The 144179-nt window shown below is 40.1% G+C and overlaps 2 protein-coding genes across 5 annotated transcripts; both read left to right on the top strand.

Annotated features, from left to right (window-relative positions):
- Positions 1 to 37902: 37902 nt before the first annotated feature.
- On the top strand, positions 37903 to 119002 carry PLCB4 (phospholipase C beta 4; the record flags this gene model as incomplete). Of its 4 annotated transcripts, XM_080342931.1 has the most annotated exons (37): positions 37903 to 37986; positions 41693 to 41773; positions 42075 to 42134; positions 43469 to 43612; positions 52834 to 52913; positions 53467 to 53520; positions 58012 to 58093; positions 59206 to 59306; positions 59923 to 59980; positions 64801 to 64909; positions 66544 to 66754; positions 67388 to 67481; positions 68126 to 68205; positions 68677 to 68761; positions 71301 to 71391; positions 72312 to 72407; positions 73925 to 74025; positions 75719 to 75754; positions 78280 to 78421; positions 79057 to 79141; positions 79348 to 79472; positions 81328 to 81379; positions 83630 to 83732; positions 85492 to 85656; positions 88469 to 88673; positions 91757 to 91845; positions 92276 to 92420; positions 94982 to 95031; positions 95148 to 95213; positions 98897 to 99012; positions 103428 to 103503; positions 106924 to 107099; positions 111407 to 111508; positions 113208 to 113265; positions 113691 to 113777; positions 115847 to 115883; positions 118681 to 119002. In XM_080342931.1, the coding sequence occupies 37 exons, from the start codon at positions 37903 to 37905 to the stop codon at positions 118767 to 118769; spliced, it is 3615 nt and encodes a 1204-aa protein (XP_080199057.1). In that variant the 3' UTR covers positions 118770 to 119002. The 4 variants fall into 4 exon arrangements, with proteins under 4 accessions (XP_080199057.1, XP_080199058.1, XP_080199059.1 ...); XM_080342932.1 differs by lacking the exon at positions 75719 to 75754; XM_080342933.1 differs by lacking the exon at positions 115847 to 115883.
- A 5558-nt stretch (positions 119003 to 124560) lies between these two features.
- On the top strand, positions 124561 to 133371 carry LAMP5 (lysosomal associated membrane protein family member 5; the record flags this gene model as incomplete). The annotated part of the gene is made up of 6 exons (XM_080342145.1): positions 124561 to 124813; positions 125085 to 125257; positions 125531 to 125662; positions 125746 to 125851; positions 127384 to 127572; positions 133193 to 133371. The coding sequence occupies exons 1-6, from the start codon at positions 124774 to 124776 to the stop codon at positions 133369 to 133371; spliced, it is 819 nt and encodes a 272-aa protein (XP_080198271.1). The 5' UTR covers positions 124561 to 124773.
- Between the last annotated feature and the right edge of the window lie 10808 nt (positions 133372 to 144179).

The raw sequence follows: 144179 nt of genomic DNA, 5'->3' as shown, positions 1-144179 counted from the left end.
CCCTCAACTGTGCTCCTGTATCTATTTGTCAATAAAATCCTTAACCCTCATCAGTGAACTGAGAATAGAACATAAGAAAAAAGAAAGAAGGAAAGACGTAGGGTATGTTGTTTTGTTGTTGTTGGGTTTTTTTTTTTTGTTTGTTCATTTGTTTTCCCTCCTAAAATAATTTTAGACTCTCACAGCTGCATAGACGCAGCCATGTGAGTAGGATAGCAGCAAACTGCCAGTTTACTTATTTATGCACAAAAGGTGGTGGGAACCTGGTAAAATGTCTTTGCTACTGCGAAATCGGAGTGGTCATCTTAGATTACACCTGGTGAAGCAGTCTCCCTAAAATAAGTACCAGTGTTCCTTGTGTAATTCCCGTGTTCCTTGTATATGTGTTGGAAGGCTGTTGGAGGAAGCTCACATCTGCCTAATGCAGGTGTTTGAACTTGGATGGACAAACCCCCCCACTTTCCCTATTTGCTTGCTACAGAGTTTTTAGGAATTTTTTCGAAGAACGTGGCTTCTACTAGGTGCCAAAATTAGGCAGATTTGATCAGCTTGATCTGGCCAGAAGTACTTTGCTGTCATAAAAACTATCAAGACCACTTTTCTTCAAGAAAAGAGAAGAGCGCTGCTGGTCCCCTCTCCCTCCTTCCTGTGTCACCATCCAGCAGTGTTATTGTCAATTCTGTCTGTTTTATTAATCATCCAAATGGTGTAGCAGTCCTTGTATTATGGCAGAAATTACCGCTCTGCCTGGAATTCTACGGCCGTGCTTCCAGTCAAAAATTTTTTTGCTTCAGCAACAGTAAAATATTTAAACTTCTAGCATACTGTACAGCAGACTAGCTACACTGGGGACCAGGAAGATTTGGTATTGTTGGCTTTGGCAATTGTTAGATTTAAATATTGCTCCATTATTTTTTATTGTGTTATAGCAATTGAATGTTAGAGTTTTTAGAAACAACAAGAAAATGTTTGCTGTTCCCTCCTTTTTGGGTTACTTTTCCTGCTCGTATACTAGCAGTGCCATTCACGTTTGAGTAAGTTGGTAGCTGTGTGTCTAATCCCTTAACTGTTGTCTCTTTATTGATCAAGTTTTTAGGAGCGAGGTTCACTGAGGACAGAGAGAGATGCAGAAGCTCTGCAGTGGGATGCAGGACGTGTCAGCAGCCACCTGTGCATTCACTCATCATGGATGTTTTTTGTGGCTTCAGCTTTAGGTTAGATGTGAACAAGTGAAGCAAGGGTCTATGTGTATCTGTTGTATTTGTTGTAGCAATGGTTAAAAGCGATTTATTTACTGCCTGCCAGTGCGGTCGGTAGCTGGGGCAGCAATTTGTGCTCAGATTGAAGTGAGGATGGATTCTCTCCTGTCTGATTCCCTCTGTCATTCAACCTCTATGCTGGTAGCGGTGAGGAACAGTGTCTGGCAGTGGCAGTTTTCTGTTGTGTGTTGAATTAGGTAGTGCCTTTTGTGCCTTTGCTATGATGCTGATTTGAAATATGATAACATGTATAAGTGTTTTAAATAACAAAGGGCTTAACCAACCCTAACATGTTGTAATTTACATCTAGCTATATATTACTATGAAGTAGCAAATAATTAGCATGCATATCAGTAATCTGAAGGGCTTGCAAAGAGTTCTGTGGTTTCCACTGGGTCTGGAAATTACTTAGTTGGGTACTGGCATGCATAATATAATCAACAGGTTTCAGTTTGATGATTTACAAATTACACAACATGATTTAAAGCTCAGCTTTAAGAGAAATAGATTGCTTGATGTACAACAGGCCAGCTGTGTGATTGTGGACCCATTTATGTAATTATTAATACAAACTGAAACTTAGTCTCTACTTCATGTCAGTTATTGTTGACAAAATTAGTCATATACTTTTGTTATCATTTAGCTATGTGTATAGTTCCCATTTGACAGTCTGTTTGATAGCTTAAGTAGGCCTCAGACTGCAGTTAGCACCATGCAATCTAGTTAGGCCTCCGTGGCACCTCTTGTGAATTGTTAGTAACTATTGAAATCAGGTGCTTTATATATAAAATATTTGTTTCTTTTTCACCTTGACAGAATCAAGATTTGTAGGAGCAGATAGTCTTTTATCAGGCTAACTGATGAGACCAGCAAACAAGCTTTTGAACGTGGGCTCTTTTCCAGGTCTCCAAAAAATAGCTTGGGTAATCCTGATTTGTCATTTGTGTGTTCTGTCCTCCAAAAAGATTTGTGGCAATGCTGGTTGCAGTTTTTCTTTCCTTGACAAAGGCTGATTGGAGATAATTTGTAAAGTTGGGGGAGGGATGGGATTTCCTCCTGGAAATAAAGATAAAAGATTATATAGAATTTCCCTCATTTTACTTCTTCCCACAGGGCCATTACTGGGATCTTTCTTTCAGTGAACAAGGCTAGAAGCAATTCCATTTTTATGCCTTATTTTCATATAAGTGTGAAGTTGCTTCTTTTGGAGAATGTTCACAGAAGAATCAGGTGTCAAAATCAGTCCTAGGAACTGTTGTTACATCCCTGATGAATCTGGTCTTACCCTTGACAGGCTCACTGTTTGTTGTCTAATACAGGAATCTATTGTATGCAGGACCAGGAGGATATTTTTTTTTCCTGTTTACACAAGAGGTTCAAGTAAAATTCATAGTTCCACCTGGAGTTAGCAGAGTTGTCCAGCTTTGTTTTGACTCTGAATATGAAGTAGAGCCTGTGTTGAAGTCCATTTATAAACTTCCTTATGGTGATGGTGATACCAGTTACCTCTGCAGATCTTTTCTTTTTATGTATCATTTTTGTTCATTAGCACTTACCTCAAAGTATTACTTATTCCTTTCCAGATATCAACAGACTTCTTCATGAATAGTTGTTTTATTTTAAAGAGAACTCGGAAAGCAAGACAAAATTCTTATTTTTGCTTCTATCAAAAATTTCAAATGGTCTCAGCATATAGTGCAGATGTCAGAGCATGAAGAATGTGAAAGATCCCTCAATATGGTTGTTAAATCAGGTCGAGTTTGTGTTTGCCTGGTGCTTGGCTGATCCTGGCACTTGTTTGGCAGGAAGCTAGCTGGGATTAACCTGCATTAGGCACGGGCAATGTTTGCTGATCTAAGGGCAGGAGAAAGAAGTGACAGGTCATTTCAGCTCCTTCTGTTAACACGATGTGGCTGTCATACTCGTATCAAACTCAGCTTTCTTTGGATTGTTTCATGATTTAACTTGAAGGCAGGCTTTTATGCTTTCATTTTCAGAATTGCTATTTTAACCGGTCCCCTTAAAATGTATATTTTTGTTTTATCTCACAGCTCCATCTACTGTTGGCGCATTTGGTTATAGTCAGTCTCCCTCTCCATCTTCAGTTTTCTCTTAAACTCATACATGGATCTAAAAGCTGTTTTTACCTTTCATGCATTCATGTTTGGTATCTGCTTTGTCCTCATTGGTCTCCTCTAAATTCCTCTGCTATTTCTCTCTTTCCCCTGATGTATTTTAAGTGTTGTGAGCACCACCATGACACTTCTCTGACTGACAATTTTAGGTATTATTCACATCTCTTTGGGTCACAGATTGAAGGCTGTTGCTTGGAGGGGATTGTGGGTCAGATGCTGTAACATCTGTTGGAAAAAGCTTCCTATCTGTAAAAGCATACATTTTTATTATGTCACATTCCTGTTAACAAACTTGCTTTGATAAATGTAGTCTTACTTCATTCATACTAATTTGAAATGATTCCAAAATTTTTAGCCTACTCCTTCAATGATGTCATTGCCCTTTTTGCTTCTTGCTTTCCTGGCTTCTTACACATCTGACATAAACTGCTCTTCTGTACTTTCAGGGCTCTTCACCATGATTCACACTGACTGTCACTTCTGCCCTGTTTCTCTCAGTAGTAAGAAACGTTCTCTCACCCTTGATCCATCCAGGACCCAAGCCTTGGTTGTTCATTTTTTCCATTCTGAACTCAAGACCTTTATACTCTGATTTTTACTGCATCTTGCAGCAAAAGATGCCACCATAGCATCTGAAAAAACTGCCTTGTTATCCTTCTCCAGTTCTTCCTATAAAGTCTCTTTTCTATAAACAACCCACTGTTTGGAGACACTTGTGTGGAAAATATTATCTCGTTATTTCCAATACCCCTCGTACCACTCCACTTCAGCTATGAGTGTCTCTGGCAACTTTTCCCATGAGCTGTTTGGGAGACAGAATAACTTTGGTTCTATTTTGGTACAATGCCAGACAAAATAGCGTGTGGCCTATGGCTGCCACTCTGAGGTGGTAGAAATACAGATCATACTAACATGTTCTTGCTAAATGTTTTAGTTGCAATAACTTGTGGGTGAAACATGGCCATGTTGCAGAGGATGCTTAGAAACCTTAGGAATGTATGTGCAGGAGAGTCATTGTCCTCATATTTTGTACTGCTCATGCTCTACTCAAGTCTTGCGTTACTGAAGCTTGTCTGTTTCTCATTCTGAAGTGAAATCTTCTCAACTTTGTTGCTCATCTAAGGAAGACACGAAATACAATTAAAATCAGCTAGCATTTATTCTGGGAAGATATAAATGTGGCAACACTGTTCAGCTGCTCCTTTGTGATGATTATTAATCATTCAGGATGCTTTATGAATGTTCAAAACTGTCCTGGCATGGTGCTGTGGGGAATGGCATGTTTCATCCAGAGCTTCCAATGCTACCAGCCATGGCTGATCTTCTTCTATGCAAGGATATATAGCAAAACAGTTTCCCATGAAAAATTTAACAGTAATATAGCCAAATCCAATTCTGAAGTGTTTCTTTTGATACTCTCCTTTGGTGGACTGTGGGAGGGGTGTTTTTGCTGATAGTGAAATCTAGCAAATAACACCACCAGCTTTTATACTGATCATCTTTTTGTTTTATTGCTTCACAGAAGGAAGAGTTTCCCAGCACATCAGTCTAATTAGACCACTGTTCATTCATCCAGTCCAGAACTGCTTTGTAAGTTGCTTTCTTGTAAACCAGAAATTACAGTTGAGTAGAAATTGCAAATGTGGTGCTAATGGATTATCTCTCAATATATCAGTTTAAACTGGAGTGGAGTATTGTATCCATGTATATGGATAAATGACTTGGCTTCACATATATTATCATGTAATTCGTAAAATGAAAACGATTAAGAGTATCAGAACAAAGAGGCTGTTACCTTGGCAGGTAATTTCTTGGTCTTTTGTGTTTCACAGCAGTATTGGCTTAAAATATTTTAAAATCTCAGACTGCTACCATCTTTCTCTGGTTTCTGTGGAGATGCCAAACTGTGACAGTTTTGTCCTTAAACAACAAAGGAGAACACACACACACACACACACTTTTTTGTATTGTGATGTCATCACTGTTAGAGTAGAATGTGTGTCATGGAGACGCGAATAACTCCTTGATGTTGGAAGGAAGGTCAGGGAGCTGGTACTGTCACTGTAAGTTTTTGTAACCTGATCCAATAGCTTAAGGTAGCCAAGACCCAAAAGTAACATCTTTATTAATTGAGGCAGCAGCTTGGGGAACAGTGGGGAGCGACTGTAGCATGTGGGGTGTGAGTTGCTGGAAAACTGGTGGCTGGTAAACTCTGAGATACCTGTTAGATAGCTCTCCACGACAAGAGCCTGCCCAGTTTGTGACAGCATAGGGGTCATGACCATGTAGATGACCAGCTTGTGAGGAAGAACTTGATGAAGCAGTGAGTAAAAATGCACTTCTGTACAGCAGGGCTGCCTAGGCGGTTGTTGGAATTCCAGAAGCACTCCCAAATTGCAGCTTAATGAAACTGTAACATTGCTTTTGCACTTGCCTCTCTCTTGTTTGATTCATACTAACCTCAGTAATTGTCATGACAAAACCAAGCCAACAAAAATTCAGTCAGATGTTCCATCTAGTTCTTGCTCGTGCTAAATGGGAGATATCTTCATGATTGAATTTAGAACTCTGTTGCTGTAGATGATTGTCATGCAACAGTGGCAACAGATGAAACTGCTGAGGTGCAAAGCCTGCAGACTAATAAGAAATATTGGATCAGTGGCCTATGTCTGGAAGTACTTTTTTTTTCGTGCAGAAAATCCAAGATTTCAAGCCCAAGGGAAAGTAACTATTCCTGAAGACACTTCTTTCTGGTGGACCTGAATGTCTTGCTTCTTAATGCATATCTGTGTGTTATGGAAGCACATTTCTGTGGTCTCTGAGTAATAAATTTCCTGGCGAAACTGGGTTGAGGTTCAGTGATAAACTGCACAACAATCACTGTAGAGTGGCCATTCTGCTTAAATGCCCTCATGCTTGACCAGTGTCATCAGGGTCTCTGGATCACTTAAGTGAATCTCATAGTGGGCACTGGACAAAGTTTCAGTCTTTTTCTCTGCAATCAGTACTGTGCTGGAAAGTCTATGTATGCCCAGAGGCAAGGGAAAAGGGAGTACTGCCTGGTACAGGCATTTCATGGAATTGCCTTTTTCACCCATAAAATAGGTTCAGCTCCAGGCCAAACAACTCAGCATTATCATCCCATATTCCCAGCTCCATATTCTCCATAGAGATACCAGAGTGTTGCTCTGTTTTGGTTTTCCCTTTTACTATTGTGCATGATTCGAGTGTCACTGGTAGCGCCTAAACTGAATCTGTTTGTTACTATTAAAGCTTAAAACAGTTATTAGAACAGTTGAAAATTGTTACTGTTTTCCTGGAAATACAGCTAATGCTAGGCAGAATTTACTAATACAAACTTGAGAAATTGTGGGTGGATGTTGTATTCCCGAAGGCTGAAATAGTTGACAGTAGCATGACGGCTGACTAACAGCAACAGAAGTCTTTATTTGGCATTCATATGGGGCCAAAGAGAATCCATGCTGTTCAGAAATTGAGTGGATAATGAGGTATTTGGCTATGGTAGGACTCAATATCCAGGCTGTCCCAGAATTCAGAAAGGATCTGTATTGTTACTGAGCTGCAGTGGTTGTTTGGTGCATATGGATGCATATGTGTGTGTATCCTCAATGAAAAGTTGTCTCTTAATTATTTAAAATTAAAATACCCAAAATGACTAGGTTACATTTGGACTTTTAACTTCAAGTGCTCTTGAAGAAGTATAAATAAGTCTTCACTTAGAACTAAAACTTTAGCATCAGAGTCCAGTGCTAAACCTGTAATGAGATTCTGTGACTTATGAAGGCTCTTAATCAACTGCATTTGCATTCTGTAATTAAGCCTTATGATCACCTTGCTGGCTTTCAGTATTTTATGTGTAGCTTGGAAGCCTGTTTAAACATTTATTGGAGTCAAATAGGTTTCTCACAACAGTTCAGGAGATAGAAACCTGCACATGAAGTCCTTGAAAGGACAGATGTTGGAGAACTTTTTAAATTTTAGTTAAGTACACAAGATTGCACAGTGGGGGAGATCAGTTTAGCACAGCAGCTTGATGGAAATACGGGGAGTGAGAGCTCATATTCAATAAGCAATTTTTAAAAAATACGAAGTTTGTTTAAAAAAAATTGAGTTTTCCCTGGTGCTTCTTTTCTAAGAAAATGGTGCAGTGACTCTACAGCAATTAATAAACTCCTCGTTTTGATACACCCTTGGTGCTTCAGGGTGAGTTGCCTGACAATGTCAGGCTCCTGTACAGCCAGAGCTTTTGCCTCACAAGGACACGTATGTCACCCTTCTGTCGGAGGTTACCTGTCTTGGTCCTCAATCTCTTCCATAAATGCTTGGAAGTTCTGTCGTCTTTTATGTTTGTTTGTTTATTCCTGTTTCTTTTGTTTGTTGCAGTTAATTGTTATAAGATCAGAATGAGACATTTTACTGTGGTGAGGATGAGTAACAAAAGCAACCAGGACATGTTGTTTGTTACGTAAAATTCAGTACCCCCTTTGTGAAATTTAACATCAGTTGCTGCAAAAAAATTTACTTGGCCTTTCTTTCTGTTTTTCAAGTATATCATAACTTGATGTTCTCTGCTACAGGCAGTGTTTTGTATTCTGTTTGCTGAGCTGGTGAAGTCTAAATGTTTCATAAAAGCCTCTTTGGGAGAAGGAATCTAGCAATTTCTCCTTCATACTAGCAGCAGAGTTATTAAGGCTTCATAACTTCATACTCTCAAAGGTAGGAGCTGAGCCAGAGAAAAGGAAGGTGGGCCAGACTTGCACAATTAGGGGAAAAACCACAACCAGCAATTTATTACTCTAGTTCTAATCTAATTCACTGAGTCATTCTTCTGGTTGAAAGGTTTTGTATTCTCAAGTTGCACTGTGGTTCCGTAGCTTTGAGGCCATCATAAAAATGAAGGGAGGCCTGGAGGAAAAGATGCAGAGCTGGGTGGAGGCAGCAATCGCACTGCTGTCCTTCCTTGAATGTCTGTGCCTGGGTTCCAAGGGTGGAATTTTAGTCACAGTTAGCAGATTAGATTATGTATCTGTTCTCTTGATTTACTGTTATTTAGAGCTTGTTCTTATGAATTTAATAAGTCGATTTTACAAACTCATGAAAGGAAAACCCATCAAGAAAGCTGTTTAGCACAAAAATACTGCTTATGGCTCAAAGTTCCCAAGCACCGAACTGCAGGAGACTATAGTTACAATCTTGGTCTGATCAAGTATGCTCCCCTAGGTTTCACCTCATGGCCACTTTTGATAGTAGAATCTTTGATCACATCTCATGCGATCATCATGTTATTGGATGGATACTTCTTTAAGAGTTAATATCCAGTGTTTTGTTGTTTCTCTTCTAGCCAAAAATCCAAACCATATAGGTGACATTATATTGTTAGCAAGTGTAAGGCATAGCGTATACCAAACTACAGGGAGCTCCCAGGGGAAGCAAAAGCCTAACATTCGGTTTTCTCTCTTCTCATGTTAGACAAGCTCTTTTTGTGCCATCCTGTTGACTGTGCTTATAATCAGTAGCGAGCACAAAGCTGGGAGAGTATTTGGTCCTCCACAGTGAGAAAAAGGTGAGAGCCTGCTGCACCCCTAAAAGTGGACACTTGTAAAACTGGCATCATTCAGCCTTTAGGTTTTGATGAGTTCACTCCTCTTTTCCCAGCACTTCAGTAATAAGGATGCCACCATGCAGCTGCCTTCTCATATCTACTTGTTAGTTGGAGAAGGGACAAAATTAGAGCGTGTGTGGCTTTGAACACCTCAGTTAGTGGCTGAAGGTCCCAGTCCAGCATCTTACTTGTCAGATGTATACTTCCCATCCTCTTTTTCTCTTTCCTCATAAAAGAGTAGATATGCAGAGGGCCTGGCACTTATGAAGCATGCAGAGGGCTTGTTGATCGATTAACTGAAGCTTGCCTGGAGGCCAGTGCTAGCAAAGACTAAATCCTGCCATTCAAAGACATAGAGGCAAGGCCTGCGATCTCTCAGTTTGGTTTCCCGTAAAATACAGCAAAGCTCCCCTTCAGGAGCATGTTTGTATCCCCTTATGAATTGATGCAGACTTCTCTACAGACATTGTTGGGTATCTAAGGTCTTGTGTAGCAGCTTACTCACTGAAAAATGAACGCATAAAGTTAACGTAGATGTTAAAGGTAAGTCATCTACCAAGCTCAGCCAGTTCTGTGTAGTGTGCATCTACATGCTGCTGAGATAAAATAAGCAATCAAACAAAAACCTCCAGACTTGACAGTGTACCTTTGCCGTTATTAGCAATCAGCGGTATTACTCAAGTCAGTGAGTCTGCTAATAACCTGGTCTTAAGGTATTTCTGCTTTATTATATTACCACAGTATCTACAAAAACCAGCCATACAGAGACCCCCAGGACTTGGTTGGATTTGAAAGTGGACAGATACACTACAAAAAAGTTTTCTGCCCTGAAGAGAAAGAAACTGTGATAAGGGAATGCCTTGTAAGAGTTTACGTTGGGTAGCTCAGACCCAAGCAAGTATGATAGGGGTTTTTTCTGGAAATGTCTTAGTACTCGCAGATGTAACTAGAGGTAATTCTTCTTAGGATTGCGTCCTGTAATCCTTTCTGCATGCCTGTTTAGACTGCTGAAAATGAATGAAACAAGTACAAATCCTCATGTACTATTTTAAATTCTTTTCCCTTGTTTTCTTTTGCCTATTCTCTGCTTTTCCTTGCATGCATCTCAAAAATTTACATGGCAATTTATGTTAATTATTCCTGGAAATTCATAACAATGATTGAATTACGTTCAAGAAAGCAGATTTTAGTGTGACGTGACACTTGCAACTAAGAAAGTCTCAAATCCCCTTTTTGCACTTTACTTTCTCTATTTTGGTCTATAATAAGTCTATTTTTATATATATGTATCACATATTATGCATTTGTATACACCCAGGCAGTATATTTTCCTTGTAGAACCAATTTGTGTCTATGGCTTCTTGCCAAGAAAACAGCTTTCCTGACATTTAGTATATCTGTCTCAGTCAGTTTAAGTTGGCACAGAACTCCTTCGTGGAGAACCTCTTTGCAAGGGAAAACATCTCTGAGTGACTGCTTTAACCCGGTGCTGGGAATATTAGTCATGGCGAGTGGCTGCGTTGATATGGAGAAGGAGAAAGAAAATCCCAACACAACCCATCTGTTTTCACTCCACTTTTCACTCCACTGTTTTCACTCCACTCGAAATGAATCCCTAATCACCCTCAAAAGTAAATTTTAATAAATACCTTTAGGAAGGTCTCTTTGCTCTGTTCTGCTCCCTTCTTGTAAGGGGATAATGCTGTGCAGATATATAGCAGATTTTTAGCAGCCTGGTCTCCTAGCATTAATAATTTTCGAATTTTTTTCTTTTCCTTCAAGTCTACATCTTATTCTAGAAGTAGGTAATCTTTGAATCTCTGGATCTTAGCCTCAACTGGAAAAATAGTTCACTTTATGTGTATTCTGATTGTTCGTAATGAAAGTTCTCTTTCATAGCAGCCACAGGAATTGAAGCTCTTCAGCTGTGCTCACTGGTAAAATCATACAGCAAAAAATATGAGATATAAGATCTTTTGCTGGACTACTTTTGAGTTGATCTGGGATGACAGAACCTATTTCAGGCCAACAGTCATTCTGAGGTTTCCATGGAGATTAATGATGTCAGAGGAGCAACATCTGAGTGCAGTTTGCTAGAAAACAAGGCTATAATGTGATAGTGGAGAGGTGAAGTCTTTGCATTTTTGTAAACTCATAGAATAGTGAAGCACATTTTCTCAGTGGACTGCAATTTGGTTTCGATTTGTGCTGAACGTGAGCTGAAGTAATGCTTCTGCAGTGTGGTGGTTTTCCTGCAGTTTCCCTCAGTGCTGTAAGTGATTATTTCAGTACCATCTCTATACTATCTATTTTAGCTTTGATTGCTGTTCTCTTTACTTGAGTATTTTGTTTATTCTCATATTGCCCTATTAAACTCTCTGGCATTTTCTATCTGCACTGAATTGCTTTGACTTAAGGGTGATGCCTAGGTTTGCCTGTGAGTGTATTTTGTAATACATGAGCATCAAAATTAGAGTAGGTTACAGCTCCGCTGAGTTTTCTGAAACTTAGGAGCTGCCACAAGGGGTAGTAGGTGTAGGAGAGGGGACAAGTGGCAAAGTGAGGAAAGTATACAAGTTTACCGGAGCACAATTTAAAGCTAACATTTGACCCTTAAGAATCTGAAAACTGTTACCATTGCTTGTAGTGTTATAAAGATTAAAATGCCGCTCCACTGCGGAGAGATTACTGACCAAAGGACTAAATGTGTTAGTATTGGCAGTGAAGGCATAGATAGCACTTTTGCATGGGGTTTTTGCAAAGGGAGGGATTAGGAGATGTGAAAGTGCCTCCATTCCACTGACATTTTGTAGCTTTTTAGCAATTCCTGAATGGGAACCAGGCCCTACAAGCAGTGCTCGTTCCCCATTATTACCTAAGGCGTTGTTTGTGTGTTTGATTTTTGTTCTTCCTCAGTTCCACACCTGTGGTTTTGCTGTGCATTATTTAGCGGATTCTTGTAAAGTTCAGGTTATCAAAAACCTAAGTCAACAGCTGTACTTAAAATCGGCCATTTTTTCAGGTTCCAGCAGAAAATGGGAGAAAAAGACTTGTTCAAAATAACAAAAATAGAGAAGAAAGTCTTAAGATTTTATGCTTAAGTTGAATTCAGTTTTATGACTAAGTCACTTGTTGCTTCTATAGCACTGCCTATAGAAAAACGCTCATGCACACATACTGAAAAACAATCAGAAGAACAGTAATGATGGTAAACTATGTCAAGTCTCTGCTTTGCCTGTTTTTCTCAGAAGAGTATTGAACAGCAAACAGTCTTTTCTGAAGCATCTATTATGCTCCAATGACCATACTTGGCTCTTGTTCCTTGACTGTAGTTGTAAGAGGAACATCTTTTGTGTAGAGTGAAGCACAGGACTATGTAAACTTGCTTTTCTGACTTGCACAGACTATCAAAGTATACTCATGTTTTAGAGAATTTATTTTTTAGATAAAAAAAGTGGGAAAGCATCTCTGAACTCAGATCCTTTAATGTCTGAGTTCAGCAGAAAAGGAATTATTTTCCCCCACAGGCCAGTTTCTAAATTCCTGAAATGCAAAACTTACACAGGGAGAGAATGGCCTACTCTTGTACAGACCAGCTGACAGCTCCTCCTGAAAATCAGGACAAGTTAATACATTCCACATGTTCTCTGCCCCAGTTTTCCAAATTGATTATTTTGAAAAGCAAAGCAAGATTATCTTTATTTTGCAGGAAGTGTTTGGTGCCATTAGACAGCAATGCTGTTGAAAAGAACAAAGCTGGAGCAGCTTTTGATTATACCCTCAGAGAAATGGCCAATTGCTCTACAAGTGATCCGAACAGGACTGTTTGTTCTCTCTGGGTGCTGAACACTTGAAAATTTACGCGCTTCGCTCATGAGCCTAAAAAGGAGTCAAATTCTTTTGAAGCCTTAAATATTGAGCCGTTTTCAAAATCTGTCCCTGTATGTGTAGTATGAACACATGCTGTATGACAGTAATGCAGCTATAAGTGTCTGACCATTACTTGGAGGGCTGGAGCTTTTGTGCATTACCTGACTTTAACAAAAAGGGGGAAATCTGTTAGGAGATGATGTTCTATGAAGGAATACAGCCTTTTTTGGAGGGCTAGGTTTAGCAGGTTACTGAGTTTCATACTTGGCTAGCAGGAGTTATCTCAGTGTGGGAAGTGAAGCCGGGGTGAAACAGCCACAGTCTTGGTCTTGTTATTTCCTGCAAGAGATGAAGGTTTAATGAAATGTTCTGTAATCCATAACAGTGTTGAAGCTCCTTTGTGTTTGCTAGATTGACAGGGAAGTGCTGAAGAGGGGAAAGTTATGGAGAAAGAATATAGTTCTGTATGTTTTTAAACACATTCCTTCAGGACAATAATTTTTCACATCTACTGAGTCATGCAGATGATTGCATAATTGATTGACATTTTATATGCAAGTATCCTGCCCTCCATCTGAATTCCTCCCTTCAAACAATGTCTTTTGACTCAATTCTGTTACTAGCATACCATGTTTGGCAATGTTTTGGTATGCTGAGTTTACTTAACCAAATACAAAGTTTACTTAACCAAATATAAAGCAATGGCCTGACAAATACAGAGATAGGAATCACTAAGCTTGCAGCAGAGCACAGCGTCTTTTTAAATATTGCTGGGGTTTTTTATATTTTGCTGTAAAAATAAAAAGAAGCAGATGTTTGTTTCCACCTCCTCCACCTTTTCTCTTCTCTTTGGCCATCGTGCCACTGGCTTTGGCAATGACAAAGCCTTTTGTAGGTACTGACCCCCACACCTTTACTGGTGGACTGTTCACTCGTAGGAGGCACCACATCTGTTGGGAACAGTGGGTCTTGAACAGAGAAGGGAAAGGAGGGGAACCCTCTGTCAAGGCCACGTTTAGCAATTCCTTTGCTGCTTCTTGTTGTTTTTAAAAACTATTTTCCCTTTTCCTGAGAAGCAAGAGGGAGTTAATTTTGGTTGGTACCCTCACAAAACTGGTACTGGAAAGGCAGATGCATAAAACACAAACTAAAAATAAAGTCAGAGCATCTGCATTAAACTGTAACCACATCAAACCTAGGTTGGCAGGTTGGATGTCTCACAGATGTCTCTGTGGACAGCCTGCAGTATATAGCTCGTAATTTAACTTTTGCACTTTAGAGGCATGAATGTTGTATTCAATTTCAGCATTTATACATGAAGTGGACATTTGTAAGAGCACACTCTGCAAATAACTGCCTGGCTGACTGCTTGTTTACCCTCAGCATGAATGTCTGCATGCAGAGTGTTGCAGGTGCAGCCAACACGCAGACATTTTTCCCACGCTCTTCAGCCATCTCATCCTTTTGGGAAGAGGCCTGTAAATTGACATCTGATACTCTTGAGGGGTTTTTTTTAATCAGCAAGTAGAAGAGTGAGAAGTTTTGGGGGATGTGTGGAAGGTGCAGGGATTTATACATACAGAGCTTGGGAGTAGGAGAGAAGGGCTGCCTTACCTAGTGATGTTTGATATTAATGAGTGCAAATTAGTTTCTGTGATTGTGATTTATCATAGAAGAATCCCAGCAGTTAAGCCAGCACATTCTTCTGTGCCTCTGTTATTGTTGCTCTACAGAATTGCCGCCTTTATCCTAAGGGACCATGAGGTGTGGCTGCCCTCTCAGGAATATCAGTAGAAGTTCAAAGACAAAACCAAAGCTCAAATATCACCTCCATTTAGCTTCAATTTTGCTCTTTCTGTTTGTCCTAAAAATATGGCTTCTGTGTCCAAAGCGTGTCTGTTTTCAGCTGTTCTCAGTTAAAGTTACTGGCTAATACCCGTAAACTTCATCTCACCTAAATCACTGTACTAGCTTTATCAGTATACCTCATGCAGATCATTTGAAACCTTAGAAAGTGGTAGAAATAGCACTTTTTTTCCTTCTGCAATGTTTTTTATTTCTTTAAAATCCAAGTGTGGACTTCCCTTTTAAAGTCTATGGGAAAACAGTGAAGAAAACAGCAGGGCCACATGAGGGAATTCCATATTTATTTTTGGCACTTAATTTCCATGAAAAGGAGGATCCTGTTGACGCAGAACACTTTTTTTTCCCTTAACTTGCAAATGTTATGGAAGCATAAAAAGTTAGTTCCTTGTTGTCAAGATTCCAAAATAGATATTTGCGTAGTAGATTAGATGTTGTATTTGTGTAACTTTGAAAACAGCTTTCAGGCTGGTGTTTCCTAAGCAGGATATGAAGCTGTATCATCAGGAGTAGTATTACTTCTCAAATGCATGTTGCATGTACAGAATTGATCAGTTTATAGACAGTATACTGTTCTTCAGTGATTGAAGAACCACGTGCAGATCATTAGTAGTATAAAACCAGAAGTATGTGTAGTTACAACTGTCTCACTCTCTATGTAAACCACAGTTTGTTGTAGCTAAGGTCTCATGTTTGACTTACCATGATTTTACCATTGCAAACCTTAGAAGGAGATGGCCTAAAACTGGCTTTGGAAGATAAAACATAATTTCAAATAAAAGCCTTACCTACATTATCTGTAGAGATATTATTTACCACCTGTAGGAAATGACTTCAAAATACTCATTCTCAAAGAAAATTGACTGAAAAAATGCTTTGTCTTTAACTTCTAATAATTTCTTTTAGAAGAAAATATCAAAGCAACGAATAAACTGTAAGAGGTCCTTTGGATTGCAGGGTCACTTTCTTCTTTTCCAGTTGGTGGTTAAGTTAGCAAAGTCGAGTAAAGTGATGGTAATGATGAGAGGGGAGGAGGGCTGTTAAAATGTGCTGTCTTTTTGAACGCAAAGCTGGGCCCAAGCCCAAGCCCAAGCCTGCACACACACCGGTGATCACCTTCTGCCAGCTGTGCCTGCAGGAGGTGCTGTTTGCTGTTGGAATGTAAATCGTCCCTGAAAATGAGATTGTCATGAACAAGCAGTACTCGGTACATGGTAATTCTGAAATATTGCACTAGGGGTTAGTGGTCCTTAAAGACAGAGAAGCCTGTGGTATTCCCAGGGGCTGTCACAGCATCCATAGAGCCTGTGTGCTGCACCATAGCACCTGAAGTAGTTCTCCTGAGATCAGCCTTGACTGCCCTGGTACTTTTCTTGGTTACAATCACAAAAATAGTTGGATAAACCCAAGAACAATGCCGGCTGTCCAATAGGGAAAATTGGAATGAGAGTTGGATTCATTGCTTCTCTGGATCGAGCTTTTGTAATCTGCTTAAATAGGAGACTGATTAGACTCTTTGTGAGGAAATTACATATTTAACTGTAAAACTGCAGATGTAGCTATTTTCAGAAATCTACCCGCCCATCCTTGTACAGCTAAAAATGGCTCGTCGTGCCTCAGACAGAGGGATGATAAGATATGCAAGCTAGCTAGCCAGTCAGGCCAAGCTGTCTTCTTACCCCTTAAACATTATACTGGAACTCTGCACAGAGTCCATGCAAATTAGCTAATTACCAGCCTCTGCTCAGGCTTCCATGATTGCTGAGTAGTGGAACAGAACGATTTAATTTCTCTAACATACTCTCTTGCTGCTTTTGCATGCAGAATATGTTGCTCTAAAGTATCCCTTGGTGCTGGATCCTTGGCAGTATTCCAAAAGGAGTTCAAGTTAAAAACCACTCAGTGTAATTCAAGGATTGGTAAATCTACATTTGTCACCTTCCCTGCATCATATAATTTTACTGTCTGTAATGCGGGCTTTCCTCTTCTCTCGCAGAAGAGATGATCTTAGATAAATGTTTAAAATGTGAATCAGGGAGTATAGCTGGCACTGGCTGTGTATGTGTTATTCTCTTGAGAGAGTAATTAAACTGAGGTGAAGTGATCATATGATTTTTATTTTTGTTTTCCAAATTAATTATGCTTTAAAAAATGACTATATAGAGTTCTTGGTTACATTAATAACTGAGTGTGCTTGTCTTCCATTGTGATTTTCAGCATTGCATTGTGCTTACTCTGAAATGCATGCTGCTCTGAGAGACAGTAGTAGTGGACTTTAATTTCCCATTGAAATTCTTGCAAGAGAGTTTGTATGTAGGGTACAGGAACATTTTGACTGCTGAGTGTATGTTATTTAAATCACAGAAAGTTTTGGGATGTGGCCAGATTGAAGCTAACAGGAAAAGGAATTTGGTCAAGAGCTTCTGTTTCTCCTCAGTAGTTGGGTCTGAATCCTAGAAACACTCGCAAAGTGTGTTAACTCATTAATTTTACTGCAGCTATCAAATAAATGTAAATACAGGCATAAACACTAGCGAGTATTAGCCAGCTAGTTCTATTAACTGAAGCATGCTGATGTCATTGAAGATTCCTTTAACAGTAGCTGCGTTCTTTAGCTGTCTAGATGCCATTAAAAAAACCCTGTGCTTTAAGCCTCAGGCAGGAAGGAGAAGTGTCTACATGTTCATCATAATAAGCCTTGGCAATCAAGAGGAAGTTGTAGATCAACTAATTATATGTTACTGGTTGCCTATCTGTCATCTTATTACAGTGTTTCAATGATCAGAGATATCACGATTTCAAATTGAGAAAATTTCATTTTCATTATGTTTACTAGTTAAAAAAGGTAAATGTAGAACAAAAGTATGTATTGGAAGGTCAGTGTATCGTATGTGTTTCTTTGCTTAGTAGAGGTTCCCTTTGTTGTGTGTCTTTAAAAAATCATGGATTAAGGACCCATTTCAATTTATTTCAACAGCATCACTCTCGTAAGCATAAGCAGAATATCCCATGCCAAAACACAGAGTAGTTGCTAAGTGAAACTAGCTGTAATACATGTAGTTAACCCTTTGTAAGTATTTGTAGATCATGGTATTGACGTCATAGTTGGACTTTGCTAATCACTTCTTGGCTTAGATGGAACTACATGTAGATCTGTCTCGAAAAGCTCATGTGTTCTCATTCTTCCTTAATTCCTTGCATCTTTTTAATCCAGGCTAAAGCTGGATTGAAAAATTTTAGGTAGTAAATCAAGTACTGTAATTTATTTCAGTGACCTAAACATGATAATAAGGATTGTATGGAAAAGTGCTTTGATGCCTACTTTGTTTTCTGTTTTAAGCAGCTAAAAAAAGCAGTCTGGCACTAAGCTAAAATTAAGTGTATTTTGCAGACCTTTAAGAATTGTGTTCCTATTTTTTGAGCATCCTTATTTTTATAGTAGTTAATTTCAAATCAGACGACATTTAAAAAGGAAAAGTATATCAAGATTGTGTAAACTGGAAACTATGTAGCAAAAAAACATTTACCAGTTTTCTTTCAAACTTGTAGTGGCTTATTCTTGAAGCAAAATATTCCCAGCTAAGTTGCATAAACTGGGATGCTGGCCTTTCAAGATCGCTTCTGTCCACTGGCCCAGCGTGTGCCGGTATCTTACCTCTCACAGCATATGTGTTTTGTTGTTTCTGAAAGAACCTGCACATCTGAATTCCTGATTATAGGTCATACTGGAAATCAGTGGTTTTAATTACCGCTTGTATTTCCAGGAAAAAGAATCATTTAAAGTACTGTAAACTTGCCAGAATTCTTAAATTAATATCTACTGATTGATTTTCAAAGAGCCTGAAGGGAACGTAGCTTCTCTAGGTGTCTTCAAGAAATTGAATGAGGGCTTGATGCAAATGCAGTACTAAAGCTGACAATCATGCCAGTTATGTTTTCTTGGTTTTCTTTTGGATTTTTTTTAAATTATGCTCCTCTCCATGACTTCTGAACCCTTTAGAAACAAATTTTGCACAGAACTTCAATATGGTTAACTATCATAACAGTGAGGTATCACAAAGCAGCCTCTGTTCATTAAATAACGCAGGTTTGATGTATGTTTTTTTTAATCCTTATATATAAACCTATGTGTGCATATACATAAAATCTTAAAACCTGCTGTGAAGACACAGGCCATTTTGAACATGGTTGACAGCGTATCAGAAGATAAATCTTCCTGCTTATTTTGTACCTTTTGGTAACTAACTGTCCCATTTAGAAAAGCTTACTCATTTTACAGAGAGAAATGCTACCCCAAAGCCAAGATCTTATCTAGTAGCAGAAGCTGTACTTGTTAAGTTTTCCAAGCATGTAGAGGGCAGCAAGAGTTTGTGCTGAACAAAAAATCAGATTGACATGAAGCTAGTGGTTATTCTTCATAATTGTAGTTCACCGCTAGTCACATCTTTTGCAGCTGGTACTCACTTTGATACTGCGCTATATACTTGATGACATCTTCATATTGATTTTAATCTATCATTTTAAGACTGCCCAATCTAACTTTATTGTTCTCTATGTGTTAAGGGATCGCTGCAAATAGGAGAAGACTGGCTAGATTTAGTATGACTGAAGCCATATTTTGATGCAATGATCATTCTGGTAAAGCGCAGTAAGACTGTCTAATAAAGGTGATTTAATATAGAGGAAATTACAAAGCTAAGCAAAAGTTTAAGTCTTACTATAAATTACAGGTTCCTTTGTGGCATTTAGCTTGTGAATATTTGGAATGTATCACAGTAACATGGTTTTGGATCCAATCATATTGAAAGCATGGAATGAAAACGGATGAGAAACCTGCAAATTAGCGTGGAAATATTGCAGATCCAACATGACAGCACTATGAATTTTCCTTTGGCGCAACTATTAGAAATGACAATTTTACTAGCTAAGATTGAAGAGAACCAAAATGAAGTCAAAACTGGGTCCTTATTTCATCTTTAACTTTTATGATAATGGAAATCTGTTAGATATTTCTGTGAGAATAATTCTTAAAATAGACTGGGACAATTCCTGCTCTGACAGGAACCAAAAATGAGTACTTTCTACTTGGAAAGAGCTTCCAGACTGTTCCAGAAGAATTTGGTAGGTACTATGGCAGTGTGTGACATTCAGAGAGTTGACCTTATGAACAAGTCAAAAATCATAGGAAAATGACTAGCAAGCATTTGTGATGTTCAGAGGATGGACGGGGGGATCCAGGTAACATTCTGACCCCAGGAAGTAAATGGCAATATCGTTAGTACTTTCGAGGGAACCATTCACACATTATTTGGACCAGATTTGCAAGCACATTTAAACATGTAGCGTGAGTAACGATTCACGGGACTTTATAGAAGGCTGTGAGTTTGCAGAGTCTCAGCCGTGATTCTGGCCAGTTCACTAAACTTCTTTTTCTATTGTTATTATATCCCTGTGCCTCTGTGGAAATGTAGTCCATGGCCTTCAAACCTGGAGATCAAGTAGCTGTACACCTATAAATGAGCAAACTTCTCCCAGCAGACTATTTGTGGTGTTTGTAGCTGCTTAAATGAAAGCACAAATGCAGTAGTTGTGCAATGTCGGATTAGGTATTCTGGTGAAAATAGAGCCTCTGATATATAAAATTAATACCATTACACATCTGGTGGATGATAAATAAAATTATTCTCTTATATCATCTCTGGTTTCTGCCATTCGTGCCTTTTTCTCGTTTGCGAGAGAGGTCTGGTTTTCTGGGGAGCTTTCTGCCCATCTGATGAACATTGCTCTATATAGTCAAGCTTATTACTGTCCTCGAATTTGATTTTTAAATCCTAAAGAGATTTAAAGAGGAATTTTTCCCTCTATCTCTTCATCTTCTTTTATTTTTTTAAAGGAAGAGTTGAATGTATATACAATGTGCTGAAAAATACAGTACAAGTATCAAATGGTGCTTTTTTAATTTTAGCTTTAATTTTTCTCCCTTGTGAGAGGTGGTATTAAATATGACACTATACATATGAAGAGTACACGTCAGATATATGCAACAAGGATTTATCACTGGGAAGAAAAAACAAGGTGAAATGAAGATGTTACATAGGCTAACCTTGCTAAATTTTTAAAAAGTGTTATTTCTCAGTGCCTGTCAACTAAACTACATCCTCTAATCCTGAAACGTTTTTCTTTAGTAAAACACAAAATTCTGTGATGTCAAAATGGGGTGAATGTGTAATGTATCCAAGACCGTAGTCATGCTATTAATTATCTTTAATCAAGTTTGTCCATATTACACTGATGTTGTCCATATTGCACAGAAACCTTCTATAAGTTCTTTCAGTTCATTCCACCAATATTCCTCTCTGTTCTTCTGTTTTTCTGCCTATTATTTCTGATTAATATTGATATTAACAATATCTGTTCCTGTTGTTTATTCTTTATTATTGGTTATGTACAAGACAATAGTTCCCATTATTGGATTTAGCAGAAACGGCATCTCTAGATTCTGTGCATTTTGAGGAAACATTCTATTGTATTCATCCTACACAAAACAGGCAATGCGATTTAGTGAGACTTGCTAGTAAGGCATACATTTCATTTCATTAAGCAGGTGGGACTGCCCTGGGAGGAAAATCAAGTTAGACCAGATCATCTGATTCTTCATCAAGATGTCTGTCCACCGGGTTTTCAGTCTCTGTGCCTTTTGCAACTATGTTTTCTTGTCCTACTTTGGTTCAGCGTCAGAACACTATTTAAAAAAATACTTATTGACTGTATTTACTTTGAAACTGTGCAAACACCTTTATAAATGGTATATAATTCAGAGCAAAGCAAAATTTTCACAGGCAAACAAAATGATATTGGCTAATCTTTACTGGGGAATTTCAAGATGTTTCAAGATGTTACTGGGGAATTTCAAGTTGTTGATTCTGGATCCAGCATCCCTCTCTCCTTCGAATTAGGTCTATATTCTTTTTTTAACCTATAAGCTGTCGGCTGTGAGAACCTTTTTACACCCATCTCAAATGTTTGGCAAGCGACTTTTTTCCCTTCCTTCTCCGTCAAAAGATGAAAAAAATAGAATTCTCCTGATGCTTCAGATGGCTTGTCTCACTGGAGACATGTCAGGTGCCTCAGAGTAAATTATACTGATGAGAAACGTCTGTTACTGCCAGAGCTTCAAACTCCTCCTGCAGCCAGTGCTGTGTGAAACCATGCAAACTGCCTGCTCAAGAAGCAGCTAAAAGGAATAACTAAAATTAGTGTGTGTGCATTTGCATTCATTTATTTGTCTCTAATCTTACTGATATTTCGCGACAATCAAGTTGTATTTCCAAGTTTTATGTGTAATAATGTGGAAGATGGATGCAGAGATTCTTGGGTTTTCATGTGCTGTCAAGTCCTTTGGGAGAAGCAAAAAACATGAAAATTGGGATGAAAGCGAGCATCTCACATGGGGTGGTGGTGGCTGATCCTCTGCCAGCAGAATGATCAGGACTTGGACCTTACAGGTGTCCCACCATCCCACTTCTCTCACATTGTTTATAACAGAGGCACTGGCCCATTCCTTGAGTTGACTGAGCAGTCTTATTTCATCTCTGACTGTTACCTTTTGTAATTATTTGCTTATGTTTTTTACAAAATAAGAAAAAAATAGTTTTGACATGTCATTCAAGACAGGTCACTTGAATCTAGCAAGCGGGTTGCTTCCATTGAAATATTACTTGCAAATGCCTTATGGGGTTCTCTTGGGTCCTTCTAAGACGTATGTAAGCTGAACACAGGTCAGACTCAGTGGGGAAAAATGCTCACTTTTTCACAGTTGAATTTGCTTCAGTGTCCTGAGTTTTGGTTTCAACTTAATCCTTAAAAAATTGTTTTATTGAAGTACATTTTCAATTTTAAAGTACAAACCTGGAGTTTGGATTTCACCCATGCTTTGCTGAAGTAATCTTATCTTGTAGTGTAACTGCCTGGAGAGGCTCATAGTTAGGAGACAGTAATCTATTATGGACACCTGCATTTTCACCTTCTTGATATGTTGCATAGGAGCAGGTACTGTTTATGTGTTGTGAAAATGAGCGTTACAGCAATACTGCTGGTACAGAGTAATTTATGGAGGATTCAGTAACTGCAGGCTGTTATTCTGAACAAAGACAAGTGTTACTGAAGAGTTTTTGAGAGTATTACTGCAGTCTAAAATAATCTCTGATTGCTTTGAAGATTGCTTTGTGATATTTTAAGGCTTTCAGCCAGACTCTTTAGAGAAACTGTAAATGTACCGCGAAACAGCATTCTCACTAGAGTGTATCAGCAGAAGGTATGTTTGCCCTACATACCATAATGGGTAGAAATCCCCAAAATCCCTGGACAAGCACTAAAAGAGCTGGAAGCAGCCTGGCTGTAGTAGCGCGGAGCTGTGCATGCCTGGGAAGCAGATGAAGTTAAACTGCACAGTGAGGTTGCTTCTAGCACCACAGAAAGCATGGCAAAGCAGTGCCAGCTCAGAGCTGACTCGCACATCTCTGTGGTACGCTGCACAAGCATAAATTTATGTGCCCACGGAAGACCCACATTCATGTGATATTGTAGCCTGAGCTGCTTTTGCTCTGTTACCAGCTGGTGTATCAGATATACTTGATCTTTGACCAGCGTTACCATTGAGGGACCACCTAGTTGTGTTTGGAAACATCACTTAATTAATGCCAGAAGATTTTTGTGTAAGAACAAAATGGTGGATTGAGGCATCACTTTCTTCAAGAGCCCTCTGTACTCTTGATGCAGGACAAAAGCAGATGTCTCTTAATACCCACATGAAAAAAAAACAAAACAAAACAAACTGTGTATTTTTTTTCTGTTTGCTTGTTTAACATAGACTGAAATTCTAAAGATGTAGTTCAGATTTTTCGTGTTTTTCATACTTCTGCTCCAAAACAAAACTACACCTTCTAAGAAAGGCACGTTGGTATAGACATGATATTACCTTGTACCTATCAGGACTGAGTCTGAAAGCAAGAGGAAGTGTGATTACTTTAATTGTACAGAGCACTGTCCATTAGAGAAGCTTGAAAAGAGCAGCCTTTGTTTCCTAGATCTGATAGTTCTTCCACAGTGATGGGTTTGCCTGAGTGACTTATTCCTTCTTATCTTGTGTGTGAATTTGAATTTCCGACAGAAAGTGCAGTTTCTTTGCCTATCACATCCAGCAGCCACATGATTCAACCTGATTTTCAAATACTGACATCTTGAACTCTAAAATTTGACTCTTCTTTAACTATAGCTTCAAAACTAAACTAAGAATAAAGTTTTGTCGTTCTGCTTAATAGTTCTACTACCTGTTTATGTACACATAGGATTATTTAAAAAAATAAAGTAGCTCTTGAAAGTGTTTCAGCTTCCCAGGTATGATAACTGTAGCTGTGGGTTTGCTTTTTTACATTACAGCAGGCAAGTACTTAAACCCCTTTGTAGACAGGTAAATTTCTACTTAAAGCAGAGTTTGCAGTATTGTTGTAAAAGTTACAGAAATAGCAAACTTGTTGATCAGACCAGCGGCCCTGACAAAGCGGACTGCAGAGGATCGGTGCTGTAAGAAAGAGTCAGCCAGTTTTGAAAATCACAGCCATCTTTCCCAATAGTGTGTGTGACCCCAGCTTGGCTGGCTTAGTATTGCAGTTTGCTGCCACCCAAAGAGTTGGTGCTCTCGCTTCTCTCAGCCGCACACTCCCAGTCTTTCCTTTATGCTGGTTCTGGTCATGACTTGACTCCTGTGTAACTGGGATACAGTGCATAAAGCGTGCAGAAAATAACAAATGAATAGCTTTTCACCACCCTACAGAGATGAATGGGCTAAGCTGGGATCGCTCATGCTAGCAGGAATGTGATCATCCAAAAAGAAGCAGAAGCGAGGGATAGGACACTCTTTTCAGTGGGAGTTGGATTGGCTGCTTTTATCATCTGTGATGACTCCAAAAGAGCTTGTGTTTTGCTGGCGCTCTGAACAAGCGGCTGTGTGTTGTGTTTTCCTGGTTTCTCTGCAGTTAGGTTACTCTGGTTACCTCTGATAAGGGGTTGTCTCCAGCACACACTTATAACCATTCACTTGGGCACAGTGGTGTCCACTGCACTGACTGTTTATAAAGCGAATAGCTATTATATCTGTGCCCTCAGTGTGGTAAATCAAGGATACTCTGAGGTGGACACAGTTCATATTCTCTTAAACACAAATCTTTATGCATGTTATTTTGCGTACTGCAGTGAACAATATTATTGATTAACCCTTAACTAGCCCATGCTATCAAGATCTTGGAGGAAACAGTAGAAGCGCAACTTTGGAAGGGAAAGCTATAACTGCAAAATCTGTTCTTTCTGCTTCTCTGCCAGCCACTTCTGTTTCAGGAGAAGCAGTAGCCTCTCTATTCCCCATGCTGCTTTTGTCTCCTATCCAAAAAAACCCTTGCCAGCAACCTGGTATCTCAGTAAGTGCAGCCTGGGTACCTGCCTTCAGGAGGCTTCTGCCAGCTGTTCAGCATAAAGCCCTTGCAGACCACTCTTGGTGTTACTTGGGGTGGCATTGGGCTTTCCAGAGAAGTACCGACTGGGCCTATGTCCTTTTTCCTATGTGTGCCATTTCCCTCAAATGCCCAAAGGAACTGTGCATATATGGAGCAGAGAAGTGTCATCATTATGCAAAGCACCCTCTGACATGGGTGGGAATTGTAGAGAAACTAAGATTGCAGGAGAGTGCGCTGACAAAAGGAAAGATTTCTTCTTCTAAAACCTATATTAATATTTATTTTAAGAAAAAAGGCAAACAAAAACCCCTCAATGTGCAGCCTTCCTGATCCAGGCTTTCAGCTTGTGTGCATTGTTATTTCACAAGAAGACTCCTTTTAAACATTGGCACCTTGTTTGGCCTGTTCTCCGTTGTGTGGTATCCAAGTGCTTCAGAAACAATAAAATCACCTTCCCTGGTGATGCTGAAAAACCCCATTCTTGCTTTTCACAGCAGGGAACATTATGACTTGTTCAGGAAAAATAGTATCTTAAGGAGGATGGAAACCAAAAATGCTCAGTGATGGGCCAGTAACTTTACTGTACAGATTTTTCTGCCTGGTTTCTTCCCTTGGAACAACCTTTCCCTAGATATTCCCAAGCCCTTAGTTGCTTTCCTGTGTATCGGTCAGTTGTTTCTTCTTCAGCTCCTCTGACTGGCAGTGCACCTTATGATCCAGTCACAGAGAACAAGAGTTACTTAGGGACTTGGATGAGGCTGAAGAGCATTTTAAACAAAAAATTATCCTCAGGATGTTAAGATTCCTCTGGGAATAAATGGGGTACAGGAAGATGGAAAGTGGAACTTAGATCCATGATTTGACAGTCCAGTTGTGACTGTGCCAAAGTGATGTTTCTGTCACATCATATTGTCCATTAATTCTTTTGGCAAGTTGTATTTCCTACTGGAGTCAGCTACAATGGGTGGTGTCCAGGGATAGTGTTTCTTCTCAAGCTTTTTCCATGGTATGCAGCTTAGTTTCCAACACACGAGTTGCACATGCTGACAAGTATCAGATGCACCTGTTCCTTGACCATAACCCACTCCACAGATGCAGATTTATAGAGCCTAAAAAGAGCGAGCTGAAAGGTGTGTACCAGTTGAGCTGGGTAATCTCCCTGCCAGAGATACTTTTAGTATAAATTGTGTACTTGCATCTAAGTTTAGAGTGATTATAATTAAATCAGATGTTTTGTTATACAAAAATAAGCAGCTGCTAAAGACTGAGGGCAACTAGAGACCACAAAGCATTGAATGCACCAATTCACATCTGGTGACACTTTTTCTGATGTGCCCATTGGGATTTCTCACCCAAACTCTACCTTTATTGCCTGCTTCAGCAAAGAATCTTGGTCTTTATCAATCCTAACAGAGCTTCTTCAGTTATTATTCTGTTTGTTCACTGGACTGTGAGAAGTGCTTTTTATTATTTTCTTCAAGAACATTTACACTTTCATAGTAAGCTCCAGCTTTTTCCTTGCGAAGTAACACTATGTCGTTTTGTATGTATATACTGTGTGCATATTCTTCACGTTTCCCTGGGCTTATCTCTAAAATCTCAGATGTATAAAATACGAGAAATACATGTATTGTATGTGTGCAGATGTACAGCATGCACATTATTGTGCTTACTAAGAAAGGAGCAAAAGGGTTTGCTAGCCAAGGGCAAAGAACTCTATTTAAGCTTTCAGTCAAAAAACAGTCTAGACATTTTTATCACATTAAACAGTCTGGAGCATTTAATAGGTATGTGACAAGAAGAAAAACAGTCTGTACTAGCTGACCAGTTTTCTTATGGGAAAGGGCTGCTGGACCCAAATTTTCATTCTTTGCAATGATGATTATTATGCTGGAAATGCTTAATGGTGGTATATGAAGCAAAGCTGGGTTTAGACATGTAGAAATGTTACCCTCACTTTCTATGGTGTCTGCTGTGCTTTGCATGTAACACTGCTCTTGATTTTGATGGACACTATATTCAGTGAGTGCATGTGCCACTTGTTACTACGTTTTAGGGGGCCAGAGTGTATAGTGTCAGTGTTAGTCAAGCATCACAGAGCACTTAAGCACCTGCAGCCAGTGCAAATGGCTCTGCTAGGGTCCCTTTATCAATGCCTTAGAATGTAACAAGTTGCATCTGTTGATTTCTCTTGCATCTGATATCTTCCAAACAGATGACTCTGACCTCCACCGTCTCAACGCGAATCAGTTCTTTCACCTTCCCAGGCATTTCACCCTTGGTTTGTCTGCAGCGCAAGGAAATGCTGAACTCCTCATCTCTGGGAGCCCTGCCATCCCCACTCCCGAGCTGTCACAATAATTCACCCCACTGTGCTATTGCCTGGAATGTTGACACTGTTCTTGCCACTTCTTTCTTCTTTGCCGCATACACATAGACAGCAGCATTTTCTTTTGTTGGTCTTCCGTAGTGTATTCCACCCTGTTCCTTCCTTTCTAGCCTTATTGCAGAAACCTAGCTTCATACTTGGAATAAGCTCTAAAAATAGCCTTGCTTGTGCTACCCCAAACCATTTCTATTTCAGTTATTCCAAACTATCCACTGTTCTTTTCCAACGCTGTGAAAAAGCTGCCACCTTCCCTTTTCATCTCGGTTGTATTGGCCTACTTGGGAAGTTTATCATTCAGCCAATGCTCACATCAATGTCAGACATCCCATCCTTTCTTTCTGCATTTTTTCTGTTGTTAATTCCCCCCTCCTCTTTCTAATTCTTGTGCTCTTCCCCACACATCTGCTTTGTTTCTTTCTTCCCTAATAGTTGTCCGGAACCAAGAATGTTTTCATAGTCCAGCATGATGTGCATACTCTCACCTTTCCATGGAGAGAAGGGAAAACACTGCTTTTCTTCTTGCCTGCCAGAGCATGTTCTGTAGTATACCTGTCTTGCCATGAAAGCAAAGGTATCCTCATAATACGTGTCCCTTTCCACCTCAGTACAAGTGGAGGTCCCAGCTGGAGGTGACAATAAAGAACAGTGATGAGGAGGCTTGAAGAGGTAACAGCTCCCTCCTTTTGTTTCCTACTATTCAACACTGAATTGCATCTTAATGTTAGGAATTTATAGAAAGGAAGTCCCCTGAATCTGTCTCCAGTTGGTCCAGAAAAATCTGAATAAATTGAAGCTCTCAGCATGCTGTAAAGCCTGCTGGTCATTATGAGATGTCAAATAAGTGTTCAAAATGGGCTGTGCATGCCAGCATGCCATACCAGCACTCTTGACTGGCAGACTGGCTCTCTTTTTAGTCTCCATACTGGACAAAGAGGTTACATACCAACACTTTTATTTTAGTCTGGTTTAGAGTACTGTGTTGAATCATCCATTTGGAGCAGTACAAAAACTGAAATTCCTTTTGTCCAGCAAATTTCATATATATTGTGAATAGTTGAACAAGCCAAAATTTGGAGAGGCTACTGGCTTGGAACACTTTCCCATTCTTCTCTTTAATAGTTGACATGCCTGGTTTTGGCCCATTTTTTTTAAACAAGCAATATATTATTATTCAGACATTTTAGGGATATTATTCTCAAGCAGTGTAAACAACTGAATACCTCAGTAATGAGTGTATTAGCACTCTGAACTGTTTTATCAGATAAACTCATCTCTCAGATGTCTCACACAGTCTCATTTTACCCTGAAAAGACAACTGTCAATTCGATCATGACTGATGTGACAGGAAATAGCACAATGTCAGGAGAGTGGTTTCAATATTTGATTAGCAGAAACACATATGCAGATTGCCCTGTTACTCTGAGTCAAGGATTAGCAAAAGACACAGATGTCATGTTTTGTGCATCCCTTTCTTCCATTTATAGTTAACTATGAACTTAGCAGCTGAAGAAATAATGACATTTATTTTTTATCCTTGGTCCCATTACCTGCGCAATCTTTGTTATTCTGTCTCCATTACCTTTAGAGCTTCTGGGCAGTGTCACAACAGCCATTTAAAAAGAAATCTGACTGAAACAACTTTACAAGAAATGCTTACTCTGCCACCTACCTACAATAATGAAGTAACAGTAATAATTTAAAGTTCGGAACCAGTTGCTTTTCCTCTTGAATCTCTAAGAAATCAAAGCTATGAAGAGTTGATAACCCACTCTATCTCAGGCATGGTTGTCCATATTTGGACAACTGTCCTGCTGGAAAGAGGGCTTCTGGATTTCCAAATTACAGGCAGCATTTTATTTTTAGCCCTGCCTAGTTGTGATACGTTGTATTTAGAACTGTGGCAATATCATCTTCAGAAAAATGACCAGGCATTTATGAATGAGTTAATACTGGATGTTATTGGTGATTAAAGGCATATAACATTTATAACTTTTAGCTCTGGGACACCTTTTTGTCAGTGCTTCCAAGCTCTTTAGATGGATAAATGATCGCATCATGAAGTGATGAATCAGAAGTCTTGCCAGCCTCATTTTTAGAGGGGGGGAAGGAAAATGGGAAATGGCCTGATGACCTTCCAAGGACTGCAGAGCAGTCTGGCCAGAGAAAGAGCTTTTATTAAAGACAGTATGTTCTGTTTCTTTCTGGTTTGGTGGTGGTGGTTTTGGGTTGTTGGTGGGTTATTTTTCGTTGACACAAAAATAAAATGAAACCAACTAAGCATTAACACTAAAGCTCTGGGGGAGCTGCATTGTGCTCCAGCCAGGCATTAGGTAGAGCAGCATAATGGGAAGTAAAGGGTGAGGAAAATTAGAAAAAAGGGTATCAAGAGCAAGGAAGGAAGGAGCGTACTGATGAAATGCAGATACTAGGTCTACATTTCTGGCTTTTCATTCCATTTTATCTTCTCTTGTTTAAAGAAGGTGATGCAAAACCTGCTATCTGTAAGGTGCAAGGTAGGTGCTTACATGAAATCTGAGCTGCAGTAATGGTTCGTAAGATGCAAACATTTTCTGACCAGTGCCATGGGTTAAATTGCACAATGACAATCATACCTAAAAAGTATAAAAAACTGTTTATCCTCATGGTCACTGTAGTTTGTATGCTTTATCCAGGCTACCAAGAAATTCGTAGGTAATTTAAACTTTCAACAAATATCTACTTTTAACACACTGCCAACTGTCAAATAATAAATGCACTTTTCTGATATGAATGCATTTTAGACCACTGGAACGATTGTCAAAGATCATGACCTTTGCTTTGTCAGAAGTTTTAAGCCAGCAATGTGACTCACTCCTGTATTCTCAGAAATCACCTAGAAAACTGGTCAGAATTGAACCCTGCAAATTAAGTCACTTGCTTAATTTTAGGTTTTAAAATAATATGTATGTTCCTCACAGTTTATTATTTTTAAAAATATCTGTATATTTTGAGCAAACTTGTATTAAGGCATGTAAAAACTTTAATAAAATTTGATTTGAACTAAAGCACCAGACCATAGAAGGGATTATTTCAAACACACAGAGATTTAGAAGTTATTACAAAAATGTGAACTTGACCTTTCATTACATTTTATTAACACAAGGTCCGAGTCAGTGTCATTGTTTGGAAAAGACAACTGTGTCCTCAGGACGTGGTCATGGAGCAGCTGATATTTGTAGCTTGTTCTGTTTTTCTTTGAGGTACTAGCTTGTCTTATTTCCTAAACTTTTCCTTGCACTTTGAAAGACTGTTGATACGAATCCGATTTGAAAGTTTGTGTTGCCTTTTGTATTTGTAGTTAATAATTTGGTCTTGAAGTTTTGCAGGGGTTTTATATCCTTGGATCCCCAAACTCTTGCATTCATAAGAGGAATGATGCTCACTTGAGGTTATTTGGGTGTTTATCTCCTACCTGAATTCTTCTTAGGATTTTGATTTCAAACATTTATTTACATCTTCCTATCACTTTCAAGTACAGGAATCACTTCAGCTTGAGATCTTTTAGAGCAGTAAGCCCCAGAATGAGGCTAAAAAGAAGAAACTGAAGTTCTAAATGTCAAAATCACTCATTATTTTAATTAAAATAATTGACACAAGTGCATCATACAGGTGTACCTAAAAGGGAGAAACACTACTCACTGACTTAAAAGATCTGTTATCTGTCAGCTACAGATTAAACAACAGTAGAAATGAAGTAGGATATTAATTGCCCGAAGAGCATATTGACAACTCTGTTTTTTTCTTTAGTAAATCTGAGAAGTCCCTTTCCTTTAGGGCTCATTACTGTAATTAATACAAGGTGTCAGACGTCACAAGACTGAAGAGAGAATTTGGGCTTAAGAAGTCATTTGCAAGCACTACATATTTGTGACATTTTAATTATTCCATGAAGTAGCCTTTAACACTGTCTTCAATGGAAAGCCACAGAGTGAAGTAGTTAAACTTGGTGAAAGTCACTGCTGGTTAAATCAAGATAGTTTGTATACGTACATCACATGCTGTAACCATTTTAAAAGACCTTGGCAACTATTACACAAACCATTGTTTTCATTGAAGTCCGATATGTTCTCTCTTACCACATGGGGAGGAGATGGCTTCCAGGAGATGGGATGCTTGACATTATGCTAAAAATAAATCTTGAACACCTCTAATACTTCTACATGACTGAAGATAAAACTGTAGCATCTTCCGCATTCTTAGACAACTTAATTTTACTGATGGTTAGTGTTTGTGATTGGAATGTGACAAAACAGGGAGAGTTCCAGGGAGCTCATGTTATGGAATGAAGATTGCTCAGGTGATGACACTTTAGCAGGTGGGTTGGACTAGATGATCTCCAGAGGTCCCTCCGACCCCAACCATTCTGTGATTCTGTGATCACTCATTTCTTAGCCTGAAGCAGAGCAGAGCTCTGCTCACTGAACCTGTGTGAAATGCTGAAGAAGAGCTTAGTTAAGAAGGGGCCACTTGTAGTTTTGGGCTGACCTCTTAGCGGTCCTTGCGTGCCAATGCATTCCAGCAATTAATAAGAAATGGAAAATGAGACAAAATGGAAAATGAGACCATTACTGGACAAGACATGTTCAAGTGCCTGAACTCTGTTATATGTCTTTTGTTGCTTCTGGGCCTTGTTTTTGGGAGAACTGTTTGAAGTTTCTTGTATTAGTGTGGGAATAATGTGTTTAAAAATAACCTGCTTAAAAAGCACTCTTTTTAAAAAATTAACAACAAAAATGTTTGACTGTAGAAGAGCTTGGAGAGCTGTGAAATCTTGGAATTGCTTTACAGTATAGTGGGAGTAGCACAGAAATTAAGAAGTGTGGCTCTTGCCATTACTTTTTACATGGGATTCACACTGTAGTGGCTTTTATTTTCTAAATTTTCTTAAAATTTACCTTTTAAGCTTTCTAGTGTAGAAACTAAATTTTTCTGTTTTGTATATGGTGATGTTTGTACATTTAGGACCAAAGAAATTTTCTGAGGACTAAATGCATGAATATCTGAGTTCTCTTCCTGTAAATCTCTATAATTATTGTAGTATTTGCATATGAAAGTGCTTCAGAGGCTTGTCAAAAAACGAAGAAGGCATTTTTATAAGGATTTTAGTGTTGTAGTGCCTGTTTAGCCTTGGACAGCTGGTTTCTCACATCCACAACACTGCAGGTAGACTTTCTGGACTAGGATGAATTCCATAATAAAACCTAAAAGTTACAGACATCTACTGATGTAGATCTGATTGTCTTTGTTATGAACAATCTCCTTTACCAAAGGGGAGTAGTGGTGAAGGATAGATGTACTTGAAGGGCGGAAAGTGGGAAATATATTAGTTTTATTATTTTTTAAATTGTTTCCTTGCACCTATAAGAAAAATATATATGCCTAGGTGAGATTGGTAAACTCAGCATAGTGTTCTGTGAGTGCTTATACTTTGCCCTTGAACCCACGCAGACAGTCACTGGTGCAGGTTTAGGTGGTGTGATTTGAAGAGGTAAGTGGCGAAATGTCAAACACAGAGCGTGGAGCCTCCTCACTTTTCACTGAGCAAATAGTGATTCATTCCAGAAGCAAAAATAATAATTACTAAAAAAAATATAATAAAAAAAAATTACAAGTATTGTTTAAATATTTGGGGCTAAGCAAACTGCGGAAATTGTGAGTGACTGTGTTTTAGACTGGGGGGGCTCAGCTCTGAGGAATGCTGCTGTCCTTTCCAACAGTGTCTCAACATTGACAGGATGTTTATGGGATCCGGGGAGTATCCTATCCATCATGCTAGCCAGCCCTCTGGGTTAGTTTAGAATATCACCTCTTTCCCCAAACATTTGTCTGCTTTGTATTAACAGAATCCTTTCCTCCTCCTGTTCAGCCACACCTTGTCCTTCTTTCAGTCAAGGAATGAAAAAAAACAGGATTTATAGTCCCCCACCTCCCACGCCCCAGGTTTAGCTTAGTACAGCCAAGCTTACGAAAGAGGAAGACTTCTGTGTTAAATAATACTATTCTGGATATGGTTAATTTTGTGTTCTCACTCTTTGCGTACTCCAGGTGAATCAAAAGGTGCTTCTTATTTCATGTGATCTAGATCATGTCTTATAATGCAGTGTTGAAAGAAAGGGAGATAGTTCAAGAGGCATTTAACTACTGCACTAGGCTTCACCTACTTCTCCTTTGTGGTCAGTGATTTAAGTCCTGAGGTGTATTTAGGAGTGTTCTTTCTGCTTTTGCAAATGGTATGTATTCAGAGGCATTTTTATACTTTAAGAGCCATATATCAGTGAGAATATTTTTATTTTTAAAAGCTACTTAAAAGTTTTAAAATTAAAATTTTACTGTCTTTAAATTTAGTTTCTAGATCTTCTCTCTCCCAGCTGAATCTACACACATTTCTTTGTTATTAAATTTCTTTAAAGCAAGTAATTCTTGATTCTCATCATCGTGAGACCATATGAATGTTGGAATGTCATGTTTGTTTGGGTTTGGTGGGTGGGGTTGGTTTGGGTTTTCACTGTCTTTGAACTGCTTAAACATTTCTGAAGACTAACAGAGCTCCAGAGAGTGACAGGGGAATATCTTTTATTTTGGTGATCTTAAAAGCTAACAGGGTTACAGAAGAATGAATTTTTGAGAGGAGTGTAAGGGATGTGAGAGACCGAAAAGAGCTTTTCTAAAGGCAGAGAGAATTTTCTTCACCTTCTGCACAGCTGCCAAAGCATATGGCTTAAAAATCTTGTTTGTTACAATTCATCTGACTCCTTGCTATGTGTGCTCAAGCCATCTTTCCCTCACACTTCATTTGTCTCAGTTCATCTGTAAACTGTATTGACCTGTGAGAGAGCAGAGCCGGAGAAGAGATTGGTAAGATGGTAAATAGCAATGAGCTTGAGTCCCTGAGACAGAACTTGATTGCCTGATAAATTATGAGCAATCAAGTGTGTTTTCTTGCCGTTAAATGCAAGGTTATGCAAATGAGGAGGAAGACTGTAATTCTGGTGTGTGTGGCAGAGCTCTGTGCTGGGCTACTGTGTCCTGGCCCAGACCCCTGACTTCAGAAAGGCAGCTGGCAAAGTGGGGAGGGCTCAGACTGACTGCAAGGCTTTGAAAAATGTGCATTGGACCAGAAACTGAAGATCTAAATCTCTTTAATTTATCAGCGATGAAGTAATGAGACAACTTCACTGTACTATGTGAGTACCCAGACAAGGAGGAGATCTGTAAAGGAGGGATTTTTACAGAGCTATCTTGCTGTGACTGGATGATGAACTCAGCAAAGGTCAAATTGGTAATAAAGTGCATGCTTGTAGTGCTAAGGTAATTAGTCTTTTGAAAGATAAGTGTCTGTTCAAGCGCTCTTTACATCCAGGATTCGGAATGTCAGATACTGGACGAAATGTTGTGACATGTCTTATACAGTAGCTCAGAGCAGCTGCAGAGCTTCTAGCTTTTAAAATCTGTGTCTGTGTTGGGTTCAATGTCAGTAAAAAAAGGGTAAAGGCCACATGTATAGGCTGGGGACTGTGGAAGAGTACTCTTCACAGTCTTAAAAGCGTCATCACATTTCTTATGATTTAGCACACAATGCATCTGCTTTTCCCAGAAGGACTTGACATGCTGGCAGCATATATTGCTGCAAGAACTACCTGTCGTATTAGGAGTAACTTTTCTTCTTGGGAACATTCTGATAGTAAAAGTCATTTAAGCAGATAAGGGAATGATCAGTATGCCATAAAAATGGAGTGTTTATCACTTCAGGTGTGTAGGTTTAAAGTGTCCTGTAAATCTAAGGGCTATTTTTCCAAGACCTTTGAGGATTTGTTGTGTAGTATGTGATGTTGTTGGTTCTGGTTTCAGCTTTGTGGTTAACTAAGCCTGTGAAGTCAAAAACCAGCTTTCTGAAACAGCTTTTCTCCAAATGTAGCTTTGCTATAAGAACAAGCACTAAGTTTTCAAGGTGATGTGATTATACTGAGCTACTGTGTGAAGTCCGTGAGCTGTACAGAACAAGACACCATCATGCTATTGCAATGCACTGGCTGTCCTATTTTGCACCGTCTTCCACCGAATGAGCAAAAAGCAGCTCTATGGCGATCGAAACTGGAAGAGACTCTAAATTATAAGTGTATTTTTAAAAAAATAATACAAATTTGATAATTTGGCACTTTCTCTGGAAGGATCTCAAAACATCTCATGGTCGTCATGAGGAAGATATTATTACTCTTTTACAGAGTGGTAAGAGCCAAATTCACAGGGCTGGCAAAAAGGGAGCTTTTAATAAGATACTAAATGTAACTGGTCCCTTCTTAGCCCTAGTTTCTTGTCTTCTACTTTGTTCAAAACATGTCTTCATCAGGGAAAAAAAAAGTACAGGTGAGTAGTCTTAACTATTGTTTAGCCTCTTTTTTAATTGGAGAGTATAGATATATTATTTTGAGTTTTCATCCTGTTTGCAACAAAAGTGAACAATTAGTGGTGATATATATAACTGTCACATCGTATTTTTGATAGTTATGGAGAATTAATTCATTTATCTTATTCCTAAGGCTTTGGAAATCTGATTTGTATTTTTAATATTCCTGTATCAATGACAAAAAAGCACATGAGATCAAGAGATAGAGGCAGTATTGAAATGTGGGCTTTGTTTTGTTTTGTTTTAATAGTAGTAAGGATTTATATTTTTTTTGGTAGAAAACTGTCAAAAATAACCGTTCTTAAAGCTGGTGTTGAACAGAGTCTTGTTCCTGTTCTTTTCCTTGTTAGGACATTTTTTATACTAATGAAAACAAGACAGAGAAGGAGGATACTACAATTTATTTATTTATTTTTTAAAAACCACTTGGATCTATTGTGGGTTTAAAGTTCAGTCAAAGTAGACATTTGTGTCTAAGAACATTGTGGAAGCATTGTTATTTAATTCATCATATTTTAGTCAGAGTTTTGGCATACACAAACACTACCAAAATGGTTTGCATAGCATAGATTACACAGACTGTCATGCTCCCTCCCTTGACTTTTATATATGCTTTTTATTTTTCTCCCTTAGGCGAGCTTTGCTTGGGCTGGGTGCCTGAACTGTAACGGAGCAGGAACTGTTCAGGTTACGTTTAGCCCTGTGTCGTGCTGCTAGGGATGGTCAATAGGAGCTGAAGGTTGGCAATTGTCGCAGCGGGGCCCGGACAGGCAATGAGAGCAGGGTCAGGACAGGCAATGAGAGCAGGGTCAGGACAGGCAATGAGAGCCGGGTCAGGCTGTGTTTGCCTGCGGTCACATAATTGTGACCATGTGCTGTGTTCATCCCAAATATACCGTTTCACAGGATGATTTGCTGACATCTGTGAGTCAGTCTTATCTCACTGCTGCCGAGTGTGTTCCCTCTCATGCAAGACTTTCTGCTCCAGTGTCTAAAGGAATAACCAAGATACTGTGTGTCCTAGATGGCATTAGTAAGCAGGAACAATGCAGATGCGCTTTACTTCAGATTAAATTAACTTCAGTATTTCAGAGTATGTAGGTGCGACCTTTTCTGGTGTAAAGCAGCATAACCAGGAAGACACCAAGGTTTTGGAAAGGATACTGAGTGATTTGTTAGTCTTTATTCTAATATCTGTATGTTACGACTTTTGTATTGTACTCTCCTCAGTTTTGTTCACATCCTTAAACTTACAGAGATGCACAATACTACTGGGTACTTTTATTTAACGCCTTATGTTCCTAAACAGGTTTTTACCTTACGAATTTTGACCTAGATATTATCTATAATTTGAGTTATGCATAAAATACCACTGAAAATGTTAAGGACTTTATTTAATATAAATGGATTTTGCCATATAAAACACAAAGGAAAAATGTGGCTTGCTCATGTAGTATGCAATTTAGAATGTTAAAAAATAATCTGTCCGTGCTGGATCTGATGTTTTCCTGTGTTACTCCCAGCCTCATTTTACTGTAGAAGTGATGTAGCAGATATTGAAGCTAAAGCAATAGTGCAAGTGTTTTTTCAAATCATTAAGTTCCGACATGTATTTTAAAGTTATGAAACAAAAATACTCATTCAAGGAAAATTCTCCGTTTAGAAATGCACTATGACTTTTTAATAGTTCTGTGTGAAAGAAAAAGCTGAAAGTCAGTTTTCTATCCCTGCTTAGGCTTTGAAATACTCCTTGTAAAAGACAGTAATTGAACTCTGGTTTTTCATTCCATTTCAGGTTTTTCTTCTATAATCATGGCAAAACCTTATGAATTTAACTGGCAGAAGCCAGTTCCCTCTTTTATGCAAGACGGAGCTGTGTTTGATAGATATGAAGAGGTAAGAGGCCAGTTGCGTTTCATTTGCTAATCTCATCTAAATATGTAGATGTTACAGAATGTTTCATGTTTTGTTTTAATTGCACACAAATAAGCTTTCAGATAACTCCAGAAATGTGTGTGGGGAGGGAATACCAACACACTTTATTGCTACACAGATTTTTGCTTTTAAAAGGAATAATATTAACATATATTTAATCCCTCTGATTTGAAATAAGCCTCGAAGAAGAGTAAGGGATCAAAATATATGTAATGTGCATAAAGCTCTCATCTTTGCAGATTCGTAAAGCACATTACTGAACAGAGTGAATCCTTCAATTTTTTGTACATCTATCAAATTGAGGTCGGGGGAAATATGTTTGGGTTTGGGTTTTTTAATATATAAACTGAGGACCTGCATCTCACAAGGAGAAGTAAGAGAACACAAAACATTTATATTCTGATTCAAATGCGTCATTTGAGATGTGGAGTGGTTTTATCTGCTTTAGAAAATCAACCTGTACTCCGTCTGAAATATGATTACTATGATCCTGCTTTCAGCTGTGCTTTAATCCAAATCTATTAAAGGAATGCAAAACCGGACATTTTATACAGACAGCTGAAAATAAAGTGCTGAAACATGTACCTTATATTCAGCATTGATATGCCTGTGAGAACAATTTTATCAGGGTCTATTATTAATCTTGTTTGGACAGGAAATCTCTAAAAGTTTAAGGTAGCTCAGTAAATGCCTTCAGGGGTATTAGTATTTTCCTCTTATCTTCTGAAATGTAAGTAAAAGATATTTTTTATCATGAGGCCTGCCAAGATAGGGATAGTTGTTTGCCCTGTATTCTCAGTTTTGGGGACAGATAAATTACGAAGATACTAGTGGACAGTGAACTTCTTGTAAAGGAAGTTCGTAAAGTTTTATTTTTCTTCAGGAAATATTGCTCCAGAAACTCAGCCTGTGAGGATCCCAGTGAGGGAATACAGCCCGTGGTTGTTCTCTTGCACCTTAGATGAGAAGTGCTCAAATTCTGGTGTGAGATCAGGAATGCTCAGTGAGGCATCTGGGTCCTTGATGTAGTGATAGGGAGAATGAGACATCTCAGAAAAATAACACTTCTGGCATGGTGTACTCAGCAGGTAATGCTGGGCAGACGTGTGGTGAGATGTCGCACCAGAAGTGTCTCTCCTTGCAGCTGAATTTACAGCCTTACAAATCCCTGTAGAAAGGAGGTCCTACTTGCCACCCGTGGAGCAAAATGTTGTTCGTTCATCCATGTGCTATTCTGCAGCTGCATTGCTTGCTGCAGTTTTCACTACAGTTTGCTCCAGGTCTGCTGTGGTACAGGTGGAAGCCTGGTTTGTTTTCTCAAAGGGGACTCTTCTGGACACATTAAAATGGCTTTTACTTAGGTAACTAACTGTATATTTTATCTGCAATTTTACAGGAATTATTGAGGGTTGTAAAAAGAACACTGACTCAGAAGTTAAGATCTGTAGCCTGTAAACAGTGAGCACTTGATGGTGTGGCTGTTTGATCTTATGAGGTTTATGATATACGAAGACTATTATTTAATTGTGTTGTAGTAGTAACAAGAGACAGACCATTGTTTTAGAAATGCTATGCAAACATAGCAAGATCCAATCCCTCTACTTGCAATTTTCAAGAAAAATGTTTCAGATCTAGGCTTCTAGTTTTCATAGAAGTTCTGTGTTTAATTCCCCACCTTAACAAAATACTTACATTGGGGAAATATATGGAAATATACTTTGATCCAAGCCTTTTCATGTTTGATAAAAGGTCTGAGTCTAGAACAGAGTTATCTCAGCAGAATATGGGAAATCAAAATCAGATATGATTAGGGGTCTTACTGGTGGTGGTGCACGCACAGTCGGATGGCAGGTGCCTTTTTCTTACTGTACAAGAAGACAAACTGCAGAAAAGGTTATTTGGTTACTAAAGTCAAGGCTGGAGTGAACATCAACATGAGTGCAGTTTACATAGGCACCTTGGTATAAACAACATTTTTGGTATATCCGAGGCTTTTCGATAGATGGGGACACAATAAATGATAAAAAATTGCCTGCCTTTTATTATGAGTGATCTTTCTGGGAAATGTAAGACACACTCATTTGGATTTGTAGCTAGCTACATTTCTATTGAAACAGGGCTCCAAGGGCTGTAAAACTAGTAAATCTTAGGTCTTGGGCAACAAGTAGGTTTCATGAGGAACTAGTGCTATGGTGAAGGCAGGAAAATAAATGTTAAGGTGAAGAATGATGGGCAGAGCAGTTCATACTGGAAACTCATGCCTAGTGGTGTTGGCTCAGACTGAGCTGTAGCAACTTTATACTTTCTATCTCAACTTCCCTGCCTTTAGAATTAACATAGTTGTTTGCTATTTGGATGGAAAACTGCAAGTGTCAGACCTTAAAACCTGTAAAACTTGTTTGAGGACCTAAAATGTTGTCCAGAAGTGGTAGACATCATCCAGTAATTAATGTATCCAGGGAAAAGGAACAATTATCCCAAACACAATGTCCCCTTTGGCTGTACTCGTCTCAGGGAGCTCAGAGCTATTACCAGGTTCTTACTTGCCTTTGTGCCTGATGTCAAGTCAGGCTAAGACCTGACTGGAATGTGACCTTAGCCCACCCCATGCCCTTGTTCCAGGGCAGAGGATGGATAGTCCTGGATAGACTTAGTGACTTAAATACATAGCTGTCCTGGATAGACTTAGTGACTTAAAACCGTGCTCCATGGATTTGAGGGCATTAGAGTTTTTACCTGGTTTCGTTACCTAAATTCCCATTGTCTTGTATACAAGACTCTGAAAACAGCTGTGGATATTCATGTGCTTGCTGCCCTTGCAATATGCACAGGAGAGGATGTGGCATTTTAGAAAGGTACCTCAGTCTCTGACATGGAACAAAGCACCGAGCTCTGAACCAGCAGGCAGTGCTGTAGCCTGCACACGTGCTTGTTGGTTTTCAATTAAGGAAGTCAGGAAGTCCTGCATCCTTTTTGTCTTTAAAAAATGATTGATTCTGCACAGCGTTATCCTGCATTTTAGCTTAATTTATGATCCGTTAATTGGGGCTGGAGGTGTGTGGAGGAAATTTCTTTTTTCATTCAGCTAATCTGATTTTTTTGCCTTGTGTATTCTCTTTGGTATGCCATTCTTTCTTGATTTCTCTACAAATCAATGTCCTGCAAACTCTGCTTGCCAGTTACTCTGGCTACAAAATGCTCATGGCATGCATACTGTCATAGTCTAACAGAAAAGTGCTTCCTAAATTCTGAATGTTAAAATAAAATGTCATTTGATCCTGGAGGTAATATTGGCAAATTATGTATTTTTAACCTTTATGTAGTTTGAAGCACTCAGTTTTCAATAATTTGTTGGAAGTTCCATCTCATTAAGGCTTTTTATTAAGTAAGAATTGCTGCTTTTACTATACAAAACAAATCTTTATAGTTGCAAAGAAGTAGGAAAATAGTAGTTAGGTGCATCCCAATGTCTCAAATGGCAGCAAGAAGACAAATCATTAAAAATGATCGTTTTATAAAAGCCTGCCTCTCTCATTTCTGATTGCTTTTGGAATAGCAAATTCTTCACGCAGATTTTTGGGGAGAAATGTAATAATCTTTTTACAGTAAATAAATGTATTACATTTGTCAAACTCACTAAAATAATGGTCTATATTTTTTTCTATAGGAATCTTTTGTCTTTGAAAGCAACTGTCTCTTCCAAGTGGATGAATTCGGCTTTTTTCTGAGCTGGAAGAGTGAAGGAAAGGTATATTAGTTATGTCAGGAATATATATCAGATATTATAGTGTTCGCTTTATATTCTGGCTAGTTTAAAAAGATCTAAAATATCGTGTTAGTTTAGTTACAAAACTGGCCTTAGTTCTGTTATTTTAGAATTAACGGAAGTGAGGTCTTTAAGAGAGAATTAATTGCTATAAAAGGGAAATACACTGTTTAGTGTTAATTAGCAGTGTTTTGCAAATAAGGTTGTTTATTTTTGCTGCAGTTCCTAATGGAGCCATGTGTTGATAGACCTTTGAACTTTTACTTCTTTTTTTCCTTTTCAGGAAGGACAGGTATTAGAATGCTCCCTGATCAACAGTGTTCGTTTTGGAGCTGTACCAAAGGTACTCTATACTTAGTTTATAGTCTTTATTTAAACAAAAAATATTTAAACTGAAGGTGAAATGGAGGATGAAGTTCATTTCTTTAAAAAATACCAGCAACACAGCTTTAATTTTCAAATCACGGCATAAAGTATTAAATTGTGAAGTCAAGTAATTCGGCTTGATTGCAGTAGGAAGGTTCTGTCCTCTGGTCTTTCTGATGCAGTGCAGTACTCAGCTTCCAGAATGCACCGAAAGCTGAACAACAGGTGTTAAAAGCACATATCAGGAGTTTTTAATTATTTTGTAGCAGCGTATTGTGATGCTTGTCTTAGGGATCTGGAAAAAATGTTTTGTATTCCAAATATTGTTCCTATCTTTTAAAAATTTGTTCTATCTTCTTGCTCCGTTGGCATAAAGCATACAAAGTTTTGTTTGCATCCCTCTTTATCCAGTTAGATGGTCAGAAAGGGCAGCTGGTCGCTATCTGCCATTTTGAAGAATACCCACAGAAGTACTAGCTGGAAAAACCCAAAGTTTGGGAAATATTTTCAGTAACATTCTTCAGAAGGAATACGTAGAATTTTCTGAAGTGAATTGTGGGCTTCTCTCCTCTAAGCCTTTAGTTTAGAAGGTTTCTTGTGAAGCAAGATATCTGTTAACACCTCTGCATTTCCACTTTCATGTGTTAAATGTGTCTGTGTTAACTGTAGATAACTATCTCTTAGTGATTCTCTTGGGAATCCATAGCCTAAAATCTTTCCCACATAGAGAAGGGGCATGAGAAGTGGTGGTGCAGACAACCCCATGCTTCATGTGCTGACAGCCATGCCAATATGCTTCAGACTTCACTTCTGTCTTTACATAGGTAATTTGTTCTTTATGCCCATTAAATCTATAGCCCGTGACCCTCAGCCAAGATCTGTATGTATGATGTATGTCATACTTGTAACATCAGCTTATATGATCTGTCGTTCAGAAACAGCCAAAAAGTCACACAGATAATAACTCTCAGTACCTATGGACTTAACTAGATTGGAATAATTTACTTAGAGATTAATACTGTTCCTCTTTTTTTTTTTTTTTTTTTGATACAAATATATATTATTTCTAATTTAACATTATAATATATATTTGAAATACTTCACTCCTGAGTTCACACAATTATGCTGCTAATTGTTAGAATATATTGTTTTTCAGGTTTACACACAATTCTAAGTGAAAGTGCTCATTTCAGATGATTGGCAAAGGTTTAAAGGTGTTAATGTATATGGAGATGGGAACGCATCTTTACTATACTGCGTTGCATAACAAAAGTATTGCAAATGTAACAAGTTATTTATTCTGTTTAACAGGATCCCAAAATACTAACTGCACTTGAGGCTGTTGGCAAATCAGAAAATGAGTTGGAAGGACGAATAGTGTGTGTTTGCAGTGGCACAGATCTGGTGAACATCAGCTTCACGTTCATGGTAGCGGAAACCACAGAAATAGCCAAGGTATTTCACAATTAAACAGTGTGCGGGAGTTTAAAAAACAAAACAAAATGGAGAGCTCCTCAGCAGTAAATTTCCTGAGTAAATCGACCTGCTTGACTGCCTGAAATACCTGTTTTAATGTCTGCTGCACACTCTACAGAAAACCAGCAAACAACCATTTGGAGCATTCTGTAACATGTCTGTGTGCCATGGTGAAAGGAAATAGTGACTTTATCAGCCTCTGTGTGCATGGTGATCTGTCAGAATTAGACGCTGAGACCATTAAGTATAGGACACAGCTTTCCCTCAACTCTTTAGGCTTGCACGGCAGACTGTGTGATGGTCATGCAGTGCATCTGTAACACATAGGGTTGCTGAAGGGAAGTGCAATTACTTTAATTTTCCTAATGGATAGAGCTCAATCCTCCAAAATTTTGTTCAGCGATAACCTAATTGTATTGTATGTTCGTATTATTTAAAAGTACAAAAGCAGGAAAGAAAATTCTCTACAGTTAAGGGGATTCCAGTGTACCCAGGTTTTTTTCTGTTTCCCGTTGACATGGAACAGTCTTTAGAAAACAATGGTGCTTTTTTACACGTCATCTTTCCTTAGAGCTTAAAATTGCAGTTCACAAGTTCTGTGGCTCCACCAAGGCCTGGTACTTGATCTGTCTGCTGTAAACTGGTCTGAGAAACTTGATCTAGAGTACTGATAGTATGCGACTAACTTAAATCCTGAGGTTCAAGGCGTTTTTAAAATACACCTTTTTTGCTTTTCTTTTCTGATTGTATGTGCTTAGGGTGCATTATAATCTATTTTGCCTGTGAGGTAAACATTGAATAGTGATTAGTAACATACACCTGATAAATCCCCACCTTTTAAACCTGAATATCTGTTTGCCAAAAGTGACATCACTAAATCCCTTGGCAGACCTGCTTGAATTTTCATTGCTTTGGAACCATACCTCTTTAAACACTGGCAGTACTGAGTAAACTCCATGATAGGAGACATACTTGTATAACTTACATGGGTACACTGACTTGATTTTACTGTGTGTATTTTCAGCAGGCTTTTAGGGAAATAACATGCTGCAGTTATGTTTTGAAAACATTTAAGAAGCAAAGAAAAGCAGATGCTGGCACCATTCACCTTTATACTTAACACAGCAGTGTCTCTGATTCATTCTGAAAAGAAAAAAGTTGAAGTTAAGTTTTTTAGCCACCTGAGGTCTCAATAAGCTGTATTAGACTAATTGATTTGAAAGGGGTAAGTTGGCCAGTTATATAGACTGTCAGACCCAGTCAACTGATTATGCTGTCTGAAAGATCTACCCCTTCATTAGCCATCAAGATACTTATTGAAAGCGGTGTGTCATGCTGCAGACAGCTTGTGGGTGGACTCTGAGAGGCCCAAAAATGTGATAGTCCTACATTTGGGAATCTTTTCACCAAAATTATATATATTCAGAACTTGTCAACAATGGTGATCCATCTGATCTGATGTATGTTTGAGGCACAAGGAAGAGGGTAAAGTAGATCAAACTGAAAACAATTTGGAGCTTTCTAGGGTACCTTTGCTGGACATCTGGGAAGTAATTTGGCCTGTACTGTATTGGCTTTTTGTATATGGTAAGAACATCAGCTTGCTACTATACTTCTGTGTCAAAATAAAGTTTTCTAGGAGCTACCTGCACATAGAGCTCTTCGCGCTTAATTCTTCCTGGTTTGTTCATAAGGAGACATCTTTTTTCTGGGACATAATAAATTTCCTCTAGAAGAACTGAGTCTTTGCAAGGCATTAAGTAGCTGTGTAGCTACTAACTGCAGTTTAAAACAGGCCTTGATTTAATCTATGTTCAGAAGTAAGCCCCACTTGTGAAATGACAGAGGCAAGAGTCTGGAGAAGAAGGAGCAGTGATTGTAGCTGAAGCAGCCCAGATATGTGTAAGGGATGCATCTGGACTGGCTTCTGCTGTTTCCTTCCCTGATGTTGTGAGGAAGATGAGCATTACTTGCTGTAGATCTTTTGTCCCTTGCTCAGGTAAACCATGATCAGGACTGGTCACCACCTCATTGGAATATTTTAAAATAAGGAATTTGGTGACAGATCTAAATACAAAAGGCCAGAACCTTTCTGCCCAGAAAGAGGGCAAAAACATAGTATTTTAGAATGGGACAAGAAGTAATTGATACAGACTGAAGGCTGCGTTGTAACAGGACTAAGTAGCCATGACAAAGAAGAAAATTAATGCAAGTTCCTGGCTTCTTCAGGCTGTCTGTGTGAGGAGCAGTGTTGGTGGAAAGCAGATGCTATGATGCGGATAGGGCAGGGTTGCAGAGCGTGGGGACAGTCCCGTAGGGGCGCCCTGGCTGTGGCGGGTGAGCGTGGGCAGGGCTGCTGCCTGCTGTGATCAGGGCTGCTCACAGGCTGGCTGTTGTGATGTGTCATCTTCTCTGCACTGGGACAGCCCCACATTCCTCTGCCTCTTGTAGCGATGTGCTCAGCAGGTCTGGCCAAGTCATCGCTGAGCTCCAAGTATAGCTATTCCAACAGCAAGAGTGTGTTTATTATCTCTCCACTTGTCTCCAAGCTTCAACTCTGGTATTTACATTCTATCTACTTAAATTTTATTGGTGTTTTCAGCTGAGAAATTGGTTTTCATTTCCACTCTTAAAATGAAACAACCACAAAATGGGGTGTATTCTGTCTCTGATTGCAAGCAGCTGCCGTGGTCCACTCCTAAAGCAACTCCCCTGTGGAAGTTGAGAGCGACTGTAAAAGTTGGAATTTATTTTCTAATGTTTGGAATGCTGATTAAATCAGGTCATGTAAATTACTGTGAGCTAAAATTAACACACACACACAATATTAGAGGTGTGAGTGTATGTGTGTTTTTTATTTTTGTTTCTCAGATGGACTTTCTGTGACCTAGTAATCTGATAATCTGCTTTTTTCAATCTAGGACATTTCAAAAGGCCAGTGAGTATTTGGGGGTGAATTTCCTTAGTGGAGAAGCGATGTAGTGCTGATGTGAAGCCTTAGAGTATGGTATGTAGGCTGGAATAAGTCCAATAAAGCTGTTGTAGTTCAGCAACCCAGAATCTGGATTTCTTGTCGTCTTTGCTTATCCACTTTGGCAATGCATTAAGGAATTTAATTTAAAAGATTAACCTAAGTCAAGTCAGCTCTTTTTGCATTCTTTAATATTACTGCGTACCAGGGGTACATTCGTCCTGGCAGTTGTTCTTTCCCAGATCCAGCTGTTGTTGGGAAGAACCATCTCTCCAGCTGATAGTTTCCGCCCTTCTGCTAGAAAGTACTGTTCCCACTGCCCTGCTGACCAAGGACTTCATGTGAACACTCCTAATTCACTTCAAGGAAGAGCCATAGCATTAAGCTTAGGTCACCTATTTAGGGGCAAAGCTCACACCAGTGTTTAAGATAACCTGGCTCTGGGAAGTGCTGATGCAGACAATTCTTTTGGTAGTAGGCAGGGATGGGAACAGCTGAAGGAGAGACAGGCTGGGAAGGAGAGGGGAGTAACCTTTTACACTGGCATAGCTGGATTTGATAGAAAATAGACATTTTCTACTGGTGTGTTACTCACCGAGACAGAGAATCACACATTGATGGCTAAACTGTGAGGCACCAGCATGAACAGCACGTGCTGAAATGCTTTATTACTCATACGCTAGCAAATAACTTCAAGTAAAAGGTGAGCTTTATCTTACAGCTAATAATAATATGGTATTGAAGGTGAAAGCATTTCATTTTGACATTCTTAAACTTCTCAGCTTTTCAGTTGGAATATTTTTTTCATTCTAAAATTGATTTCAGTTGGTTTAAAATGGTTAAGCAGACCACTGTGGTTTTGTTAAGATGAAGCACTTCAAGCTGATCACTTTTGTTGCTATTCTACTGAATGGCTCTTTTTGACTTACCAATAAGTTCTGTTTCAGTTGATAGTGACTTTCTTCCATGAAACAAGCTGTTAATTATTTGCACAAATCATATTGGTAGGAGGGAAACTAGAAGGTAGCAGAAGATTCCCACAGGAATATCTCACAGTCACATTACAGAAAAGTTCTGTTTTCTCATTGCTTTGGTTTGTTTTGATGTTTCAAAGCAAAACTTTCCAAGAAACCTGCAGAACATACTTAACAGATCTCTAAAAGTCTACTGCTGCTCTCCTTGTCCCATTATGTTAGTACATAACTTATGTCTCATAACTTATGTCTCATAGCCGCGTTTCTAAACTATGACCATCTTAAATATATAACCACAGCTTACGTGTGTAGGTAGCCATGTGCCAAGTATGTAATACTGTGTTTTCTAGAGAAATCTTCATATCCTAGCCAGCCTGTGGTTAAGCATTTGTGATTTCAATGCACTTACTTTTCTGCTTCTTCATGTACTCTCTTGTCTATGCCACCTGGAGTTCTGAACAAATCGAAAACTTCAGCCCTGGTTCTCCATAGCCAGGAGGTCTCTTTCACTGTGTAAAGCTCCACTGTGTTTGTCTTAGTCTGTATACAAAAGCAGCCAAAGTGTGTTTTCCAGCCACTTTCTGAGCAGACCCCTCAAATGCTGGAAAAGTCATTCTGGATTGGAAAGCTTTGTTCAAGTGGGGAAGCGCATCAGGGAACTCTCAATACAGAGTGTTTGTATGAGCCTCAGCTTGCTTGATGAAATACTTGAAAGCAGGAAGACTCCCTTTTATCTTTGTAACAGATTTTTTGCAGCCATACCCCGCAAGCCTATGCTGCAGTTGGCCAGGTAGGGGGTGGGTTTTACACCATCACTTGTCTGCTCTCCTTGCTTTTGCGTTCTTACAGTAGAGGTATGGTAGTTTTCATAGAAGAGAAATTACTTTTGAGACATCTGCATTGAGAGAACAGGGACATCTACTGGTCATAGTCTCAGTGAAGGAGGACGAAGTACCAGGGAATCCTGCCAGGCTGTGCCTGTCTTGGTAAGAATTGGGAAACTTGGTTCTGTTCCCTGTGGGTTTCCTGAACCTTCAAGGTATCAAGGCCTTGAATCTGGCAGCCAGTCACAGGCACTGAATACCGAAATTGGAGAGCAACGTCTCCTTGCCGCCCCAGCCGTCCCAATGCTTGAATCAAGTAGAGGGCAACTGTGGAGAGACTGCACTGTGAAAAAGTGAAGGTAAAATCTCAAGAGGTCTGGATAATACTGACCTCATCTGTAAGTAAGCCATGCATGACCTTGTCTAGAATTTAATGAGCTGTAGGTTACAGTGATTTTTAGCCTTTCATAAATTTTACTCTTTTTAACTCTTCTAAATGAAATGTTGGCGGCTAAAAGAGGGCTGAGAGGTCAAAGTTATCTATGCACCCTGCCACAGCTGCCAGTGTGTTCTCAATGAATCCCAGCTAATGCAAGGTCACTTAGTGCCTCAGAAGCATTTGAGTACTACAGCAAAAGTTGAGAGATTGCTGCTTTGATCAATTTTTCTTGCATCTTCTCCTTATAGAGATATTTGACAATATTGGATCTTGTTGGAGAAAAACAGCAGTCTGCTTAGTCCAGCCTGCAGTGTACTTAGATTTTGGCCTCTTGTGTCAGTCTAAGGGTCTGTGTTTAAGGTGCAATTGATTTTGGTTTTGCGTCTTTTCGTCGTGGTTGTTTCTCTGGGCTTAGATATCAGGGCCCAGATTCCTCTTTGATATGAACCTGGGCTAATTCTTGGTATATAGAGAGCCATTCAGGAATTACATTGACAGATTAAAGGTACTGAGCCGTATTTTGAAAATCTGAAAATATTTAGCACTAGCATCACTAAGTATCAAACATCTCATGTACTTCTGTCAAAAACATTTTCTAACTCTGCTTTCTGTAGGACCCAAGTGAAGTGTTTCCTATCTACCTCATTTCAGAATTTCAACTTATTATAGGATTTTCCTTCTTTGTAGAGGTAGTGATTTTGAAATGCTAAGCATGAAAAGAGAATTGAGGATCTTTATCCTTGTTTGCTTACATAGGTTTACAGGTCTTACAGCTTCACCTGTAAAACAAGGAGTGTTGTCACAGCATACAAGAAAGGCTGCTGCTATATTCTTCATAGCACATTGCCTGAGAAAAATCTGAGATGCTCTTTCATCCTTCCCACAGGGTCATCAGACAAGTGTACATTAAATCTGGGAATGGTTTGTTGTCAGGAAAGCAATATATTGCCAGCTTGACATTTGTCAAGTATTCAGGCTTTGGATATTTTGTGAGTATCTGTGCACTGGATCACAGTGCCTTAAAAGTGATTATGAAGATAGTTGTTATTTGGAGACTATTCTGTCTCAAAAGGACAAAGTTCGAATGTTTTGCACTGAGCCTGTATATTAATCAACAGATGGGGAAGTTTTTTTGTCTTATGTCATTTGGCTTTTAGATAGTACGTTCACAATCCAGAAATATTTTATTCTTTTTCCTTAGCTCTCTTATTAATTTAGGACCGGCTGGTAACTGGGAGGAATATCTGATGAAACGCTCAGAAATTGCTTTAGCCCCAAACTGAAGTACAAGCAGGCAGATGCTGCATTGTAGTGGTGCTGTGTTGAGTGGAACAGATGGGCAAATGTGTCTCTCAAACTGCTGTGTCTTACCCAGGGGACATTGTGCCATAGATGGACAGAGACTCTTAGGTTACTCCCTTACTTGATGCCAGCAGAGATGTGATGATTTTGTGGCTTTTTAGTGTTTGACTGTTGTTCTGTGCTCTTCTGGTGTGAGAGAATGCAGTTCCTGATTTGGCATCTCTATCAGGAAAGGGCATTATCACTGAAAAAAGATTAGGGAGTCCTCTAAAGTGGGAATCATCAGGACAGTTCCTGCAAAGAAATTACTCGCTAAGTGATTAGCCTATTGATTTCTCTCTATATGTGTTTTCTTTCTAACAGTGTTGCTTTTTGGCAACTGTTCTTGACTAAGAGAAGTAACTTCAGAACTGAGTGCTGCGTAACCTTAGTTTAAATGTTAGATTTTGTTTTATCAGGTGTAGCTGCAATCAGTTGCCTTCAAATCAGAATGAATCTGTGTGAGTTTATTTCCTGTTGAAGTGGTGGTATTGCTGGTACTGCTCCAATGGTGGTTTTAGTAGAAAAAAATGGGAGCTTTGAAAGACTGAAGCTTATTTACGACATGCGTTTTGTGTAATTTAATTTTATAAAGGGTTTTTGTTTGCAGTGAATATGTGTCATTTTACTTTATGGGTCAGTGTTGAAAGGTTGAGGAGCTTTTAAGGGACTACTGGCTAATCCAGATCATACAAGCATATACTTTTGTATGGCTTTGACAGTGTTAATACAGCAGTAATGTTACATTTTACTGTTCAGAGGAAAAAAAAAAAAAAGATAAAAACAAATGAACCACCACAACAAAACACACGTATATAGTTGGTGATAGCTGAATGATAATAATTGAGTTTTGATGGTTCTAGGAGGTGGAAATGGATGTAAGACTTGTTCATGCATTTATCCTGAAATCATCACTAGCACTAATCCTATATCATCTTAGGTAAGCAAACATTTGTAGGAAAAGATAAGTGTTCCCTAAGTCTGTCCATGGCTTCCAGTTATATCAGTTCTAATAAATAATATCTTTTCTCATGAACCTTGCTTTCTTTATAGCCCTAGGCAAGTACCTCTGTACTATCCGTACTGAGTACATCCGTACTAAGTCATCTTATCTATGCAGTTGGGAAAAGAAAAATGGGAGGGCAGACTGTTACTGGTGGGTTGTTTTCAGGCATGAAAACACACCTGAGAAAACCTCAAACACTTGCTTTTCTCGTAAGTCAGACTTCTATTTTTAAAGGATACACACTTATTCCATTAGTTTGCATATTCTATTCAGTACTTCTTAAAAAGGATAGTTTGAAAAGGAATAATTGAATATTAATGTATGTCTTAATAAATGGCTACTTTTCCTGAAGCAAAATAGATTTATAAGGTGAATTTTTAAGTCTGAGTAAGAATTTCCTGTTTAAAAAGAAGTTTGTGATGTGCTTGTAGTGTGTCACAAATACAAGTGGATGCTAAAGTGTGTTTATCTACTGAATTGACACCTTAGAGCTTGTTTTAGCCCATAGTGCTTTACTGCCTACAGTTTACAATATGCCATTTTCCAGAGACATTAGTATTCCTCCTATATAAATGATTTTTTTTTCATCTGTTTTGTAGATGTACAGCACTAATTCATGAAAAGGAAAATATACTCATCTGCATCTATTTCTAAGTGTCAAATTCTGGATCCTGCCCAAGTCAGTTCAAGCTGCATGCACAGAATTTGGCCGGAAGCAAGAGGCTTCTTTATTCATAAGGTTAATGTTAAGCAGTGGACCAAATCCCATCTCAGTTCCACCAGTGTAAATTATCTGTTAAGTAATCCTAGCATTACAATGGCATGATGGACATTGAACTTGGCTTGTAGTGCTGTCATTTTTTTTCTCTTCCTATAGCTTTATCCTGGCAGGATTCTTGCTGAAATCAATGACTGTCTGTGTTAGGGCCTAATCCTTAAGCTTCTTCTATACAGTACTGCAAAGTCTAGGTACAAGCCATAGTAGAAAAAATATATCCATGAAAAGGAATTGGATAAGTGCTGTTATGCTGCTTTTGACTGAGGGTCATCCCAATGATAACTGGAATGTTTCACTTTTTAAGGATGAAAGTAAGCAGGACTTGAATATGCAACAGGGTGTCAGATGAGGCCAGCATCACCGAACAATTGATGTGCTTCCCTGTGGTTTGCTCTAGCTTATTAATATTTTGTTACATTCCTTTTCTAAAACTTGACCAGTTAATATATGATCACATATTGTATAATGTTGCTTAGTAATAGCTAATATTGCCAGCCGCAACTGAAAGGGAGGCGTATGTTTATATGGGCTATAAACAGAAGGCTTAATAAGTCAATCAACAGACTGCTTGCCTTTGTTGACAATAAACTGTTTTAATAGCACTGCTGATGCTACATGTCGTACTTGGAAGAATGGAAAGCACAATCACATTGTTTAGTGAAGGATGAAATAGTAATAGGTAAAATGTGGCTGGACTTTTCTGTGGCATTATAGGCTGTGAAGTGGGCAGCTTTTTTCCTCAACTCAGGTTATTAGCATTATCCTTAGCTGCAAGGAAGAAGAACCTTCCCCCATGACAAATTTTCCTACTTTTTACCCCTCTTCTGTTTTCCTAATTAGGTGTTTCTGTATTTTCATGTTTTTCAGCAATGGGTAGAAGGGCTTGGATCCATCATACATAACTTTAGAGCTAACAATGTCAGTCCAATGACATGTCTCAAGAAACAGTAAGTTTCATTCCTCCCCTTTCTCCTTTATTTTTTCTGTGCTTGTATTTTCCTTGTGTTTTATTTTTTTAAATAATATTTTGTTTTTCATAGTTCAACATTTGCAATCAAAAACCACTGTAATAAAGAAAAGGGCATTAAATTAGTTTAGGTTTTATCTTTCATTGCAACCAGAAGAGGTCTAAAGTCTATATCTGGCACCTGCCCAGGAGCAATTTTATATATATATTTAATTTAATGATATTGTATGTTTTAGTTATTGTCTGGTTTGTTCTTTTATTGATGCATATGCAAACAAAACCCCATGAGTCTTTCTTGTCTTCATACCCGTTTTAGTTGATGTACTGTTTCTTTTGCGATGCTTTTTGCATTTACCGTTACAGAACTGCTCTGCCTCGAGCACTAAATGGTTAAAGAAAAACGTTTTTATTACAGAACAATTATTTGTTTATACTCATTTCACAGACATGCTAATAATCTTATTCTAAATCTAAGTATCTAGATCCCAATTTTAATAAACAGTATTTTTAAAATATTCCATTCTTGATTTCAGCTGGATGAAACTGGCTTTTCTAACAAACACAAATGGGAAAATTCCAGTTCGGAGGTAAGCACAACTGGGAGTTCAGGTTTTTATCAGGTACTGGTTGTATAATGTTAATAAAATTCTGTGACATAATTATTAATTATTATATCAATTTTGTTACTAATACATATATAAAAATAAGTACAGAACTAGACAAATTTAGCCAAGTTCTGTACCTCCTTGGTAAACTAGGCAGGACTTTATTTTTTCTCTGTTGTAATGAAGATATGAGTGCTTATAATTACTTTCAAAGTCATTTAGAGCTGAGAGCATTGGTTTTCTCAACTTCAAACTCCTTAAACTCCAATATGGGTTTTTCAGTTGTAAAAATTAACAAAATACTTAGCAAAAGAACCATAAAAACTTACAGGCCAGTTAAGGACAAAAAGGTACATTTTAAAATGTAGTTCCTTGTAAAAGAGACAGATACAGCTCTGCCAGAAATACTTTTGCTTTTACAGGAACCCCCAGGATAATATTTGAGTTTCTCCACACGGTAAAAGAATCGTTGAGTTAGTTGTTGTTGTTAACAGAAAGCCTAAAACATTGTATTTCTTTTTGTACAGCTATTAACTATTACAATTACTGACTTTCCGTCCTCTGGCTAAGCAGTAATTCTCCCCGCTCCTGCTCTAGAAATTAATTCTTGCAGTTACATTGAGCTTCTTTCCTCCTTATGCATTCTGTGAAAACCACACTTTTGGGGCATGCTGTTTTTTCATAAATAGAAACTCACAGAAGGGAGCAAGAAAGAGGACTTTGTAAGATAAGCCTCACAGAATGTTTTTTATTAAGGAAGAAAGAGGATTTTGCATCTATGGAATCTGCAAAAAGACAAAGGGCCTGCCATGCTGCTTTACAGGTTTCTTTAATTTCATGACTCAAGTGACACCTTGACAGTTAAGGCTGCTTCGGTGTATTAATCTTTCAGCTTTCATGTTGCCAAGCTCCTACTTATTTCTCAAACTTGAACTAAACTGCCATGGGGCACCTTCTGTGCAGAAGTGCCATGAGGAATATCAAATGAAGGGTAAAGATAAGGGAGAAATACTACAGAGGCAGATTCATTTTCAAGACTCCAGAGTTTTATGCCTTTGTTTGAACATAGACCTTTATTCCTTGGTATGAATCTATAGGGCGTTAGCTTGTCTGAAACTGTTTATGCCTTGAAATATTTTACCTTGCATTTGGTTTGCAGTATGAATTTGTAAGGGCTTTACTATCCCATGCTGTGCAGAGGGAAGCTGATTCTTCTTCACATCTGGATGTTCTAAGGAATGTGCCATGTTGGCGTGGGTGAATGTAGCAAACTTTTGGGGTGACAGGACTAGGAGAGATGTCAGTGAGAGGCTGGAGGAAAGGTGTAGAGGAGGAGTATGAATGAAGGGGAAAAGCAGTTTGGGGATACAGGTAGAAGGTTATTCTCTCCTGGCAGATCTATTAAGCTGTAGGAATGTGTATCACCAGATCACCTTTAGTTCATTTTTACATACAAGTGCAGTAAAACACCAAGAGAAATAAAAACTCACCTGAGAAATCAGAGCTCCTTGCATTTCTTTTCAGGTTTAAGACAGATTTTTACAGCTAGCACATGGCCATAGGGAATGATGAGCCTTAAGAAGCTGAAACTCCTTAGGCTTTTGATGGTAGATGGCATAAATATTCCTGATTCCTCATTAGTACAGTTGGGCATTGCAGAGTGATAAAGGTTCTTCTTCTTCTGGATTTTAATGTACTCTGGGGCATAAATCTATTTCTATCAACCTACTGTGTATGAGAGAGAAGAAATTCTGGCAATTAGTGATACGAAAACCTTAGGAGAGCACGGATTAGTCTGTTGGACTTTAGTAAATTTTAGCAGTATGAGTCTAGAACTACATGTACAGATCTTACAAGGACAGGGCATTTGGTAAGATATTTTATATCTTCAGATTTTAACACTACAGTAAATGATGACTAAAAAGGTCAGCCTTTAAAGAAACTGATTCTATTTGGTTTCTGCAACTTTCTGTTGGCAGAAAATGGATTTTCCAAATGCACAAGGTGCACCTGTTCAGCTAGAGCCTGTTTAGAAATGAGCTTTGCTCAATCTACACTTATCTCTTGAATAACTACGTTTAAAAGGATTTAAGCTAATTTAGCTTCTAACTGTGAAAAAATATATATAAAAAAATGAAAAAGCTAAGCTATGAAAAATGAGCCTTACATCTGTTTTACCGTATAGCTTAAGTTAATTTTGCAATTACACTTTTTTGATAAATATGCTTTGTATTGATTACTCCAGAGCGTCTGGAAGATATATGTTTCAATACTTAGATGGAAATTGTAGTTTTAGATAATTTCTTCTACAGTGTAGGCAGTGGTACTTCCAGTTCTAGCAAAACTGATAAATTCAGTGGAATCACGATAAAAGATTGAACAGTTTATGTGTCGGCTTGATTATTTTAAGTAATGGCTGGAAAGTGGTGAAGGTCTGAAGTAACCAAGTCGTTTAATCCATCAGCAAGCACGATAGATTCGTACCCCTCAGTCTCAAATTTGAGAAATATTTTGACTATTTATGAGCAAGTAGATTGACATGTTAGCATAAAAAGCCCCAAACCACAGTAGAACACAAGGAATAAACACCCTACGTATGTATTGACCAGTAACTCGCCTGCATCTGAAATAGCCATATTTCTTCCAAGATGTACAACAAGGGGAATGTAAATCTGCTCAGATGAAGTCTGTTCTGACAGAGGGAAAAGTAGTTTTATTCACGATATCCTTATCAAAATGAAAGTGTCATGCTGTATTTTTACAGTCTTTTCTGATTCATGCAGTCTTTTCCAGACTATTGCTTTCATTACAAATGACTGCTATGTTTGCTGTCGTCTTTGGTGAAATAAAAAATAGTTTGGCATCAAAAAATAAGTTCCCTGCAGCCATGGAATATTGGCTCACAGTTTCTGATTAATTACTTATGCTTTGAACTTGCGTTTTACATGACATTTATTATTGAGGCCCGATTCATTAGCACAGGCATATAATTTTTTACTGGGCTTGCAGATAGGTTGTAAATTGTAGAGCTCCTTGGTTTCGAATGGATAGAAAAATAAACGCCTGAAATTTTCTAAGAAGCAAGTGCCTAAAGTTAAATTCAGTCTATATTTTAGTGAAAACAGTTTGGTACTTATCAGCTTTGGAAAATCAAATAACTTATTTAAATGCCTAAATAGGGACATAGAAATCTAACTGTTGTAAGAACCTAGTAAAAAAAGACCAGGATTTTTTAAAAATATTATGTTATCATTTAGATCATCGGCTTTCTGATCTTAATTTTATTAGTATGAAGATGTTTACAGAGGCGGTTTAGAGTATTTTGGAGAGTAAAACAACTGAATTGCCATGGCAACAAATAACAGCAACAGTTTCATGTCTATCACCATGTGAAATTATTTAGTATGCATGAGATTAACAAAAAAATCTCAGCAAACATTTGTCTCATTTGATGATGAAAAGCAACATATTCTTGTCAAGCAACTGTAGAGTCTTTCCCCAAAGTGCAACTTTTGTTAGCATTAGAAATAGATGTTGCATACAGCCTTCTGTTGTGGGACATATCATTTTAGCTTAGACCCTACAGAGAGGGAAGCAGAGCTGTCAAGTTTGGATCTACTTTTCCAGAGTTAGAGGTTGTTCAAATTCATCTCAAATGGAAACAGGAATAGACCATACGCTTCCACATTAATCACACCAAATAGCTAAGCTTTAATTGGATTTATTTAATTTCAAGCGAAACCAGTTTGTCAGTCTTATGCGTGGTGAAAACACTCCTGTTTTGTGGAAGGAGGTGGATGTTAATCAGTTTGGTGGAAATATTTAAGTGGCAGCTGAGGCCTTCGTAAATGAGTTGTGCTTAGTATGTCCAGAGCGTGGATGTTCGTAAGGTGAGGGAGCATTTGAAGGGAGGAGGGAGCTCTGCAGCTGGCAGCGGAGCCGGGAATGAGATTCAACATGCATGGAGGAGTGTCGTGCTGGTAGCGACTGCTTGAAAAAGAAAGAGGGAGAAAACTGCTCTTGGCAATGGTTCCTGCCAGCCTCATGGGTGCCCTGGGAAGCCTGGGTTAATGCTTGGAAAGGAAGTCACCACAACCAGGAATGGCTGGAGCCACCAGTCTCCTCACCTGCAGAATCTGCTACTTTTTAGACACAGTCATTTATCTATGCATGGGGTTTAAAAGAGCCAACAGAATAATGCTTTGCATGGCTCTGTATCCCAGTATATTGGAAAAAACCCTCTTCTGTTCTTTTAGCAGTTCATTATTTTGATATATTTTCTAATGGATAGCTTGTAGGCAGAGCACTGCTGCCCTATGAAGCTTAGGGCAGTTTTTCAGCTGAGCTATTACTTGGAAGATGCTTACATTCATCATTTGAAGCCAGAGGAAAATGTTGGCAGTAAAAGCAAAAAGAGAGAGAAGTGATTGTTTAAGAAGTGACTAACATTTCTCCTTCTCTTTTTTGTTTTAGCATTACCAGAACCTTTGCATCAGGTAAAACAGAAAAAGTGATCTTTCAGGCACTTAAGGAATTAGGTCTTCCCAGTGGAAAGGTATGTAATGATTTTGAAGAACTTTTTTTGCATACAAAAAAGTTGATGAATCATTCACGTTCGTCGCTGTGATCTAAGTTGTTTGCATCACACAAAAACATGCCTATTGTTCAGAAGTAACTTATTCATCACAGTGGGTTGTTTACTAAAACAGAAATGTAATTAAATGTGGATGACATAGTGGTCCTTAAACTGCTTAGATGAAGCTTCCTTTCTTTTCAGTTACAGACTACCTTTCACGCATTTATACAAAGTATATGAGCACAGAATATGGACGTGATTTTTGTGTGTGTGTGTGTGCTGTCCTCTCAACCACATTTCTTGGATTTCTCCTGCTCTTTGTCCCCTCCTGTTGGAGACCTGCTGTCCAGTGCTGTCCCACTCGCAGCAGGAGGCCCTGCCAACAGCCCCGGAGAGGTGGTGCCTGCTGACAGTTGCAGCTTGGCTTTTTGGCTTTATTCCCTGCCCAGGCTCTCCCTTCTTTCCTTTTGGAGCCTCCAGCCCTTGATTCTTGGCCTGTCTGCAGCAAGTGCCTGGTGAGGGGCAGCCCTGCAGGCTCAGCTCGCCATCTCCAGCCAGGGAGAAAGATGTAAATCCCCAGCTGTCGCAGTGCTTGGCACCTGAGATGAAAATGTTCCTCTCTGCTGCAGTGCTCATCTTGTTTGGAGGAGGACATCATACTGAATGTATTAATGTTAGCTCATAGCAATTTTACATACCCTGTATGAGAGTTGCTTTGCTTTTTAAAACCATTGCACCAAACCTGAGACTTTATCTTGATGTTCCTTGGCTTCAGTATAAGAATCCTGAAGTTTGTATGCTATTTTGGGGCTTTTTTTAAGCTTCAGAAGAAAAACAGAGACTTTTTCAGTTCTATGTTTATGTGGAATTAATGTTACTGTGAGGTCAGAGTATAAGCGCTTCAAACAGATCTGTGATAAAGATGGATTAAGAACTGTTTTCAGAAAATACAAAAGAGACTAGGTAACCGTATATTAGGTAAAGAGTTAAAAACGTTCTCAATTGCTTTTGCTGATCTAAGATATGCTCTTGGGAAAAGAGTGTATTAGTTCTCTTTTGCTGGATAAATGTACCTTTGCATTTTGTTACAGAATGATGAAATTGAACCTGCAGCATTTACTTACGAGAAATTTTATGAGCTCACCCAAAAGATATGTCCCCGAACTGACATAGAGGACCTCTTTAAGAAGATGTAAGTTCAAATTTAATATAATTTTGCTTTAAACTAATTTTGCCGTATTTTTAGTCCATATCTAATAGTAATAGAACAAGGTAAAGATTATCTAACCTTGAATCCTAGTAGCATCAGCAATATTTTAAGCCAAACTCAAGTCTATGTTTTTCCCCTTCCCTGTCAGACTGTTAATGTAAAAGTTCACTCTCTATTTTAGAGCAACTTTTACATGAATTAGAGAAAGCACCTGGAACTTTTTTTTTTTTGCATTGGCTTTACTAACTACTGTAATTTTAACTTGCTCCTGTAGGTGATTAACAAAGTATGTGAACTAACTAAATTAAATAAGTAATTTGAAGTTTTAAAAGTTTCGTCACTCAATTTATTCTCAGCCGGAGGACTTACATGTTGTTTTATGAAGTAATGTTTGTTAAGTTATAGGAAGTACGGGAGATATACTGTGCCAAGCATAGACAGTTAGTATGTTTTCTGTGACTGTCCATTTTAAGATTATAGAGCTACTTCAGGTAGAAAAGTAGGTGGTTTTAAAAGTATCAACAATGTCAACATGTAAATCATACCTACTGTAGCATCGTATATGAAAACTTACATTCTCTAATAAATTTCTTTTCAGCAATGGAGACAAAACTGATTATTTAACGGTAGACCAATTAGTGAGCTTTCTAAATGAAGTAAGCTTTTTCATACATTAACTACCATACAAGTCTGTCTGCAGTGGCTTGCTTCTTCCAATCTTTCCATTGCATGAATCATGTCATTATTTGCTGTGCGTTTGATCCGCTGATCTTTCCATTATGGTAACATCCAGGTGCAAAAATCAGCTCCAGCCTTGTCTGTTGTTGTGCTTTCTACATGTTGGCTTTGCAGATTGCATCTGTTGATTACTTGCTGTTGTGCTATGTTGTGTGTTATGTGTGTTTTATACATTTTACACTGTTACATTTAATGCAGTTTCAAGTAAAATACACCTGGTATTTTATTATAAGCAGTTACTTTACCTGTCGGCCACAGCTAAATATATGTGGTAGTCCTGAATAATAGGAAAAATGAAGTAGGCTTTTATAAACAGTGGTTTGATTCTTCGCAACAGTATTATTTCGATCTATTATAAATCTAAGAGCTAAGAGGGTATTTTAAGATTTTGTATATGTTTTTTTTAAATACTTTATCTGCAGAAAAAGAGGAAATATTTTTATTGCTCTATTTCCCTAATGCAGTTGCTGACAAGAGTATTTATTAATAGCATTTCTTAAAAATATCGTGAGTGTGCAAAGTAGTTCAATAATAGCGTGGGGTTTCTATTCCTAAAGCACAGTAAGTTATAGAAGATGGACTCATTCAGAACTGCAACATTAAGTACACTGTGTAGATTTGATTAGAACATACATATGGAAAATAGGCATATTCTACTTGGTTTTGTACTTGGAGATTCTTGTCATCTGGAACATGGATAGCTGCTTTATCTCTCTACATGATCTTTTAGGGACTGAGTGCATTACCAAAAATCTGCCCATCTAAAATTATTTTACTAGTTATAAATGTATTTTATATTTATAAATGTATACGTTTATATATCTGATACTGCTATATGAAGATTCAAGCAATAAATTCTCCATATATCAAATTTAGAATATAATTTTCATTTTCAGGAGGCAATGCATGCCCTATTGTTCACCAAACCTGCATTACATGGAGAAAGAGTGTTCAAAAAATGTAGATAGTGAGAAGATTAACAGCTTCAGGACTAATGGTTACACACTTGGGGCCCTGGTTCATATACCCATACTTCTCTCTATTAGCAAATTGGAGCACATGCTTAATCTTACTACTGAGAGATATTCTTTTGTCACAGCTATTTACAAAGTTCAGCATCTCAGTGTTTGCAGGACTGGGGTCATAGCTAAGGCATGTGATTTTTGTTTTCTGCATTGAAGAGAGAAAGGGTTACATTGTGATTGAAATTCTAAGTGATCACCCTAAAGTACCTCAGCCCCCCAATTCACTTGTTATGATAGATACACATCACTGCTTGAAGCACACAACCCTGTCCACACCTTAAACCATATTAGCTTCTGATTTTCTTTTTTTAGTGTTATTCCTAATTTTTCAGTAAATTACTGTTTTATCATTATTTTAAACTTGATCTCTGTAATTGTTTTAGCTTAAGGTGCGTTTCCTTGAAGCCCAAACTTCTGAAGAAGTGCTGCCAGCAATTGTAAGAACTTCCTGGCTATTTCAAGGAACTGATTACAGAATTAGAATTGGATTGTTGTGCTCTCAGTTTTATATTGTTGTAGCCGTTCTTTTTACAGAATCAGAAGTCTTATTTTATGGGCAGCATTAGAGAAAGATGCATCTTGTTGTTGTGTCTTATTGACACATTTTGCATTTTGAAATCTTGTAGTTGGCCCTTTGGTTGGTGACCAGAGCTGGGAAAAATTAGTCAAGTGATTTTATAGAGTAGGACATTCATTCTGATGACTGAAACTAATGCCTTTGGCTCTGTGCTGCAGGTCTTCTGGTCTCCAAATAGAGTTTAGAGTTTTGGTTGTGATTTGAAAGGCACTAAATGACCCAAAATCTCCCTTCTTGAAGGGGTCATCTCTGTCCCCTTGACAACTGGCCAACACTGCAATTAGTGCTGTTTAATGCTGGAAAGTATAAAAGGATTATTATCTTTATATAGGAGAGGGGAGTTACTTGGCAGAGCAATTCTTCATGAGAGTCTTTAACCTAAATCATTTTGAATTCAGTAGCCTCCAGGGCATGTTGCAGAAGCTTTAAGTGTTACGGGTTTTTAAGGGAGCATGAAGGGTACGTTACTGGTTATGAGTGGAGAGTGTGAGCTGCTTTCCTGGCGTTCTTCCAAACAGCTGTCTCTGGTTGATTTTTAAATGCTGCTGGATGACAGCTGATTTAATTGTGTATCAGTATTAAAGCTTCTGGGAAGGTTTTAGAAATTCACTTAGTGTCAGGCACTGACTATTTTGTTTAGGTCTTTTTGAAGTCAAATTTTGAAAAACTAAAATGTAGTAGAAAAGGAACTGGGCTCACTACTGGTGAGATTTGCTCCTGCTGTTCATTTGCAGTGATAAATTAATAAGTCAAGTAACTGTCAAAATGGAAATTCAGTAGTCTGACCAGGACTCATCCTTTCTCCTGGGAAGGAGGTATGAGGTGATCCTTTTCTATTCTGCTCTTTCCCACTTCCTTGCTCTCCCTCCCTCCTTCCCTCCCTTCATTCCTCTTGCTTGCTCTTCCTCCCTCCTTCCCACTCCCCTACTCTTTTTGTCTCCCTCTGTTTTTCATCTCCATGAAAGGACACTCCTCTACCTGCTGCACAGGACAAATTCAAGAAGCAAAACTGGTTCTGGTGCATTGTTAACTGCTGTGCGTCTTGGTTTGTATCCACTCAGAGAAGAGATGCATGACCAGGCTGGGAAGGCAAAATGATCTTTCTCTCTTTGAAGATTCATAGGGCATTCTTTGTCCCCACGCTTTCAGATAGTTAAGAATGTCTAGTGTAAGGGCATCCTGTCTAATACAGTAACTAGAACAATCAATACAACTTTGACAGGCATGTGTGATTAGGCCTGGGACATGTTTTCTTTCTAGGTGAAGCTTCATGCTTTTAGTTTTGATCAGCTTTTGGGCTACAACTTCCCTTTGCCAACAAGCTCAGTAGAGCAGAATGTTTCCCTAAGAGGCACTAGTAAGCATTCATCCTTTTTTTTTTAAGAAAAACGTAATCAGTTGTCAATTTTGCTTCATTTTTTAAAGTAAGGGAACTTTAAAGACACACGTTCTTTTTCAAATGGAAAATCAATAATGACTAATGATCATTGCTACAAGAAGAGTCTTTTTCTCTTAGCTCCTTACAATAATGCTGGGACTCTTTCTCAAGATGAGTTTTGCTTTATCCCATTTATTTTCTTCTGTTTGCTATGACTAACTTATACAGAGAGAGAGTAGGGAAGTGCACTTGTCTTGAGTTAAGAACCTTCCCTACTATTTCTTCCAATTTTTTGAAGTGGTGTATTGTCACTAATGGTATAAAGCTTGTCATTTGTCACAGTAGACTGTACAGTTGCATGCCAGTGTTGAGTTGCTGTTGTGTGCTGCTTAGCAAGTTATGTTCTGCATCCATCTGCTCTTATATCGTATTTCATCCGAGTTTTACTTAGATATCCAGACCGCTGATCTGTAGTGAATGAAACGGCTGTATTTCAGATGCTGCAGACTGTCAGTAGCATTACTTGAAAGATCCCTCCTTAATTGCATGATTGAATTGGCATTGATTGTAATTTCTTGGAATTAATCAAGCACATGCACTAAGGTATTGATTGTAAGAAAAGGGATCGAGTGTTTATTTTTTGATTGGATATTGCTTTTTTTTCTTGAAAAATGTCGAAAAGTTTACACATAAGAAATTACAGCAAATGCTGATAGTGCTGTGCCAAGCCATATCAATGCCATCCTGTCCACTCCAAATTATTGATCACCAAAATGGGGGTGGACTGTTACATTTCTGAATTCTGCTTAAACTAAAGCTTGAAAACTATGCACCTACTGGAGTAAAAGAGGGTTTTCACAGTCATATTTATTTATTTATGTTTTATTGCATCTGCTTACACGCCACTACTCCGTTTTCAGTTTTCTTTTTGATGGAGAATCAGGCACACAGTGTGCAGCTCTAATCCAGCTTGGAGAGAAACAAAATGAACATAGCACACATTAAGTGAAAACTTAAAAACTCTGAGTTTTAGTAGTGGATTAGAAATCACTGCTAAATTGTATCTAAATATTACATATATTATGAAAACCTAATATTGTAAATTACTGCAAAATGATACTGTGAAGCTCTTTTAAGTCATATATATTTATTCTAAGAAACTATACTGTTTTTTGAATAGTTAATAACACAATGTTTCTACTATTCACAAATAAACATCAGTAGTTGCATATTTCTAAATTCAGGTTTCAAATTCTGTATTTATAGCATAGCATTATTTTACTTTTAATTTTTACTTTAGCTGTAGATACTGCTGAAGATCCGCATTTTTGCAGAGGTGATTACAGTGCCATCTGTCCAGTCTGTCAGTTTACATGACCTACAAAAAAGATTAGGGAGAGAATTTACAAAGAAGAGAGATTTAGCAGTTTATTTTCAACATTGCATTTGCACGTATGCCATGTGCAGTCATTATTCTCATAAACAAGCAATAGCAATATGATTGCACTGGGGTTTTTTAAAAATACTTTTATAAACAAACTGCCTAGGTTTCTTATGAAAGATAAAGTTTGTTTTCTGTCTAAAACTAAAGTTACTGTTGAATATTCTGTAAGTTTTAGGGCTCCTTTTTGGGTTTTTTTTTGTTTTTTTTTTTTTAAATGTCCACTTCTTTCTTTCTCATCTGCAGTAATGAAATGCTCTTGGATGATAGCCATGCACTATATTGTTTTGCTGAATTCCGTTGTTTTCTAACCTTAGCATCAACGAGACCCTCGGCTCAATGAAATTTTATTTCCCTTTTATGACACAAAAAGAGCAATGCAGATAATTGAGACATATGAGCCAGATGAAGACTTGAAGAAAAAAGGTAAATATGGGAAGGAATTTAGTATTCACTGGCTTGGGGCATTTGGGGAATTCATTCCAAAGCAGCCAAACTTTAAAAAGGGAGCTTGCAGTCCTTGTGGTCAAGGGGCAAGCACTGGGGTGGCCAACCGGTGAACTGTATCAGGAAACTGATCTGCTGAAAAATATCTCCCCCTCAAAATCAATGGTTTTATGGGAGGATCATTTCCCTGATCCAGGTTGTAGTGTGGCTACACAGACAGCCATCCTGATACAAAGTGATCAGTGCACGTCAAATATACCAAGGCCATTCTGATGAGCACAGATAGCTCTGGTAAGTTGCTGAAGTCTCAGCTATTGTTTGCACAGAACACTTGCTCACCTGTGACTTTTTTCCACTAAACGATGCGCTAGGAGTGCGTATCATGTGAGATAATTTGTGCTGCTGCTTTTAAGTTCTCAGTGACCAACAAAATAAAAAATTTCTTAAAGTTGAAAATTCCATTTCACCCCATTTTTTCTTCCCCTTCCAAAACTCAGAATCAGCTGAGAGGATTTGAATAAGACCTTCCAAACAGTTCACCTCTGGCTGACACAAAGCACAGAAAACTTGAGCTTCAGTAGAGGATTTATTTCAGAAAGTGAGGAGCAGAATGAAAAGCAGGATAACCAGAGTTCTCGGTATAAGAGAAAAGATGTCTTAAACAAAATAAAAGTGGGACTCCTGCAGCCCGTGCCTTAACAAGAGCTGAGTGTTCATCCATGGCTTTAGAGAAAGCAGCCTCCAAATTAGTGCCAGATAACTATTCTTTCTAGTGACTCCTAGTGAGTAATCTGTTCTTCCCTAACCCAGATCATATTTCAGTCTCTTGGCCACTTTAAAACTGATATTGTGTTACTGATTATTCTTACTTTATCAATCGGGGGATAAATTTTAATGAGAACATTTTTTTGTATTTATGAAGCATATAACAGCAGATAAGAGAAAGGAGTTAAGAATTCTGTCCTCTGGATTACTGTCCATCCCATGTTCCTTGTAGAAAATGACTTGCTTTTCATTATAAAGAAATAAACCTGTATTTCAAACAGTCAACTTGAAAGTATCTTAGATTTTCCAAATGCTTTGCAAATGAACACATGCAAATGTTATCAGGTACACCTCCACCTGTTTTTGTCAGCGGAGTACAGTCTCTGCACATACTGCAAGCTGATTAACAGTGATGTAGCACAGTCAGGGCAAGACTAAGTATGAAAGAGGGGAGAAAAATGTACAGAAGACTGGTACATGCAAGCTCACAAAGTCCCAGAGCCCAAAATTATTGGGAGCATCCTGAGGAGATGTCACTATTTATTAGCCGCCTTCTCTCATCCTCTTGATGCCTTGGGTCTACTAATGGTGAGTGCTGGATGTCGGATATTGAGCTAGGTGGCCATCTGATTTTTTTGTTGTTATTTGTGAACACGATGGCAGGTTTTGCACCAGGAATGCAGTTACTGATCAGCTTGGAAAACTGGAAGGGGGAGAGCTTCAGTTTGCTTGCAGAAGCCTGTTTAAACATAGCTTTTGTACTAGGGTTCGTGCTCTATGAGACAGTTTGATTCCTGCCCACTCTAAATTTCTAGGAGTAATTTACCACTCTTTCTTCTTCCTTCTAGGTGTCATATCAAGTGATGGCTTTTGCAGATACTTGATGTCAGATGAAAATGCCCCAGTTTTCCTAGACCGCTTGGAATTATATCAAGAAATGGACCATCCTTTGGCTCATTATTTCATCAGTTCCTCTCACAATACATATTTAACAGGCAGGCAGTTTGGTGGCAAGTCTTCGGTGGAGATGTACAGACAAGTGCTTTTGGCGGGATGCAGGTTGGAAGCAGGAGATAACAGCCTTTAATATTTGTGAATCTAATACTGGAAACCTACATAATATACCTTGGTGTTGATATATTGCATAGTTGAATGTATAAATATATTAGTGTGGTAAATGAAAACTACATATTTAAGATGCTGTTTTTCTCAGAAAAAGCATTGCAAGGCAGTGGAATGTAAAAACTGATGTCAGGAGAGAGTTTGTGAGGAAGATAAGGGAAGTTTGATCTTAAAATGACAGCTGAAGAATTTCAGAAGGCTTTCTGCTTTGTAATTAAGAAGTTTATATGTAAATGAGAATCTGTGTATGATTTCCTGCTTTATTTCTTGAAATAGTGGAATGTGTCACAATTAACTGAGTAAGAAAATAGATTAGAAGAGTGTTACAGTGCTGTAAACATTGAAGTTCAGGTGTAAATATATTGACCCACGCATATTCTATTTAAGGTAGTATACCCAACGTTTTAAAGCAGTCTGAAATTACACATGTGCAGCTTAAAATAAATTGTAGAATACCCCAAACTGCTTCTTAACTTACTGCTCTGAACATCACAACTCAGAACTTGTCCTGAGTAGCTCACCTGTACTGAAACAATAAGGAATCTGACATCATTTTTCTTGGGCCTTTAGGTGTGTAGAGCTGGACTGTTGGGATGGCAAAGGTGAAGACCAAGAGCCAATAATAACGCATGGAAAAGCAATGTGTACAGATATTCTTTTCAAGGTAAATGCCTGAGTGCTACACCTGGCAGTAAGTCCCAGTAGAACCCCTGGACAAGGATCCATGCAGGACACCCTCCCCTCCTCAGCACCCAGACGCTGCTCTTTGTGACACACCGACAGGCTGTGTAGGCATGGTTTCTTGTCCCCAGATCTTAGGGCTTGTTTCCAGCTCGCATCATACACCCCTTGTGTCATGTCTGCCTTGCCACAGAAACTACAGGAAGCAGGCTTGTTTCTTTTGCCTCATATTTTCACATCCTGTGCTCTTTGCACCACAAAATAAATACCTTGTCTGTTGTCTGAGAAGTTCCTTAGTTGCGGAAAAAGCCTGAAGATGCAGGAGTTATTCTGGAAAGTGGAAATTCTCTCTGACAAGAGAAGATGGCAGCGGGTCCAGGGGTGGCATTGATGGGCTTGGGGTGAAGCTGCCATTGCAGCCGCTAGTGCAGTGAGGTACCCGTTGGGCACTGAGTCCAGGGTGTTGCAGGGAACAGGGAAGAATAAGCGCATAGTTTCTTGTAGTTCTCCCTTAGCATATTTGAGACTCAGCTCTGTGTTTCTCAGGGTGGAGAACAAAAAAAATCTGTTTGATTATGACTCTAATTTGATCTGTTCTAATTTGAATCCTATTATTGCATTTTATAGGATGTAATTCAAGCCATTAAGGAAACAGCATTTGTTACGTCAGAATATCCCGTAATTCTTTCATTTGAAAATCACTGCAGGTATGTGATGCCCTCGTAGGGCTTTTTGTTTTGTTTTTTAAAGCGCAATGTATGAGAGAGAAGATAAAGTTCAAAAAGACTATAATTTGAATATAATTGAGAACTGTGTAGGGCTATGCAGGTATACTGAATGTCACTTGGAAGAGACTGTGCTTTAATATAGTAGTCAATCTTTATCTAGCTTAGTACTGGCAACATTTTTATCTGTGGTAAAGCTGTGAAATATATTTGGATGTTCCATTAGCTGTGTTGGATACAGTGAATCTGCATTATTGGTCTTATTAAATTCATCTATGTCAGATAATGGACTTTTATTGACAGTATAATTACAGTAAAGTAATACTTCTCACTTGAGAGAAAGTGGGCAGTATATAATTTAGGATGTCTACATCACTTAGTATTATTCTATTTTGCCGAGTAATAGTGGTTTCTTTTTTATATTTAAAAGTTAACCAACTTTATCTTTTCCAGCAAATATCAGCAGTACAAGATGTCAAAATACTGTGAAGATCTTTTTGGAGATCTCCTGTTGAAGCAGCCTCTAGAAACACATCCAGTATGTTATATTCTGCCAGTGCTTGTATTTTTTTATACTAGCTAGATTTAAAAGAGATTATAAACTGGAATCATATCACCCATACTACTGTTCACTGCCAGTCCTGTGCTTTTAAAAATTTCTAGTGATTTTGGGTGTCTGCTTTTTGGTACAAACTTGTCCTTATCTGATTTGTTTAATCTCTTCTGCACAGGGCTCTGTCAAGCAGCCTGGGGAAATCCATCCCCTTGATGTGTGATGTAATATCAGCACCTGCATAAAATACACCACATACATTGTATTTGCAGGTCATGCATAACTCTGAAATTGCCAGTCACTGTTGAAAAACAATTAATTATAAATTGCGTGGTCTCAGCTGAGGAAACCTCTTCCTTCAGCTGCACTCTGCATGCTTTGTGCTCCAGGTCAGGTCCTGCAGTCTAGGTGGTCCCCACTACTGCATTAAGAATTAAATTAAGCATGAAGAGTTCCCTGCAGCCTCATTTGAACCATCAAGTGCACTGTAATCTGCATGCACTTCACTCTCCTGCATGGCAGGAGATAATAACAGACACTTCTTCACAAACACAATATTTGAGACTTAGTAGCTTGTTACCCAGTGTTTGCAGCTACTCCTCCAGGCCTTGCTTACTCTCCTGCACAATGTGCTCAGTCTGCCAGCAGCCACCCAAAGCCTGCAGATGCTCTTTAGTGCTGCGGGGACCATGGCACGGAGGACTCTGCCTTACCTTTCAGCTCCTGTCCATGTGACCTCTGCAAAGGGGCCTCCTGGCATTATCATCTCTAGAGCTGTTTCTCTTGGCTTTCCTTGTGCTTTACAGGGACAACAATGCCCAAGGTTCAGTGAATATTGGGTTGTTGCCCTGAAAAGTGCATCCCAGAGAACTAAATCTGTAGTGTTCCCCTATGATGTGTGTAGCACCTTGCCACGTTCCCCACAGAAGACAGCTTCCAGCTGCTTTCAGGAAAGCCTAAAGTAGAGCTGGCCAAAGGCTGCCGTGCTGCTATCTCAGGGCCCAGTATTTAAACCTCAGCTGCCTGTACTCTCTAACACTACTGATCTTTCTGCATTTTGTGTCCATTCCTCCTTGTGGGTGAATTGAGTCCCCAGCTGCTCACAAAGCCAATGTTGCAGAGATGGCAGGAGGAGATTGAAAGGTGTATTTTATGAGTGCTTGTTTTCTGGTACCTCAACTGGAAGAGGAGGGCAGGTTTAAGAGGGACATGTCACTGGCAGAAGCAGATTTGGTTTTAAGTAAAAGCAAATGTTTGTCCAAACGAGCATCCAGCTGTGCCCTGTGCTTAGGGATGCGGACTGGCATCCTAGAAGCCCTGGGATAGATGAACTCTGCGGCACTGACATCTAGTGGAATTACAACCCAAGTGCTCTCAGAAACAATTGTGTTTTCTCTTCATCCAACATTCTGATCCATGACTGAGCTAGCTTGGTGCTTGTGGATGATCCTTACCCTCCTGCAAGGAGGTTTGCAGCTGTTGTTGTAGGATTGGGTTGATTTGGATTTTTTTGCTGGGTTGTTATTTGTCACCTCTGCTGCTTTTAATTGGTTTCAAGTTACGGTGCTTTGTTCTTTTGTTTCTTCATCCAGAATGCTGCTTCTGCATAGCTCAGTGTTGGATTTAAGGATAAGACTATCTGAATATTTCTTCTAGGAATTTTTACTAGTCCTGGAAATATCTTCTGTTCTTGTGTCATGGTTCACTAGAAACCACGGTCCATTATAGCAGCAACTCTCTGTATAATATTTTTAGCAAGTGTGAGGTGGAAAGGGTGATAATTACTATTCCCAAATCTCAATTACCATTCCAAATCCTCAATGATGTGATGGGACTTAAACCAGAACATCTTACACTTTGTCTCTTATTATTTGTTCTCTTTCCCCAAACTAGAACAGACCTTTTAGTCATTTCGCCTTGGGTATGTTAAACTTGCCATTTGCCTTTCACAAATACTGGAGATGTGGCCCTGTAGCCATACTGGCAAAAATAATCCTTATTACCTAGCTAAGGACTGGGCAGTGTTCCATTCACCAGTGCCAGTCCATTTCTACTCTGTAAATATGCATGGGCTGCCTCACTTGCATTGTTACAGCTTGAAGGGACCATAAAAGGTGACTTATTTAGCAATCAAGCAACTAAACTGTGACTTGGCGGTGCTTGAACTACAGGGGGAGATGGGAGGTAAGATGTCCTCTGATGAAGAGTTGTAGTCACATCCCTGCCCACTGCTAGACAGGAGAGATCAGATGTTTTGCCCAGTGCACCTGAGGATGGTGTAGGCTGGAGATCAGTGTACTGGTTTCAGCCAGCAACATTTCCCTGAGCACTGCTTTCCCGTGGGATAGGGAAGAAGCAGAGGAGACAATATAACTACAGTCACAATCCCTGTCAGGGTTGTGCCTGAAGTGGCACTGCTTGTTCACTGCCCCTTACCATTGCTATCCTCAGGTCAAAATCCCAAATAGGGATAGAGAGAGGCCAAGCAGCTGTTATTAAATGTTTTCTTTAAATTATTTTACAGCTTGATCCTGGTAAAGCCTTACCTTCTCCTAATGACCTCAAAAGAAAGATTCTCATAAAGAATAAAAGGCTGAAACCTGAAGTAGAAAAAAGTAAGTAAAGCTGTCAAGTATTAAATTAAACAAGTCTGGCTCGATATGAATAGGCTCAGTTACTAAAATTTCCAAATTGCTTTTACTTTAGTGTTGGAGTAGTTTGACTTGTATATAAATGACACTTTGTTTGCACTTGCTTTTCATTTGAGTGCCAGAGTGTCGGCCTTGATATCATCATGTAGCATAGGCATAGGTAGACCTAGAAATGTAATCCTGAGACTTCTATCAGATTGCTGCTTGAGCTAAAATATAACAGGTAGAATCTCTTGTAAATTCTGCCTACGCTGGCATGTTTACATTGCTCTGTTTTTCCAGGATAAGCATAAAATGAAATGGAATTTCAAATTGCTGTTCTTGCTATTGTTACTAGTTCCGATATTTATCTTCTTTCAGTAACAATAATATTGCTATATTAGTTTCCAGTATGGCTGTAGTGATAACCCTGGTCCTTCTCCATTCAAAGATAAGCATGGACACCCACCACCAACTTCAGTTGTACATGATTGTGTTCATACTGTCTAAGTGAAATGCACATGGGAACACGATTGAGAATCTAAGTACTTTGCCTCCATTTGCACAGAGCAAGTACCACAGAGATAGCTGTCCAGTTATTTTCTGAAGAAGTAATATGATTGCTCCAGAGATGTTTGCAATCTGTGGAGATATTTTTCTTAACTTCAGTGAGCTTTGGATATAGCCCTTACTGACCGCTTTTCACATCTAACAACTCTGTATGACTAATGATGCTCTTACTTTGTAAAATTTTATTGCTAACTGAAAACTTAATCTTAGAGAACCAATTAATTAGAAGTAGCTCTTGGGATTAGAGAATCAACGAGGATTGTTCTCATCTTGTGTTTTTGAACTACAAACTGTTCTTGTCATGACTAATTTATTTTTATTTTTCTTATTAACAGAACAGCTTGATGCTCTGAAAAAGATGATGGAGGCTGGGGAAACTGCAGCTCCTGTAAATATCCTAGAGGATGATAATGAAGAAGAAATAGAAAGTGGTGAGGATTTTATAGAGAAGGGCTCTCAAACATTGCCTGTAGTAAATCAGTAGGCCAGCATGAGCAGCTAGGATGCATGTTACTCACCTGCCTGTGATCTAGCAGCAGCAGTAAATCTGAGCTCAGTGCAGGACCATTTTTACAGTCCTCCAGCCTTACCATCTATCTCAGATACGTACCGCAGCTGCTCCTGGCTCTGGGGCAGGCTGTGGTAGGAATGTGAGCTCCCTTGGTGGTACTAGTGGTGATTCTCAACTTCCACTTACTGTTCAAAAGTCATAGAAGAGCATCAAGCAAGTCAGATTTTCACTGTGTGTGTATGTGTGTGCGTGAGAGAGACTGGAAAGCTATGATCTTTGCTTTGAAAGCAGATTTTGTCAGTATTTTTAATGCTTGCGTCAACATCAGATTGGATTGTTGCATTACACTTTATAAGGATAAAACAAGGGATAGGATTTTTCTTGCCAAACTTCAGTTATGTTCAGTGTAAACATCTGGATCTGAGCTAGTGATGTGGAATGTGTTTATAGCCAACAGAGTAAAATAGATGTATCTAGGGTGTGATTCACCTGGTCTGCTTTAAATGTCCACCTTCAGAACAGGTAAATCATGTGTTGCCTGTACCAAGGTGCTGGCCTGTGACCCCTGTTAAACTGAATGGCCCCGCTTCAGCCTGCCCCTTGGGTCCCCTCCTTGATTTGTTTTGTTTTTTCCTAGCACAAAGCCACTGCTGTTGCAGTCAGTAGGGGGCATCATGAAGTGTATTCTTTGCAGTCGAAATCTGGTATCTGTCCTTACACAGCTAAAAAAAGACTGAAGTACAACAGTTAATTGGAGAGCCCTCTCAGTATCTTTCTTCAGGAGATCAAGGAGCACAGAGGAGATTCTGCTGTTTTGGAGGCTAATTTCCATTGGAATGCTTATTTCTAATAGTGCTCTTATTGTGGTGTGTTATTAATTGCGTGCTAGACTACCAAGAGGCTCAAATAAGTATTTTCTAAAACTGTTTAAATTCATATGAATAATGTGATTAATGATTTTGTGTCTGTAAGAGACCTTTTTAGATTCTTTTGAGTACACTAGGTTCTGATGGAGAATCACCTTAAAAGCAAATTAAAATGATTCCCTGTAGTAGGGGCACGTAACAATGCACATGAGAAGTCTGGACACGAGCAACTTTTTACATCTTTATTTAAATAACTCTGTCTTCATTTCTTGTTATTTCCCCAAGCCTATTGGGGTTTTTTTGCTCTCTTGCTAAGCAAATTATACTGATTCCTTCAAAAATGCCCTAAATGAATTTTTTCTTACTAACCATGTCAAATCTGTAAGAATCTCATGCCTTAGCTGAAATTTACTACTAATGTTTGGAAGTCTAAAACTCTGGATTTTATTTCTGTTTTTAAAAAAAATGCCCAAACCAAACCTGTGTATTCAACTGTCATTTGTATCATATCTCTCACAAAAGCAGCAGTTGCTGTGGTTTTTGCACTGATCCGTCTTTCTTTTCTGTGCAGCTGACCAGGAAGAAGAAGCTCATCCAGAGTACAAATTTGGAAGTGACCTTACTGTCGATGATTACAGTCAAAAAGAAGCTGTTGCCATCAGTGTCAAAAAGGTGGGATTGCTTCTTATATGTTTCTTTGGAAGCTTTCCATGGAGGTGGGTGTAAAAGCCACTCTTGTTTTCTGGAAGCATCACAGCACGTGTTGTCAGAAGGTCAAACACAAGATCTTGACCGGATTCCTAACCTTCAGGTTCACGAGAAGACAAAATATTGTAGCTGAAAATACTCTCTGCTTATTCAGATAGAATATTCTTTGGGGAAGCAGAATCAGTGTGTAGGGAAACAGTATACAAGCAGAAAACAGTTTCCTGCTTCTGGTATTTTACTTTGCATCTCGGTTGCAGAGGCCTAATATGAGGTGGAATATCAGCTTCCTCACTCAATATTTTTTTGCAAGACTGCATCCTGTGTCTTCATTATAGGCATTCCATGGGTCGTTTCTTATTGTTAACTCTTAGAGTAGATTCTCCCTTCTACCTGCAACAATGAAGACAAAATAGGATGATCATTCCCCAATGGGATGGTGTGGCAGGGGGGCTATTCCAGGGAGCCAGCTGGCAGACAGGGTAAGGTCCTCTTTGTTCCGCTCATGCCTGATGTAGTACAGTTTATCAGTTTGTGCTCAATAACTTGAATATTACTTGACAGTAATTAGATACGGGATATTGAAATTCCAGACTAAGGCTGCTCTGGCACTGAAGGTATTATTGCTGCTTACTACAGAACAAAACCTATATGTGAATGCTAAGATACCTTATGAGATCCTGCTCCTCTGTCACTCAAGTATTTTGGCCACTTCTTCTCTCCTGCCTGGCTACCTTTGGATCTTACTCCACATAGAAGTATAGGTATGGAAAATCTTCCATAGTACAGGTTGCCCTTGATAGTATTTCTCTAGCAATATCATGGAGACATCACACCTGCCTTCTTGATAACTTTTCAAGTCAACATCTTTGCTTCTTCAGGACTTTTATGAATCTTCCCAGTGAAGTATGGTTTAATGTCTTTGCTCTAGGGCTAGATTCACGTAACTACCTGAGTGTCGTGGGGGTTGATTTGTTTTTGTTTGGTGTTTTTGTGGGGGCTTTTGTTGGGTATTAGTTCGTTTGTTTGTTTCAGATTAGTTACTCATCCTCAGCATATGCCCTTGGGTAACTTCTCTGCTTCTTTGCTGATCAGTGATTTGATCCTTATTCTTTAGAGACGTACATCTAGTGCCAAGTCAACATTTATCTGTCTTAAGATTCTCAGTAGTGGCAGCTTATAGTTAAAGATAAACAGCGAACTGTCCCATTGCAAATAACATTTTGAGATAGGCCTTTTCCAAATGTGAGCATTAAAGCACAGTTTACAGCAGTCTGAAGCCTTAAGTTTTCAGAGCCTGGGCAACTTGCATATCCAGCTCAGATGATCTTTTATGTTGTCTGGGTGTGTCATTCTTTCATTTTTCTCTGAAACTTCCTGGCCTTGGCATCTGGTGATAGGACTGGTTTGGGCTTAACTGTCTGCCATCCTTCCTTTTCCCATTGCTACCCAGCTGTTGAATTTCATATCTGCTGTATGCAAATTTGAAAGAAACTGCAAATTTTTGCAAGTGTATGGGACAGATGAGCCACACAGGAAGGTGGAAATGGGTATATTTTTGCTAAATGCATTAACTTTTCGAGGATTTTTTTTTTTCCCTTATGAGAGTGTTTCCTATTGCCTTTTCTTTGGGTAATGTATATGTATTTTTTTCCCTTAGGCTGTTGAAGATTCTGAGCAAGAAAACAATAAAAAGGTGACACATAGGATGTTATGTAGTTTGTTTTATTGCTTTATATATAACATACATATTACTTACCATGCATTCTCAGTGGTACAATTAACAACTTTATGCTCAGTTTCACTGCCCCTACAAAGTATTTTTGAAAGTGACTCTTACCTCCTTTTCTCATCTAGGGTATCTATCTTCTGCTGCACTTTTATACTGGGGTTAGGACTGCATGACTTTTGCCTGCTTTAGAAGCATCTGATCACAATCTCAAATGTCATGCACTGGGAAACAGCAGTTCTTTGAATGGTGTTGAGATGTATCATCCCTGCTGCTTTTTTTTCCTCTTCCCTTACCCTGACTGCACGTTGTTTTCCTCTCTTTTTCCTCCTTTTGCTTTCCTTTGGGACTTCTGCATTTATCTTCTCCCAGGAATCCCTTCTGTAAGACTCTTCCCACCTCCTTCTGCTCTTCTTCTTCCTTTTCTTTTCTCATGAAAGCTACTTCTATTCCTAACCACAGTTTGTTTCAGTCAGTGTTGTTTTGTAAGTGGATTCTGCTTCTTTTCTTGAGGGGTGGGGAGGTGTAAATAATGTAGAGAGATCAACTTTATCCCATTGTTTTCTCGAGCCTCTAAAAGGATCCTGTCCTGTTGTAACCATTCCTTTGTTTCCTTAGACTTTAAGAAAAATTCCATCCTTACCCCTTTCCAATTCATAGTTTTAAAGTTGTGAACACTGCAAAGAGTACAGCCCATTTGCTTTATGAATTATGGGTCTGCAAGTAAATAAAATAAAACAAAACCAATGACCAGTAGATTGTCTTAGAACATTGTCTTATAGCTGGTATGTCAGTAATGCAGTCATACAGCTGTAGTCTATAGGGTATTATTCCCTTGGCACTAAGGATGCATAGACCCTTCTGACTTCCTTTTCACTGCAGTTTGTTATATAGACATATATGGATCAAGAGAGGAAAATATGTTTAGCAATTCTGAGCAGTCAGCAGGAGGCACATTGAAGGAGCCTGGTTTTTAGACGATGGGTGCTCAGTTCTTCCTGAATTATTTGCCTTCCAAAAATGAAGACACTGGGAAAGGACTAGGTCATTTGAAGAAATTTGGCCTTAATTTGATCTGAAGTCTATTAACAAACGTTAACCTAATAACAAAAAAAATGCCTGTATTCTAGCAGTAAAGCTATGTACCATTTGACATGTTTAGAGAACAGATCTGTGAACCCTCAGTATGTGTATTTCTGAAAAGCAGTTGGGTTGAGCCCTGGTGATCAGCATTAAAATACGGTTTCAGTTTGATTTCATGGGCCACTGGAAGTTTGATTCAGTCTAAAATGCACATAAAAACACATGCACCTGGATTCATTCTGATAACTCAGCTATTCTTTGCATCCAGACAATGACGTTCCTTGTGACTATATTTGTCTTATCAAGGCATAAATTGTTTCACTTCATATGGAATTCATTTTTTTGAAACGTGTCTGCACAGGTACATGCCCATAATATTGGCAAGTAGTGTCACATTTCCTTTATTCTCCCATCTCCTGGGTAAATGAGTTGCCGTAGTGTATTCTGAAAAAAGAAATCTATACTGTAAGAATTTTTGAATATATTTAGTATTTCCTTGCAGAAGTTCTCTGTCAGCCTACAGTAGGTTAGATTTTTTAGTAACTGGTTCACTGGTGGGAGAACAAGCAAAAATGTTTATGGGAAAAATGCCATGAACAGTAAGCCTTGCAGAGTTTGCTTAGATTGACAAGATCCTTCATTTTCTTTCCTTTTTTCAGTGGAAAGAATGTATTTGAAACTGGTTTAGGGAAAGGAAAAAGCTGGACAGGCAGATCCACATGAGAAGCGCTTCTTATTGTGGGTTTTTTGCAGATGAGCTACTTGCAGAAAACTTTTGAAGTTCTGTTATAAATATAGTGCATCTTTCTGTGAATGATGGATTCAGATTTTTATCATTTGAAGTGGCTGGGAATGTGAGCTTGGTACTGTGTCTCTTGTTGGTTTTGTTACATCTGTTTGTCCATTGAGGGTTGCAATCCCTATATTTTGTTCTGCTTTTATTAGCAAAGGTTGGCAATTGAACCTATACATATTTTGATGTTGAGAAGGTTCAACTCAGTACCAAGTTGGCATTGCTCCACCACAGTTACTATCAGGAAATGTATATTACACTACAATTGTTAGGAATTTATTTGGCAAAGCTAGATCATTATCTCCCACCATTGTGCACTCTGTTGTAATTTTTCTCTTTTGTCCCAAAGTTATCCTACTAACATCATGTAATATTTACCCACTGCTTAGGAGCTTTTCTATCATCAGTCCTCTTGCATGCATCTTGTAACGTTGAGAGTGTTCGGTGCATATATCAGTAAGAAAATAAATCGTAATTGGTGACATTAAATTTCCACTTTTCTTGCACTTTCTTTAACTTTCTGCAGATTTGGGTATGATTTTGTATCACATTTGAAAATTCCAACAGTTGTTTTTGTACACACAAATAGTGATTAATCTTTTTAATGTGTTTTCAGGGTTTAGTAACTGTTGAAGATGAACAAGCATGGATGGCATCTTACAAATATGTAGGTGCCACAACCAATATACATCCATATTTATCAACAATGGTCAACTATGCTCAACCTGTAAAATTTCAAGGTTTCGATGTAGCAGAAGGTAACATAAAAGGTTGAATGAAATAAAAGTATTTGTCTGCTCATTCTAGGTAGTTTTTTAATCTCTACATTTTCTGAGTCTAGAAACAGTGTAAGACTCTTATAGTTTAATGACAGTCATGAGTATATTTTTAGATTTCTGTTTTCATGGTTGTAAATTCAGCATGTTATTCCTTTGGTCATCCACACGGAGTCACTAAATAACTGGGAGAACATGCAGCTGATGAGATTGATTATATTCTATAGGCCTTTCCAGCTAAACTGCTTTTTGTAGTTCATCTTTCTGTAAAGTAAGGTGAGTGTGATTGTCACAGTGGTCAGCAGTTAGCTGATGCTTTCATATTGCACACTAGACCATCTATCATGTTGTTTTGCCTTATCTAGCCACACAACACAGGCTCTGCATAACAATTCTGTCCTAAAAAAACACTTGAAAGTTTTGTTGATTTCCCAGAAGAGGAAGAAAAAGGCAAGTCAGAAATATTATGAAATTTCAGTATAATATGATTCCATGAGTGACAGATAATGGGGAAACAGACCAGAATTTATTTCCTGCTATTATGTATAATGCATGATTTTGAGGTTTGATTTGTCATTACAGCAGTGTTTTAACACACCATGTCTTTCTTTTTCTAGAACGTAATATTCATCATAATATGTCTTCTTTCAATGAATCAGTCGGACTAGGGTATTTGAAGACCCATGCCATTGAGTTTGTAAAGTATCCTTTCACCTCCTCATGCCACTTCTCTACTCATGCTGCAAATAAACAACAAATGTACATTTTCTAGATTTACAGTGTTCCATGTCTATAAAGGAAAAGGGATGAGAAAAAGTAAGATTAATGTAAGAAATATTAAAGATACTAGGATATGACCATACATTTCTATGATATTTTTATTTCATTTTCCTTGATGAATTATACAGTTATAATAAACGACAAATGAGTCGGATATACCCAAAGGGAGGCCGTGTGGATTCCAGTAATTACATGCCTCAAATTTTCTGGAACGCTGGCTGCCAGATGGTCTCACTGAACTATCAGACCCCAGGTAGGCACCAACGACCAGTGAACCTCAATCCTGAGAATGGCTTGGGCAGTAACTCTCAAACAGATGCCATGGATTTGCTTCTGGCATTTTTTGAGGAAACAGACATATGGCTAAATAATACAGTGGGGTGGAATTATAGAAGCGTAAGACAAGGAGCAATAAAAAAGCCATACATGAATGCAAAATTCAGGTCCCTTTCACAGAAAAACGATAGAGTACTGTAATTTCTCACATAAATGTTTTATTAATAAAAAGTATTAATTACAGGGAAACGTGTTTTCACAAAACACAGCTTCAGCACAGTTTGATGCATGTCTCCAAAGTAAAGATGGAGTGCACAAATTAAGATGGTAAAAAGTAATGATTCTGTGCCAAATACATTTCTAGACCAGTTACTGTGAAGTGTTAAAGAGTCTTGTTTAGCATCGTAGAATGGGGTCTGGGATCCCAGCGTAGAGAACAATGCCAGGGAACGTAAATACCTCTCCACAGCATAAACTGAGAGGAGATGTGTTGTTCCTGTTCAGTGAAGGTGTGAATATAACTAACAGGGTAGGGGTTTTTATTGTGCTTTCTCAAGACGGTGTGTTTGGTACTGCAGACACTCCTGGTGATCATGCCCTGAGTTCTGTCCTGCAGAGCTTTGCACAGCTGAGAATGCAAGAGAAACTGTATGGGGATAGATGCTTGTAAAGTGCTGCACTGGGCAGGATTTAGAGGTTGGAGCAGATGTGCAAGCTTTGCTCTTTTCCAACACTGCCTCTGCCCACTGCAGGTCATTCTCAAGCCTTTTGTATTGAAAAATAAGAGTGTTAATTGAATAATTGGAAGTGAGCAACTTTCAGGTATTAGTCTTCTATGATGCAGCTGTGCTGACAGGCTGAAGAATAATTGAGGAAATAGAAGTCAAGGCTGCCCAGTTAAGAGAATAATAACTGATACGAGCGTATGAGAATCTTGTATTTTTTTGTAATGGAGAACATACAGAAAAAATTTGTTCCCTTTTGAAGGCAGAGTCTGTTGGGTGAGAGAATAACTATGTTACTGCTGAACAAGGATATTGTATTCTAGTGTAACTGGAAACCTACAGGAAAACGTTATATTTTTTTATGAAGTTTGGAAGAAGGTTGGAGGGGAATGGGATTATTACGTGTTTGCTCTGTGTCTTTGTATACAAATGCCGTAATAATGCATTGAATACAATTCAGATGCTTTAAATGTTGAAAGTAAGCAATGTGCTGCTGGGATCTCTGTAGTTTCTTTTTCTGGTATTTTGTTCAATCAAGTCCATAGAAAACCAGTGCAATGTTCATCTCACCTTCCTTAAGACATCAGGATACAGATTGCTTCATTGGAGGGAGTTGTCTATGGTCATTGTAGAGAAAAACACACTTCTAGGATGTCTCATCTAGCGTATTTTACATGGCTGCCCTAGAATGAGATCATTGCACTGCTAAAAGTGCTGGTATCTCTCCAATATTCGAAGTGATTCTAGATCACTATCACGAATGGAGACATCTCCACTATAGATACCAAAAGTTGAATGATGGAAGTCCCATCCCAGGCATTACTGTGACCATAGTCTGATGCTTCTCTGCCTACCGGCTGTGTTTAAATTCAGGGAGAGACTGTTTTCTAAGCACAGCTTGGTTGATAAAGCTGTTATTACTCTGAAGAAATCTGAAGTTTTTCTATGGCCTTTATTTCTTAGATGTGTGTGTTTTATACACATTACATTTAATTTTCACCTAAGCTGCTTATTCTGGACAAAGTCTTATTTTCTTTTCTAAAAAGGATTGTTCGTGATCTGCATTATTCAGAAGGAAAGACAGTCATTTTTTTTCTCTCTTAATAGATTTAGCAATGCAGCTGAATCAAGGGAAATTTGAATATAATGGATCATGCGGGTGAGTGATATGATTTCAACTGTTGTCACTGTCAGAATCCCTTGCTATGGTTTTAATAAAATTTTGTCACTGTTAATTATGTGTTACAAGAGAAAAATGGGATGCTAGGTGAAGAGCAGAAATTAGCAGATTTCAGGGAGAATTATCTCCTGCAAGGAGGTATTCTGATAAATACACTTTTTAATTATGCCCAGTTTCTACAGATGAGATAGAAGAGGCTTTGTGTGCAAATTATGAAGATAATGAATATCATACACAGTTATTTCAATACATCTTTGGCTTCTGTTCTCAGTCCTTCTTTGAAGATGTGCCTCAGAATGGAGATTCATTGCATAGTTCACAGAAATGCCAGATTTACTTGGACAGGTTGAGTCTTAATACATAAGGAATATTTTTTTTAATCTGCATGCTTTAGTGGGAGAGCAAATTTCACAGAGAATACTGAAATGTTTGATCTCTGAGTTCTTGCTCATGACTTTTGCATGGAAAAGTATGCTCAAGTGATAGATTCTTCTCATATGTTGAGTTTATACCTTAATAGAATGGGCTGATCATTAACATCAAGAGAAAGGAGAAGTTTGATGAATTATAGGAAATGACAGTCCAGAAACACATTAAAATCTGCAAACTCATTGTGGGAAGAAACAGCTCTTTTACTAATGCAAATCTTCTTCAGAAAGGAAATCTGAGTAGATGAAGCTTGATAAAATTCCTTATCTGTAGAATGGGCAAAATAGTACTTTGCCATTCTGTGCCTTTATTTCACTTGTGAGCTCCTCAGGCAGAGGCTGTTGGCTTTGACAAAGGTGCAGTCATTTCACTTAGAATGACAGAAATAGAACAAAACCAAAGCTTTTTTATGGCAGAGTATGATTCCTTTATTATTTAACCCACAAGCCTAGTAAAAGAGCACATACTCACTCTTGCCAAATTCTCTGGAGGACAGGCATCATTATCAACTAAATTACTTGATTCTGATGTCAGTCTTGTGGTATTACAGTAATATAGTGGTGATACATAGTAAGATAGTGGTATATTTTATATGCAATATAAATGCGGTGGTGTTCCAGTCACAAAAACCACACAGGACAATGAAAATAAAAAACTACATTTCCTTCTGTCTGTACTCCATTTTTCTCTGATTTACAGTTTTTATGCTGGTGAAACTCTGAACTTCAGCGGTTTTTATTTCAGCAGGCCTGAAGCAGAAGCTAAGGGTGTTTTTATAGTTGCCTTCTGCCTATAACCTACTTCAGATTAATAAAACGTTATGAAATCACACACATTTATAATGTTAGGAAAATGAGGAATGTTACTTTCCTAAACAGAAGCCACCTTATGAAAAAACGGGAGAAAGCATTGATATTCTTTCCATTGCAATTTTTCCAGCGTTTTAAAATTATTTGTGAATTCTATCTAGGAATTTATAACACTGTGTACCAGAGATTCACTGGAAAGACTAGGGGTGGATCAAAAATCATGTTCTAGCAGCTGTTGTCTGTCAAGGCTACAGAATTAGCAAGATGATTCCAGTTACATGTTTTCTTCCCACCAGTGGACGAGAGCCGCTGTCATGTGTAGCACAGCATTTCTGTGATCAACTGCTATTTTGATGGCAGAATCCTTTGGTTTTGATTCATCAGAGCACGTATCGGCTTCATTGATATGTTGATCCAGGGTATAGTCCTCAGGGATGTGTTGGAAGTGTTATTACGGGAGTACCTTTCATGCTACTATAATTAACAATCTGTCAGCACTGACATTATCAGCTGTTTCCCCCAAGGTTTTAAAATCGAGATGAAAAAATTAGCTTCAAGCTGAAATTCATTGTATGAGCTTGACTCTATGGAACTGCTACATTTTTCCCAAGTGTTAAAGAAATAAACAAATGAGAGCATCTACTTTTTTGTTATATGATAACTTACTGTATTTTATGTATTACTCAATGTGTTATTTAATTATTTTGAAATGTCTTTGATTATATTGCATTTATTTTCGGCTTGAAATCCAGGGTTGATTTCATCTCTCAGTATCTGTTAATTCAAAATTAAGATTAACATTTATCTGTATTCTAGACAAGTGTAAAATTTCCTTTTGGCTCCTTACACTTGCAGCTAGAATAGTAGTCTGTATTTTACAGTGCTCTAAGAGAGTTCATTGTTTAAAGCTAGAACATCCCTTTTATTTGTATTTAATACATTTTTAATTTATACACAAGAATAATTTTCTTATTCTCTTTTGTGCAATAAGGTATCTACTTAAACCAGATTTCATGCGACGACCAGATCGAACGTTTGACCCTTTCTCTGAAACTCCTGTAGATGGTGTAATTGCTGCAACATGTTCTGTACAGGTAAAACAGCGATAGACAAAATTCTGTCATCACATTTAATTGTCAACAGAAATAGGCAACCTACAGAAAATGTGGTTGGATCGTGTGGATTTCATCAAATTATTTGGGTTTTTTTTTTTTTTAATTGCTGGCTTAGACATCTCTGTTTACTTGATCTGAGTGGAATGTGAAAGAGTTAGAAATGGTTTGTTATTGCAACATTATCACTGAGTTTTAAGCCCCCTCATGTTCTTTTTGAATTACACCAGCCCACACAAATGAATAAATGAGCCAAGTTCATTTCTGTGGGCAGTAGGAAATTATACAAACATCACTTGTCACCGTAGAGCAAGAAAGTATATGGGCAGACATGGACACGGTATTTTCAAAGTAAGTAGAGAAAAATGGTTCATGTGATGGAGGTCCTTACTTTGGAGTCATCCGTGAGTAATAAATTCCATAAAACTTTAGTCGTAGTTGTAAAGCATGGTGAGGTGTTTTGGAAGGAGACTGACAATGGTAAAGCCTGGTTTGTGACTTGACACTCTACCCTCTTTGCTCAAAACCCTGTATGCAGCCTAACAAAAGACTTAAACTTTCAGTTAGCACTTTCTATGGGCAACATGGAAATGTCAAATTCTGTCCAACCAAGGGTTCCTTGTGCATTCTAGACGTTCAATTAAGTTTCATTTGCACCTCCAAAAGAACAAAACCTTTGATTAGTGTTGTTTTTCTTTAACATTAATGACAGTACAATCCCCCCAAGAAGGAAATGGGATCTGGTGGGGAGAACATAAGTTCTAAGTGTCACTACAGATAGCTCTTAGATCACGTTTTGCTATTTGTTCATGCGTGACTAAAACTAGTATAAAATTCTGTATAAATTCTGTTATAAAGGAGTTGAGTGGACCAAAGCCGGTGATAGTATGCCTCAGCTACGTAACGTTTGAGATTTGTTATGCCGAGTGTTCCCTGGAAGAATGTTAGATCATGAAAAGAAAAGGACTTGAAATGAGCTTAGATCTGTGAAATCATGATTCAGTATTTTTCTTCCCTCCTTGACCATAGCAATGGAAATATTTGCAGTATCTTTAAGTAGTAGATCATCTTGATGGAATAATTTTTTTTCCCTGGGGTAATCACCTGCTGTGGTGATTAATCTTGACTTGGAGTAAAATTGCAACGAATCTTCATATACATAACAATATAGAGGAGTCATGTGGGTTTTTTGTTTGTTTGCTTGCTTTTTAAGCATCCTACACTTCCCTACAATACATCCTACACTACATACAATATGGAGTTAGACTGACACGTGATTAGTTTAAAACCTTTACCTAAGTGAAAGCAGAGCAATAGCTTCCTTTCACCTCTTTGTAGTCAAGACGTATAATAGATGACAGCGCTTCTGAACAGAAAGTTTAAAGTTGCGGAACAGCAGTGCCCAGTCTGGTTGTTTCATTCAGTGTTTTTCAGTAATGTGGTGAACACATCTGTGAGACATCAGCTAATCAGGCTGACTGACTTAAGCTGTTAATACCATAGCATAGTAACCGCAATCATTTCAAAATAAGGATATATTTAAGGTGCTATCACAAAAGCTTTTCTAAATAAGTGCAATTTTAGCACTAAATATACTATTTTCATATTATGAAATAAATACATCGGTTCTGTAAGAAGCATTTTTTCAAGACTGCTGTCAATAAAAATTCTCTAATATTTCCAGTATTCATAAAATGTTCTATACTTTGTATTACTTTACTGCTATGTTATTATGTTGCAGGTAATATCTGGTCAGTTCTTATCAGACAAAAAAATTGGTACGTATGTAGAAGTGGATATGTATGGTTTACCCACGGACACGATACGTAAAGAATTTCGAACACGCATGGTGATGAACAATGGTCTGAACCCTGTTTACAATGAAGAATCATTTGTATTTCGAAAGGTAGGTTACTTGGAAAGCACAGTTTGTGGTTGCCAGCCATTACACACATGAGCATCCTTGCTCACTTGAGCCCCCCCCAGCCTGCTTCAGTCCAACTGCTCACATGAATAAGTACTGCTCCCATGAAAAAGGGTTTGTAGGGTTCCTGTTTACTGCAGTAAACAATCTAAAGCTGAAATAAGCTTTCAAGAGGTTGTTTGTTTTGCTTTTGGTTTTTTTGTGTGTCTGTTTTTTTACAAATTTTGGTTGATTTTTCTAATGGATAACCTCTGTAGCTGTCACATGATTTTTATTTTTTTGTTTCTGTTTGGCTTTTCCCTCACCTTTGCTTCCTCCCTCCACTCGGAGGTAGCCACCTCCTCTGTAGCCATGCCTGTGTTCAAGGTATGCAGTCTGCTCAGAATGAGCCCCCGCTGCTGGACACCATCATTCCTTGGAGATTTCTTCTTCCCTGCCCTGGCAGTGGCTGCTATCTTGCACTGTTCCTTCAGCCCAGAGGGCAGGTGAGATGCTGCATCCAGAGCTAAGGTCAATGTTATTACATGGAAAAGTTGGAAGGGTGCTGTGTTCCTCACATGTCTTGCCAGCTCCCTCCTTCAGTAGTCCATGTGCATCATGTACCTTCTTATTTATTTATTTTTTTTTAATTTAATGGCAAAAGAAAAACAACCCTTTTTTCTTAGTATGGAGGATTTAAAGAGAGAGATCAGTTTCCATGTTCAGTTTTTATCTCTCAGTCTTTATATATATGATACACACACATATATATATATTCTTTTTTCTTCTGTTGGCTGGAGTTTCATCCAGACTACATGTATTAGCAGTGCTGTCTTTGATAACGTCTGTTTTGCTTCCACCTGTTTTGTTGTCATGCAAAGTTGTTGCTCTTTTATTTCAAAGTGACAGACTTTGCTTAGTGGTGGTAACACTTCACACCTGGATATATTACACACATAATCTGCTTTCTTAACAGTATAACCAGTTTTTAATAGAAATGTAGTTAATGCAAGGGGGTTTTCTGGACTCAAATATATTCTGGAATGAATGTGACTTCAAGTGCTTTTCTCTGTAAATGAGGAGATACAGGGAAGATGCTTAAGTACAATGACAGGCAATCATGCTGCCCATGGCTTACTGACCATATGGGCAGCATCTGCTGCTTTCTGATTTCTTAAATCAAAAGGCCCATAAACTACAGGGTGCACACAGCTTCAATATAAAAGGCAGTACCTTTGTATCATGGCATGGGTACAATGGCTGATACCAATATTCCTTGGACTTTCTGCTCTATTCTGCAATGAACAATTACATGGTCACACATTCTCCTGAATAACTCATAAGTCAGCCAGGAGATTCTTTTTCTTCACCTCAGGCCCTTATCATATCACGCGTAGCACTGTAATCAAGACATACATTGATGACCAGGCAGACGAGTGGCATAAACACAGCAGGAACAACTCCTCTGTTTGGAGGAAATGAAGATGTGGTTGCAGAGTGCTAAAATGCCATGAGTGTGGAAGTGCCTACCAGGATGCCATAGAACAAATTCACGGAGGGGGAGTGATAAACTTCTTAGTCCCCACTCCTGCTCCTTAGCAAATCTGTATTCGAGCCCATCACGTAATGAAAGATGTGCTGATCTGTGGCCTGTAGGGGAGTGACTCTACATGCCCTATTTGGGTTACAGTTGAGTCCTACACAGTTGCTCTCAGGTAACATGTTTGATTGTTTTTCTGTCATGTTTTCTTGGTTTTATTTTGATTTTAAAAAGCTTCAGTCATTCTAACCCAAGTTCTGTGTCATCACTGTTGTGTAAGGGGGAGGATGGGGTGAGTGCTGGTGGTAACCCATGCTGGGATTGCTAAGTTATAGTCAAGTAGAGCAGCACATCTGTGAATAGCTCAGGTGGGTTCAGAGACCAAAAGCAGTTTTTTTCCCTCTAAAACTGACCATGAAAGTGGCAGGGGGACAGTCTGAGGGAGATAGTAGACACAGTTTACTTTAGGCTTCCCTTTTGTCCCACAAGCAATAGAGCCAGGTAGGGAAGGAGTGGGAAGACCTTTCCCAGCATACAGCTGAGGGAGGCTGGCAGGGGCTTCTCCTCACCGCTCCATGCACAGAGGCAGCACCATTGTTCCAGGGAAGTCAGGAAACTTTTTTTGTTACTGTTTCGGTGGGTCCAGCTCGGGGCTGACAGATGCAGATAGCTGGCAGCATCCCTGCCCACCATGCATACCATGTACCTTTCATGCCGTGAGTACGGCACAACCGCTTGTGCTGGTGACATGTCATTTCAGCAGGTCTATCACCCTGTCCTGCCCTCCTCTGTCTGCTGCTCCCTTTTGCAGAACCCATAGTTCAACATACATCCTCATCAGCTTGTGCTTGCACTCTTTCTGTTCTCAACTGCCCTTTTGGATACATCCCAAATCTCACCTTCCTGTCATAGTTCCTCATGATTTACCACTGTCTACCCTTTGCCACTGTATCTGTCATTTCCCAGGTAGTATTTGCCTGCTGCCTTATCAAGGTCACCAGTCTTCAGTAATGAAAAATAAATATGCAAAATATTTAGCTAATGTAACTGTAAGCTGCAGGATTTGCATATTCTGAAATCTACCCATTATTTGGGGTGAAAGAAAGCTTTTCTGGGAAAGATTTGTTTTAAAGTGTGCAGTTTGCAGGGAATTACATTATCTTACAGTGATGATAGTCTGTTTCTGGCCTACAAAGTGAATGGTTCAAACTTGGGAAGTGGGGAGGGTGCTACTGTATTAGAGTCATTGAATTTCTTCATTTTATGACTTTCCAGGTTATTCTTCCTGATCTTGCTGTCCTGAGAATAGCAGTGTATGATGACAACAACAAGTTGATTGGTCAGAGGATCTTGCCTTTGGATGGTCTACAAGCGGGTTACAGACACATATCCCTTCGCAATGAGGGCAACAAACCACTCTCTCTTCCAACGATTTTCTGCAACATCGTGCTTAAAACATATGTGCCTGATGGTTTTGGAGGTGAGATAAACCTGTATCTCAGTGTGCTGTAGATCCTAAGTGTTGGTGTGAAGCACCAAAGTACTGCCATGTCCGTATGTCAGAAATAGGCACACAATGCCCAAGGACTGGAAAGATGTAGTATTTTCACTCCTTGGAAATCATGTGTATTCAGTTAAGAAATCAGTTTTCAGACCAAGCACCAGCCTCAGTGTTAATGATAAATGACATGTATCTGTTAAATGACAAAATAATATAGGAAATAATACTACAGTTAACTGAATTTGATTTTTCTCTAAAGATTCTTCTTTAGATTTTAAGTACATATTTTCTGACATAAATACTTGTAAGGTTAACGTGTACTTTATGTATATTGCTTGACCTATAGTTATAAACAATTGATGCAGAATCTAGATGTGTTTTTTTAAATAAAACCACATTTGTATTCTTGAGAATATTGGCATAGTGCTAAAAATAGACAATATTAACATAACTAAATAAGTTCCATGATTAGTTCTCCTCTCTCTTCCCAGATAGTTTTGATGTGTTTTGTGTATTTTTCTCATCGATACAGAATGACAACATGATGAACAACTGGAAAGTAACTTTTGACACTAGAGTGAGAGCTGGCATGTGTTTTTTAATTACTTATCATCTGCAGTGCACCTTTCATTGTTTTTATGGGCTGTCATTAGGATCTCCGTGGTTGTTTTAGCAAACCTGTAGGAAGGTGTAGTTCAATTCAATAGCTGCCTACCTTTTCATATCTTTTTTAACCTGTATGATTAAGATTTAAAAAACTGCACTGAGTAATAAGTAGAATGGGTAATCCATTGTAGGCTTTAAAAGATGCATAATTTAATTTTTCATATAACTTAGTAATTTCTTATGATTTATCTGCATCAGTTACTCCGTTCCAAATAAGACACAGTAGTGGCACAAATTAATGCAAATCAAGTAGCATTCTCCAAAGAGAAGCTTCTATAATAGAAGTCTGTACGTAAGTAAGCAAGACTGCTTTGGTTAATGGTTAGAGACCTCTCTAATGTACTCTTCTAGTGATCTTCCTCGTTTTATTTAATTGCAATTCTTCTACAAAATGCTACTCCCCACCCCCACCTTACCTCACTGAGGAGAAAAAAAACATAAGCAGAGCACAAATGACAATGTGAGAAGCAGTGATGAGTCACATTGCCCTTGTAGAAATGCTGAGCCTTTGGTGATGTGCTTATATGGTTAGTAATACAATTTACAAAGGTCTCACTCTCACAAACGTGTTAGTCATTTGTACCTTGAAGCTCGTGATAATCAGGTTCCATTTTCAAATGACGTTAGCACGGTACTCCTGGATTTTCATTGAAGGGTGGATGCCAAGGACAAAAAGGCATGGTTACTAAGTTAGGGAAAGGGAAAACAGTCCGTGCAGAGCTACAAGGCCATTGTTAGGGCTGAAAAAACATTCTGCATGGGTTTTGTGTATATCAAGTACGATTTCAGAAGACATAGTTGGTTCACAACAGTTTTTGGAGGCGACCTCTTTGTGTAGATAAACAGAGTTGTCCAGGGTAATGCTATGTTTTTAATACAACTTTGGATGGAATGGGAACCCTATCTCTGTTTTTTTGCTTAAAAAATGCATCCGCTGACTTCAGAGGAACATTTTGTAGAGCAACTTAGGTTGGAAGGAAGATACTAGAGTCCAGCCCTTGGTTTGCACAAGGATAGCAGGTTTCTTCCCAAAGCTTTTGGTGGCTTGGATGTTTTTACAGACCTGGTCAGTGGACCAGCTCCTCTATCTTGCATCATTGTAAGCTAACTTGAAAAATGACTGAAGAGATGACTGGAAACATGGGCAAAATTCAAATGATGATGAAAACCTTGAGTTTCAAAACCGTCATTGCAGAAATAATGGCCTATCATGCTACTGAGACCATCTAGAGTGTAAGGGTTTAAAAGCATTTGTCTTCTACTCATAAGCAGCCAAAAATAGGGCTCTGCAGCATCCTGCAGAGAAACAGCTTCTTTGCAAATGGAGCACTGTCTCCATGGTCCTCCTAAGAGTCATGACAAAAACCCTGAGTTAATTAAATGACAATATTTTGTAGTGAATGGTGAGTCAGTCAGGCTACAGTGTTCAAACTTCCTTTCTTAAGTTACTGTTCTGACAAGGAGGGATTATTAACTGAGACCAGTGACCCTTTCCTCCCTAAAACTGAAGTTCCAGTTTCAGAGGGATCATCAAAACAGATCACTGCTGTGGTCTCTGAATGCATTATTATTATAGATGCTGAATCAGTTTAACTTGTAAAATCATCTCTTACTGTGGGGATGTCCTTTGCCATTTGTGAATTCTTTGACTCTTGAAATTAAAGCATGGAAAGGGATTATTCAATGTGCAGGTAAAAATTCATATGTCTTTGTCTTCCTGTAAACCTATGCTTGCACATTTATCACTGCATATGGAAAGAAGATTCAACAGTCTATATGGTATCTGGTGCTGTCTATGATACCACTAGTGGTGCTGTGTCATTTGCAAGATTCAAATATTGGCCATTATGGTTCATTGAAAAGCCATTTCACAGCCTGTCATGTTCCAGACATGGAGCATCACAAAGGCGAGTGAGAACAGATTTTTCCCAATTGCTTTAACCACCCATCTGAAACTGCTGTTTAACTAGGAACTATAACAGCATTTTCTACATTTCTCTGCAGTCCCAAGTCAGTCCGCACGCCCTCAAATAACCAAAAGGCAAAGTCGTCAGTGCTTTGTGGCTCAGGAGATCCCATTCTGGTCTCAAATTCTAGTGTCATCAACTAGGAATAAATTAGGGCAATTTTGGTCTTACAGGGTCAATGTGTGTTTCCTAAATAAGATCCCTGGATTAGTACCGCTCTCTTGGTGCATTGTGAACTGATTGATGTTCCTGGTGTGTGCAAACACTGCAGTGAGGAGCACCTTCAGTTCTGCCAGGATCACTAAGGAAAGTCAGACTATTGTTGCAAGCCATGGCTCATGATAACAGGGGTAGAATAACACTCTCACAAAATATTGATTTCCAAATCCCTCTGAAGATTATAAAAAGTTGATCATTTTTCCCTTACAGATATTGTGGATGCTTTATCAGATCCAAAGAAATTTTTGTCTATCACAGAAAAAAGAGCAGACCAAATGAGAGCTATGGGTATCGAAACTGTAAGTAGAACTTAATGGCAAATACAGCCCATTTGTGTTCATACTATGTGGGGTTTTATTGAGTAAACCAATCCTTCTCCAATTGATGCATGTTCCCTTATCATTTCTCATTTTCAAATAGAAGCCTCTTGGTCCTGCTCTGAAATACATTGGCTTATGTTAGTTACATGTCCTGAAATATCATTCACTTATTGACTGACAAATCATACTAACACACCACTGAGAAGTAGAAATAGTGAGAAAGGAGCCATATTTTAGTAGGTAGCCATTTAAAATAGGTTGCAAATGCTTTAGTGAGTATAGTGTTGTTTGAAAGTTTGTTGCAGTTTTCTTGGTTATGTTTAAAGTAAATAAGTTCAGAAATTTCCCATACCCCAACTTTTATACTACAAGTGAAACAGCAATTAATTTATGTGAATATTTCTTTCAGAGTGATATAGCTGATGTACCAAATGACACTTCAAAGAATGATAAAAAAGGAAAAGCCAATAATGCCAAAGCCAACGTAACGCCTCAGAGCAGTTCTGAACTTCGACCGAGTACCACGGCAGGATCTGGGACTGACGCTAAGAAAGGTTGGCAAAAGTCATGTACCATTCCTTCTGTTCTGAAGTGGTTCAGCCAGTCACAAAGTAGTACTCATTACTCAATTTTACTTTTGCAGTTGTATTCATTCTTACCCTTTCAGAAGGTAACTTGTTTTGATATTGAGAGTGGTCTTTGTCTAATTGCAAATAAATTTTGTATAATTCTAAAGTGGCTCTATAACACAAAATAAGAATGACTGTTTTCTGGTGTACTCCACAGAAACTCTTCTGCTTTTTTTTTCCTCCCTCTACAAATCCCTTGGCAGAGTTGCAGATTTAAGTAATTAAAGGTATTTAGAATTCATTGGATTCTGTAGATATTTCCCAACAATTAGAAATGTTTGCAATGTGTGGTTTTATTCTGAACAGTGATTATGGAAATGGCATGTTTATTGTAAAAAACATCCATATTAAATGTGCTCATTTATAAGTGAATAAGTATTTTTTCCTCACTCTTCACTGTTCACTTTACAAAATCGTCTTATAGAGTCAAATGGGATTAGTTGTTGCTCACATATCATCACAGGTAATGAAGATTGAAAGAGAAAACAGATTTGTACAGCTGAATGAAACACAATAAATATTGCTGTTAATGAGCCACAAGAATTAGAATCTGCTTCATTTTCATCCACCTTGGCCCAAAGGGATTGATAGGACTGAAAAGCAGCACTGATTGCTCTTTTTCTTAAACTTAAGCAGGCATGGCTGAATACACACATGTGAGAAACAAGGTGCTCTTTCTCTAGAGTTACTTTTGGCAATAAAACAGGTCTTCTCTGACACCTGATCTCTTTCAAAGTTCTTCCCTGGTGTAAAACTCAGATTATTTTATGCAGTGAGATGTTTCCCTATTGCATGTATCATCACCAAGGTGCACAAGTATTAGTTTTATTGTGCACTAATAAAACATGAAATTTTCTGGGGTTGGCAACTAATTCCTGGTGAACGAAGTAAATGGGTCTGCATTTTTAGATAAAATCCTGAGGAAGTTTGTTTAGAAGGCAGCACACCTGATGCAGCCCTGGTCTTAAACTGAGATTTCAGTACTTAAACGTTCTCATCTGCAACCATTTTTTATCCATATTCTCTCATGTTAAAATAGACCTGGTCATGTTTATATCCCATGTAACCATCCTTATTTTGTATTACTTATCTCTATGATCTGAGTAATTCTGCCATTGTTAGAATATGCAGCTTGCCTTGCTATTAGAAATTAGGTATCCAGCAAGATATGGTGTCTGGGGAAAGCTCTGAAATGCACAGGAATGTTGTGATTTTTTGTTTGCTGACTTTCAGTAATAGAAGTGATTTATATTTTTTAAAACTTCAGCTTCAAGATTTATTTGTGCCTAAATATGTTCCAGTCTCATTTACTAGACTAGTGTTAATACCATATAATTGAGCAGGACCCTGTGCTTCTAAGTAAATAAAAAATCTTGTTACCTAAGGAGATTGCCTACCACCCCTTCCCCTCCCTTTCTTTTTACAGCATCATAACTGAAAGCATCTTTTTTCAGTTAAATTCACTTTAAAGGCAGAAAGTCCTTTACAAGGCAGGGGGGATATAATACAGACACTATTAACACTACAAACATATTTAGTTAACCACTGTATTAATGAAAACCTGAATGTTTTCATGTAAAACCTCAGAAAAAAAACCTATGCATTACAATTTTCATGGCATTGCATTGACATTTTTATTAATGATTATATGTAGGATGTGCCTAGTAGTTACAAAAAATCATAACGTCACAAAAATTTATTAAAGCATAAAGATGAGATTGGGTTTTGTTTGCATTGCAGTTAAGCTAATCAAAATATATTTTCAGTCATCTAGATAGTACAGTTAGTCATGTGTGACACATTTGCTTTTTGAATTGAATTTTCATTAGAATTTTCACTTATGATTCTTTTTCTCCTCCATTTTTAACTCTCCTTTAGTCTTGAAGTGAGCTATTGCACCTTTTCTCATAGTCTGCTATTAACCAAAAGCAAATTTTACCTCTGTTAGCATGTAGACTGCAGGTAAATTTTCACTCCCTTGATTTTTGTGGTTTGAATTGAAGTATACCTAAACTCAGTTAACCCTTTATGCAGCTATGTAGAATATTACCCAAGCCTCCCTGCCCCAAAATTAGTGGTGCCAGCGCTGTCTCCAGCTGTGGACCAAATTTCTGAAGTTTGTGTGGTTCATTTTTAATGTACATAAATGGTTTGCTGTGCTTTCAGAACAGGAGCTTTTTCAATTCTTAGATTGCTGTATTTTGACACTTCAGTCCAGAACTGTAAGAGATTAAAATACACTCATTGATTCATTTCTCTTTTTCACAAGGCAATTGATTGAGCAGTGCACTTGAAAAGGAAATTAACTGTATCTTTGCTATGTCTTGATGAATAATTTTCTCATTAACTTGGGTTTATTTTTTTATGTTGCAAATAACATGAATTAATTACTGACTTAAATGTAGGATTTTGTGATAAAACTCAAAAAGTATGAGATATACTAATATGTATGAGGTTTTAGATAAACCGTATCAATACCTTTCTAGGTATAGACCTCATTCCTCAAGTGAAGATAGAAGATTTAAAGCAAATGAAGGTAAGGATGGACAGAAGCTTTTCAAAATATGATCCTAATTATTTAAGTAGCCAGGATTTTATCTGGTTACAGTCAAGATGACCGCGGAAAGATTGATCCAACTTCTCTCTTTGTAGGCTTACATAAAGCATTTAAAGAAACAGCAGAAAGAGCTGAATGCCTTAAAGAAGAAACATGCAAAGGTATGATCGTTAAGAGCTCTCTGGGCAACACATTCTAATTGGAAAAAGTTGCAGCACCCCCTAGCACAGCTCTTAATTAAATCGTAGAGAGAAACTAAGGAACAGTAGTTGCACCACCAAGAAAGGCATATGTGTTTTAAATGTACTGAAATATGCTCCAGTGAGCACATTTTCCCTTTAGCAACCCTTTGTATATCTCCTTGAGTTCCAGTGCACATTTGTTTGACCCATATAAGCATCCAAAGCTCACCTTTTTCAGATAATGATTTTATCTAGCTCCCTCTTGCATGACATATTGACAGGCAGCTTGGAAAAAAGGCAGTAATGATGTGAGAGGGTGCTGCATCAAAGCCAGGCGCTGGAGAAACTGCAAAACTGCCAAAGAGAACTGGAATGTGTAACTGAAAAATGAAGTGCCCTGTTCTTCCTCACTTGTATCTGTGTTAGCCACTTTATAGTCAGCTGTTTGCTTGGTACTGTTGGCAGTGGTGTCCCAAATATATACAACACTATCACAAATATACGTCACATTAGAAAATACAGTAAATTTTCTCCTGACCTTTATCATTAGAAAAACATTTCTCTTGTTACAGGAAGAGGCATAACAAATAAAGAAAGTATCTTAAGTTCTGAATTTTGGGAATGCATACAAATCCATTCTGGGCTGTTAGAGCAATTGTTCCCTTGCCCTCTTTTATTGCAGATTTCATTGCAGAATAATGTAGTTGCCTGGGCATTTTAATACCAGTCTTTGTCTTTATTTTCATGACTGTTGTTTGGGTGTGGAACTCTGTGTCTGTACAATGAAGTATGAAGAAATTACTTTCAATAATTGGCAATTTTGTGGGGCTCTTAGTATTAAAAGTAGTATAAGGAAATTAAGTAGTTGCATTTCACGCTCCTTACTGACTTGATGCAGAAGGGGAGTGAGTGATTTCTCCATTTTGATATTGTGTGCAAAGCTCATGCTCAAGAAATGTGTCTGTTGTCCACACTTCTAGCATGGACAGTTTCCAGACTTTCATAGGCTTGATCTTTCAGGAGGCTTCTTATTTCTAAACACTACTTTTTCATTCATTGGACAGCATCTACCAGCTGGCTATAGCAGCTTTTTGCAAATGAAAATAGCACCATGATTACATATAAAACAGCCATACCAATGATATATATCCCTGATAGATGTGACCCACAGCAGTGTAAGGATATCTTAGCCACGACTGTGCTTGCTAATGTTAAAAAATTGATCCATCTGTTCAGGCTTGTAGTTGCTTCCTCTAATCTGAGGAAAAAATTGCCAGCCACAATCTGAAAATGCTGTGCACTCAGAAGGGCTTTCAGCATTAACTCAAGCACAGCTATTTTAGGTCTGAGCCAGCCTGTGTCCTACTGGTCCTAAGTACAGAGTGCAAGTCTGTGCTAACAAGAAAGTGCCTGTCTAGAACGTGCCTTGCTAAAGGCCCCAGAAAGGGCACGTTCTTGAATTTGGAGAGGAGAGGCTGAGCAGGAAAGTGTGGCCATATTGGCTCCCAGGTGATCTTAGGGAGGTGCTTGGTGTACTCATCACTGGTTTTAATGCATTTTATCAGCTGGAATGGAGCAAGAGGGCTATACGGTTAGTTATCTGTCATCAGGTTGAGGAAACCCATCTATTAAGCAGACTGAACTTACAAGTTCCAGAGATAAGTTTGCTCTCATTTAGCCATAGACACTGCAGAGAACTGGAGGAATAAGTAAACAGAAGGGAATTGTTCATGTTGTTTCAGGAAAGTAAAGTCCAATTCTTTTCCACCTCAAGTTGGCCTTGGAAAATGCATTATGGAAAATGCATATATTTTTTGTATTGAGTTACATCTTGAGTACTGTTTAGATAAATGATCTGGGTGACATCACAAGGCTATAAAGGCATGTGATAAAGAGATAAGGCTTAAATCGTGGTTGTCCTGAGGGAGAAGCAGGGATTCTAGCTGATTATGGAGGACTGTCACATAATTGGGCAGATGTCTTCTGCTTTGCAATGTTTGTGCTTAGTCTTTTAGAGCAAGAATTACATTGTTCTGTTCATGTAGAGGACAGGGGTGGTTGGAGACATGCTCTCGGTCACCTCGCCTGGGGCTGGCTGGTGCTGTCAAGCTGATGTCATTCTTTTCACTGCCTATGTTTTTTCCTACCTGGTTAGTCAGTGTAAATATTCCCTGGTGAAGCTGTTGGTGGAGTCTATTTGTTTCCCGTTAAATCCTCTATAGAATAGAGAATTCAGTTCCTCACTCTAAATACAAAATTTGGAAGCTGTACACGTTCCCTGGGGAAGTGCTTTACAGATGTTGGAGTGCTCAGGTCCAGCCCAGGGCTAGATTTTTAAAAGGCTCGCAACATTTGTATTAATCTTTTCGTAAAAGTGAATGTAAAAACCTTTAATTAGTATTTTTAGAGGAAGAAACAGTGATAAGGCAAACACAGGTGTATAGAAAATTATAACAAAAAGCAGTAGAATAACAAGGGTAGAATAAATGCAAAATGAACTGTAAAACAAAATGAAGTCCTGGAAGAGGCCATATTAATTAATGCAAGGCTTTTTGTCACAATTAGGTAAAGTGTGGAGCAATTGGATATTAATCAAATAACATAAATTAACAAACAAGTTTTTCTATTGTTATGTAAATTCAATATTTAGTGCTCTCCATGGTAGTAAAATACATGCATCATTAAATATATGCATCAGTATGAGCAGCTGTTCTGATAAAGGAGAATATGAAGTCAAGTTCAGTAATGAAGTCTATATGTAAGCACTAAGTGAAATGTGTTGTTTCTGGTACAGTCTTGTAATGGAAAGGAACTGCCTATATGCTAAACCCAAAAGTGTAACATGCATTAGTCATTCATCTTTTCATCACAGGAACAATTTTTTCATCCCTTTCCATAGATAAACTCCTTGACCATCTCACCAATAACTTTAGTAGCGACAACGGGTTAGCATTGATGTGCAGTACTCCACAGGTAGCCCTGTATGTCCAGTTTGTCAGCATGTGCTGCGTTGTTGGAGGGGGAAATTGGATGGAATGATAATGTGCAGTCTGTATGTGTAATTGAAAGTTGTATTGCACAGTTTACTGGCGCTTGCAAAGGGAGATGCTCTGCAGCAAGGTAGAATTACTTAATGACAAGATTACTGCTGTAATTAGGGATCACAGGCTCAGATCTACAGAAAGGCAGTTGTTAATGATTTGATTTTTACCTAATGTTTGGGCTTGGAGCTATTTGGTTTGCAGTGGCCAAGAGACTAGCACTGTATTCAGTATGAGATATGTAGAGGAAGGGGGGACTGGGTTGAGCTTTATTCTCCTCAGCATTCAGAAACTTTGAATGATGTGATCTGAGCTTGTAAATCTGATTTTCATATTGCACTTAAGTGGACATTTATTCAAAAAGCTGAAGTTTTTTCCCATCATTTTTTTGTTTTAAGGTATATCATATTTTAAGGTCCACTACAGATTTTTGTTTTTCAAACAAAGAAGAAATGTTTTAGGGCTTGTGGTGGAATATCTGGAATCTTTAATATCAGATGGTTAAACTACGTGAAGTTCCATTGTCAAAGTTATCTGTTTGTACACTTGTAATTTTACTCTGTAAGAAAGCTAAACATTAAAAATCTAACAACCTAATTGTAAGGTCCTACTGTTTTCCAGGAGCACAGCGCTATGCAGAAGTTGCACTGCACACAAATTGACAAAATAGTGGCACAATATGATAAAGAAAAGGTATCATACGAGAAAATGTTAGAGAAGGCAATCAAGAAGAAGGGGTAAGATATTATTTTAAATTTTCTTTTAGACTTAAAATACATTTTATGCTTTTGGGGTCTGGAATAAAACATTCATAAAAAGGTCATTTAGATGAATTGCAGCTTGAACCAGTATTGTATATCAAAAGCTGCTTGAAGGCTCTAGCAGTTGGCCATAAATGTTGTACTACCTTTGCCTTTCTCTAGTCTTCTACTATAAAAAGTGAAGGAGTTGCCTCAGGTTTTTATTTCGGTGGTCTAATCTGGTCTCAGTTCATTCCCCAGGGAATGTCACTGTTGGATTCAGTGGGGACAGACTAAGGTCCTCAATAGCTCTAGTGACCAGAAAGTAGTGATGTTTTGATTATGGGGAAAAAGCTGGCATCTAAATCCTGAACATTTTAGAATAATAGAGTTTTGCTGTGCTGTCAAGTTGAAGTTTCTTTTTAACAAATAAACCTTCATATCCTCATCTGGGATAAATCAGTATTACTCCTTTGACTTGAGTGAAGCTGTTTTGCTTCACACTAGCTGGTGACCTGGGACATTGCATGTGTGGATCTCTTAATTGTTCCAGAAAAGCTCCCAGAAGATACTGGTGACTTTAATAAAATGTCTTTCTTACAGTCCCATTTGGAATTACGTAGCCAGGCCTGCTGTTGCCTTGCTGCTGTCCTGTAATCTGGCAGCAGTTTCTTCTCTCCACCTTTCACTCTATGATTTTAGTTGAGACAACTTTTTATATTATAATACTAAAGCAGGAATTACTTTATTTAGATCTATAGCAAGCTATGCTAATAGTTAGCCTTAATTTCATATTGTTGTCATCTGGCAACAACAACTAGCAACAAACTCACCGCATACTGAACATATATGCCTCTTTGGATTGGATTCTTCCACAAATACTTTTTATTTAGAGTGGCAATGGTTTCAAGTGTACATGTTATAAACTGAAAACAAAACAGGAATAGAACTGTCAGAATTAAACAAGGTAAGGAGAACTCTCCTCACTAAATTATTAAAAGCTCACAAACTCTTTAAAAAGCTCGTGTTGGGGTTTTTTTTGTACAAGAAAGAGGAACTCTAAGCACCCAAATACTTCTAATCCAAGTTGCTCCTTCCAGAAAATTACTACTTCTCCAAACACAGAGGGAACAGCTATAGGACTAGTAAATTTAATGTGGCTTTGATCCAATTTATATTGAATATAACACCTATTTCCATTAAATATAACAGTATGTCTGGATTTATCGTAATAGTCAGGGAATATCTACTACAGTGGTGGTGAACTGAGCCCTGGGCATTACACCATAATTATCGTGTGGGGAGAAAGGCTTCCCCATGCTCTGGTATTTAAGAACCTCATATCAAGAAGAGTCGGGAATCAATATTCCTGTTGGCCTGAGAAGCTGCCAGTGCCTCTGTCTGGGCAGAACAGTGAATAAAGGTGTGTTGGAAAGTTAAAGGTGGTAATGGCTGTTTCTGTGCAGTCAGTAGTGGAGAGCACTGGGTAACAGTGCTTGCCAGAGAAACCCCAAGTGGGAGAAGTATAAAAGTAGTTGATAATTTGATTCCCAGTTTGAGATCACAGGCTACATGCAGTGTCTTTTCTTAGTTCTTCAACACTTCTCTCAAGGATGCCAAAGCCTTTATGATAGTTTTAAATTATCATTGAAAGTTTTTAAAAAAATAAAAAAAGGTTGGAAATGACAACTCCAGAAGCAGATCCAGTACACAACCAAACATTGTTCCCTGCCAGGACTCTGTGCTTTCCATGGACTCCAGAGCTCTCACTCATCTGATGGCTCTGCAGTACCAGAAGAATAACTATTGGTATCTCATTAACAGCCAAATCAAATCCAGTATGAGCACAGACTTTCTGTGAAAACACTTTCCAACTCTGTATCAAGGAGTGTTAAGGGCTTTCTTCAGGGTCATTGTGTATGCAGCCCTGAAAGCCCTTTCAGCAAGGTACTTGTGCACACACGTCTCTTCACCCCAACTGTGCAGTATATTTAAGAACATGCTTAAAAGTGAACACACTGGTTGAGATTTAAAGCCTTTATTGAACTGAAATGATCTGATGAATTAGGGGTCCTGTGTTCAGTGAGTACAAGACATGCTCCATTTCCTTGGCTATAATTTTGGGACTTTTATGAGCAATAAAAGTTGTAAAATATCATGTAAAATGTGGTTTCAAGACACTCGTATTGAAATTGTCAGATACTTCCTGCAAAAAGGCTTTATGATAGGTGTATGGAAAACTTCATCTTCTGATTCTATTGTGCAGTTTTTTGTGGTCCATTTCTGCCACATGGTGTGACAAATGTCAACTGCATATTGTTCAGCAAAGTAGAATTTTTTAATCACATGCTAATTCACTGACAGATGGACAGGATTTTGCTCTGTATGCTATTTCTGTTGTACACTTCAAATGCTTACAAATCTCAGAGAGACTTATAGGGATACGTGTGCTCGCGTTCCCACTCTGAAATGTAAAGATCCTTCTGATTCATCGGGACGCTCCAGAAATTCACGTGTATGTGTGTGTGAGCGTGGACATGTGGCATAGGGTTGGGCATTTCTTCCCAACTGTGGTTTAACCATGGTCTGTGCCACTGCCGCTGGGGACAGTTCTCATTATCAGGTGGAAGTTGCTTTGAGAAATTATGAAAGCTGCATTTCCAGAGAAGGGATCAGCTGGTGATTTTGATACCTCGGATTCTGAAAAGTCCAGTGATTGCAGCAGTTAGACTAATTTGGGGTAAAATATGTTTGATTCTCTTAAGAATCTATCTCTTTCATATTATGTGAGATATCATATGAATTCTAGCCAGAATCTGATCACAGCTACCCACATGTATAATCAAAACCACTTTCTTTTCAGCTGTTTTTTTGTTTGTTTGGGTTTTGTTTTGTTTTCAGGCACAGGTAGTAGTAGTCAGAACCTGTCTCTAAATGCTTTTATATTACTTCCAAAGTGTCAAATAAGTGTTAGAAATCTCTACAAAAACCTCCTCAATATGACTAGAAAATAAATAGCTAGTTCTGCTGAAGGCACATCACACTACTATTTTCAGTTAGGGCTTTCCTGGTACTGTTTGATGATAAAATTTTCTGCTAATTTCCATAAGTTTAGCAGTAGTTTGCTATTAAAGTAGGATTTAAACTTGTTAAGAGTTTCATAAATCTCCTTTTCTAGAGCAAACATGGATTAATGTTACTGCAGTCAAGCAATAACCATTCTTATTAGGGCCAGCTTCAGATGATAAAATGAACGTGGCTCCATCCACTCAGTGAAGTTACACCATTTTACATCCATGGATGATATGACACAGAAATATTACAGTGATGTTAAAATAGAACCCTCTCAATATAATATATTGTATTATCCCAGACACAAAACAAGAAACTTCCAGTATGTGAATTTGTATTCTGTTGTAAAAACTCTGCAAAAAGAACAAGAAAATTGGTAAAGATGGAGCTTGTCAGCCTTCAAAAATTTATTGACTTAGTGAGACAGTAATTGATGTTCCTCTTGCAGCTGCAATGGGGTGTTTTTTTCTGTACATCCGTTCCACCCAGTTTGTGGCCCAAGTAATTTGGTTTAGTGAAGGAACTTCCATAGGTGAGAGGTAGCAGTCATCCATCTCCTAACCCACAGGCGCGTCAGGGGAGCTTGAGCCCTCTGCAGGTGTTTTACCAGCCTGGTCCTTAGAATCACACACTCCTCCTGCATTAAACAAGCTTTGCAACTTGCATTCAAACCCATTAACTTTACCTAAATGCCACGCTTTATTCAACTTATTTGCAGGAGTGAAGGGCTGTCTTCAGGATTTGTTGTTTTCCAGGTCACAGAAGGTATCTAATGGCTTGGTGTGGTCTGCAAGAGTAATGAAGCCCCTTTCTTTGCAACTCATACACTTCTGTTTTCTCACAGAGGGGCACTTCGCTTTCAACAGGCATTCAAATTTACTATGCCCAAATTGTCCTGTGAGGAAGTTATTCAAATGGCTTCTTTTTCTCTGCCTCAAACTAAAATAAATAAATGAGGAGCAAAAATTACTTTTAAAACAGAGGATGAAATCCCAGCAAGGCAGTGACTATGCCTGTAAGTTTTCAGGCAGAAACTGGTTTCTCTTGGCAAGGTATTTTAAGCCTGGAAGAGGAACCAAGTACCATAAATGGAGATGCTTGACATATCCTCAGCAACAGAATAATTGCCGGGCCAATCTAGAATTAATCATGTGGTGTTTGAATTGAATGATCATTAATCCAACAATATTTTGTAAGTTGTGAATACATTGCCAGAAGAAATAATTTCATTCCAATACACTGCAACACTTCAACTTTGATTAACATTTTAATTAGTAAGAGCTGACTGAATGGGAGGATGTTTAACTTGTGGCACACATTTGCAATTTTCCTTTTTTTAGAGGAAGTAATTGTCTTGAATTGAAGAAAGAAATGGAAATTAAAATTCAGACACTAACATCAGATCACAAATCTAAGGTAAGCAAACAGCCAGTTTTAACACATGCAAAATCTGAGAAGGAGACTTTGAGATCCAAGTGGTAGTTAATTTTCTTGGAAGCATATGAATGATTTTCAGCAATAATAACATGTTGAAAAGAATGGGAGTAATTGAGTGTCTAAAAGTGTTTCTTAAATTTTAAAAAGCTACGTCAATTTCCTGCCCTTTTAGAATTTGCTGAAGAAAGTGCCATGTTCATGCCTTATGATATTAAACTGATTATTTGTGTCAGTTCTAGCTAAACAAAGAGATTAACATATTCTGTGTGAAATTTGGATGCTGAATACTTTCTCAAAATATATATATAATGAAGTTTCTTTTTCATTTTCCCTCATTGTCAGCATGGACAACGCTTGCTAGTCTGGCTCTTAGGGAGAGAGTCCAAGTTGCTCTTGAGCCAAGTGCCTTATTTCTAATATTTTTCTCCATTGCTTAGTTGCATTATTTTATCCGAGGTGCTGGAGAATAAAAGTGCTCTGAGACACAACCTCAGTTAATTTGAAGAGACTATTCTCAAGCTGTGATTTGTGGTTCACACTGAGTTGCTTAGAGCTGCTTCCTCTAAACTTCTACACCACTGCTATGCTCACCGACTTCAGATTTCCTTTAAAAGCTTTATCCACCACCTACTGACAGAAAATACAAACAAAACCAGCTACATCTTTGAGATGGCAATAAGGTCGTTTCCATCTTTTCTTGCCCTCATTTTATTAGCTGGTATTATTATTTCATATGGCGAATATCTTGCTTTTCTAAGCAAGGTTTCTTTCTTCTTGCTGACTGCTCAGCCAAATATGTAGCAAAATGCCCAAGAATAAAACAGCCTTATGTCCCTATCTCCTACTCCTATGAAAAGTCCAAAATAATTTCCTTAAATATAAGCAAATTTGTTGACCAAAAAAACCCAAAAAGGTAATTCATTCATTTCTTAGTGAAATAAAGTCAGAGGAGCACTAGCTCCCTATCATCCAGACATAAGCTCCAAAACTAATTTGAAGTTATATTGTGTAGTAAATTCTTGGCTGTGATCTCTGCTTCTCACCTGTGTCATTCACAGTCTGGAGTTAAGAGCTGTGATTTGTACACAAGGGACAGCCAAGTATTCATTCATCTTCCAAATCCAATAAATGTGACTCATGTTTTCCCTTCCCACAAATGTATGCAGTTTCTGAGCTCTTTTCCTTTTAAAATCCTGCTTTCAAATTGGTTCACTTCCATTTAATCCATACCTGGAAAACAGATTGATGTCAGGTTTTAGGATGACATTTTCAAAGGAGACTTGAACACAATCTACTTTGAAATGCCAAACCTCTGTGTGTTGGATAATTCCTAAAGAACTCCTCTGCAAGTCATCTGCCTCTGTGGTTTTTCTCAAATTCACTGATTTTTCAATATCTTACTTACTCATTCCATTGAAATTGTCCAGATTAGGTGCCAATTTTAGAATTCTCACAGACCTCTTTTGTTTCAATTGCTGTGTGTGGCCCCTTGAATTATTCCTGGAGATCATGCAAAGGTTTGCAAGCAACATGTTGGAAAACAGTGCTCAAAACCACAGGGAAATTAACTTTTCTCTTATGTGCAGGTTGGTGCAATTAAATTAGATTAAATTCTGAGATGCTGAATGCATTACACTGATATAGTGGGAGTTTGATTAATTAACAGTTGTTCAGCATTTCTCAGCATTTGGCCCACTAATTTTGATATCAGATTGTACCATAATTCAACTTTAATTATAGCTCATGTTCTCCGGTGTCACAAAGTGCACGTACACTTTTAGCACCAAAGAGACCTTTTCATCTACAAAAGTTTTCCTGTTATGAGGAGACATCCAGCCCAAGTTTGGCATTAAGTATTTAAATTGTATCCGAATGGCTCAATATGTACTTCACACACAATTAACCCAGCAGATGCAAATTACTCCCCTGCATTAGAAAAGTAGGTCCCGATATCAAGTAGGCTGAGGATGAAAAGGAAAAAACAGGAAAAATTACTTCAAAGATTATTTCTGCTTGAACTTAGTGACTAAACAAACATCTTGCATATATGCTGTGCAAAAGAAAGTTCCTTATCGAGATTTTAATTAGTCTCTTAGGCCCAGTGTAGGAGCAGATGAAAGGACAGGGTTGCAAATACAGTCTGTAGAACAGGAAAGAGAGAATTTAGCTAATGGTTATTTTTCTTATCCTTTTGGATAAGCCAATGCTACCGTAATAGTGGAAAGTAGGACAAGAGCACAGCCCAGTGCAAATGAAATAGTCATTTTAACTATGATGCTAATAAAGTGGAGAATAGCAGGGATGTACATTGAATTTACTACACCTGAACTTTGAAGTGTATCACAGATCTGCAGCAAAATGGGATTTCAGATGATTTAATGGTCTTGAGTTCTAAGGTCGTCTGAATCTGAGTCAAATTGGGTATTTCAGGTCTTGTAACTGGTGTTTGGCAAATCGCTTACATCCTTCTCATCAGTTTGTGTCTTGCTCTACCTGAAATGACTCCCACTCCTAGAGAAAAACTTGGTTTATGAGGAGCTGTACCTGCTATTAGTTACCAAAGTAGCAGCTGAAATGACTACCTGAAAATAGGTTTATTGCGAGACATATTTTGTATACCATTTTAAAAGGGAGGATAGCTTGTCAAAATATCCAAAGATAGTTATTGAAGGATAATAAAATATATGTTTCTGTTAGCTTCTTTTCTAAATTATTGAGTGCAATATATTCTTATAACAACAACTCTGGTGATTTAGACTTCTTCGTATTGTCCTTGGGAACTTTCCAGAACTTTAAGCTCATTATTCTTGGGAGTCTTGGGAGATAAGAAAGAGAAGAATTCTTGTCAGATTCCCTGCTGACTTAATGAGTACAAAACAAAGATACATAGCCCATCTTCAGATTCAGGCTTTATTAAACACAGGATTTCTGTGTAAACTGACTGTGTTCGTAAAACTGTCTCCACAAAATCAAAAACTGTAATTTAAGTCCTAAGAGAAATCCCACTTGCTAGATTTTTCCATTGTTAATTTCAGTACTTTTGATATAGACCTTTTCTTGGCAGCCAAGAATGTCAAACCATTTTATATGTGAACTCAGTGTTAGAGAAGGTTTTAAAATAACAGTAGCACAGTCAAGAGCACAAATGCAGCACTTTAGATAATAGAGGCCTAATAGCAGGGGTTGTTTTACATCTGCTTTTGTAATACACTGTAGTGTCCTCAGTAGTTTTATTACTCTGTGAAGCAACTTCATTTGTGTAACTTCATTTTTCACAATTTAGCTGCATTCTTTATGATCTTTTTAATGATTGTCTTTACATCGTCTTCAGCAGCAGTAATAGTCGATCTCCTAGTCTAGCTGAGAACCTGTGTGAATGCTGCTGTTACTTCTCTACAGGTCAAAGAGATTGTGGCACAGCACACTAAAGAGTGGTCTGAGATGATCAATACGCACAGTGCCGAAGAGCAAGAAATCCGTGATTTACACTTGAACCAACAGTGTGAACTACTGAAGAAACTACTGATTAATGCTCATGAACAACAAACGCAGCAACTAAAATTTTCACATGACAGGTGAGCAGGGCAGTGCTACCCAATAACAGTTGATTTATGTCCACTTTGAGTAATGTTTTAGTTTCTTGTGTTGATAGCTCCTGTACTGCTGTAAAGATACTGGACTGTGTGTTCATGGTGGAAGTAAAAGAAGTGATCATGCAAGGGTTAGATAGATGCAGCAAAAGGCTGCTTAGCTGGTTTAGATTATCTGAGCTTCATTAAAGACAGCAGATGCAATGAAGTGGTGGTAGTTCCCATCAACTGTGGATACTTAGACTTTACCCAGGAGCTTCAGTTCACAGGCTGGAAACTGAAAGGTGTTAAATATGGAAGTACCCTTTGGAGTTGCTAGCACTTGTGGACACATGTCTTTATAGCATTGGTGATTATAAGAAAGATCCATGAAAAGTAAGATCATAAAAACAACGGGTAGCATGATAAGCTACATTAGCCTGATGCATTATCTTCATACAATATCCTCCCATAATCCCTGGGAATACAGAAGATATCGCACAAGTGTCTTGTTGCTTTTGTAATTAACCATCCTGCCCATGTGAATTGAAATAAAATTAAATATGCATCATATCTAGAGTGTTAAAATTAGGAGTAAGTAGAGGAATCGTTTTTTTAATGCTGTTAGTTTTATGCAAAGGAGCCTAAAAGTGTATGAATGCAAAACGTGTGTACGTACACACACGACTGTTAATACATATTATATATTGATATATAATTGTCTTCAGCATCTTTCACATAAAAAAGCATGGGGGAAAAGAATTAAAAAATCGCATTTGAAGAAGGAATTGAAATTCTTTTTTAAATTCCTGAGTGAAAAAACAGCTTATCTTTGCATCAGAGAGAACACACGCTGGGACCTGCAAGCCTGCCATCCAACAGAGAATTGTCCCAGCAAAAGGCTTTTAGTGAGCTCATCTTTATGTTAATCTCTGTGGTAACCCACGTATTCAAGCTGTCCTGCAATAAATACCCAGTCAAAAATGAAGTCCAAAATCGTTAAAATTATAATACAAATGCATCATTTAAAAGACACTAGCCAGAGGAATCTGCAGTCCTTGGTATTGTATTTCTAAATCATACCTGACTGCATCAGCCCAGACAAATCTCATCACTTTAAGAGTCCTGTTTTCTACCCTTTTTGAAATTCCCTACAGTGTTTAGAAGATAATTTTCTAATGCATAGCCTGTTTGTGGAATAAGACTTTTTTCCCCCCTCATCTTTCTGAAAGTAAGTTTTTGGTTTCTATACATGTTTTCCTATTCTCATAACTTCGCTAAAGACTGTCACTGAAGGCAGCTATTATATCTACACAAGGAAAAGATTTGATTGTGTGGGGTTTTTAAAGCTTTTCTTGTAGTTTTTGTCTTTGGGTTTAGAGTTTCTATCTCTTTACATTGTTTAAACTGCCCTGCATCGTTTCTTGTAAATGGATCTTATATATTTATTAATGCATCTTGCTCTCTTATTAGCAGTCACTTGTGCTCAGTTTATGTATTGTTCTATTTTCAGAGCTACTAAGAACCAGATCTCATAATCTACATCCTGATAAATACTGAGAACTTTTTCTTCTCAGCTGCCCTAGGACTAACAACCATCAAAATTATTCCTTCTTTATTCATTGCAATAGTGTGTTTCTTCTCATTTGCAAATTTGTGTGTAACCCCCAAATATAAGACTGTGTTTGAATCTGTTAAAGAAAAATTTGGAATGTGAAGTATTGAAATATGAATAATATCTCCCCAAAGAGACTTTACACTTAATCGTTTGTAAACTTGTTAATAGAATATATTCTGTGTAGAATACGTACGCATTTATCTGCAGAGGAGTATGTAATAGCCAAGAGACAACTCAGGTAACCATAGGAAAAGCCAGATCCATCTGAGAGCAGCGTGAGAGGTGGACCATGCTCTCAGCGTACTGTTCTCACCGCTTCCCTCTCTGTGAGCTGAGGTAATTAGTTCTCTAACACAACAGAGGGCACAGGGCTGGTAGGAAAGCTCAGTAATCTAAAATGATGTCGTTATCTGCTGTAGGGTAGATACTTTCCGTCCACGTGTAGTACAAAAGAACAGTTACAGTTTGTGCTTTCAGCTCATTTAAAAACAAAGCAGAAGATGGGAGATACTACTAAAAATCTGAAGCTTTACTGAACTCTGGGCGTGCTGTGCCCCCTGCCCCCCAGACTGAGTTAGCTTAACTGACTTGGGTGTAGTAAGCTTGCAGCATTTCAGAAACTGGGGACGTGAGGCTGTTCTTTGCAAGCATTATGTACTCCAGCTAAAATAGCATGAGATAGAAAGAAAAATTATGTGGTGGATTTGGGTTTTTTTTTTAATAGAAGAGCTTTCTAATCATTCAAACAATACTGATGACATAAAATAACATGCTAATGCACTTTTAATGTAATCTAGATATATCTGAATTCCAATAATAAATGTAGATGCTTAAAGTTAAGTATCCCTTTAAAAGACATGTTTGTATAAATTTCAGAGTCGCAGTCAGCATGATAGAGTAGGAAATCAGCAGTTCACACATGTAGTTCACATGCCATGTTTTTCAGAATCTTTTTTTCCATTACTATCCTGGCTTACCTGCTTCTTGCAGTGAGCTCTGGCTGGGGGCATCACCCCCGTTTGTGAGGAGGAGGAGGGTGTTCTGTAGCAGTGGCCTTAGCGCTTCCAGCCACAGCCACACTGGCAGAATGGGAGAGTCAATGTGAAACCCCACGCCAGCCGGCCGAGCAGTGAACTGCCACTAGAACTTCAGCCCTGTCTTTGAGAAGCGCTATTTTAGAAACAAGGAGTGGTCTCTACAAGTGCTTCTTGGTGATCTGAAAAGGAAGACATTTCATTTATTCTGTTAATAACACCTTTTATTTCTTCAAAGCAGACAAAACCTAACACACCCAGAAAGACCCATCAGCAGTGCAGCTCAGAGCTACATTACAGCTGGCAGAATAGAGAAATAGTTGCATATAGATCTGTTGGCTCTTTTGGCCATATCCATGGCCAAAGCCTTATTTTGAAATCATCAGTGATGCACAGTAGTCATCTAATCCTCTTAACTTCTTTCACTCTAAAATCATATCTGATGCAAATAGGCTAAATCAATTTGAACACCTACACTCAACATTTTTCATGTCCTTGAGCACAGTAATAAAAACAAGTGACTTCAGTACTGCTCTTAAGAGAGTGTGCTTGAAAATTACTTCAAATTCAGTATAGAAAATAAAAGCTTGTATTTGGAGAAAGGATTGTTGGAGTGAAATGTGCTTTCAATATGACATTTTTTAGAACCCAGTCTTAATTTTTGCTGTGATACCACTGCTTTTAAATCTGTATCCAGGAAATGTTTCACCTCCTGAACTCTTGGAGAAAAAAGAAAAAAGGCACTGCATTTCTTTAATAAAAATTTTAAAGTGTGGAAAATGTAAGTCATAGAACAAATTTTCTCATGCTACTTAATTATTAATGCATTTTAGAGATGAAAGGAAGCTTAAAAAGATTCAGTGACAACATTTCATTAAATTAAACACTCTGTTCTGTGCTACACCCTCCCTGTGCATACAAAATACTTTAAATGGGGAGTAATTAGTACAATAATTGCTTATGTCCAGAAAAAGAGACTAAGGCACTGCCTTGGCTTTCAATGGGTAACTTTTAGATGTATATGCACTACTGGGGACCTTACAATCCATTACTCACTGTCTAATTTCCATATATAATTCCTGTTTAAATAAGCACTTAAGATTAGGAGCTGGAATGCTACACAGGCAGAAAGAGCGAGCCAGCTTTCAGAAATGGCCCTTTTGGAGCTGGCGAACCTGGAGCGACGGAAAGTTTCCGCTCACTCGCAGTTCAGCAGCCGTTTCTCAGAGTCAGCATCTGTGCTGCTGCTCCCAGCAAAGAATCGCAGTCTCTCTTTCTTTCTAAAACAACAGGATTTGTAAATTTATGAGGCAGTTTTGAAAGGCAGATTGCATTTTCTGAAAGTCTGATAGTAGCTCATACTTGGGCATCTCTTATATACTAGGCAGGACAGTATTTTATACCCTTTTATAGCGTTCAATGTGTAAAAATGCTTAAAACTGATCTTTCAGATTATATTCTCTGTAACAAATGGAGACTTGAATGCTTGCACAAATTCTGTAAAGTCTCCCCAAAGAAAGGCAATTTTCATATGATCTGCTCTTTTTCTCTTCCGTAATGCTTCAAGGACAAAATCAACTATGGTGTAGAGTAATATCAGGAAACCAACCTCAACAACAATTGCATTTCAGGCATTAATGACTTTTTTTGGTTTTCCCTAGGGAAAGCAAGGAAATGCGGGCCAACCAGGCTAAAATATCTATGGAGAACAGCAAAGCCATAAGCCAAGACAAATCTATCAAAAATAAAGCTGAGAGAGAGAGGTAAGTAGCAGATCTCCCTTCTTGAGAAGGGAGGAATGCTGTCAAAGGCTGACAGGTGAACTCATGGATTACTTCCATCAATTAATGGAAATTATGCCTAATGTTTATGCTGAATATATTTTAGAGGACCATTTTAGGAAAAATGTTGCTTTTCTCATATTTATCCTTTTAATATATGTAGTGCTGTGATCAGGGAAATAAAAAGCTTAACTTTATACTCGTCAGCTGTGACTTCTGTAGGTCTAGTCACACTATTAAATTGAAACACATCCGTAAGAGTTTTAATTATTGTTCTTCAAGTGCATTATACCTTTTTGCTTTTGCTTTTTAAATGAAATGAGGGCTATACTGAAAAGGGAGTCTGAGATTTGGTTCTAGCTGGAGTTAGAATAACTAGAGAGGCAGCATCGCTGAAAACACAGGAGGTAGTGCCAGTGAAAGGCTTGCTCCTTCATCCACTGATAACACAGAGGAGAGGTGAAACGGAAGAGCATTAAAAGTGATGATAATCAGCAGGGAGGGTGATGGAAGTCGGAGTGAAGAAGCAGGAGATGTGCTCCACAACAGCACATGTTGCTTCTCCACTGCTGAATGGAACTGCAGCACTGTCCCTTGTGTGCTGGCGTTGGAGACCTGGCCAGCAGCCAGACTCAGCAGAGCAAGCGCACTGCTGCACTTGCAAAAGTGGGTTATTCTGACAGCCTTGACTGACTTGAGAGACTAGAGAGACACTTGCCAGTACCAGCTACCCAGACTTATGGGAGGACTGATCTGTACTACAGCTATTTTAAGTTTCTTCTATTTATTCTAAAGGTTACCAAATAAATAGATAAAAGCAGGGTCTACATGAGGATGTAGAACCTTCAAGGTTTCTCCTTCACTTTGGGCTTGCCATCTGGCTCATTCTTTCCTTTTTTACATTCTCTCATTGGCACTGGGCAATTTTGGTGAAAGGCTTGAACTTGTTCCCATTGCACTAAATCCCTTGAGTGTTACACACTCTGAGCTCATCATGAAGATGAGTTGTCAGAGCCCTTGGTAACTCCGTATGTAGTTAATGTAAGACCTCCAGTAATGACTCCCAGATACATCTGTACCCAGATTTGAAAGCAGTCTGAATGCAGTTCTGGTTTTCAGGCTTTGCGATTAGTCTGATTCAGCTCTTTGAACTATTTTGGGTATACTTCATGACAGAAATCTTGGGAAGAGACACTTTGCAGTTAGGTATTTTGTGTAAATATTAATTGTATACTTACCATTTTACTTTAAAAACAACTTTAATAACCTTACAGCATTGATTTAGTCATGATCATCGGATTTCCATTACCACTGTTAGGAGACATAGCGCGTTTTATATACTGAAATAAATTGAGAGCAGAGTACAGTAAGGGATACACAAATGGATTAAACACTTTTTAGGTTCTTTTCACCACTCTTAACTAAGGAAAAAAGCAAACTTCATACACAGCAGTCTTGGTCTTTTTTTCTTTCAAGTCTTCTATCGTATTTTGAAAGTACTTGGAAACCTTCAGGTGTAAAGGTGCATAGCTGGAGGAGTGTACAACTTGCCATTAGCCCCACATGGTACAGATAATCAGAAACCAAAATATACCTCACAAGCTTTTGATTCTTTTTATTGTAGCTTTTGGGTTTCTATTTTTCCAATGAGTCTTCATGGACAACATTTGCATTTTTTTAGGCGAGTCAGAGAACTGAACAGCAGCAACACAAAAAAGTTCCTGGAAGAGAGAAAAAGGGTAACTATAACCTTGACAAAGTCACTGGGCACTATTTCTGGATATTCATTTTCACTTTTCTTTGTTGAGAATCCAGCTCTAGTAAACAAACAGATGTTTGTCCTTGCTTTGTTCCACATACTTGTAGTGTAAAAGATCAAACATCTATTTAAGAGGAAGCTATTTTAAATTAATATAATTATTATTCATTGTCATCTGTTTGCTACTTTTATGTGATATGTCTTATATGTGTAATATGTATAATATAAATACATTATTTTGCTAATAGCTCTTCTTAAGATTGGGTGATGTATTAAGTCTCCTGTGACTTTTTGTGCTATCCAAATGGGACAAGATGGTGTATATGGGTATGTTTCAAGTAAGTTTTTACTTTGCTTGTTACTAATGTGTTACATTTCCCCCTATTTTTTTTTTCTTGATTACAGCTGGCAATGAAGCAGTCAAAGGAAATGGATCAGTTGAAAAAAGTTCAACTTGAGCATTTAGAAGTCTTGGAGAAGCAGAATGAGCAGGTATCTTATTTTAAAGGCTTAAAAGAAAAGCAAGCTAGTGCAAACAGTAACCAGAATGCTTCTGAGTGTAAGTCACCACCGAACCTGGGAAAATGACCTTGTTTGTGGGGAGTTTAAATAAAGGGGTGAGGTGACTTAAGTAATGATGCAGAACCAGATTAGTTTCAGATAAGCGTGTGAAATCTAGACCGCTTAGCCAAAGTCAGTCCTTTCAGCTGTTCAGCCACATTGATACTCACTAGCTAGATGTGACAGTCATAAAAGGCCCAGCATATCTATTTTAATTACTCCCAGGAAGTACCATGAGCAAATACATTTCCTTCGTTTTGGAACTTACATTTCTAATGCTGAATGGAAAATAGAGGTAAAATGTGCACAGAGCATGTCTGAACTCTAAGAGACAGTTAGTTTGGACTGAAATCTAGAGATGTATAGTAGCGTAGGGAGTTTTATCTGTACTAGTACACCCTTTCCTCATTAAAATACCTTATTATTTTGCTAGTTTATAAGCTCTTTATTTTTTTTAATTGAAAAACTATTTGGCAAGGAAAGGAAAATTCTAATTGTCTTTCTGGTAGAAGCAGTGCTATGTTCTGAGTTCCCTTGGTTGAGCCAGCAGAGCTGTAATAACTGCATGGACTTGCAGTGCTGCACTTAGACAAATGTAGAACTGCAAGGGGAATGTACCCAGCAGTTCAGTGAGACTAGAGACAAGGGGTGCATTTAATACCCATTACTTTCAAGGGTTATGTACTTCGTTTATTAAATGTTCAGAACTTGAACTCTCTGGCAGATAGTATGAATTAAAGCCGTCTAGCAGAGTGGGAGAGGAGAACATGCAAATCAAGGATTTACACTGTCAGGAGAGAATCATATAGCCCCAAAGCTGCAGCCCGGGAACTTGTAGAGAGGTGACAGCACATAGGATCACAGACAGCTGCTGCCACCAAGCCCCAGCCACCATGGCTCTGTCTTCTGATCACCTCCCTTCTGCACAACAACCAAAGTTCCCTCTCAGGGTGTCTGTAGATGCCATCTTTAACATCCAGCATGAACGGATCTGTCAGTCAGTCTGCTCCTGAGCAATATCTGCACATAATGAAAAGGCGGGGGGGACAGGTACCTGGGGGAGGCAACTGGGCTACAGCCGATCTGTAGCATCACTATAGAGAGCATGATGGAGAAGTCCCTGTAAACTGTAGCTGACAAAAAATGATGGGCTTGATCCAGAGATAGGTATTAATATTTTCAGTGGTTTCTTTCCATTGGCTTCAGAGGGCTTCGGATCCATTTCTTAAAAACATAAGGACAAGGAGGAATTATTATAATTGTACTTTTAACCACAGTGTGATAAACACGTAACATGCAAGGGAGGGAGGTTGCTGGGAAATAAGTGTGAGTCATTAGAGGAGTCATGTCTTTCAGCAGTTAGATACTTCTCTCACCTGGGGTTACAGCTTCCACTGCTGAGCAATGGTAACAGCCTACATGAGCTTGCTCATAATCCACTTCAGTGCAGAGATTAAGTCATGTTAAATCATCAGTGATTAAATGTAGTGAGGTCATTCACGTGCTGGTTATCACTTTTGTGTGGGCGTGTGGTTGCCTCTGCCACAGGGATAGTCCTTAACAGCTTTTTAACTCACTCTAAGTTGATCCATCAGAGCATAGATTTTCATACCTGCTGTTTTGACCACTTCCTTTTAGACCCAAAAGTGCACCAGTGCAAACCCCCACCTGGGTCTGGTTTTGTTGTTATATACATCAATATATGAAGGCTATTTGGATCAAGATAAAGGTGGTATTTGTTTAATGAGAATTTCAAAACATTATATATTTTTTTCCCCGGATCAAGCAAGAGGAGAAATTTTTCATATAAATATACAATGTAGAAAAGTGGAATTATGAGTGGAAACAGCCTACAATGCAAACTGTTATGAATTTAAATTTGTTTTGGTTTATGTATGTTTTTCTTGCATTAATTTTTCAATCTCGCTTCAGTTTTCATTCATTTAATTTGCTTCTTGTTGTATTACTCAATTTTGACATTATTATTTTTGTACAAACAGCTTTTGAAATCCTGTCATGCAGTGTCTCAAACACAAGGTAGGATGGACGTATAATAAGCAAACTATTATTTCAGTGTGCTTTCCTTCTAAATTAAATCATTATCATTGGAGCCCTTCTTGTAAATGCAGCTATTGGGAAGTACCATTGACATAGTGAACACAATGTTAATCTTGTTTGCACACAGGTATTTGATCCTGACATAATGTTAACAGTATTTTGTGCTTTAGCATCTCAAATTCAGATGCACGTGACCAGTGATGTGCAGAGGAAATATTTAGAGATTAACTTGTATTGTACATTAGCTGTCGTTACTGAAAGATAAGCTCAGAGTTCTACGCTGTGTCTGTAAGAAGTGTCTATTGATCTAAGAAAACTATTTTAGCGTTAACATACATATGATTAACTGCTAATGCTGATAGTCAGACAAAGAGTATCCACATAAATTAGTATGGTAATAAAATAAGTATTTCCATGCTAAGAATAGCAAAATATAGAATAGATGGCTAGAAATAGCTTTTCAGTATCTAAAGAAAAAAAGGCTTCCAGCACTTTAAATTTCACTTTAAAATCCAACACGTTACAAGACATGGTAACTATACCTACCGTGTGGCTGTGCTGCTGTGGCTTCCTAAATAATCGTTACTCACAGAAATCTCTGTTAACCCCTGTCTTACCAAGGGAAATAGTTGAAAATCCAGTTGTACAGTACTGCCTGATCTGAATAATTTATTGAATTGATAACATCTTGTACCAGTGAGTGTGACAGCACCCACTTTAAAAACTTTTATTTACAGATATATAAAGAGGAAAAAATGTATTCATTAGGCTAGGAAGAAAAAATTGGTTTTGTCTTTTACTATATACAGTTCTTAGCTGTCCTAGATCTCACTAGAGGGCAGGCATCTTGAAAGCAGAGTCCATTAGCTGCCCCTCACTTCACAAATTCGCTGTAGTTTCAACGCCGCCTTCTAGAAGGCTCATTGTCAAGTGCTGTGATTGTGTGTTGACATCAGAATTCACTGTCTGAACCAGCTTCAGACTAGCGAAAATGGGCATCCTGGTCCTACGCTAATGTGTTCTTTGAAGTCAGGTTATCTCTAAAATAATTCTGTATGCCATACATTGGCATGCAGAATGTTTATAGGACACTATGTGCCAGTAGTTAAGTCACAAGCCTGAAATGTGTGAGTCACTAAGAAACAACCACAAGGTTTTGTTTTATCTGGAATTTCATTTCACACGCAAGCAAAATCCAGCCAACATTTCAGAAGAGGTTGTACATATCGATTTATTTATTATGTTTCCATATTTTCATGTTAAGATTATTTCTTCATTACTTTTAAGCTTTTAACTCATTTAAATGGAGAGCGTTGATTAATTTTTAATCATATTTATGACAGTTGCTTTGCTATTATCATAATTACTTTTTTCCCCATGATGACGATTATTATGTAAGTACAGAGCTACATTTTTCAAGCAGGCATATATATCACATCTGCACAGACCCACATTTACCTTGCAAAGTGAATAGCTGTGCATCTCATTACTTTAGGTCTACATCTGCCCATTTTTGTGTATGCAGATATGTGTTTGCACATCCAGAATAAGTGACTTCTTAAGTAGGAACTTGCATAGCAAAGTTCCCTAAGTGACATTTACAACTCTTTGAGGAACTTAGTTCATGTAAGTCAAGTCCAGTAACCATTCTTCCCTGCATGATGGACACAAAGCCCTTACACCAAAGAAAATATTAGCTTGGTTTGCCTTTTCCTAAACCTGTCCTAATCCTCAGGAGCTTGGTTGTAAAGATAGATGGGTTAGCTTGCCCTCTGAGTCAATTTATTCAGAGTCATTTGGATTTAAATAACTTCCCAGATGGAGAGACTTCAGAGAAAATGAAATGGTGACTCCCAGTTGCTTTAAACTGCAGAGTTTCAAACCAAAGCACAACTTCTAATCTGTAACTGAGCCACAGGAGGAGTAAGTGTGCGTGTGTGCACATCTGTGAAAAAAAGAGAGAGAGGGAGAGGAAGGGAATTCAAAAAGCTCTCTCTAAGCAGGGAATTCCCAAGCCAGTTACCATTTATATCCAGTGCTTTAACTCTGCTTGCAAAGCCTGAGGCACTAGGAGTTTATAGCGAGATCTGGCATCCGTTCATTGCTGTATCCTGCACAACGCATTTCGATACAGTTTCAGGTGGATTCGGTGTGTGTAATCCCATGGAGCATACAGCAGTAGTCTAATCCTGAGGTGAAAAATGCCACATCTGTAAGCATAAGGATCTGCTGGCCAGTTGGAGATTATTCTTTAAAAAATAATACTTTAAAAGCTACTACTTGAAAAATCTTGCCTACTGCAAGGAGGGTGTTACACTGATGGAATTTTGTCGTTTGATGTCTTTATGAAAGAAACAAGTCCAGGTCATAGATTAACTCCTAAACATTTCAGGACACATCGCAGTACTCGCACAAAAGCCGGGAAGCAGACATTCCCAGAGACGTTTCCTGTCAGGAGAAACAGTCGAATCAGCATCTGCCTAGTTTTCTTCCCCATAATTGGAGCTTCAGCATTTCATTATACACTTCCTTCTGAAAACCAACCCATGAGTCTTGGAATAGGATCAAAAATATATCCCAAGGCTTTGTAGACATATGAATTAAATCTCTTTTTGAATACAGAATGACGGGGTGGGGGGACACACACAGAATGTTATTACATATATCTTCAGTGTGTTTTGCCTGTGTTTCACTCAGACACTCTCATATAAAACATGTGCTTCATTTTGAACAAATGGTCTAACGCAGTGCTTCATGCGGTTATTTTGGATTGCAGGCAAAGGAGATGCAGCAGATGGTGAAGCTGGAAGCAGAGATGGATCGCAGGCCAGCAACAGTGGTCTAAAGCCTCAACAAGCAAACTGAAGTTGGAGAACACCGCATCCTTAAAATGAGAGCAAAATTCAAAGTAACGTTGCTGAGGTTGAAAAGTGGGCTTTTTTCTTTTTTTTTTTCCATTTTTTTTTTTTTTTTTTTTAATATATAAAATGTAGCTACGGACTACCAGTCTTAAGGTTTGCATTATTTCTTTTTTAACACTGGGCACTGAATTTCCTTTGTTGGATTTCCACAATAAGAATTTCCTTTGTTCAGAAAAACACTAATTGGAAGACGAAGACGGTTTTTAAACCTAGTCCTATATTCCTTTCTGTATCTCAACAGGCAGCTTGCCTGCATCAGAATTACACAATCAACGCTTTGAAACACAACAGATATTTTTAGCATCATCTCAAATGGCAATGAAACTGTAGTCATGTTATTTACCATTTGTGTTCTCATGTGTGATATATTGTGTAGAAACTCCACGCTGCCAGATCCCGACAAGCAACGACTCGTCAGATGCTCGGCACCTGATGTCATCAAGCCCATTGAACTGGATCTTCTGCTAAGTCACCATAATAATCAGTATAGCAAGGAGTTGAGTTTGGTCAGTTTTAAATTATATTTCAAAGTATTTTTCAGGCAGCAGACAGTAGGCAGTTGAAAGTCAACTGTATATATTCGAAAATACAATATGTACAAAGTCATCGGCCAAATTCATCAACTGTAACAGTAACTTGACAGAATATTTCTGCAGTCCAATGATGTCGTTCACAAGTGCCATATCAACTCTATCATGTCTGAAAGTTGCCAATATCCTGTAAAAGTTACTGCAATGGTTAGTGTGAGGGAAATACAGTGTATTTGTGCCAAAACTGATCAGTGCTCTAAGGAATTACGTATTAGGCACTTTAAGAAAAGTTTACATCCTACATAGCTTGTATAGAAATTGCATTTTGATCCTGTTGCTGCAGATCCCAGAAACTACAGTTCATTGTAACTTAAAGATTGTTTAAATGGCTTTTGGCAAAAAGTTTGTAACTGTGAAAATGTAAAAAGTATTTATACACTTCAGAATCACAACACTGTAGAAAATCACATACATGTTGCCACGTGATAAAATTAGTCACCAGAAATGCTAAGAGTATGTTTGCATGTGATACAAATGCTACTAAGACTGTAATGCCTACTATATGACCACAGTCATTCTACTAGCTGGTAAATACTGAATAAATGTATGGCACAGAATATTGTTTGATTAATTACAAAGACTTTTAGCATAACAAGGTCTCTCTATATATATGTGTGTATATTAATTACGTGGGCATTCTTGATACTTGTAGTAAAAGAAAAGTACATAACTAATTTAATTTTACACAGAAGTATTTATGCAGATTTTCAGAATTTCATATCAGGAATAACCTTTTTATGTCCATTAGATATAAAAAAAAAATTGCTAGTGTGTTAATTTGCATGTTTCCAGCGCTTGCTGTAGTTATATTGCAAAACAATGCATGTAAGCATTCCACTTGGAATTTGTCCATGCTGCCAATTCAAAGACGACTGCATGGAAAACTGGTAGTTTAGAACAAATCAGATTCCTGATTTCAATGTACTAAGCACCAATTACTTTGTTGTATATGCTTGTACAAACAAATTCTACATATTCCTATAAACAAAATAAATGAAAAGAGATAATTATGTTACTGTCAGTCCTGAGATGAAACTTTCAACTTCTCTAATAAAAACCTTAAAAATTTGAAACCTTTAGTTTTGACTGAATTGTAGGGTGGTGTTATTATTACTTACAATTTTTAGTACGTTTTATTTCCTGTAAAAATGTACATAGTGTAAATATATTTCTATCACAGCTTATTTATTCAAAGGAGTCTTATTTCTTTTAAGTGCTAGGAGAATTGCGCAGCATTGTTCCTCGCAGCACTGCAGAACTACCTGAGTACAGTGTAGCAGCCCTGCCTTGAGATGCAGCAAGCCAAGTACAGTATAGCAGCACTACCTTGAGAATGCAACTGAGAGAGGTCAGTGAAGTCTTCAGGGGTTTAAGACAGGATTTAAACCTGTGATGCCTATTCAGAATTCCCAGTCTGATGCCGCTTAACGTAGAGAGGCACCTTTAGCTCCTTATGATCTGTAATGTTATAAAGACAAGTTGTGTGTGCCTGCACCACTGGGAGCAGCTCTCCTGCTCTCTAAGCTTGGCTTGTCCTCGGGGTCTGGAGGGAGGGAGCTGGGAGCATCAGCAGTCTCAGAACATGCTGAACAGGATCACAAAAGGCAGTGATTTTTATTTATAGATATATATATAGATATATTTTTTAATTAAAAATGTATTATTAAACAAAGTTGGTGGGGACAGTGCTGTGAGCTGGAATTTTATACTGTTGCCCACTGCAGTGCTTTGTAGCCAGTAAGGAGAAGCAAATGACAGACCAGATACCGATGGTGAAGCATTGAACATTACCAGTTTTCTTAGGCTCACAGTCTGGCTGGAAACCACTGCCCTGCCTGTTAAAGAATTAACTGAAAATGGAGGAGCTGGGTTCAGTTCACTTTCCTCTCTGATGCAAATCAAATCCGCCTGTCTTAATTCTCTGGTGAGTATCCTGTGCATCAGGGAATAAGCTGGTTTTGGAAGGCTAGAAAATACTGTTCACAGCCTTATTCTGAGTCTGCACTCACTGCTCAGCCAGGAGCGAGACATTTATCAAGTCAGAGACAAAATGTGCTTCTGTGAAAGCAAGGATCTGGGTAGCCTCAGCTCCCAGAACTGTTACATATTTCATCCATTGACAATTTAGCATAAAACGCAGACAGTAATTTGAAATTAAGCTATGAATTTTGTCAGCTAAGTATTTTGAAATGCTGTTTAAGTAGTATTTGATTCAAAATATGTTTGAAGTTTGGCCACTAATGTAATGAGGTGAGACTTTCATTTGAGATGAAATAGGCTAATCAATTTGAACATTGATACTGAGTTAAAGCAGTTTAAAATGTCATTCTCTACCTGGGTGATGGATTCCACTTCACTGAGGTTTCATCGAGGGAAGTGTCAGATTCTCCCTCTCTGAATCTCTTTAGGTAAATTCAGTGCAGCTGTGATGGGGAGGGTCATGAGACCCTGGCCTCACAGGCAGCCCTGCTATTCTTTCATGTCCAGTCATTTAGGGGTTGGTCATTAACTGGACTGTTTCCAGATAAGGGTCAGTTTAACTCCTGCCCCACGCGAGTGCAGTCAAACCGCATTGCCAGAGACCCAAAATACCCCTCGGGGGCTGATTTCCTTGCAGACTCCACATGCTGCTGCCCACAGGCTGCCGATGAAAGCGGCTGCCAGTAGCAGATGCACCCCAGAGCCGCTTGGCCAGAAAACCTGCTGCCAGGGATGCGCCAGCGGTGGTCCCAGTGCTGCAGCCCTGTTGTCACCGCGCTGTGTGCTCTCTGCAAGGAGGCTGGTAAGAGTTATTGTTGTCTGGGGGTAGCAAGTGGGGTTCAGCCTTCAGAGATAGGCAGTCTCCACAGTTGAGGGTAAGCTGGCTCCAGGTGATCCAATCTGACCATAAATTGGCCCTGGTCACAGAATTTCAGGTCAGCCAATGCTGCACTGACTCCCTCAGGTGAGACCTTTCTTCTCTGTCAATGTTTTGGTGTTTTCTTGGTGTTAGGAAATCTTAGGCCTTTTTTTGCTATGGAGAGTGGGATAAATGCGGCTCTGCAGGCTGGGAGTGAGGATTGCTACCAAAGCTGAAGGCTTTTTGTTGTGCTGTGCAGCTGGCGGGTGCTGGGAGAGCACTGTGCTCTGGGGCTTGGGGGCTGTGGGTCAGGCTGGCCCGTGTCTCTAAGACAGCTGCTCTTTCCCAGCTGCTCCCTGTTGTACCCTCCTACATGGGCTGGATGCAAGAGCAGCTGCTCAGCATCGTGTATTTATTTGGAGGTTTAGAAGCTACCTAGAAAGGTAAAAAAATTGGTAATTAAATAAGGTACTAGAGGAGGAAATAGATGCTAGTTAAATACTGAGGTCATCAGTGAAAGACCTGAGGAAGCCAGGTATTAAAATCACCACAGAAATGGAGTCTGTTGCAGTTCAAAAAGCCTCTCATAGAATTTTTTTTTCCTTTATATAGTCCCCTGTAAGTATTATCTGCAGGTTAATCCCGTACTACAACTGACATAGGTCTGGCTTTATTTTGGGGGGCAGGAATGACTCTTTATCATGAAATAGGAGAGAGGGGAAATGACCAGGACATAATATTTAATATGTACAGCAAGCAGAATTGGAATTTCAACAGCATAGTTACAGAAATCAATATGTTCCTTCAGTATCTGCTTTTATTTTAAAGAGGTAGTTCCCAGCAAGAAAACCCCTCTGTGCAGAGGTGCCCTGGCAGAGAAAGGGCAGCTCCCCACAGTCAAAACTCACCTTGTAATTCCTTGCTTTGCAAAACGCTGGTCTGTTTCCTCCAGACTCCTTTTCCTGGACTAGAAATGTGAATTACTAGTGAATGCGTGTAATGCCACTCATGCCAAATAGCTGCTGTCCCTTTGGCTTTTTGCAAAAAAAATATCCTTGGTAGTAGGGTCTTGTTCATCGCTGTTCCGGGAACTTGTGTTTCTGTAAATTGTGAGTATTCAGATGTTTTCCTTGGTCGGGTCGAGGGCGGGAGCGTATTAAAGGACGATAAAAGCTCCCGATGACGGGTGGGAAAAAAATATATATATTTTAACGCTGCATGGCCCGCCAGAAGAGATGAAAGCCGGGAGGTGCGGGGATGTCGGCGAGGCCGGCAGGGCTCTGGGAGCAGGCAGCGGGCGGTGCGGGCAGCCGGGGCTCGTCTGCCGTTTGCAGGGCCCCGGGGGAGAACCGGCAGCTCAGCCGGGCGCTCTGGGCTGGAAACACGCCTGCTCCTCCTCGGGACACCCCTCTGCCCCCTCCTCCCCAGAGGCCGACAGGGATGGGGTGCGCGGTGCTTTTCCGCAGCCCGCCTTGCAGCCCCTTCTGCCTTCAGCGGCGGGCGGGGACAAACTCTTCCCAGCTCCCCCGTGTCGCACCTCCGACACGCACCCCCAGGGTGTGCCGGACCCCCCACTTCCCTTTGCCCCATAACGTTCCGCGTAGGCGCAACCTGGATTGTTTTAATGCATCTTCTCGCTGCTCTCGGGACTACTCCCCTTGCTACGTGATGGTATGTTTTGTGTTACGGTGTGTTTTATGGTATGTCACGACATGTTAAGCGGTCAGGTGTGTTGGTATACAAAAGACTGCCGGCTTTGCTTCTGACCTTGCCATACAAAAATAGCTGCACGTTTCTTTCTAAATTAAAACACGAGCCAGCTATTTCCCTTCACGAAAATTACTGGTGCTCCGTGAGCAGCCGGCGCTGGACTAGATAACCCCTCCTCCATCCCCTCCGCTGTCCCGGTTTAGCGGTCCGCTCGCCTCTCTAGCGGTGCTGCCCCGGGACAGCGGTTGTCCTGCGGGAGCAGCCGGCTGGCGCGGCTCCGAAAGGGAAGGGTGAGCGGCAGGACCCGGGGGAAAGGGGAACCCGGCCGCGCACTGTGCCCCGGGGGGCGCTCGGTGCGGTTCAGCTCCGCTACAGCGACACGTCGGGGCGGCCCAGGGGTCCCCAGCTCTTTCCTCCGCGGTCCCCGTTCTCCGCCGGGATCCCTTCCGCGGGGGTTGGCGAGGTCTCGAATACCGGAGGCGGGGGGGAAATCCCTCCTCCCCCCGCTGCCTCCGCGTACGCCCCGTCCCTCGGCGTGGGCGCCTCCGTCAGCTCCGCCGGCATCTCCCCTCCTCCTCCCCGCACACCCACACACTCTTCCCCGTCCCTCCTCCCCGCCGCTCCGCAGCACAGAGCTTTTGCAGCCGGTGCAGCTCCTGCGAAAGGAGGTGTTGAGGTGTTTCAGCTTTCCTCCAACCTCCTTTTCTTTTTCTATTTTTTTTTCCCCCTTTCTTTTTTCTTTCTCTCCTCCGGAGCGGACCCTTTCGGAGGAGCAGCAGCCGCGGACACGCCGGGGCCAAGCAGGGAGGATGGCTGGAGGGCGCCTCCCGGGGCTGCTCTTCCTCTTGCGTGAGTACCGCGGCGGCAAGTCGCGACACGGAGGAGCCCTGTCGCGATAAAGGCAGCCGCTGAGGCAGACTCGGCGCTGCTAGAGCACCGGTCCTGCTTCACTACCACCGGCTGCTCCATCTCCACTGCCGGCTGTATCGCGACAGGGACGCCCCATGGTGACAGGGGAGCTTACTCCAGCGGGCTCGGGGGTGGTGGGGGGATGTTGAGGTAAAGGCTTAGGGCAAAAGGCCGCGGGTGCAGCTGCCGCTCAGCGCCTCTCTGCCCGCAGACGCCGCGGCTCACCTGGCTGCCGAGCAAGAAGTTGAAAATCTATCCGGGCTCTCCCCTAACCCCGAAAAGGACATTTTCGTGGTGCGGGAAAACCGGACGACGTGTCTCATGGCAGAATTCGCCGCCAAGTTCATCGTCCCGTACGACGTGTGGGCCAGCAATTACGTGGATGTGAGTGGGGGCCGGGGCTGTGGGGGCCGGGGCTATGGGGGGCCAGGAGGCGGCCGGGATTCGCGTTTGCAGCGCTGCAGCCGCAACCGCGGAGCCGCTGCTCGTTGTTACGGTAGGACCGGTGCTGGTGGGGAGGGAAATCCGTCCGTACTTTTGCAAAGTCCTTTATCCCCTCTGACGGTATTCAGCCGGGGCTGGGAAGCGGGAGGGCGGACTGTGGACGCCCGGGGGGACACCGGGGCCGCCCCCCTGAGCCCCACTGCTTGTTTGCAGCTGATCACGGAACAAGCCGATATCCCGCTGTCGCGGGGAGCCGAGATGAAGGGCAAGTGCGGCACCAACGAGTCGGAGCTGGAAATCTCCTGGCTGGAGCAAGCGTACACCCTCAAACTCTTCTTCCTGAAGGTACGGGGCTCCCCCCGCACGCCCGGGAGCTGGGGGGGTGTACGGCGGCATTGCCGGGATCCTGACCGGCTCTGTCTCGGCAGGAGGGGCACAACACGTCCCGGGGCCAGGAGGCTTTCTGGAGGCTCAGCCGGATCCAGTTCACCTACGACACCTCTGAGCGCACCTACTTCAAGGACGCCGTCAGCCGTAAGTGCCCCGAGGGGACGGGAATTAAAGCAGATTCCCGGGATCTGACGAGCTCGGGGCGGGGGGGGGAAGAATGCAGACACCCCGCGGGCTGCGCTCTGAAAAGCAGTTTAACGGGGGAAAAAAAGAAACCCCAAACTCATCCGACACTAGCTGCCAATTTTAAAGCGCATATTAATTTTTTCCCTTTTTATTATTGGCGGTGGTTTGAGTTTGGTGGTTTTTTTGTTTGTTCGCTTGCTTGTGGCATTTTTTGTTTTAATCACCGCAGTTGCAGTAGGAGAGAGGGCCCAACCTCTGCCCATTTGCTGCATGGCCCTGGGCCCCACCCGCGGCGGGATCCAGGGTTCTGATGGGGTGGGCAGTGGCGAAGGGGTCTACCTGTCTGCAAAAATTTTTCTCCTTTCCAGAGGGACCAGCACCTTGATGTTTTTTAAGGTTAATTATTGCCTCAGTTCTGATGTTGGTTGAATAGGTAGGAAAGCAACGGTTCTCAATATAACAATGACATCGACATCGGTATCCATACTCCTACACATCAATATCTGTACTCCACACCCAACAGCCTCCTCTTTTCTCACCGGGTTTCCTATTTTTGGCTTTCATTTTATTTTTGTCTTATTACGGCTCAGAAATGAGCGGTCTTGTATTGAAAATTGAAATACAGTCATTTGCAAGTTGTTCTTCCGCAAGATTTTCAAACTCCAGTGAATGGTGTGTTAAGGGTTTGTGGCGTAAGACACACTGGACATGGAGCTGTTTTTCCTATCAGTTTTCCTAATGTTTGTGTCCCCAAAACACAGTGGTGGCCATGCCTCATCACCCTCTGGAGTGTGAAACACTGATTGCCTTTCTGTGCTGCTGGAAGGGAACAAAGGGTCGCAGAAGAGCGGGATGTGGAAGACATCCCTCATTCCACCTTGCTGAGCTGCATTCAGCCATCGTTTATAAAACAAGCTTGATGCAACGGGATGATATTTTCGTGTAATTTATGCTTGGGCGAAACAGTCATGTCATATGTTCAGGAAAGGTGTTAGGGCCTGTTTTGCTTTGTAGTGAAGTCCCCAAATTGCATTGCTCCTTCCCACTTGAATTCAGAGCCCAAGTGCAGCGACAGGAGTTGCTCTTTTCCAAATGCAGGGAATACGAGCACAATCTGAAACCTGCATATATATCAATAGAAACCATTCCTCTGACTTGATGGACTTGGAGTCCTGTGACATGAGCGTAGCTGGTGGTGGCAGAGCCAGCTCTCCCCTTTGTGCCAGCAGGACCATGCGCTGCAGCCATCAATTCCTGCTTGCAGGCAGGCAATCCCAGTGCGGGACCTGCCTTGGCTATGTGGGAGTGTCACGCCAAAAGCACGGTTCCCATCCCGGGAGAAAATGCTGCTTTAAGAGCAGTGGAGCATGCAGCTGCTGCATTGCACACCGTCTGCATACCTTGTGTTCGATTTGTGTGCTTTGTTGACGAAGTCACATCGGTCCCCCGGAGATGGGACCTGACTTCTGCTGTTTCTGCCCCTTGGCCAGCCGGCAAGCACACAGCCAGCTCGCACCGGCTCTCTGCCCTGGTCACCCCAGCTGGGAAGTCCTACGAGTGCCAGGCACAGCAAACCATCTCCCTCATCTCCAGCGACCACCAGAAGTCTGTGCAGCTCTTGCTGTCGGAAGTGCGCGTCCAGCCCTTCGACATCACCGCAGATTTTGTCTTCAGTGAAGGTAAGACGCGGGGCTAAGGCATGTCTTGCATCCCTGAGATGCTGATGCTGCTAAAGCCTTTGGGGTTTCACAATGTACTGAAGGAATTTGGGTCCTTCTCCTTCCTCCAGTGGGTTGTTAGTGCTCCCTGCAGTCCCTCCAACCCATTCTCTGCCTTTGTGGTCCCTCCAAAAGCCTTTACAAATACAGCTGAGCTGCTATTTGGTCAAAACACGGGATATTGTGTGTACATCATCTTCTGTAAGGACTCATCTAGCTAGCCCCTGCACTGCCTGGTCCCTGGGGAGCCCTGCAAGGCTCAGATGTCTCCTCTGCAGCACAGAAGGTGCATCGGTACAGCTGCAGGGGCGTTTTAGGGCCGTGGCACACTCAGGAAAGCTTGTGGCTGTGTGGGTGTAGGAGATGCTTGTGATGTGCGTTGCCAGCTCCAGTGTGATTAACGCTCACTGCAAAGGTGAAGAAAGAGTAACGGTGACTTCAATGAGGCGCCTTGTGTGCCCAACACACCCGACGCTCTTCCTTCCCTTAGGTTTCTTTAATGTTGATGGTGGATAAAAGAAAATGTGAGTTAACATGTGGTGTTCTTGTCCAAGGGTTGGACTGAAGTCAGCAGTAATACTGCTACGGGGCAGAATTCTTGCAGATTTTGCCTTCCTTTATCCTAAGGAACCCCTGGTGCTCCTCCTCCCCAACCTCCCCCTGCCTTTCCATCAGGTAGGATGAGGGATTATAAACATGCTCACCTGAATTAGTGCTTTGAGACTAGTCCCCTTTTTATAGTGCTATCTTAACAAATTAGTTAATTCCATTATTGTAACAAGATGCAAATAAAATTTGTTATAGCCAAACCTTTTAATAACGAGCTAGAAAATGGTGGTGTTATTTTCAAGCCTAGCATTAAAATCATGGGACTTTATTATTTTGCGTGTGGGAAATATTTTAGAACACAAGAAAAAACCAGCACTGACTACAGAGCCGAGCACTTACGCTCATGACTCACACTCCTCTAACTGATGTAGTAAATATATGCTATTATGTACACTGGCTCTGGCAGAGCCTTGTGTGGCTGAATTACTCACGGCAAGGCCAGTGTAGTACGGAGTAGGTTTTATGCATGAGCAGAAAGCATTTTTTTCTCTGTTGAATTATTACCACATTTTGTGCAGGTTACAGAGAGAAAAAGATAGAATTTTGTATTTTCCTGTGATTTTTTCTTGGCACATGTTGATCCTGTCCCTCCTCCCGTGGATCCAGGCTTCCTGCACTCCGGGTTTGGCTGGGCGGACCCTGGAGGCTGAGAAAAGCATCTTTAAAATATACAAGTCTGGACTGGGTTTTACCTGCTGTGTCTTTGTGATATCAAACTTGTCAAGTCCAAGAGCTTGCAGTTAAAACACACAAACTCGGGGTTCATTGCAAAAGGGACCTACCTGCCTTTTTCATTATATGCTCTTTTGTATCAGGCAGTAAATTAATTTGTTGTGGCTTTTTTGTTGTTGTGTTGTTTTTTTGGCTTGGTTTTCTTTTCTCTCATTTGTTGTTGTAGTTTAGGTGGGGTTTTTTTCTCCATGGCATGAGGAGACCCCAGTTGGTTTAGCAACCTTTAAACATATGTGAGGGATTTGTCCTTCCAAGAAAAGCATGGTTTCTTTTTTTTTTGTCAAGCTATCTGGGTTTCTTTTGTTGTTCTCATTATTAACTGATGCTTCTCTTTGCTGAATTCCACTGCAAAGAGGACGGTCAGGAATACCCAAGAGGTGGTTTGTTAGTGAAGCTTCTCCAAGTGCCACGTCCCCACCAGCCCTGCAGACCAGCGTGTCCTCGGCACATGCATGGCAAAACATGATCCTTTGTGGGGTCTGCCAATCTTAAATTACAGTAATTAGCCTTCTCCTTTTTGGTTCATTAATTTCCCATTAGATAAAATTCCTAGTAATTATGGACAAGCTATAGAACACTTCAAAATATTTTAGAATAGAGAAAGAGACCTGCTAGAGCAAAAGAATTGCTGAGATGCAGGAGGGTCAGGGCCCTTTTACCGCAAAGAAATAGGGGGAAAGGTTTTGTCGTTTGTCCTGATACTGTCTGGTCTGGAATAAATTAAAAAGCTTGTAGGGAGTGATTAGATTGCTTTTATTTTTCGAATGCTTAAACTCATGTTTAAAAACTCATTAAACTCATGTTTAATCATGCTAGATTTTTTTTTTTAAAGACATTGCTTCCAACCCTTACAAATACATACACACACACATATATGTATATAAATGTACATACATCTCTCTACATATTAACCTTTTAAATACAGAAGCAGCAGAATGTTTTTTCCACTCAGATCTTGGGAGTTATTTTTTCTTAATACAGAAGATGTGTGCACATTTTTCAGCCTAAAAGAGCAGTAAAAAGAGAGCTGAATCAAGAGAGTGTGAGAAGAACATTTAAATTGGCAAAAGACCCCCACAAAAATTGTCAACTCTTTTGATTTTAATCAAAATCATGCAAAATCCTGATACAACATTAGGAACCAGGATCCTGGGAGACCTCATCTCCCTCTGAGCCATCCCAAGCAAGGGCCCCATTTTACTTGGTACCAAGTAGCTCCTCTTTGCAAGGTATGTGGCCACATTTAAAAAAGCACTCAGTCTTTTTTAATCCAATAGCTTACAAATGTCTATCTAAAATCTCAGACACAATCGGGCTGTTTTTCCATCCCTTTAAACATCATTTCTCAGGCTTGGTGATCTTGACTGTGGGAGACTGCTGATTTTTTTTCTTCTTTGCTGCTATTTGTTCTGCAGAAGGATGCTGAAACAAGAAAATGGGCCTGTTGGGTGGTTTTGTAGCCTAGTACTGAAACTGGACGAGTACTCACCATAGAAACCGTGTGGGTACGTGGGCCTGGGACCTGTGCGGTGCTGGAGGAAGCGCAGCACAAAAGAACAATGAGGAACGCACCTCAACGCCTCCGTTGTCTCTGCCCGCAGCCTTTGTTCAGCGGGACAGGGACCGGGGCTGGGGGGTGGCACCTCTCTGGGAAAGAGGTGACCCCACCGGGTTTGGGATGCAGCAAAACTCCCGGCATCACCTGAACTTTTCACGTAGTTAAAATTTGCCAGAGAGCTTTTTGCTTTCATGAACTGAGGGAAATGCTGCGATCCCCGTGACTTGAAGCAAAATACTCAAGAAAATTTGATGGAAAGGGCTGTTTTCCTGCAGAAGGCATTGATTTAAAATAACAGCAGTTCCTGCCGTGACAGTGTTTGATTTGCTGTGCATCAACCAGCCCACCTGCCCACACTGTGCTTGATGGGGTTGAGCGTCTGAATTGGTGTCTGCCGTGGACTTTATGCAAACCCTCCTCCCCTCCAGCTCTCCCTTTGCATTTTCCTTTGCTGACAGACCAAGAATGATGCCTGTTACCTCCCCCCCACCATGTTGTGGACCTCATTGCCTATGCAATGAGAAATGCTATATAAAATGTTAGTTTTGTTTGTTGTAAAATGATGTGGTTTAACATGAATGTAATGTTAAAATAGGGCTGGGGCAGAGCGCTTTCTGCCCGGGGAGGTGCAGCAGGGCCCAGCTGGGGGGAGCGGCATGGCTTGTGGATGTGCTGCTGGAGACTCTGAGCTTTGCTTTGATTTTTTTTTCCTGTGGGCTTTTTTTTGCCTTTTAATCCTCTTTACAAAGTGTCAGGATAAGGAACTGTCTTCCTTGGCCGCTTGGAGGAATTGACACCTTTTTGAGTTCTGATTCAGACACTTAAATACAGCCAGGGCTTTATGTGGACACTGCAGTTTTGGCCATGTCCTCTGGCACATTTCGTGCTCTACGGCCAGTTTGATTTGGCAAAAGATGGGAATTCAAATATTGCAAGCAGATGTGTTAGAGTTGGGTTAGTGCTCCCCATCGCAGCACTCGTGCTTTTAGCTTTACCTTCTTCACTGGCTGCAGACCCCCGTGTTCACCCCGTTCTGCAGACACAGCATCGTTGTTGTCTAAGGAAAGGTGCCCAGGCAAACCCGCCGTGTTTGAGCGCAGGTGAATGCCCTCAGCTGGGTTTCCAGCAGGCGTGTTTCAGTTTGCTGGCACCCCTGGCCCCACAGCTCTGCCCTGCGTGTGACTTTTCCCGCAGTCAGGTCCAGGGATGCCAACCTGCCGCTGTGTCTCTACCTTGGAGCTGCAAGTCTGGTCAGGCCTAAACCAGGAAGAATTTCATAGAGATATAGAAACCCAATTTTAGGAGCTATAATAATAATCGGGATTTTTTTTTTTCCCTTTCTCCCTAATACAAACAAACAAAACCCCTGCATTGCAGCAATTGCTGAACCGCCTGTACCACAGTCCTGGTGATTAATCACTCCTCTGGTGAAACAGTGAGCAACTGGAACAGAAAAGGACATTTTTTTCTTTTGTTAGACCACATTTCACTTTTGCTTTTTTGTTTCACTTCATTTACAGCTTGAAGTGTTTCCTGATGGCATCGCTGCGAGCCTGGCGCTGGGAGGACGACAGAGCTCCCGGGGGTGCCGGCACTGCTGGAGATACGGCCCTTCTGTCCCCCCTGCCTGGGCCCGGCCGCTCTCTGGGTTTTTCCTGCTCTTTACCACATGCCGTTAGATTTTTAAAGCTTTTGCTTTCTGTGGTTTTTGCAGATCCCTGCATCTTGTGATCAGCTGCCTGGGGAACCCATCTGGACAGTCTTTAGCGATGGGAGGAATTAATGGTGCCTTTTGTATGTGCTCATGTAACATGCAGCCTTTTTTTTACCTTTTTTTTAAAAGTAATTGCTGTTTTCATTGTTTTCAGCACAATTGTAATGTGAAGAAGATGATCCAGGGACCAGAGCACAGTCCCTCCTGCACCCCCCATCATTTTCTTTGTATTTTTGTTTTCCAGAGTTGGCATTTTTCGTCATTTTGGTCTGGCAGCCCCATCTTGGCAGCATCAGCTCTGCCCGTCCCTCGGCGTGGATGAGCAAGAGTCACGCAGGGAAAAGAGTGAATTATGATCCTGTCATTCAGGCCTACAGTAGACTCTGGAAGTGTAAGGGAATTGAACCAGGGTTGCCAGTGTAACGTGTTTCCTAACCTTGGTGGCCATGCCTGTGCAAGCTGTCCAGAGAAGTGTTTTCCCATCATAGCTGTGGTTATTATTATTTTCTAGTGGTTCATTAGAGTATGACGAGGACTTGTAGGCCAAAGAGAAAAACGCTGGGGAGGCTCGTTTGCTTCTGCTCATCAGCCACCATCAGGACACTTGAACTTCCACTGTCCTGGTCCCAACAAGGCCATTCCTGTCCCGGTGTGGCAGGGGCCTGAAGAAGAGCTTACAGGCATGAAAGGTTTTTTCCCCAGTGTCAGCTGGTTTGGTAGATGTCACCTCTCCCTCCAAACCCTGCATTGTGCCTGTGATTTCACTTTTACTCCAGAGCAGCCGATGTTCTCCCTGGGACTCCAATGACAGTTGCTGTCTCTCCTTGCTGCTGTGGCTATTTTTGCTGTGCAGGGACCCCTGGCACAGAGCCATGAATCCGGGGAGGTCCATTCACCACTGCAGCACTTCAGATTTGCAGTCTCTCATTCATTTCTCTCTTTCCTTCCTTTTCTTTCTTTCCCTGCAGAACACAAGTGCCCAGTGGACCAGAGGGAGCAGTTAGAAGAAACCCTGCCTCTGATCTTGGGCCTGATACTGGGATTGGTTATCGTGATAACCCTCTGCGCCTACCATATCCACCATAAGCTGACAGCCAACCAAGTGCAGATTCCTCGCGACAGATCTCAGTACAAACACATGGGATAGGGGACAGGATCAAGCAGCCCAAATATCAGGTAGAAAAAGCAAAAGCACTTTTTTCTAAAGGTGAGGAAAGGAAATGGGGGGGTAAGAGACGGTATTCACAACACCTAATTGTGGGTATTTCATGGAGGCACTCACGTTAAGGTTGGGCTTTAACATCATCAGTGCAGAGACATAGATTTGGGATTCCGGAGACACTGATTTTTGGAGTCTGTCTGTGGCAGTAGGTGATATGAATACCTTCCTAAACAGCTGGGCTGATTATCTGGAAACAGAAATGCTTCCCATGACAAAGTTTAACACTGGGGCAAAATTAGCTTTTTTCCTTTCATTCTTCCCTTTCTTTCCCCTGTAAGGGACTCTTTCCAGTGTGCTGCTCTGGGCTGGGGGACAGAGCCATTGGACAGACTTCATTAAGATTCTCTAACAAAGGGACTCAAACCACATTCCTGAAGTTTGCACTCATGTTATGCAAAGCATGAAGGCAACACAGGTTTGTTTTCGGGGGGGAAAATTAAAACAAAGGCCAGAACCTCAAGCTGGTATAACCTGGAGCACCTCCAGTGCAGCAGATTGCAGCCAGCTATGAGCTGACCCCACACTTGAGCCTGAGCAAGGAAAAGTTTGTTTTTGCTTCTTGAGCCACATCTGAATTAAACTTAAAAAAAAATAATAATTAAAAAAAAGTATTGATTCACGAATTATAAAGTGCCATGCTACTGCAAGTCAACTGAGAAATGCTTCTGGCTGGACATCCTGCACGTATCGTGATTGTTGTTGAGATGTTACATTGCTACCTGCAACTGGTATTTCCATAATGAAGCAAACAAAAAAGAGAAACCAGAAATGTTAAAGTTACTATGCAGATTATTCAGGTGTAATCTAATGTAACAGAAGACAATATAAGGAAACCCTTGAAATCTAACCTTAAATGTAGAGCATTTTTAAAATGAATTAAAACATGTACATATATAATGCATTATTTGCCTCCTTATTTTGAAATGATATAATGCTTTTTACTCACTCCATGATATCTAATGGAATCAGTACAAAAATACATAGTCTGAATGGTTGTTAAATATAGGATTTATTCTAGCAGTATTTTGGTGCAGATGGTTTGGCGAAGACATGGTGGTGGCTCAGTATTCTGTAGTTTGTTCGGTATTTCTAATGTTGTTTTAATCTCCTGGCTGGTTCTTTCTTATATGTTTTGTGGGCAATGGTGTGTCCGGTTCCCCCTGAGACTTCTGACTTCCCTTGGCTCTGGTGCTACCACAGCAAGAGTTAGTTCAGAGCTTGTGTTAATTCAGGGTATGGAAAATACATTCTTGTTCTTGAACTGATTTGGTCCAAACAGGGGCTCATACAGTCTGTCTTCTTTCAGCTTAAAACCGGTGATAAGCAAAGAAAAATAGTAATTTAAACACTGAGAAGTGCAAGAGGAGAAACTTAACTGCTTTTTAATGCTGCAGCCTCCTCCAAAATTTATGAGGTTTTTTTGATAAAGGTGGATGCAGCAAGAGCCTTCCCTTAGTCCTGTCTTATTCCTGGTCTCATTTCTATGTTATGCTCAGCTCTTTGTTTTCTCATTTGGATGTAAGATGCAAAATTATGGTGCTAATGATGCTTGTGGCTTTGCCCTTTTCTGTTAAAACTCTAGTGAAAGTGTTGTGGGCGGGCTTTAGGCTGACCAAGTGCCACTGCCTACCATGAGCTGATTAGTATTTAAAAGAACACAAAATCATTTAGAGGCAGCCGGAAAAAGCTGTAGGTAGCAGGAGGGTGAATAAAAGGATTAAGGTTCATCCTTAATAGAGAGGGGCCATAGTTATCAGCTTTGTCCTGCCTCGCTCTCATCTGCCCTCCAGCCAGAACGGCTTTCCCAGCCAGCTCCCGCCAGCCCCAGCATCTGCTCCTGTATTTGAATTCCAAATACAGGAAAATAGAAAGGGAAGCAAACAGCTGAACGGCAGATGCCAAAGGAGCCACTCCATTGTCATTTGTCTTCTTAATGGCACATCTGGGCAAGGCAGTGGCAGGATGGCGTGGTTGAGTGGGTGAGCAGCGGTGGTGCGGGACACGGGGATGGAAATTGCTCCGAGCTGGAGACATCCCAGTCAGGAAGAGACCGGTCCCCTCCCGGCTGGCTCCTCCTGATGAGCTGCAAGTCTTTGGTGTCAGCAGGAGCAAGTTCTGCTGGTTCAGTTGAGTATAATTAGAGGTATAGAAGACATGGGACGTTGTCTGTGAAGAATGGTGGAAGAGAAGGACTTTGGGGCTGGAAATAATAAGGAAAAGAATCCTGGTTTGCCCCTGTGCCATCTGTTTCTCTAGGAGAGCCCATTAGGGTTTTTTTCCCTCTCTCTTTTCACACTTATCAGCACCTATCCCTTTTTTTGTTGTTGTTCATGGTTTGTTGTTTGGTTGGTTATTGGTTTTGGAAACCTGAGTTAGTTTCATATCCACTTGGCGTAACAGGGAGACTCTCTCCAACACCTACTTGTATTTGAGATGGAAAAAAAATGCTAATTGATGCTTGACTTTGCAAACTAATTTTAATTCAACCTGCAGTGGCCCTGTAAGGGCAAGGACCACATTATCTTAACTGCTCATAGGAAATCGTCCTTGACTGATCCCGCTGCTCACGCATGGCCACTGCACTGAAGTGTGGCATCGGCCATCTGACGAGCGTACAACCCCAAAAGCTGGTGCAGCTGTTGTGACCCTGTGCTCATACACGGGGAGAACTTTTGCTGCTTTACATGTCGGATGATGGAGGTTTCCCGTGGGCAGCACTCAGCATCACCTTCAGGCTCAAAGTGTCTGTAAGCTCTCAGCAACACAGTTGCATGAATACAGTAATTAATTTATTGGGGTTTTTTTTCGAATTAAGATAGAAAATAATTTCTTATTGGACTGAACTGTTTTCCCTCTCTTTTTTTTTTGGGGGGGGCGGGGGGGAGGGTAAGAAAGGAAATAGAAGTAATAATTTCAGCTCGATGACAGTTTGCATTGTGTCCCGAACTGATGTATCTTGTTTAAAGTTATTTAAGATGTTGAAAGAAAAAAAACCTTTGAAACTTTTAATTATTTCCATCTTTTACTAAAACAGTTATTTACTGAATTTTCCATTGACTTAAGCTTTCCAAGCCTATTTTTGACAATTATTTATAAGAGAGGTTAAAAAAGCTGTTCAACTTCTCTCCTACCCATCAATCTACAGCAGCATCTTGAAGATGGCAGCATGGTTATGGGGATTTCATTTGGTATTTAGCTTTTGGTCATCGATGGCTTATGGTGAGCTAGTTACAAACTTGAACACTTGGCTTTATAGATGTTTATGAACATACTAGTAGAAGGTGGATAAATGTAGGAAACATCACTTTACTGAGCTCTGTAAGGACCTGTAATAATTAAGCACTTACTAAAGCAGCTGTTAATGACTTACAAAGTACTTAGGATTAGAACTTCAATTATGAATTATTGATGTAGTGCTGAGGAGGGGAGTTTCATAGCCAGTAAATGCCCTGGCCTCTGCTACTAGAATTATTTGTTAATACCATTAGAATGGGTGCTATCAGAAAAAGCTGTGGTTTCTCAGTGACAGGTGGGAATAAATGCACTGCAGTCACTGGCCGTACGTGGAGCTCAGCAGATGAAGACGCCTTCTGGATGAACGGATGATCCCAACATCTGGTATCTAAAAAAACCTGAAATTAAAGATATTTACTAGTGATAGTGGTGGAGGAAATGGCTTCTGCAGAGACCAGGATAAGGGCTCGGGAGCTGTTGAGTTGCAGGAGAAGAGACCTGGGAAGATCCTACAGAGGTTACCCAAGGAACAAATTTGTGGAGAAGTTGAAGAATAGGGCTCAGGCAACTTTGTAGCCCAAGGTAAAAGGCTGCGTGTGTCTCTGTGTGTGCGTGTCTGTGTGTGCGTGTCTGTGTGTGTGTCTGTGTGTGTGTGTCTGTGTGTGTGTGTCTGTGTGTGTGTGTCTGTGTGTGTGTGTCCGTGTGTGTGCATGTCTGTGGGTGTCTGTGTGTCTGTCTGTGTGCGTGTCTGTCTGTCTGTGTGCGTCTGTCTGTCAGTGTGTCCCTGTGTGTCTGTCTGTGTGCGTGTCTGTGGGTGTCTGTCTGTGTGCGTGTCCGTGTGTGTGCGTGTCCGTGTGTGTGCGTGTCCGTGTGTGTGCGTGTCCGTGTGTGTGCGTGTCTGTGTGTGTCTGTCTGTGTGTGTGTCCGTGTGTGTGTGTGTCCGTGTGTGTGTGTGTCTGTGTGTGTGTGTGTCTGTGTGTGTGTCTGTCTGTGTGTGTGTGTGTCTGTGTGTGTCTGTGTGTGTCTGTGTCTGTGTGTGTCTGTGTGTGTGTGTGTCTGTGTGTGTGTGTGTCTGTGTGTGTGTGTCTGTGTGTGTGTGTGTCTGTGTGTGTGTGTGTCTGTGTGTGTGTGTGTCTGTGTGTGTGTGTCTGTGTGTGTGTGTGTCTGTGTGTGTGTGTGTCTGTGTGTGTGTGTCTGTGTGTGTCTGTGTGTGTGTGTGTCTGTGTGTGTCTGTGTGTGTGTGTCTGTCTGTGTGTGTGTCTGTCTGTGTGTGTGTCTGTCTGTGTGTGTGTCTGTCTGTGTGTGTGTCTGTCTGTGTGTGTCTCTGTGTGTGTGTGTCTCTGTGTGTGTGTGTGTCTCTGTGTGTGTGTGTGTCTCTGTGTGTGTGTGTGTGTGTCTGTGTGAGTGTGTGTGAGTGTGCGCGTGTCTGTGTGTCTGTCCGTGTCCGTGTGCGTGTATCTGTCCGTGCGTGTATCTGTCCGTGCGTGTGTCTGTCCGTGCGTGTGTCTGTGTCTGTGTGCGTCCATCCGTGTGCATGTCCGTGTGTGTGTCCGTGTGTCCCTGTGTGTCTGTGTCCGTGTGTCCCTGTGTGTCTGTCTGTGTGTCTGTCGGTGTCTGTGTGTGTGTGTCCGTCCGTCCGTGTGTGTGTGTCTGTCCGTGTGTGTGTGTCTGTCCGTGTGTGTGTGTCCGTCCGTGTGTGTGTGTCTGTCGGGGTGTGTGTGTGTCTGTGGGTGTCTGTGTCCGTGCGTGTGTCTGTGTCCGTGTGTGTGCATGTCTATGGGTGTCTGTGTGTCTGTCTGTGTGCGTGTCTGTCTGTGTGCGTGTCTGTCTGTGTGCGTGTCTGTCTGTGTGCGTCTGTCTGTCCGTGTACGTGTCCCTGTGTGTCCGTGTGTGTGTGTCCGTGTGTGTGCATGTCTGTGGGTGTCTGTGTGTCTGCAGGTGTCTGTGTGTCTGTCTGTGTGTGCGTCTGTCTGTCCATGTGTGTGTCCCTGTGTCCCTGTGTGTCTGTCTGTGTGTGCGTCTGTCTGTCCATGTGTGTGTCCCTGTGTCCCTGTGTGTCTGTCTGTGTCCGTGTGTGTCTGTCTGTGTCCGTGTGTGTCTGTCTGTGTCCGTGTGTGTCTGTCTGTGTGTGTGTGTGTCTGTCTGTGTGCGTCTGTCCGTGTCCATGTGTCTGTCCGTGGGTGTCTGTCCGTGTGTGTGCGTCTGTGGGTGTCTGTGTGTCTGTCTGTCTGTGTGTCTGTCTGTGTGCGTGTCTGTCTGTGTGCATCTGCCTGTCCATGTGCGTGTCCGTGTGTCCCTGTGTGTCTGTCTGTGTCCGTGTGTGTCCGTCTGTGTCCGTGTGTGTCCGTCTGTGTGTGTGTGTGTGTCCGTCTGTGTGTGTGTGTGTCCGTCTGTGTGTGTCTGTCTGTCTGTGTGCGTGTCTGTCCATGTCCGTGTGTCTGTCCGTGGGTGTCTGTGTGAGTGTCTGTCCGTGTGTGTGTGTGTGCATGTCTGTGGGTGTCTGTGTGTCTGTCTGTGTGCGTGTCTGTCTGTCTGTGTGCGCCTGTCTGTCCGTGTGTGTGTCCGTGTGTCCCTGTGTGTCTGTCTGTGTGCGTGTCTGTGGGTGTGTGTCTGTGTGTGTGTCCGTGTGTGTGCATGTCTGTGGGTGTCTGTGTGTCTGTCTGTGTGCGTGTCTGTCTGTCTGTGTGCGTCTGTCTGTCAGTGTGTCCCTGTGTGTCTGTCTGTGTGCGTGTCTGTGGGTGTCTGTCTGTGTGTGTGTCCGTGTGTGTGCGTGTCTGTGGGTGTCTGTCTGTGTGTGTGTCCGTGTGTGTGCATGTCTGTGGGTGTCTGTGTGTCTGTCTGTGTGCGTGTCTGTCCGTGTGTGCGTGTCTGTCCGTGTGTGCGTGTCTGTCCGTGTGTGCGTGTCTGTCCGTGTGCGTGTCCGTGTGTCCCTGTGTGTCTGTGTGTGTCCGTGTGTGTGTGCGTGTCCGTGTGTGTGCATGTCTGTGGGTGTCTGTGTGTCTGTCTGTGTGTGCGTCTGTCTGTCCGTGTATGTGTCCGTGTGTCCCTGTGTGTCTGTCTGTGTCCCTGTGTGTCTGTCTGTGTCCGTGTGTGTCTGTCTGTGTGTGTGTGTGTCTGTCTGTGTGCGTCTGTCCGTGGGTGTCTGTGTGCGTGTCTGTCCGTGTGTGTGTGTCCGTGTGTGTGCGTGTCTGTGGGTGTCTGTGTGTCTGTCTGTGTGCGTGTCTGTCTGTGTGCATCTGCCTGTCCATGTGCGTGTCCGTGTGTCCCTGTGTGTCTGTCTGTGTCCGTGTGTGTCCGTCTGTGGGTGTCTGTGTGTGTGTGTCTGTCTGTGTGCGTGTCTGTCCGTGTCCGTGTGTCTGTCCGTGGGTGTCTGTGTGCGTGTCTGTCCGTGTCTGTGTGTGTGGGTGTCTGTGTGTCTGTCTGTGTGCGTGTCTGTCCGTGTCCGTGTGTCTGTCCGTGGGTGTCTGTGTGCGTGTCTGTCCGTGTGTGTGTGTGTGCATGTCTGTGGGTGTCTGTGTGTCTGTCTGTGTGCGTGTCTGTCTGTCTGTGTGCGCCTGTCTGTCCGTGTGTGTGTCCGTGTGTCCCTGTGTGTCTGTCTGTGTGCCTGTCTGTGGGTGTCTGTCTGTGTGTGTGTCCGTGTGTGTGCATGTCTGTGGGTGTCTGTGTGCGTGTCTGTCTGTGTGCGTCTGTCTGTCCGTGTGTCCTTGTGTGTCTGTCTGTGTCTGTGTGTGTCCGTCTGTGTGTGTGTGTGTCCGTGTGGGTGTCTGTGTGTGTGTGTCTGTCTGTGTGCATGTCTGTCCGTGTGTGTGTGTGTATGTGTCCATGTGTGTGCATGTCTGTGGGTGTCTGTGTGTCTGTCTGTGTGCGTGTCTGCCTGTCCGTGTGTGTGTCCGTGTGTCCCTGTGTGTCTGTCTGTGTGTGTGTGTGTGTGCATGTCTGTGGGTGTCTGTGTGTCTGGGTGCGTGTCTGTCTGTGTGCATCTGCCTGTCCATGTGCGTGTCCGTGTGTATCCGTCTGTGTGTGTGTGTCCGTGGGTGTCTGTGTGTGTGTGTCTGTCTGTGTGCGTGTCTGTCCGTGTCCGTGTGTCTGTCCGTGGGTGTCTGTGTGCGTGTCTGTCCGTGTGTGTGTGTGTGTGCATGTCCGTGTGCGTGTCTGTCTGTCTGTCTGTGTGCGTGTCTGTCTGTCTGTGTGCGCCTGTCTGTCCGTGTGTCCCTGTGTGTCTGTCTGTGTGCGTGTCTGTGGGTGTCTGTCTGTGTGTGTGTCCGTGTGTGTGCATGTCTGTGGGTGTCTGTGTGTCTGTCTGTGTGCGTGTCTGTCTGTGTGCGTCTGTCTGTCAGTGTGTCCTTGTGTGTCTGTCTGTGTGCGTGTCTGTCCGTGTGGGTGTCTGTGTGTGCGTCTGTCCGTGTGTGTGTGTGCATGTCTGTGGGTGTTTGTGTGTCTGTCTGTGTGCGTGTCTGTCTGTGTCCATGTGTGTGTATGTGTGCATCTGTCTGTCCATGTGCGTGTCCGTGTGTCTGTGTCCGTGTGTGTCTGTCTGTGTCCATGTGTGTGTCTGTGTGCGTCTGTCTGTCCATGTGCGTGTCCGTGTGTCTGTGTCCGTGTGTGTCTGTCTGTGTCCATGTGTGTGTCTGTGTGCGTCTGTCTGTCCGTGTGCGTGTCCGTGTGTCCCTGTGTGTCTGTCTGTGTCCGTGTGTCTGTCTGTGTGCGTCTGTCTGTCCATGTGCGTGTCCGTGTGTCTGTCCGTGTCTGTCTGTGTCCGTGTCTGTCTGTGTGCGTGTCTGTCCGTGTCCGTGTGTCCCTGTGTGTGTGTGTGTGTGCATGTCTGTGGGTGTCTGTGTGTCTGTCTGTGTGCGTGTCTGTCCGTGTCCGTGTGTCCCTGTGTGTGTGTGTGTGCATGTCTGTGGGTGTCTGTGTGTCTGTCTGTGTGCGTGTCTGTGTGCATCTGTCTGTCCATGTGCGTGTCCGTGTGTCTGTCTGTGTGTGTGTCCGTGGGTGTCTGTGTGTGTGTGTCTGTGTCCGTGTGTCTGTCCATGTGCGTGTCCGTGTGTCTGTCTGTGTCCATGTGTGTCTGTCTGTGTGTGTGTGCGTGTCCGTGGGTGTCTGTGTGTCTGTCTGGGTGCGTGTCTGTCCGTGTCCGTGTGTCTGTCCGTGGATGTCTGTGTCCGTGTGTGTGTGCATGTCTGTGGGTGTCTGTCTGTGTGCGTCTGTCTGTCCATGTGCGTGTCCATGTGTCTGTCTGTGTCCGTCTGTGTCCGTGTGTGTGTGTCTGTGTGCGTCTGTCTGTCCGTGTGCGTGTCCGTGTGTCCCTGTGTGTCTGTCTGTGTCCCTGTGTCTGTCTGTGTGTGTGTGTCCGTGGGTGTCTGTGTGTGTATGTCTGTCTGTGTGCGTGTCTGTCCGTGTGTGTGCATGTCTGTGGGTGTCTGTGTGTCTGTCTGGGTGCGTGTCTGTCCGTGTCCGTGTGTCTGTCCATGTGCGTGTCCGTGTGTCTGTCCGTGTGTCCCTGTGTGTCTGTCTGTGTCCGTGTGTCTGTCTGTGTGCGTGTCTGTCTGTGTGCGTCTGTCTGTCCATGTGCGTGTCCGTGTGTCTGTGTGTGTGTGTCCGTGGGTGTCTGTGTGTGTGTGTCTGTCTGTGTCCGTGGGTGTCTGTGTGCATGTCTGTCCGTGTGTGTGCATGTCTGTGGGTGTCTGTGTGCGTGTCTGTCCGTGTCCGTGTGTCTGTCCGTGGGTGTCTGTGTCCCTGTGTGTGTGCATGTCTGTGGGTGTCTGTCTGTGTGCGTCTGTCTGTCCATGTGCGTGTCCGTGTGTCTGTCTGTGTCCGTCTGTGTCCATGTGTGTGTCTGTGTGCGTCTGTCTGTCCATGTGCGTGTCCGTGTGTCTGTCTGTGTCCGTCTGTGTCCATGTGTGTGTCTGTGTGCGTCTGTCTGTCCATGTGCGTGTCCGTGTGTCCGTGTGTGTCCGTCTGTGTCCATGTGTGTGTCTGTCTGTCCATGTGCGTGTCCGTGTGTCTGTCTGTGTCCATGTGTGTCTGTGTGCGTCTGTCTGTCCGTGTGCCCCTGTGTGTCTGTCTGTGTCCGTGTGTCTGTCTGTGTGCGTGTCTGTCTGTCCATGTGCGTGTCCGTGTGTGTCCGTGTCTGTCTGTGTGTGTGTCTGTCCGTGTGTGTGTGTGTGTGTGCATGTCTGTGGGTGTCTGTGTGTCTGTGTGCGTGTCTGTCTGTCCGTGTGCGTGTCCCTGTGTGTGCATGTCTGTGGGTGTCTCTGTGTCTGTCTGTGTGCATCTGTCTGTCCATGTGCGTGTCCGTGGGTGTCTGTGTGTCTGTCCGTGTCCGTGTGTGTGTGCATGTCTGTGGGTGTCTGTCTGTCCATGTACGTGTCCGTGTGTCTGTCTGTGTCCGTGTGTCCCTGTGTGTCTGTCTGTGTGTGTGTGTCCGTGGGTGTCTGTGTGTGTGTGTGTCTGTCTGGGTGTGTGTCTGTCTGTGTCCGTGTGTCTGTCTGTGTGCTTGTCTGTCTGTGTGCGTCTGTTTGTCCATGTGCGTGTCCGTGTGTCTGTCTGTATGTGTGTCCGTGGGGGTGTGTGTGTCTGCCTGTCTGTCTGTGTGCGTTTGTGTGTCCGTCTGTGTGCGTGTCTGTCCGTGTTCGTGTGTGTGTGTGCGCACGTACATGGGGGGGGGTGTGCATCACTGTGCCTGTGTTTGTGTGTCTGTGTGCATGCGTGCAATTGTGTGTATATGCACGTCTCTGTGCTTAAGTGCATTGGAGTACTTGTGTGTCATGTACGTGTAGCTGTGTGCATGCACGTCTCTATGCATGTGTATCTGTGTGGTTGCGTGTCTGCACTTGTGTGTCTGCGTGGGCATCTCTGTGTATGTGCACATCTATATGTGTGTCTGATTCTGTGTGTGCAGGTGTGTGTGTGTTTTTGTGTATGTGTCTGCACTTGTGTGTTTATATGTGTGTGTACGCTTTACTGTGTGTGTACATGTGTGTTTCTGTGCACATCCGTTTGTGTGTGCTTTTGTGTCTACGGGTGTGCATCTGTGTGTGTGAGGTTTAGAAAACAGAAACAAGGCGGGGGAAAAAACACACCGAATATGAAAGCATTTATTAATTTATTTAACTTGCATGTGCATTTGTCTCACCAGCAGTTGGTGTTCACAAAAAAAACCTTTGAAATTGACAAAACTTCCAGTAAACTTGATGAATACTCTTTAAAGTATCTAATGATAAGAAAGTTGCAGAAAATTCTTCACTTACAGCCTAAAATGTGCTGAATCTTGAAGAAAAACTCCCCACCAACCCCAAGCCCCTTTTAATTCAAAGATGGTTAAAAAAGTTGAATTTTGTGGCTAGTATTCCAGTTTTGCCTGCATGTCATCGCCTTCACCGGAGCAGCCTGTTTTCCTGAGTTGTCAAGACTACAAAATAGAAATGCCTCCGAAGGCCGGGGCTGCTGCGCTCTTGCTGGGCTGCTGCAGCTGGGGACCGGGAGCCAAACACATTTTC

This window comes from Nesoenas mayeri, assembly GCF_963082525.1.
Source record: "Nesoenas mayeri genome assembly, chromosome: 3".
Taxonomy (NCBI): Eukaryota; Metazoa; Chordata; class Aves; order Columbiformes; family Columbidae; genus Nesoenas; species Nesoenas mayeri.
The sequence above is the reverse complement of the archived record's forward strand: the minus strand, read 5'-3'. Positions and strand labels throughout refer to the sequence as shown.